Source organism: Hemicordylus capensis, chromosome 5, assembly GCF_027244095.1.
Source record: "Hemicordylus capensis ecotype Gifberg chromosome 5, rHemCap1.1.pri, whole genome shotgun sequence".
In the NCBI taxonomy this organism is placed as follows: domain Eukaryota; kingdom Metazoa; phylum Chordata; class Lepidosauria; order Squamata; family Cordylidae; genus Hemicordylus; species Hemicordylus capensis.
The window spans coordinates 216,194,184-216,320,408 of NC_069661.1; the positions used below are offsets into that span (position 1 = coordinate 216,194,184).

General features: G+C 45.6%; 4 protein-coding genes and 2 long non-coding RNA genes across 9 annotated transcripts; 3 read left to right on the plus strand and 3 right to left on the minus strand.

Annotated features, from left to right (window-relative positions):
* Positions 1-54,154: 54,154 nt before the first annotated feature.
* Positions 54,155-68,285, plus strand: LOC128326364 (uncharacterized). Of its 2 annotated transcripts, none has more exons than XR_008308001.1 (3): positions 54,155-54,292; positions 56,181-56,323; positions 67,883-68,285. It is a non-coding gene; the product is annotated as an uncharacterized LOC128326364 (long non-coding RNA). The 2 variants fall into 2 exon arrangements; XR_008308000.1 differs by lacking the exon at positions 54,155-54,292 and adding an exon at positions 54,794-55,035.
* A 1,692-nt stretch (positions 68,286-69,977) lies between these two features.
* Positions 69,978-74,302, plus strand: RPS19BP1 (ribosomal protein S19 binding protein 1). The gene is made up of 4 exons (XM_053253058.1): positions 69,978-70,136; positions 70,234-70,371; positions 71,034-71,131; positions 73,350-74,302. The coding sequence occupies exons 1-4, from the start codon at positions 70,085-70,087 to the stop codon at positions 73,488-73,490; spliced, it is 429 nt and encodes a 142-aa protein (XP_053109033.1). The 5' UTR covers positions 69,978-70,084; the 3' UTR covers positions 73,491-74,302.
* A 2,073-nt stretch (positions 74,303-76,375) lies between these two features.
* ATF4 (activating transcription factor 4) lies at positions 76,376-79,337 on the minus strand. Its single transcript, XM_053253055.1, has 3 exons — positions 79,142-79,337; positions 77,556-77,870; positions 76,376-77,310 (listed from the first exon to the last, which is right to left on the minus strand). Exons 2-3 carry the CDS (start codon positions 77,770-77,772, stop codon positions 76,463-76,465), a joined length of 1,065 nt encoding a protein of 354 aa, XP_053109030.1. The 5' UTR covers positions 77,773-77,870; positions 79,142-79,337; the 3' UTR covers positions 76,376-76,462.
* A 148-nt stretch (positions 79,338-79,485) lies between these two features.
* On the plus strand, positions 79,486-102,982 carry LOC128326363 (uncharacterized). Of its 2 annotated transcripts, XR_008307998.1 has the most exons (4): positions 79,486-80,192; positions 88,436-88,881; positions 90,262-90,398; positions 102,512-102,982. It is a non-coding gene; the product is annotated as an uncharacterized LOC128326363 (long non-coding RNA). The 2 variants fall into 2 exon arrangements; XR_008307999.1 differs by lacking the exon at positions 88,436-88,881.
* On the minus strand, positions 101,477-109,692 carry LOC128326358 (mitochondrial dynamics protein MID51). The gene is made up of 5 exons (XM_053253054.1): positions 109,555-109,692; positions 108,219-108,367; positions 107,894-108,074; positions 106,530-106,792; positions 101,477-105,491 (listed from the first exon to the last, which is right to left on the minus strand). The coding sequence occupies exons 2-5, from the start codon at positions 108,360-108,362 to the stop codon at positions 104,685-104,687; spliced, it is 1,395 nt and encodes a 464-aa protein (XP_053109029.1). The 5' UTR covers positions 108,363-108,367; positions 109,555-109,692; the 3' UTR covers positions 101,477-104,684.
* Positions 109,693-109,709: 17 nt separating this feature from the next.
* On the minus strand, positions 109,710-112,607 carry LOC128326362 (MIEF1 upstream open reading frame protein-like). 2 transcript variants are annotated; one of them, XM_053253060.1, is made up of 3 exons: positions 112,541-112,607; positions 111,585-111,832; positions 109,710-109,949 (listed from the first exon to the last, which is right to left on the minus strand). In XM_053253060.1, the coding sequence occupies exon 3, from the start codon at positions 109,922-109,924 to the stop codon at positions 109,712-109,714; it is 213 nt and encodes a 70-aa protein (XP_053109035.1). In that variant the 5' UTR covers positions 109,925-109,949; positions 111,585-111,832; positions 112,541-112,607; the 3' UTR covers positions 109,710-109,711. The 2 variants fall into 2 exon arrangements, with proteins under 2 accessions (XP_053109035.1, XP_053109034.1); XM_053253059.1 differs by lacking the exon at positions 112,541-112,607 and having other exon boundaries at positions 111,631-111,855.
* Positions 112,608-126,225: the final 13,618 nt, after the last annotated feature.

Sequence of the window (126,225 nt, forward strand, 5' to 3'; positions counted from 1 at the left end):
CAGTGGTGGGGAGATGTTGGTTGCCCCACCCTTTGCATCTGTCACCAGATGCAGGGGGTGTGGCTTAGGGCTCTGGAGCACATGTGCGCTTTGTGCATGCAATGGTGGGGGCCTAACCAGATTTTGTCCTCTGGCCCCCAGGGGTCTTGCTATGCCCCTGGAGTCCAGATACATTGCCTGAGATTTCTCCTCTGTTCCTGCCCAGCTCCCTCATGCATGCAACTTGCCAGCAGAACTAGGTGAGCCACACTCAGCTCCCCAAACACTCCTGTATCCTACCTCTCATGCTTTACTCTTTGCCTGTCCTTTCTTATGCATGCCTTAAAGTCATTTTAGGAATGGCTGGGGGGGGAACTAAGGGAAGTTAGTTCTCTCCAGCTGATGTTGGACTACAACTCCCATCATCCCCAGTCACAACGGTGACTGGTGATTATGGGAGTTGCAGTCCAACAGCTGGAAAGCCTCGGGTTAGGCACCCTCGTAGTAGAGTGTTGGGCTAGGACTAGAAAACAATATTTATTTATTTTTCTATGTAAACTGCTTTGAGAACATTAGTTGGGAAATGATATATTTTAGAAGACAGACCCAGGTTCAAATCCTACCTTGTCCAGAAACTCCCTGGGTGACCCTGGACAGTCACCACATCTCACCCTAACCTTTCTTACCAGATTGTTGAGAAAATAAAATGTGGTGGGAACCATGCAACCTACCCTGGGCTCCTTGGAGGAATGACATCAGATTAATAAAAATAATAAATATATATTAGTCTTCTGTGCAGAGATTGTTCCACCTGTACATTCTGTGTATGCCCATGTAAACCTCTTGACATTAGTTAAGGACACAAACCAGACAAATTTAAAGCACATCAAATTGCACATTCTTCATTCTCTCCCACTGACATTAATGGGGCTCTAAAATGCTTATTTTTGGTTTGACTACACCCTAATTGTTTACTGGTAATAGCAGCAAGACACAGCAAAAAGACACCTGTGAGTCTGATCATGTGTACAAAGAACTGCTAATTGTCAATATCTCCTGGAAACTGCAAAAAACAAAATTCCATTCCACACACAATCCTTTCACAGTCCAAAAACTATAATAGTTCAGCAGAATCCATGTATTATTTCAAATACAAAAGCATGCATCCATGTATCATTTCAAAATCCATGTATCATTTCAAAATCCATGTATCATTTCAAATACAAAAGCATGCATTATTTCAAAAAAAGCAGTTTTTGCCCTGTGGTGTTTACTTTCTCCACTGATTGTTCCTTGCCACTGCAAAGTATATCTAAGCCTCATTCACACGTTCAAAAGCTGGGTAGAAGGTGTATCCAGCTAAGATCCCAGACCCATGTGAGCTCCCGAGAACTGGTCATGTGTCAACAGAAACTGAGGTTGGAGGACAGAAAAGTGATCATGTGCCAACCGTAAACTGGGTGGGACAGTGGTGACCAAACAACACTGAGGCTCTCACGATGGGGGGTGGGGAGCCAGGCTAAGGGAGCCTAGCCCAGATTTTCCCCATCGTGAGAACCACCGGGCTAGTGAGTGGTTCAATGATGACTAGCCCACCAAAGTAGGTAGCCCTCCCCTGAAACAAGGTTAGCAAAGAAAGCACTCTGCTAACCCCATTTTCCTGATCCTGAGACACCACAGCATGGCAACTCATGAGAAGACCCCCAACCGGGTGGCTACAAGCCGCCTGGCATCTGAGGTCTCCCCAGAATGCCCCATGCACTCGTGTGGGGCATTCTGGGACTTCCAGGGGCCAGACAGCCCTCGATCCCCACTGTCCCTGTTGGCTCTATGACAGAACTGGTAATCGTGTGGGTGGCCGATCTGGCTGCACAGGAAGGGCTTGATACTTGTGTGTGCAGAGAGACTTGACCAGTTCTCCCTGCCAAACCCCATCCGGCTCGCCACACCGCTCGTGTGGAGAGCCTCATTGTTTACCCAGCATTGTATCAAGGGTGGAGGAAAAGGATGCCCCATACTGTCCTACCCAGATCACAGCTACCACACAATCTATCCTCCTACCTTGATTTTTTGTCAACACCTACCTGGTTCTCAGGAATGTGCCTGGGTCTGGGATCCTGGCTGATGCTTCTCCTACCCAGCTTTTGATCGTGTGAACAGGCTTAGTGTCTTTTTTAGCACCTTGCAAAGCGCTGTGTAAACTTAAGAGCACCCCACAGATGAAATTAACAGTGTGTACTGCCTTCTCATTAAAGTATCACACCCATTAATGAAAAAAGGTAGGCAAATGAAGGGCAGCCCTTAGATTTCCCACAGAGGTCGGGAGTGCCATAAATGCTATGCTACACAGAATTAGAGAATTGCTGCAGTTCTTGAGAAGATGGCATGATAGTAATTTTTGGAGAAGGGAAAGTGGCAGAAGGGATTTCTGCACAATCAGTAATACATCACTGTAGCTAATCTCATGAATAACAAGCAGTTCTAGTAAGAACTAATCTGCCTACTTTCCTTTCACTATCCCTACAGCTGGACTAAATTTGGTCCAAATTGGTTAGGCAGTTTACAGGTTAGGCAGTTCACTTGCGCCTCAAACATTAACATGTCCACCATCTTGAATTGGGGTGGATGATATCATCACAAACTATGCCTTTGAGGGGTCCCTACAACTTTACCAAATTTGGTCCAAATTGGTTCCCACTTGAACCTCAAATGTTAATTCATCCACCATCTTGAATTGAGATGGATGACAATCACAAACTATGCTCTTGAGCTGTCCCTGTGTGTCCCTCCAGCTATAGCAAATCTGGTTCAAATTGGCTAGGTGGTTCATGTTAGCCCAGTTACACCTCAAATATTCTTGTGTCCACCATCTTGAATGGGGTGGATGACATAACAAACTACGCTGTTGAGGTGTCCCTGTGTGTCCCTACAACTGTTCCAAATTTGGTTCAAATCAGTTAGGTGGTTCATAAGTTAGCCCACTTGCATCTCAAATATTCATGTGTCCGCCGTCTTGAACTGGGGTGGATGACATAACAAACTACGCTGTTGAGGTGTCCCTATGTGTCCCTACAACTGTACCAAATTTGATTCATATTAGTCCAGGCATTGTGAAGTTGATAGGGACACACACACACACACACACACACTGATGGGTGATCTCATAAACTTACTTTTCTTAAGAAAAGTAGGCTAAAAATGTGGGGTGGGGGTGGCTAAGGCTGACAAATCCAGAACATATAGTAATTAATATGATGTGATACATTACAATCAAGAACTGCTGAAGAGACGAGAAAGATCACCTGTCTCCAGGTACAAGAGAACACCCAGTACCATGGATCACTTGCTTGAGCCATTGAAATGCTAAGTCTTGGAAAGGAAGTAGTACAACTGAGGTATCAGGAGAGAAAGCAGTGTGGGTCCTTGAAAAAAAGAAGGAAGAGGCAGCATTGTCTCAGAGCAGAAGGAATATGAAAGTAGTAAGGCCTAAAAAGGGAGCTCAGAGACACTAGCCATAATTCCACACTGGTTGTTTGATATGTTTACATATGTAATTGGGAGCAGGAGAGGAAGGAAGGAAGGAAGGAAGGAAGGAAGGAAGGAAGGAAGGAAGGAAGGAAAGACCTGAACATTCTGTTTTTGTAATTATTAACTGAAGTGGCTTCCCCTGGTCCCAAACAAATCAAAGAAGTGATTCCCTGGTCTCAAATAAGTCAAGGAAGTGATGGAATTGATTAGCCCAGTATTCAAACTGCTTTTGGTCTAATCAATTTCAGTTTGAAGTGAAATTGACTAGACCAAAATTATTCTGTATTAAGCTGGTCACTAACCGTAATATAGTGATTTTATTAGACCAAAAACAAAAGTAAATGTTCGTGGAGGCATTGTTGAGCAGAAGTAGCCTTGCCCTCTTTTTAATTTCTTTTAAACAGAATCCATAAGATCGTATCTGGAAAAGTTGATTAGCACTCAACCTTTACTTTCATAAATACAAACAATCCAAAACAGTGTGGGGTGGGGACAGGGAGTGTACTACTCACAACAAATGATGAGGAACATCCAATCAGTATGAAAGACAACTGTGCCATACTCCAGCAATAATACACTGACAGCACTAGCATGGTAGAAAACTGGGTTTTGCCATCAACTATGATTTGCAATTTGTAAAGCCATATTTCCAGTGACAGAGACTCAGCTTTAGGGGAAGATGTCTGTATATCCAGAGGTTAAAAGTGGTACAGGGACATCTTGATTTTTCATTAAGCATGAAGTTTTCAAATCGTTTATGACTTGCTGCAGCTTTCTTTCACAGGCTGGCTCCTAACACATAATTCCAGCAACCTTCAGTCACACAAGTGTGTACACACATACCTCACTTCAGATGCACCTGCAAATGGGTGATTCCAAGGTTAACAGAATGAGACATGTTATCATTTTGTCAATGACCATAGCCATAAGCAAATTTTCAAGCTGATGTTATACAGTATATATGCACTCCTACTAGAAAGCCATATTTTTACAAAACCTTTAATCATCGTGTCTGAAATATGCAAAATATGTGGGTAATGGAATCAGAAATGATGTCCAAAAATTCTGATTCTATTACCAACATAGACACTATTTGTCTTACCTTCTGTTACCAATATAGACACCATCTACAATGATTAAGGTTTTTGTAGAAATGTGGCTATAGTAGGAGATATTGAGTCTGTTCTCATGAGTTGCCACACCCAGGCTTAGGCTGGCAAGCCTGTGCTTGGCTGCCTGAAGGAACTGCCAGGATCCATGCAGATCCCGGCACTGCTGAAGTGCCAAACACAGTACCGAAGCCCAGCTCCTAGCCAAGATTAAGGGCGCCCTTATCCTGACTCCCGGGATCCTGTGTCAGTGCGAGCTGCTTGACTAGAGCATCCATCCCCTGGGGGAATCCTCCAGTGCTCTGTACCTGGCATGCGGTGCACTGTGGGATACCTGGAGGTCACATGTTGTCCCGGCTCGCCTGGGATGGATCGCGGATGGTGCTCCCAGCAACAATCTCTCAATCTTCTGGGCAGGAAGGTAAGTTGAGCGAAGACTCTCCCCCACCCACCCACCCCCGTCCCGGTTCGGGCCTCCACACATACGCAAAGGCCATTTACATCAACCCGCAAATCACAGATTTGCATCACCATGCAATTTACATCACCATTTGCATGAGGCTATTCGCATCCCCACACAAATCCTCAAGGATTCCACTTTACAAGTATCTCCAAATCGGCCCGTGAACTGGTTTGATTGCCCAACTGGACCAGCTAACTGAGCAAAGAGATACCTTTTAAAGTGGTGATTCTCTTATATTTACTTAGCAGGGGGGAAGCAATTGGCCCTATCCAAACCCAGCACAGCATCCCTCCAGCAGCTGTTGCTGGTGTCTACCTTATGTTTCTTTTTAGTGTAGTTCTTTTATTGCAGCCATAGGCCAAACAGAAATGTTTCTTTTTAGACTGTGAGCCCTTTGGGGATAGGGGACCATCTTATTTATGTATTATTTATTTTTCTATGTAAACCGCTTTGAGAACTTTGGTTGAAGAGCAGTATATAAATATCCATAGCAGGAGGAGGAGGACCTGGTTCAGCCAGCTAGCACATCCCTATCTGCAATTACTTTGGCACCCTTCAGTTTCAGTGCACTTTATCGATTCACATACGGCTCCAACAAAACGGTGCCTGGGGAGACCTGTCACAAAACTGAAGAGAGGATTTACTGCAGAGAAATAATTGGCTGGGTGACTCTCCTGAAAGGTGTAGAAAACACAAATGAGACACATCCCACTTTGATACTGTTGAGCCTTGGAAGAAGCTCCAGCCAAATGTTCCTCATGTTAATGTATCAGCCATCAAACTTGATTAAAAATAAAAATAAAAATCCAGGGTAAGGGGAGTAAAGAAGTATCATCCTTTATAGTGCAGACCCAAAATTACAACTGCTTACAGCAGGGGTTCTCAAACTTAAGTTCCCAGATGCTTTGGACTATAACTCCAATCATCCTTCAAGCCTCCAGTCATTGCAGCTAGGGATTGTGGGAGTTGGGGACCCAAGTTTGAGAACCCTTGGTTTAAAGAATGGAGGGGCTGATGGATGGATGGATGATAACACCATTGACACAGGATCCCATCTCAATGGCCTTATTGGTCGCTTCCACCCCAGGGCTCTTGAGAGCTGTGGAGGCAGGCACTACTTTTCTGTAACCAGCTGGGAGCAGAAGAGGCTAGTTATAGGCTCAGGGGCATAGGCATGTGCAGGAGAAAGTAATGGGGGTACGTTTGCACCCTCATTATCTTCCAATTGATGCAGCAAAAAGTACAATAGACTTTCTCTAATGTCCAGCCTTTTAATGTCGCACAATTATGTACATCCCATCATCTGGTGTGAAAAAATGCATTATTCATTCTAAACCACTTTTGTAGAATGGAGTACCCCCAATATTTGTTATTTTTGAAGTTTTGTCCTATTTGTTATCTAATGGCTAGTTTACAACATGCCACTGACTATCTTATGTCATATTAGCGTCATCATCTACTACGACTACAACCAATATCTCTATACCTCTTTCCAACATAACTTTTCAGAGCAACTGATACAGAAAAACAAACAAACAAACAAATGTTTCCCTGTCCCCAAAGAGCTCACAGTCTAAAAGGAAACACAAGATAGACACCAACAACAGCCACTGAATGGATGCTGTGCTGGGGTTGGATACGAATGTTCTCCCCCTGCTAAATATAAGTGTTTAAGGTTCCGAAAGGTATCCCTTTGCTCAGTTAGCAGGGGTTCATCTACTAATCTTTTATCATGATGTATGTGCTATAGTATAGCATACACTTTCAAATACACAGTGAGGTACCCTCATTATTGACACTGCCCACACCTATGCTCAGGGGATGCTGTGGTCTCAAACCAAGACTGAGCCTGATGCTAAAGCCTGGGACTGTGCCAACAGGGGACATAGGGACATAGGTCTCTGCCTTTTATTGCGTCATACTAAGTCAGACCACTGGTCCATCTAGCTCAATATTGTCTATACTGACTGGCAGCAGCTCTCCAAGGTTACAGGCAGGAGTCATTCCCAGCCCTCCCTGGAGATTCCAGGGAGTGAACCTGGGACCTTCCTTCATCTAGATGCTCTTCCACTGAGCTATGGCCCCATCCCCCGAGGGGAATATCTTACAGTACACAGTGCTCACATGTAGTCTCCCATCCAAATGCAAACTAAAGTGGACACTGCTTAGCAAAGGGAACCGTTCATGCTTGCTACCACAGGACCAGCTCTCCTAACTCAGACTGACCAATTCTTCCCCTCCCTTGCTCTCTCCAGGCTGTCAATAGACTACAAATGACCAACAAAGGTACATGAGGTGAGCGAGTAAAAACAACAGCAGGCTAGCACCATGGTGCTTTCCAGACTGCGCAGGAGGAAGTGGTGTAAAATCCTACAGCAAGCCCTAATGTTTTGAAGCTAGTTAGAATTAGCCATTGGATTTTACACCACTTCCTTCCTCACTGAGGCTTTTAAGGGGAGAGGAGGGGGCGGGTGATGTGATGGCTTTCCTCCCCTCCTTTCCCCCACCCCTGCTTGGTGAATTTGCACAAGAGCTGTGCAAAAAAATAATAATTAAAAATTTATAATAATTGGCTGTTTTTTTCCGGTACCGCTGGTACCATTGCACAAGAGACTGAAAGGGAGCACCAAAGAGCCAGCGTGGTGTAGGAGAGCCAGTGTGGTGTAGTGGCTAGAGTGCTGGACTAGGACCGGGGAGATCCGAGTTCAAATCCCCATTCAGCCATGAGACTTGCTGGTTGACTCTGGGCCAGTCACTTCTCTCTCAGCCTAACCTACTTCACAGGGTTGTTGTGAGGAGAAACCTAAGTATGTAGTACACCACTCTGGGCTCCTTGGAGGAAGAGCGGGATATAAAATGTAAGGGGGGAAAATAAAAAATAAAACACACACACACAAGTTGTCTCCCTAGATCAAGAAGCAGATGGGTCATTTCAATTACTCACAACAATAACTGTAAAACACACAGATACAGAAATGCACACCTCTAAAAGGCACAGAGGGAAAAACACAGCTGCAATCCTATTACTTGGGAGAAAGCCCATTGAACTAAATCATTTACTTCTGAGTAAACCCAGCAAGCCTGGGTTCTCGAAAACTAAACCGTAAAAACTAAAAAAAACCTGTTCTTAAAACTAAAAAAAATCCAGCTACTATTTTATCACGCACATGCAATACTTTAAACCTGAAACGCCAAGATAAGATCTGAATACAGGCTGTAGCTAGGGATGTGCAAACAGGTTCAATATCGAACAGGTTCGACATCGAACCAGTTCGGTTAAACTGTATGGGGTCAAACCAAACCACCCCCGTTCAGTCCGACTCCGGACCGAACCCCCCGAGGGAGGTTCAAGCGGGTGCCGGACCGAACTGGCCTGGTTCAATTCAGGTCCAGTTCAGACTTGAACCGGACCAACCAGTTCTGTACACAACCCTAGCTGTGGCTGTGTGAATGGCACCTTGCTGTTCCCATATGCAAGATGGTGTCAAAACCCAGATCGTACAAACGCACACCAAGCCTATACATAGCGAAGCAATTATAAATTCCCATCCGGTAAGTACCCTGGACTTCTCCATGCAATAGCATCTGTTCCCAGCAGTTTTCAGCACCGCACAAAGATGTGCATGGAAGAAGCTTCAGATCAAGAGCCGTGAGTGAGGACAAGGACCTGCCTTGGGCACAAAGCACAGCACACACCTGGGCCATTGCCCCTCCTTGCGGCTCTGCTTCCTGGTGAGTGAACGGAAGAGACAGCTGAAAGTAAACTGCCAATTCACATGCATCCAGTGATAATCAGGCTGGCAAGGCTGTGCAGAGCACGAAATCAGGAGGCAGGAGGACTCAGGCAGGGAGCCAGCAGTAATTACCATGATCCTGTAACCAGAACACACACACACACAGGGCCAAACTACTTACCATACTAATTACTATTTATCCCTGTTTATGGTTCTGGACAGCTGTGGGGTGGACTGATTGACTGACTTTAAGGGGAAACTCTTAAAAGGGGCCGGTTGTGAGTAGAAAGGACTCACAAGTGCAGAAGTGGTCTCTTTCAGGACTGACTTAACACACACAAACAAGCCTGTGTCTCTCCCTGGGGGGAAATTGAGGAGGCTTATGGTAAAAATCCCAGGGGACAGTGCTAAAAAACAAAATATACAAGGATTCCCTGTTAGATACACAATTCACTGGCTGTTTTCATAACCATCAGAGCCTTATCTGTATTCAGCCAGTTCCTAAATCGTCATTGTTTCCTTCAGGAACAATGAAGCAGCAATTTAAAGCACTTCTTTCTAGACAGGCATTTAATGGTTGGTTTTTTTAAAATAATGGGTATGTTTGGTCTTAGCTGAGCCAAGTTACCTCCTGCATTAAATATTTTAGTGTCATTTAATTAGGATATTTATGGTGGTGAATTGTTTTACTGTGTTTATTGATTTGATGTATTGATTGTTATGTCTGTTAGTTAGCTTAGGGCTTTAGATAAGGTGGGGTAGAGATTTATAAATAGATTTTTTAAAGGGGCCTGTGGTTTTTTTCCTCCTAAGGAGCATCTGTTCCAGCGAACAGCCTTCCATTGAATATTTTGCATTTGCAAAACCATTTATAAATATTAATAGAGAGCTTACCTGGAAAGAAAAAAAACAAATGACCCATTTTACAAAGGAAGAAACAGGCGCAATCTAGTGAAAGTGATCTATCTCATGCCATCAAAAGGCACGGCTGGAGTTCAGAAAGTTGCATGCATTTGAGTCTATTCAGGTAGCAGACTTATGAAAGGCCACCGCTTCCCACCATATTCCTGCTTAATATGCAAACATTTAAACTATGAGGCAACAGTGTAGTGTAGTGTAGTGTAGTGTAGGTGTAGTGTAGTGGCTAGAGTGCTGGACTAGGACTGGGGAGACCCAAGTTCAAATCCCCATTGAGCCGTGGAACTCACTGGGTGACTCTGGGCCAGTCACTTAACTCCCAGCCTAACCTACCTCACAGGGTTGTTGTCAGGATAAACAATAACCATGTATACCACTCTGGGCTCCTTGGAGGAAGAGCAGGGTATAAATGTATAAATAAATATTACAGTTTTAGTGGGTACACAGCTTGGGTCCATAAGCATGTATCTACTAAAAATATTGCATCTGAAGCAGCCTTTAGGATGTGTCCACACCAGCTAATTTTAGGTTGATTCATTTCTAATATTTATTTATTATTTTTTAAAAGAGCAGGAGGGCCAGCTACAGGGGAGCCACAGCAGGAGAGGGGGCAAGTCTTCAGCTCCTGCTTGTGGGCTTCCCAGAGGCCTCCGGTGGGCCACTGTGGGACACAGGATGCTGGACTAGAAAGGCCTTGGGCCTGATCCAACAGGGCTCTTCTCTTGTTCTTATGTGCACAAGTGAGCAATGTGGAGAGGTATAACACAAGCCAGGCGGTACACCAGCTATTTCCACAGTTGTGGTGGCACTTTTTCCAGTAGCTGCAATCATTAAACTAGTGACAGCTCTCCCTGTTCCACTCAGTTCAGAGACTGTTTCTCATACTCTCAGGTACCCAGTTTTGGAGAAAGAAAGCTGGGGGTGCATGTGGGAACCTACACTTTGTGCCAATAATGCCTGTTTGAGGGGAAAAGGTCTTGGAATTCTTTCTTTGCTGGACAATCGGCTGCCCTCTGTTCCTACCGTGGTCAGTGCACTCATTGGCCGAGGAACACATTTTGCTTTCTTTTCTTATGCACAGGCCCAGTCCAAGCCCTTGGCTCTCAAGGTAGTATGGCAAGCTGCCACCTCTAATTCTGATCTCCCCACACCACCTGATCTCCCCCACCCACCCCTACAGCCCATGGAGCATCCCAGGCATGAGTCTTCCCCTACCCCCCACCCAGAGGCGTATCTAGGGAACATAGCGCCTAGGGCAAGCACTGAAATTGCACCCCCTGTCCAAACATCTGACACCCATCTTTCAAATAACTTTACCATAATATCAGCTGAAAAATACAAGTCAAGCTCATTAATCTTTTAATATTTCAAAAACTATTTAGCAGTGGACATAGCCAGACCAAAAAATGCTGGACAACTACAAATTTCAGTATGCTGGGGCTCATGAAATACCCAAATACTATGTGGAGGTGTACTTGGAAAACTAAACAGAAGTGCCTGTCTAATTCTCTACTATGCATTGTAGCATCACTATTACGTAAGTTTTAAAAATCAATGGAGAATTTGACTTTTCCCAGATACTCTGTAAATAATTAAAGGATATGCAGAGTAAACTGTGTCACTGCTTGGAATATATTCTAGTCTTTCAGAAAGACAGTTAAAATGAGAGAAAGAGAGCAAGAAACTCCCAGTGGGCCTTAATATTAAGGATTTCACACTGATTCAAAGACAAATTCACCATTAATAGCCATATTAGCAAGACATCACATTTAACTCACTTATCACAAGAAGCAAAGTAAGAGCAAATGAATCCAATCCTAGCTCATAAGCATCAGCTCAGTATTCACAAGCCCTGATTCTCTGTACATAGTGCCAATCTGAATATGTGTACAGTGACTTATATTATATATTATTATTATTTTACCTGTAGCCCCTTCGGGGGGCTTCCTAAAGGTTGGGGGTTTGCAAAGGTTCCTCTTTCCCCCACTGGCCTCTAGGGCCTCGCAGGGACCATTTGAGCATGTGCAGTGGCCATTTTTAAAAATCTTTTTTTAAAAAATGGCCACTGAAAACAAAATGGCCACCGCGCATGCTCAAATGGCCTCTGCAAGGCCTGGCATGACCTAGGGCCTCACAGAGGCCATTTGAGCATGCATGGTGGCCATTTTGTTTTTGGCAGCCATTTTTTTTAAATTAATTTTACAAAATGGCGCCCCCCTTCAAGTGGCGCCCAGGGCACGTGCCCTCCCTGCCCTACCCCTAGATACGCCCCTGCCTCCACCCTCCACCAGCTCTTCTGCTCCCTCCTGCAACATACAAAGTGCATCACTCTTCCCTCTTGTCCACCCCACCTTGTTTTGCATGTTGTTCAGTTGTTAGAGTGAGAAAAGGGGGCAGCTTCTGTATCTACAGATGCAATGAGAAGCTGCTATCAAGCAATCCTTGTGTTATTAAAGTGCAATCCTCATGAGCTCAAAAGACAATCCAATCCAGCACGAAAGAAACCTTGTTTCCTAAACCACCTTTCCTCTTAGAGCTCTCTCTCTAGCAGCCAGCAGAACTTGCTGTCTCTCTTTGACCTAGAGCTGACTCATGGTTTTACTTCTCCTCTGGTGATACATATTGCTGCTAATCTGGTCCACCAGGCACATATATTTGCCCTTTCTGTATTCATCTGATCTGGAGAGATTTCATCTTTGACCCTGCAGTTTGCTCTCAAGCCAAGCTGTGTCAAGGATATTCTTCAAGCTGTCCTTCAACATATGGTCTAACAGAAGCAGCAGAATGAGGTGGCACAATAGCTACTTCCTAGTCTGACAGTTGGTCCATCTAGGTCAGTATTATCTACACAGCAGCTGACATGATACACACCGGGCAACACCAGCGTTCCTGATTGGCCAGCACTGCCACACATGTGGAAGCTAGCTGCACTGGCAGGGTTAGGTCGCTAAGTCATGGGCAGCAGTCCCTACAGTAGGAGGTGGAAAGCCAAAGAATTAGGAGCTCCCCAGGGGTGAAGCCAGGCAGGTCGTCAGGAGCTAGGAGGGTCATAAAGAAGCCAGGAACACACCACATGTCAGAGCCAAATAGTCTCCAGGAGCCAGAAGCTCAAATCAAATCAAATCAAATCAAATCAAATCAATGTTTATTTCAATCAAAGATCAAATACAGAGTTCAAAAACAATAAAAGAAAAAATATTACAACCAACTGGATCATGACTGTGTTAATTGTTGTCGTCTTTTTGCCACTGCTACACAGAACTTAGCTACCATGCAGGTTGTGGATTGATTTGTATGGAAAGCAATAGCTTAGTACAGAACCCCTCCAGTCTATCCAGATACCTCTGAAGCAGAGGGGAAATATCTTGTACAATATCTTGTACAGAAGTCCTTGTACAAAGGGCAGTATAACAGAACACATGTTGGATCATTTCTATCTCCTCTGCCCCGCGTGAACAGGTTCTCTCTGCTAATGGCATTTTTTAATATCTACCCTGCAGGAGTGCAGAAGGGAGAACCAGCGTGATGTGGTGGTTAGAGTGCTGGACTAGGACCGGGGAGACCCGAGTTCAAATCCCCATTCAGCCATAAAACTAGCTGGGTGACTCTGGGCCAGTCACGTATCTCTCAGCCTAACCTACTTCACAGGGTTGTTGTGAAAGAGAAACTCAAGTATGTAGTACACCGCTCTGGGCTCCTTGGAGGAGGAGCGGGATATAAATGTAAAAATAATAATTAAAAAAACATTATGTCTAGCCCAGAGGGTCAGAAGACAGTCCAGAAGTCACAATGGAAGTCAGACACTAAAACAAGAGCCGCACACTAGATCAAGGAACTTTGATCAGGGGTGGAGCCACCATTGGGCAAACAAGCTCAAAGAATCCAGGCTGCGCCCAATCAGGGGCTGGAACAACTCTCCCTGTCTTAAAGGCAGGGAGAGCAGATCCTGGTCTTGCTGCCAACGCAGCGGGGCCGATCAATTTCCCTCTCAAACGGGGCCGCGCGGCCCCATTTAGGAGAGAGATTGGCCCATGATGCATTGGCAGTGTGGCCAGAATGGTTCTCTCTGCCTTTAAGTCAGGGAGAGTCATTCCAGCCTGCGCTGCTCAAAGCAGTGTGGACCAATCTCCTTTCTAAATGGGGCCGTGTGGAATCCTATTTTTGAATGTTCCTTTGCATTCGGGGGGGGGCGGGGGGACCCTGCAAGTAAAAAATTAGCAGATGAGCAAGCCAGTTTCTACCCTTTATTCCTGATGTGCTAGTTTTCTGCTTGCAAGGACATTTTTAAACAAACAAGCACTAAAAATGGCATCCTCCACTGCAACCTCAAATGATATGGTCCACTTCAGCATCCTGCTATACCCAGTATAGATCCAGCATAATTGAAAAACAGAAAAAACAATACACAGTTATGCACAAAATAACATTAGGCAGACTGGGCACGTCATCTCTATGCTTCTTGGGAAATATAATAACTTAATATAATGACCTATCTGGATCACTAATGGGGATGAATACAAAAAGCTTAATCAGTACGTTTTACACATTGCTGTTAAAACTGAATGATTCATCTTATAGAGGTTTTGTTTTTGTTTTTTGTTTTTTTAAGACATGGCAGAAAGATTTAGAACATGTGATGCCAACTTTATAAACAGACTGGATTTGGGTCATATACCTTCTAAATTAATCTCGGCTGACTTAAAAAGCATTTTTTCTAAAATGTAATTCCAATGGTATTTGACACCTTACAAAGTTGGCAGTAGACAGGAAACCATTGCAATCTAGCACTTCTTGGGGCAACTATGCCCTAAAAGTGTATAGGAAATGTATTAGGCCAGGGGTTCCCAACGGGGGCTACTTGAAGAGCTCCTAGGGGGTACTCAGAGCCCTCTAGCCTCCACCTGCTACAGCCACATGATTTGTTCCCCATCTGAGGATCTCCAGCTTGAAGCCAACATGTCCTCAGCGATGTATCCACTGCAGAAGGGGAGGGAGGAGGATGAAGACCGGCCTCCTCTGCTCCTGATTGGCTGGTGACTTGCTGAAGTACCTCTCCCCTTAGCCTGATGGGAAAGCTTCAGAAAATTATCACTGAGCACTCCCACTGAAATTAATGGGGAAAGTAAACTTGTCCCATCAACTTCAATAAGACTGCTTATGCATCTTAGTATGAATATGAGCCAGGGACAACAGTAGTAGCCTGTCTCCCTAACACTTAAATTTGTGTTTCTGTGTATATATGTATACACACATGCACATTTAAATGTTACATTTATTAGACAGAGCTACTCCAGTTACTGGCCTACATCTAGATTAGGTTATTCATAAGCAGTCTTATTGAAATTAATAGGATAATTTTACTTCCCTGTTCATTCCAATAGGAGTACTCATAAGTAACTTAGTCTGGATGTGTAAGCCAGTGACTGGAGTAGCCTGTCTCATAACTTAACCAGAAGCGCTCTTATCCCTGGACTTCCGGGCCAGAGTTCAGGGCCTCCACACCCCCTGGGGGCCTCCAAATCCTCTTTTAGTGGTGGCTGTACTGGGAGGCCAAGTGTGACCTCTGCTTTAGAGATGGGGGCCGGAGGGGGAGAAATATGTGGGATGGGGAATATGTTAAGTTGCGTGTTGAAATGTTTCTGCCAATGCATATTTGCATAAATATACCTGGTTTATATTCTTACATTTTTGTGAGTTCAGTTGCTGTTTGTGCCCTCAAGAAGCCACATGTTAAAAATATTGCATGTGTCATGGTGTGTGTGTGTGTGTGTGTGTGTGTGTGTGTGTGTGTGTGTGTGTAGCAGGGGGATCCTACTTAACTTGCAGCAGGAAGCAGGGGCCTTCAAAGGCCTTGAGGTCCAGACTCCCAAACCACCTAGGTGCACCCCTGAACCTAACATTTAGATTTGTGTGTGCATGGGAACATAGGGAACTGCGTTATACTGAGTCAGGCAATTGGTCCATCTAGCTCAGTTTTGTCTACACAGACTGGCAGCGGTTTCTCCAAGGTTGCAGGCAGGAATCTCTCTCAGCCCTGTCTTGGAGATGCTGCCAGGGAGGGAACTTGGAACCTTCCGCTCTTCCCAGAGTGGCTCCATCCCCTGAGGGGAATATCTTACCGTGCTGACACATGTCGTCTCCAGTTTTCCCTGTAACAGGGATTCCCAGATGTTGTTGACTACAACTCCCAGTATCCCTAGCTGCTGTGGCCTTTGGATGATGGGAGTTGTAGTCACCAACGTCTGGGAATCCCTGTTACAGGGAACACTGGTAGTCTCTCATTCAAATGCAATCCAGGGTAGACCCTGCTTAGCAAAGGAGAAAATTCATGCTTGCTACCACAAGACCAGCTGTTGTGGGGGGGGGACGACGACCTGAGCTGAAGGTTTATGATAGAAGGGGTAAAACTTGTTTTAAAAGTTTGGAAACCCCTCTATTAGGCAAATCACTAGGGATATGCAAACCGGTTCGAATTCGAACAGGCCTGGTTCGATGGTTCGAATTTGAACCAGACCAGGCTCTTTTTTAGCCCCCCGGTACAAATTTGAACCGAATCTGAACCGGTTCGATCTAAACCAGTTTGAACCAGTTCGAACTGGTTCGGATGTGCCATGGGGCTCTATAGGGTCTCTGTGTATTATATTGTCTGTCCTCCATTTTGTGGCTCATTTTTTGAACTTTTGCTCCTGGCCTCCATTTTGTGAGGCTATTTTTCAGACATTGCATTGGCTGGGCTATTGATCCTTTGATTGGCCAGAATGAGTCTTGCGTTCTGGTAGGCTGTTGACTGTGCCACTGTTTGAGAGCTGGCACCCTGTTGGCCCGGGGGGTGGGTGGAGTGCAAAGGTGGAGGCTCCTAAAGGAGGGAGTTTCAGACCTATTTAAGCCAAGCCTCTTGCCTGGAAAATTCTCTTTGGCTGCAGTTAAAGAAATATCTCTCATAGGGATTGCTGGCTTAACCTTTCACCCACTGACACACATTCCATTCTTTCCAATTAGATATTATTTAATGCCTTAGAAAATCCTAATTAAAAAAACCATCACTCCTATCAATCTGGGGATGCCTGGGAGGGACTGAGGCCATTTTTGCCATGGCCCCAGACCCACTTTGGGGGTGCTGCCACCCCACAGAGGTGGGTTCGGGGCTGCCCAAAATCCTCATTATATCCAATGGGAATTTCCCCCCCAAAAAATCACCATTAATACTAGGAGCAACCAAATGCCTTGGGAATTTTGGGGTGGGGGACAGCCAAGGGTGCCTAACACCCACCCCAGCTTTTTTTGCCCCTAAGTGCTCCGCATTGGGAGTTATGGGCAAAAATGGAAAATATTTTAAAAATTCATATAAAATCATAGGAAGGTCCAATCACTTTGAGGTTTGGGTGGTAGTTGGCACCCAAGGGTGCCTACCACCCTCTCTACTTTTTGAGGTTCGAACCAGTTCTAAACTGGTTTGAATTCAAACCGAACCAGGGGCTGGTTCAATTAGAACCAAAATTGAACCACCACCCCCTGGTTCGAACCAGTTCTATGCACATCCCTACAAATCACATCCCAAGTCATAAGCCTACACCAATGCTAAAGTTAGCAAATTGGTTTCAATGAGAACTTCCCTCTCAGGGCCAATAGCAGCCATGGGAGGCCTGATTTGGATCAGGATTGTAATGGGAACAAAAGGTCAAAGCCCACCACCACATGCCTCAGACGTTATTTGGGTCCTCCTCTCCCTACAACTGCTACTTAGAAAGTATATAACAAACTTATCAGCTCCAAGCATAGGCTTATAAGTAACATGTAGTTTAGCCCTAAATCGTAAAACTCTTTATACAACATTTTTGAAGGGTAATCCTTGAACTGATCAATGAAAAAACAAGATATTTAATAACCCACATCCCAAGCTGGCCTTATGTTAGTTCAAAAGAATTGTTAACAATACTGATTTAGAGTTAATAATGTTTACTCATAGCAACTAAAAGACATAGAGAGCAGCTCACTAGGGGGAAAACAATGATACCACCTGTATCAGAGCAATGTACAGGAATTTCATCCATCAGTCTCATGTTAAAATTATCTTGCTATAGAAAGAACGGTAATGAATCAGAAACTAACACATTGATCAAAAAGTAGATGTTAATTGAAAAGTAGATATTATTTGTAATGTTCTGGCTGCCATCCAGACTAACGTTGCACACACCAAAGAACATTTTGTGTGTGCAACAGACGGAGGTCAATTGTTGTCAATCTCCCCTTCCCTCTGCAGCCCACTGTGCCTCCCCTCACAACTCTCAGGGACACATTTCTGGAAGGCACAGTGGGCTGCAAAGGGAAATGGACAAAAATCGACCCTCTATCATTTATATGCATGAAATATTTTTCGGCACATGCAACATTAGTCTGGATATAAGTCATCAAGGTGAGTCTCATGATCAGTGAGACTTGCCGAAATGAGGTCTGCGGGGAGAGCAGGCATAGCTCTCTGGATTGGCTGCCCACACAACTGCCGGCTCTGTCACGGAGCCGGCGGGGGCTGTGGGAATCGGGGGCCGTGAGGCCCTCGGAAGTTCTAGGATGTCCCTCGGGAGTGTGTGGGGCATCCTGGAGAGACCCCTGAGCCCAGGAGGCTGCTTGCAGCCTCCCAGCAGGGGTCTACTTGTGTGTCGCCGCAGCGTGGAGCTGCTCCATGGCAGCACACGATCTGGAAACCCGGGTTAGAGGAGCACTCACTGTGCTAACCTGGGCTAAGGGGAGGGGTACTTAAGAGGGCTAGCTGCCGGGAGCCACGCAGCTCCCGTTGCAGTACACAATCACCGGAAAGTGGGCTAGGCTCCCTTAGCCCAGTTTTGGGCGATTGTGAGAATCGCCTCACTATATTCCAAGATCACATTTATTCTTATGTACTGTATTTATCTGAATAGAAAGTGGCTCTGAATTTAAGACAATGCCTTAAAAGTTGGTGGTTAAATACAGGTTATACCTGTATTTACCCCAAAGAAAGAGGACTCTGAATTTAAGATTACCCTGCCCCATATATAACAGGAAAGAACTGGGGGAAAACCTCATCTTGGGTCTGGGTAAATATGTTATTTTTGATATGCTGTTGTTAAATTCTTTTGCATTCACATACACACTTACATGTTACATTTCTGTACTACATTTATTATTTTCTAGCATTGTCCATGAATTGTTTCATAAGGAAACATGGCAACTATGACAGGGAGGGCTTGTGCCCAACGGCAACAGCAGCAGCACTGGATGGGCACCAACCCCAGTGCAGAAGGTCAGATTCTTCTACCTGACCATCGAACTGAATGGCATGGCCCTAGGTTGATGTCCTTCATTGATATAAAAAGGACCACTTTTGCTAGAAGAGAAGGGTTGTGCCTACAACCTTCTGCTACCCACTATCTTCCACCTCTGTCTAAGGGACACCATCCATCACTTTGCCCATTAACAGTTCTGTGCTGCCACTGTTTTAGGCATGGGGTGGGCTATCTATTCCCACCAAGGCTGTGATAACTTATGAAGCTCCAAGGGGAGCTGAAGGCTCTCCACCCTGCAGGGGGAGGGTTGGAACAGGAAATCCAGCTCGGTCACTCCATCACAACTGTCAGGCAAGCATTTCAATTGTCATTTTCTGCTTTTTATCTTCACTGTTATTAATGGGAAATATTAGTGTCTTCTAAGAGATAAAAAGTGACCCCTCAAAGTCAAATGAGTCAAGCCCAGGAGAGAACTGTTGAGCAACGTCACCTCTCGGTGACACCAACCAAGTGTTTCCCCTTGACTGTCCAGAGAGCGTTCCCCCCCCCTTCCCCCTCTTCTGTTGCTGGTATCTTATTGTGCTGTTATGACAAGACTAAAAATAACAAACACTTATAGTCATTCCAGGAGAGTGACAGACAAGCAACGACACCCACCTATCCAGATGCATCCAGCGTATATAAGCCACTTCATATGGACCCAAGAAAAAAGAAAATGTGCATTCCAAATGGGGGCAGAGAAGGAGGAGGCACAACTGCCATGGTTAGCAATGCAAATCAACACTGCACCAGCCTGAGGCAAAGTAAGCTTCTTTGAAATCCTATCTTCTTTCTCTCCTTTGGCATGATCAATACAGTTATCATACCTTGATCATCAAAGCAGAGCAGTCATTACATGAAGACTTGGGAAGAGAGCTGGTCTTGTGGTAGCAAGCATTACTTCTCCCCATAGCTAGGCAGGGTCTGCCCTGGTTGCATATGAAAGGGAGACTAGAAGTGTGAGCACTGTAAGATATTCCCCTTAGAGCAGGGATCCTTAACGTTGGGCCCCCAGATGTTCTTGGACTTCAACTCCCATAATCCCCAGGACCAGTGGCCTTTGGCTGGGGATTATGGGAGTTGAAGTCCAAGAATATCTGGGGGCCCAACGTTGAGGATCCCTGCCTTAGAGGACGGAGCCGCTGTGAGAAGAGCATCTAGGCTCCAAGTTCCTTCCCTGGCATCTCCAAGATAGGGCTGAGAGAGATTCCTGCCTGCAACCTTGGAGAAGCCAGTCTGTGTAGACAATATTGAGCTAGATGGACCGATGGTCTGACTCAGTATATGGCAGCTTCCTATGTTTCTATTTACATTGAAGGCCATAGGGCAATTCACACAACCATAAACTGGGTAGGAGTTAAGTCCTACCCAGTTTCGAGAGCTGGGTATGCTCCTGTTTTGCGATCATGTGTAAGATAAAAACCAGGTTGGAGATGAGGAGCTGGATCGACTGTCAAGCCCCAAGTAGGTAGGATGAGCACGCCCAACCAGATTCTGTCCCCCACCCCCTTCTGAATGAGGTAGGTGGGGAAATCATCCTACCCTGCTGGGGCTTGATCACTGCAGGAGAGGAGAGCTGATCTTGTGGTAACAAGCACAACCTGTCCCCTTAGCTAAGCAGGGTCTGCCTTGGTTGCATATGAATGGGAGACTAGAAGTGTAATGGTATCTTATAACTGTAAGATATTCCTCTCAGGGGATGGAGCTGCTGTGGGAAGAGCAGAAGGTTTCAGGTTCCCTCCCTGACTTCTCCAAGATAGGGCTGAGAGAGATTCCTGCCTGCAACCTCGGGGAAGCTGCTGCCAGTCTGTGAAGACAATACTGAGCCAGATAGACCAATGGTCTGACTCAGTATATGGCAGTTTCCTATGTTTTTATGACAGACTATCCAGATCCCCACCTCCTGGTTTTTACCTAACACATGATCGCCAATTGGGAGTGCACCCAGCTGCCAAACTATGGTAAGAGGCATCCCCTCCCCTAAAAATCATCATGTGAGCCACCCTAATGTCTTCTTCATAATGGCTAAGAGATGGAGGTGTGGCCATTTCTTCTGCTGATGGCCAGCTTGCCACACCCAAGGCTCTGGAAACAAAACTAAGCAGAGAACTCCAGCCAGCTAAACCCCTTTGCCACTCAGGGTCAAATGACACGTGATGTTAAACCTGTCATTACAAGATGGGCTTAATGCAGAAATGGCTTAGAGGTGGTCCTTTATCTTTAAAATTCAGTTAGGAAAATAGGAAGCTGCCATATACTGAGTCAGACCATTGGTAATTCTAGCTCAGTATTGTCTACACAGACTGGCAGCAGTTTCTCCAAGGTTGCAAGCAGGAGTCTCTCTCAGCCCTGTCTTGGAGATGCTGCCAGGGAGGGAACTTGGAATCTTTTGAATGCAAGTATGCAGTTACTCTTCCCCGAGTGGCCCCATCCCTTAAGGGGAATATCTTCCAGTGCTCACACATATAGTCTCCCATTCAAATGCAATCCAGGGTGGACTCTGCTGAGCAAAGGCAACAATTCATGCTTGCTACCACTGAGACAGTCACTTCAAGTGTAGGTGTGAGGAGGGGGTGCAGGGAGTGGCAAACACGGTCCCTACTGCCACCACAGGTACACCCACCTATAGTTCAGGGAGTGTCATGTTATCTTTCCCCTCAGGCAGCAAAATGTCTTAGACCACCCCTGGTTGTAGGGGCCTTCAAGACTGGCCTGGGAATGTGGTGTGTGGTAAGGAGAGGTTAAAACTTTGCTTCTGTGCCATTTTCAACCCCCAAATCCTCTCCCACAGTGGCAATTTGCTCTGAAAGCAAAAGTCTGTTGCATATTGCCACTTTATGGCGGGCGGGGGGTGACAATAGCAAAGGGGCAAAGTCTTAGCTCCAAAGTAAGCAACCTTGGCTCTCCAGCTTTTGTTGGACTACAACTTCCATCATCCCCAGCCAATACCCTGTCTTATCCCCCTCCTTATCATGAGCCATATTCTCAGGCTGGATTAGGGACCCTCCAGCTAATTTTTACATAAAAGAACCACTTCCAGTTCACTTCCATATTAGGCCTGTCTTGTAATGACAAACTTAATGTCACATGTAGCCTGGCTCTCAGAGAAAAAAGCATGTCTGATCCAAACGCTTTAGCCTCATCACAGGTCCAGCTGGTCATCTTGCAGTTCCTTAACATAAGAAGAACATAAGAACAGCCCTGCTGGATCAGGCCCAAGGCCTATCAAGTCCAACATCCCATTTCACAGTGTCCCACCAGATGCCTCTGGGGAGCCCTCGGGCAACTGGTGAGGGCATGCCCCCTCTCTCCTGCTGTTGTTCCCCTGCAACTGGTATAAAGCGGCATCGTGCCTCAGAGGCATCGTCCCACAGCCACCAGACAAGAAACCATTGATAGATCTATCTTCCATGAATTTGTCTAAGCCCCTTTTGAAGCCATCCAAACTAGTGGCCATCACCGCATCCCATGGCAAAGAATTCCATAGATTAATTATGCACTGTGTGAAAAAGTACTTCCTCTTGTCATTCCTAAATTTCCCAACCTTCAGTTTCATGGGATAACGCCTGGTTCTAGTCTTGTGAGAGAGGGAGAAAAATTTCTCTCTGTCCACCCTCTCCCTCATTAAAATGTATAATTTTATACACCTTGATCATGTCTCCGCTTAGTCGCCTCTTTTCCAAAGTAAAGAGCCCCAGATGCTGTAGCCTAGCCTCATAAGGAAGGTGTTCCAGGCCCCTGATCATCTTGGTTGCCCTCTTCTGCACCATTTCCAGTTATACAATATCCTTCTTAAGATACGGTGACCAAAACTGTACACAGTAGTTCAGATGTGGCCATGCCATAGATTTGTATAAGGGCATTATAATTTTCAGTTCCCTTCCTAGTGATCCCTAGCATGGAATGGGCCTTTTTCACAGCTGCCACACACTGAGTTGACACTTCCTGTGGCCAGAATTTTATGGTGGCTTGAAGAAATATGGGGTGGGCTGCTTTTGGCTGGATGGATCACATTGTGCCTGGTGTAACCTGTGTATCTGTCAGGGATTCAGACCCTGAGGTTTTGGAGGGTGGGGAAAACTGGGTGCAGGAATCACATTTGGAGAAGGCCCTCAAAATACCTGCATTGACAGAGAAACTCCCACAAGATAAGAGCCTCAGGAGCCAGTGGTGTCAGAATCTGGAACCCTCTGTGGAGGATACCCCATGTTTAGCATCCTACAACCAGGGGCAGCAGGAAGCTCCCTAGCAGTGCCCCATGTAATAGGGATTCCCTGATGCTGTTGACTACAACTCCCATCATCCCCAGTTGCAATGGCTTCTGGCTGGGATTATTGGAGTTGTAGTCAACATTTGGATACCTTGTTACAGGGACCACTGCTCCCCAGTCTTGCTGGGGTGGAAATGGAGAGCCCTGAGGAACAGGGCATGGCCCTTTTAAGATGCAACAACTTTCTTCAGGGTCCAGAGTTAGGGGGAAAAATACCCTAACTGCAACACTGAAGTTCTCAGTTGGTGCCAGACAACTGCTGGAGCAACATTCTTTGTGGCTGTTGCGGCTTCTGCTTGACTTTTCTTGGATCAGGCTCTGAAACCTGCTTCACTGGGAGCTAATCAAGGTCCTGATCCCCTGCATCCATCCTGCCCTCATCTTGCCAGTACATTTGAACGGTTCTCTTCAGGAAACTGGCAATCTCTACCCAAAATCAATCCAGCTCATCTGCCTCTGGTTCTGTTCACCCAGTCTTGGACATTCAGGTCTTATAAACCCCCTTTTTCCTGTTTCTAACTACCACAAACACTTGCTCTGTGAAAGTTGCTCTCCTTCCTTACATGACTTGGAGCAGAGATAGTCTGGCAACCATGCCAGCTCACCTCCACAATTAGAAATTGTGGATAAGGCAGAAAAATATGCTTGTCAACAAGCCAAGTAACATGCATATTGCACCAAATTCGAAGGCAGGCTGTGATGGTGTCTATGGATCTGTCCCAGCCCAGGGTGCTGAAACAGACAGACCAGATTCCTGGCCTGCAGTAAGATATGCAAAGCGTACCCCAACCCCCACCGCTTTAGGCTAAGACAGCAGCATATGCTCAACATTGTGCCAACTGCTGGCAATCACCCAGTGCTGGCCCTAGAAATGTTTGCACCGAAAGCAAAAAAGCCAAAATGACAAAACTATCCATACTGCTGTCCCATCAGAGCTCTTTTTTAAAATATATATATAATGTCACAAAGAGATGTAGATCAGATGCAGGAAAATAGCACTTCTTGAAATGAACATGTCCCATTGGTTCATGGTAAGGTCAGCTCTTCAGTCACCAAACACATGCCTGTAGATTTTCAACTTAATGGATCTCTTAATAGTAGATGTTGAAGAATCAATACTAACAAACTTTGGTTTGCATATTTTCCACCCATCACATAATTTTGGGATTCTAGTGGGACCCCCTCATCCAGGACCCAAGACCATTAAATTAAGATGGTTCACACAACCATTAAAAATTCAGGTAGATCTGCAGGATTGGCAGAACTCACACATTTCCTTCAAGCCCAAATTGCTCATGGCAGGGCTACCCAGCTTTTATACCCAGCTTTTAATCGAGGGTGGAGGCCCACCTTATCCAGATTTTGTAATCATGAGAACCCTCGTGCCTCATCTATCCAGCCACAGGCACCTAGCACATCCTCACCACTCCATGGAAACCACAGAGATCTGTGGCTACAGTGGCTGCCATCAATGGACATGCTAGCCTGCAAAGTATGTTTATGATCCTGAGGTTGGAGCAGCTATGACAGGTCTGCATCCACGTCCTGCTCCTTTGGGGCCAATAAGAAGGCAGCTGCTGGTGTCATGAAGCTTTTCCAGTCTGCTGGAAGTGCAGAGCAGGCTGGGAATGCATGCATGCCCTTGGGGAACTTTCCATGGAGGGGTGGGGCTTGCAGCTGCCAAGTTTAGCCACAGAACTGCTGGCAGCCATGCTTGTTTGCCTTTTGGATTTCAGACCTAAGCTGAGGTGCTGCCCGTGTGCTCCCGATGGGGCTGGAGCTCACCTGACCTCCTACCCAACCCCAAACAGTCAAGTGAACAAGCCTATTATGTACATTTAGACAGGGAAGGGCCATGTACACTAGAACATGATCCCTTCCTCATTCCAGACCTCAGAACGTGTGTGTGTGTGTGTGTGTGTGTGTGTGTGTGTGTGTGTGTGTGTGTAGGGGTGTCAAACCAAGTTGATCACAACTTCAGCTGATATCCTCTGGTTATGTAACTCACTATACCCTCAAGAGGCATATCTGGACACTTCCCTCCCATGTCTTGAATAAGCTAGTTTTTCTTTGGTGGTAGTTGCTGCTTTGTTTGTTTGTTTGTTTGTTTGTTTGTTTGTTTTGTTTTTGAGCCACTGGCCTAGTTCACACAATCATTCAAATCTAGGTTTAATATGAGTTACCAACATTAGCATGATTGTGTGAATCTACACCAAGGTGGTTTATGGCCCAAGATGAATCTGATATTCCCACCTTGGCATGGGTTCACACAATCATGCTAATGTCAGTAAACCACGTTGAACCTAGATTTGAATGATTGTGTGAACCAGGCCATTGTTATACTTTTTAATGCAGTTTGTTTTGTTATGAACCTCCTTGGTGCCCTTTTGGGGCTGGAACAGGAATGCACACTTTTTTCCAATAAAGAAACAACTATACAACTCCCATGAACAAGTCACTACTGTTCATTCACTTCCCCCAGTCTCCAGTGTAAGACCGCCTGAGCAGAAGTCCTTAGGGCTGTTCTCATGATGATTAGGAGTATCCTACCCTAGTTCTGGAGCCATGCAAACTCCCAATTGGCCATTGTGAGAATTCCACAATCTAGGAGGAGGGGGAAATGTTTGCCTGCAAGCTGAGGGGGGGGGGCATGAGGAATGCTTTCTTCCTACCCTCACTCTGGAGCTAAGTACAAGTTCTGGGTTCACCGCTGCCTCCTGCCTCCGTACACAGCTTACAGATGAGCATTTTCTCCTCCTCTCACCTTGCTTGTAGAATTCTCACAATGGCCAATCGGGGCAATCGTGGCTCCTGAACTAGGGTAGGACGCTTCTCCTACCCAGGTACTTATCATGAGAACAGCCATCTTGTCTGGTGAAGACTGAAGGCTGGAGGAGAAAGCAAGAGAAAGGACGGGAAGCAAGAAATGTGGCCTGAACAGATACTTGCCAGGAAGTGCAGTATCTGAATTGCCTGTGACAATTCCGAGGCAAGCTGATTTCCCCTAGTTTCTTCCTGAGGCAATGAGTCCTGACTGCCTGTCAGAATGCACCCAAGAGATGTCACTAGAAGAGAGCGGAGCCCCAGGTGTTTCAGCCCCACTCAGCTGACACAGGTATGATGGCTGAGGTCAGGGGTGGCATTTCCCAGAGATGGGCACTGAAGCATGGCTATAAAAGCCAAGTGACTGAGTTGCCAGAATTGCTGTTGTTTAATGGAAAACAAAGACAAATTCTTTGCCTGGATGGGCCAGGCTTCTGCTAGTTGGAGGGAAAAGGGAGGGACAGATGGCTGGATCCTTTATGCCTTCAGGGAGGCACACATGCTCTCTGGGACCTGAGGCATCAGCAAAATAGCTGCAGCTCTCTTGCCTGTTTGGGTGGTTTCCTTGTCTTTTTTGCTCTCCCATGATAATGTGTGCACACTGGGTACACCGAGCAATAAGCTGCAATCCAGGTAAGTGGCTTCTTGCCCGAGCAAAGGCACAGGGACAAAAATTCACACTCTCAAACTGACAGGTTGAGACTGTGGGTTAAATGGATCTGTGTGGGGTGAAGCATGTGCTGGAGTCAATGTGCAGTTGCTTCAGATCACACTTAGTTCACCACTTGCCCCACACTGACTACACTAGCTGCAATCACTCAACTCACTTTTAGCACCTCTGTCATGGTGTGTGTGTGTGTGTGTGTGTGTGTGTGTGTATGCATGTGGAATTCAAGGCAGCACACACAGAGTTCCTAGGAAGTCCTCCATCCAGGTACTAAACAGACCTACTTAGCTTCAGCATGTGCCCTCAGACCATGTCCTGGGACCTAGTGTAGGATCTGTTGCAAATTCTGTGCACACACTATTTCATTCAGCATGTGCTGGATTCTGCACTGATTCAGTCAATCCATATTCTCAATATACCAGTTCAGTTGTGCAAACTGTGTGGCCCAAAGAACACCAGTGCATTCATATGAACATATATTAATATATGGATATGGCCTGGTTCACATAATTGTTCAAATCTAGGTTTGATGTGGGTTGCTGACATCAGTGTGATTGTGCGAAACCCTTTCAAGACAGGAATCTCAGATTCCTCTTGGGTCATAAACCACCATGGCATAGGTTCGCACAATCATGCTCATGTCTATAACTCACATTGGACTGAGATTTAAATGATTGTGTGTGAATCAGGCCCCTGTCTTATCCTGAGTCAAACCATTAATTCATCTAGGTCAGTATTGTCTACACCAGGGATTCTCAACGTTGGGTCCCCAGATGTTATTGGACTTCAACTCCCATAATCCCCAACCAAAGGCCACTGTGGCTGGGAATTATGGGAGTTGAAGTCCAATAACAACGTTGAGAATCCCTGGTCTGCACTCACTGGTAGCAGCTCTCCAGGGTTTCCCAGTCTTACCTAGAGATGCCAGGAATTGAACCTGGGACTAGGAATGTGCAGTGTTTTATGCAGTCGCGGAGGCAGGGGTGTGTGGAGACCAGTAGCTTTAAACGGTGGCATGAAAGTCTTACCTGCTCCTCCACCACCCACCGCCACCCCACCACGGTGCTGTCGGTTCTAAAAAGCAGCACTGCATGGCCACAGTGCTGCTGCACCCAGAAGCCCCCATGCAGCGTCGGCATGCACATGGTGGCCGCACACGTGCAGCAGCCATGTACGTGCCAACACTGTGCATGGACTACTGGGAGCAGCACCACAGCCGTGTGGCATGGCTTTTTAGAACCAACAGCACCACGGTGGGGCAGTGTGGGGTGGCGGAGGAGCAGGTAAGACCTGTGTGCCTCCCTTTAAAACTACTGCTCACCCCCCGCTGAAACAATTTGGCTGTGGCAGCTCGAATAGTTTCAGCGCCTCTGTAATGAGGCACCAAAACAATTCAGGCACAACCCTACCTGGATTCGGGCACAAAATTCAGGCACAACCCTTCTGCTTGCAAAGCATGTGCTCTGCCACCGAGCTGTGGTCCGTTGCTTGCGGTGTCCTCACCAGAGCCTACATTTCACCTTCTGAGGAAATACATTGTCCAACCACATCCTGTCTGGTATTGAGAAATTGCCCATTCCTGCCTCAAATATTCCCCACCTCCACCCAAGCACTCTAGGTCAGTCAGCACTAAATCCAAAGCTTTCTTCATCAGCAGTCTTAACCAGCTCACAGAACACCTCCGGTGAACTTGAGTGTGGCTGTAACATTTGAAATAATTGCTGCCAATTAAATGACGCTGATTTGAAAAATAATTGAAATTTAGTTTATACTAATTATTGAGTTACACAGAAGGCTCTGTGTGATGACAAGTTGGCAATCAAGCAAGCATGAGATCTTAAAGCCCTCCAAATGATTCACATGGGAGATTGCGGCAGCTTGGCTCTTTTCCAAAGAGTAGGCAGGACGGGCTTCGTATATTCAACACAGAGCCTGGAGCCCATTCCCCCTTGCTAGCTGCCCCTGTTCTTCCAGGACTGGGCTGCCCTTCAACTTCGCTCCTGTCCTGTTCCAAATGCCTTGAGCACATGTAATGCTTATGCAGCCAATACTTGCTCCACCTGCTATCAGTTTGGGGAAAGGGGCTACAGGTGGCCCTCGTTATTCGCAAGGGTTCCATTCTGGCTCACAACCTTGGATAACAAAACCTTAAGTCAATGGGAATTGGGGGGTTAAGTTCTGGAGCCCACAAAAAAGACTGAAAAATAACAAAAAAATTCAATGTAAAAGCAGAAATAAGGATGCAGCACAGCACAGTACCTTGACCACCTTAGCTCTCCCACTCCCCCACTCACCAGCAATCCCAGCAATTGCCCCCAGCTCCACCAGTAATATGTAACTGGGTATTCTTCATCCCACCATTGAAGTCCAGCACTTAGCAGCACAAGCCCCTTGGGCTAATTGGTTGGAAAGTTGGCCAAACAGGCAGCACAACATTAAATTGAATTGAATTAAGCAGAAGTAGAGAAGGAGTTATCCCACTCCACTTTTGGAGTTTGCAGAACTCCAGGTCTCTCCAGTCTCTCTGCCCGGCAACAGCAAAAATCAATTCACTATACTGTGGTGGTGCTGGAGTTCACAGCACTCCAGCTCTTCTGCTTGGCACACAGATAAGGTAGCAGAAGAAGGCAGATCTGCTGCCGGCATTTATACTGTCACCCAACTCCTCCTCCTTGAAGTCATAGAAAGTGAGAGTATCACTTTCTGATGATGACTCTGGAGCTGCGGTGCTGGGTGCGGCTACCTTTTCAAAGTAGCCAGTGATGGTGCTTGGTCTTGCTTTGCGGAACCCGGTAGGTTGTAAAGCAGGCATCCCCAAACTGCGGCCCTCCAGATGTTGCTGAACTACAACTTCCAGCATATCCAGCCACAAAAAAATTGTGTTTAAGAATGCTGGGAGCTGTAGTTCAGCAACATCTGGAGGGCCGCAGTTTGGGGATGCCTGTTGTAAAGCAACACTTATATGGTTGCAAAGCAGCCTCCAGCTGCAGAATCTCAGACATCCCCTTTGTGGTGAAGGATTTAGGGAGCATCATCTCCTCTTTTTCCTCTTCTTCCTCACTCTCAGGCACTGCCCGGATGATGTCCTCCAATTCCTCCTCTGTCAACTCCTGCTGATAGGTTTAGAGGCGTTTCTCCACCTCCAAGAAGCAGCAGGCAAGAATGGCTCAAAAAGGGCTCTCAAGAGCTCCCAAAGGCTTGCAAAGACTCCACAGAAACAGCTTCAAAAAGTCTCCAAGAGCTCCAGAGAAATGGTTCCTAAAGGCTCCCAATGGCTCCCTGAGGCTGCCAGAAGCTACTCAAGGCTGCCTAATGCTACCCAAAATGGTTTTTAGTTGCACAAAAAATTCAAAAAATGCAGACCAAAGCACTCCACCATCCTCCTTCAGACTTCTCTCACAACCCACGAGCATGTAGGGCGTGTAAGAACCCAAAATTGAGGTTCAGTTGGAATTCAAATCGAATTTGAACCAAACTGCGGTTCACAGAACTGGTTCGGCCAAATCAACTGGCCGGTCTGGTTCATTCAATTGAACCAATTTGGTGGTTCGAGCAGCAATATTTGTAAAGGGGAATCCAGTGAGGATTCCTCTTTACAAGTAAAGGGGCGGGGGAATCCATCAAAGGGCAGCGGGAGAGCAATGAGAAAGGTAGTCTATGGTTTTACTGGCCCAGTCCAGCCCAGCTGCTGATGCCACTGCTCACCACCCCTCATTGCAGCCCAATCACTGCTGGATCTCTCTTTAAGCTCACTGCCGATTGCCATGCCGCCCAGTGCAACCCAATCACCACTGGATAGCTCATTAAGCAGGTTGCCCACGCAGCAGCAGCAGTGCAGTTCTGGCCTCCATGGATGGCCACACGGATGCCCATGCAGAGTGTGGAGAAAGTAGGCGGTGTGCAGTGTATTTATGTCATCAAGACAATGGCTGTCTCTGGCCATGCCGGACAGATTTAACTAGGGAGGATTATCAGCCTATCCATGTCTGATTAAAAATAATAAGAGCAGACAGTGTCAGCCCAGGCTTCAAGATAGTGAGGGTAAACTGAATGTCATGCAGATGACAAAAGGGGCTTGATAGAAAAATCAACATTCTGAACCAAGGTAGCCAAAATTATTTGCTTAGCGTCAAAGCATGGACCGAGCCAACAGAGATGTTTTTATGTCCGTAGAGTGTTGGAGCCTCTTGAAGTCCTCCAGCATTCCACAACTGGGCAATTTCCCCACTGCTGGACACTCTTGCCACAATGCCACCTGGCTTTGTGAAAGCTCAGACAGCAGGGAAGAATTGGGGTGTGGGGTGGAAGGGTGTGCTTGCGCCTTCTACCCCACTATAAGCCCACTATAAACACCAGACCAATCCTGGCACTTCCCACAAGCAGCTCTACCCAGCTAGAGCTGCCCTAGCCTGGGTAGAGCAGGTCGTGAGAACAAACTTCTAGTGTCCTAGTGTGTGACCTGCCTGAAGTCACACAACAATCCTGCAGTTTATCATTTTTATTTCATTTGCCCCCATAACAATCTTGTGAGGTAATTCCTCCTTGTTCTTCTTCTTTCACACAGTGGGAACTGAGGTAGAAGGAGAGGTGACATGCTCAAGAAGTCCATGCCAGAAACGAGGCTTCTCCTCAGGTCTTCTAGATCCATCTCAGATACTGCCTGCTAGACCAGGGGCTGACATTCAGTAGCTCAGGAGCTACTGGTAGCTCCTAGGCTTGTCTGAAGTAGCTCTCTAGATGTTTGGGTTTGCTTCTCCCTCCCTTCCAGCCAATACTGCAGATCTGATTAGTTAGCTGAATGGTGATATGGCCATGCCACTTTTAATCTTTCTCTCTCTTTGGGCACTCAGAGTTGCTTTTACTATCTTTCCCATTAATATTGCTCCAGTTTCTTCTCCCACAAAGCAGCCTTTCTTGCTCCCCTCCTCCTCAGCAACAACATTCTCCAGGATTTCAGGGGGGTTGATGTTAAAATCCCTTATCCTGCTGATATAAAGTTTTGTACAAGCCACCATTTTGCAGTCCACTCCACCTCCCCAAGTCACCATTTTGTGACTGACTCCGCCTCCCCAAGGCATTATTTCAAGCTGGTACGTAGTTGCCAAGGTTTGGGCAAAAGAAAAAGCAGCTCCTGGAAGCCTTAAGGCTGCCCACCATATTGGCTTTTAGTAAACCAGTGGCATGTTCTCCAAGCTCCCAGGCTAGCATTTAGCATGAGAGTGATGAAAGAATATTAAGGGCCATACAAATGCAGCACTTGGTTGCTGGCGCAAGGGAAACATGGCAGCATGTTGTTGTTAACAACAGTCACTTTTGGGTGATTCATTTCACACAGAACTAGCAGCCTGGGAGTGAATACTGCATCTCTTTTTCAGCCCCCGCATGATTCTCCTCTGCTCTAGTATGGCCAAGGGTCATGGAGTCTGAGGCTCCTCTAAGTGGGGGTGAACCATTCCTATGCAGATTATTCTTTAGACTGAAAGGCCTTATTTGGCAGGCAGGTGGTTAAAAAACTCTCTCACTACCTGAAGCTCTAAGCCAGCTAAGAAATGGAATCCCTACAACTCCCTGGTGCGATGCAGAGAAAATAATATGTCACAAGTGATATCATTTAAAGAGTGGGATGGAGAGAGGACGCACACTAGGAATCATGAGCAATAATGCCAGGCAGAAGTTCTGTGCTGGAAACACCCGGCTCAGCACTAAGACAAACAGTCACTGGGATAATGCACAAGGAATTAGGAAATCTCTTTTCACTGGCCAGGTTTCTGTGTGTGATGAGAGGGCTATTAAAAATAGTTACTTTTTTTGCTTTTCTTCCCCTGTCCATGTCTGATTTATCTTCCTTTCTATGTTACTCCTAGTCTGTAGTATGTTTTCAGCCAAAACCTAAGCTGCTCAAAGTATATGTTTTCGACATTGTCTTAGCCAGGAGCATTCCCAGGCAGGGATTTTAGCTTGCTTCTCCACTGGAATGGATGGTGGTGCATTTGCACATCAGACAGATTCACACCGAAGTCCATGCAAGATATTGGGGAGCACTTCACGCATGATTTGGGTTTTTCATTGCATGTTAGAGGCTAGCCCGATTCATGTCCAGGGTAAAAAAATCCACTTTTTGTGTTGGGTTTTTTTTGGGGGGGGAGCAAATTCAAACTCGCAGTTAAGCCTCGCAGTAAAGCCTGCTGTCTGGGAAAGCTCCAGGGTGGAGGTAAAGATAGCAGAAAGTCAAAGCTGCAGTGTTCTCAAGTTGCCTTAAGGCCTTAAGGCTACATCTTTTTGTCCTTCCCTCCATGACTCTGGTAACTATAGGGGTGTGCATCCATTGTGGAATGGAATGATAAAATAAACCAAAATGGCACCTACATTCCTCATGATTTATGAAACAAATGTCAGTTATTATAACTTCAAATGAAGTGAGTAGGGTTCATTTCATTTGGAACGACAGTATTCAGAACTGAGTCTGGAGTAATTTACCACAGCAGTAATTTACCACAGCAGCCACCATTTGTTTCCCAGAATGCCTCAAGTGTTCATTGTTCAGGGGCATTCTGAGGGAGAAGTGGTGGCTGCTAGTGGGGGCTGCCACTGCATTCCCCCCCCCCCAGAATACTTAGAACATAAGAACAGCCTTGCTGGATCAGGCCCAAGGCCCATCTAGTCCAGCATCCTGTTTCACACAGTGGCCTAAAGATGCCGCTGGAAGCCACAGGCAGGAGTTGAGGGCATGGCGTCTCTCCTGCTGTTACTCCCCTGCAACTGGTACTCAGAGGCATCCTGCCCCTGAGGCATTCTGAGACTTCAGAATAATGCATTGACTGGGGCATTCTAAGGAAAAGGTTGCAACTGCTGAAGAAATGAATGGGAACAACAAAAACAGCTACAATGATATGAGTAATAAATAAAGTAATACAAGCTTTTAATAATGAAAATGGATAGAGTAATAGTTTGTTTGTTTTTTAATGTTCTGTCACATCTCTAGGTAACTGTCATGCTGCTGCTGTTTTAAGAAATAAAGTGATGCCCACTCTAAATTTAGATAATTTAAAGTTTGCACCACTATCATCCCTTTTCTTCAAGTTAAACATGCAGTTGTAAGGACATAACAGAAGAAGATATCTGCTGGATCATGCGCAAGTCTACATGCAGAGCAATCCTAAAGATACCCCAGTGATTCCAAATTATCTTCTCCATGCACTAACCATCACTTTTTCATCTGTTACACTTTCCTTCTCTAATCCATCTGATTCAATCTAATTACTACATCTGAAAAACGTGAAATGTGCAAGAAAGTGTGTGATCAAGCTAAAGGTTTCGATGGACCAAGTTTTCTAAGCCTTAAATCCAGCACTAAGTCAAGTCCATAAGCACTATACCAGCCCATAAGAATTATGCATAAATAAGATTTCTTCCATGCTCAATTAGTTACTAAGCAAGACCTGGATCATGACCTCAGGATAGAAGATTGTCTAGAAGTCTCTTCTGCAAGCAACTGCAGCAGGAAACAATGCAATAAATCATTCATGCTGCTGTGTGTGTGTGTGTGTGTGTGTGTGTGTGTGTGTGTGTGTGTGTGTGATAAATACACACTTTTGCATTTTGTATGACAAATATGCAGTGGTTTATTAATTTGCTTCTAGAACTCCAGTTTCCTTCCCTATAGGAAGCACTTCTGATGAAGATATATCACATTTCCCCAGCATTTCCCAGCATATATCACATTTTCCCAGCACTTAAAATGCAATTCTTGTTACTGGAAAAGTAAAATTATTCCCCCAGCTGGTGCATCTATTTTATATGCAGTTATGCCCGTGTTCACCTATCACAGGTACTGACTGGCTAAAGCCTGTGAAACCACTAGCAAGAAAAATTGCCCATCTCTCATGCACACATCATATTGTGATGATTAATTTAAGAGCGTCTTGAAGTTGATGTTTTTTATAAACTTCTGTGGAAGCCAACCGCTCCCTGTAGAAACTTGGAAGCACTCATCTAGCCTATTAGAAATGAATATGGCAGCCACCAGCAAGGGTAATCTTTCTGCCTGTGGCAATACCCCCTCTTTTCCAGCAGGTCACCCACCTTATGTATTACATGGAGAGGGCATATCACATTACAGGTTGGTGCTGCTACTGTAGTGCTAAGAACCAAATATTTCTTCCTGTCAGCTGGAAGGCCCCCAGGACTTAGGTACTCATTCCAACTCATTTTGCAAATGACATTTAACAGCATACCCTGGGATATCTAGGCAGGAAAACAAGAGCACCAAGGTCTGTACTCCAGTAAGCTTCCTCCTAAATCAAGATCTCCCCATGCTAAGACTTTGGAGATTTCTTACAAAGACTTTGGAGATTTCCCCCTATCCTATAAATTCTATAGGCAATAAGCTCCAACCTCATTACAGTCAATGAACCCAGAGACTGAGACATGTTTTCATGCATACACACAAGCAAAGCTGATTTCTGGACCACAGGCAGAAATGCTGATTTAATTCTGACACTAGAAGCATTTACGGGAGGGGATCTTAAGCCTTTTAGAGGGCAGAGAGAGAAGAGCTCGCTGGGAGAGACACAGCATCAGCGGCTGTGGCGGCACAGATGATGTACAAATCTTCATGCTTTATTGCTCAGCACAGTTATTAGATTTTCAGTCAACAATCAAACCACAGATGCACAATTTCTCCTTGAAAGTGAAATAATTTACTCCTTTCTCTCCACACTCCTTTCCTCACTGCCCAGTGAGATCTCTCAGCAAACAAAAACAGGAATGCGCTAAGCCTGACCAAAAGAAAGAAAGAGAAAGGAGAGCATCAGCTGAAGACATATCTCCGCTGCTCCCACCATGTGACCTTGTTGCACTCTGGAAGAACTGGGCAGCATTCTGGCCTGTGAGAATAAAAGGTGACCTTTCTAAGCCTTCAGAAGAAATTGCAAAGTTGTTTTTTGATAAATGACACTAATCTATGGAACACTTTGCACAGGGGGACACTGAATGAAGAATCTGGTGGAAAACACACAAACGTCACTCAAAAGTGCTCTGAGCCATTTTTGGAAGGGCGGTATAGAAATCGAATAAATAAATAAATAATAAATAAAAATCACCAGCATTATTTTGTGCCCATTTATCTGGCTGACACATTTCAAGTTTCAGCAGGTAAATAGACCACCTTTAAACATCTCACCCCAATACTCAATTTCATAGAGCAATTGTCAAGAGTGAGGGTGATGGCATTACTCCCAAAGGACCCCACTACTTTATTTATGACACCACACTCTGGTGTCATAAATAAAGGATCCCGAAGGATCCACCATTCCCCATCAAAGGATCCATCCTTGATTGTTGTAGGCAACTGAGCAACATCAGTCAATGGCCCACCCTGCCAGGATAGCAGGAGTACCCGGAGAACTTCAATAGCCTCTCTGTTCTCTTGCGGATATTGATTTGATCTTTAGCCTTTTTTAAAAGGATAGGCTATTTCAATTACCTGGAGTTATGCAGCTGGGATTTCGTGAAAAGATGTATCAGGCCCACCTCTTCCAATTTCCCACCCTCAAACTCCCGTTGCCATGGCAATGTGACTGACGATTCCAAGCCATAGACCCAAATTTGCATTTTAATGGGACACAATTAGAATGTTGAGACAAATGTTTCCTCCTCTCTAGGAGGTAATAAACATGTACACACACCCTGTATCACATAACACAAAGATGTCATGCAATAGTTCATGCGTTGAACATCATGATAACATGCATTTGGAAAAGTTGGGAATGGGAAAGGGAAACCTCTGGGAAAGATTTGTGAGACACTGGTTTGTAATAGCACTCCAAGCAAAAGGTACCAGCTCAGCTCCTTACTACCCTGTGTATCATTTTCAATAAAGGTGCTCGAAGTGGTTTACATTGAAAAATAAATGATAGGATTCTGTCCCCAAAGGGCTCACAATCTAAAAAGAAAATAAGGTAGAACCATCTGCAGACACTGGAGAGATGCTGTGCCAAAGCTGGGTAGGGACAATTGCTGTCCCCCTGATAAATATAAGAGGATCACCACTTTAAAAAGTGTTTCTTTGCTCAGTTAGCACGGCTGAATGTAAATGAGAGGCTGTCACATGGTTTGTATGGCCTGGATGTACCTAATTAGTGGCTTCTATACTGTGTTCTAGGGAACTGGAGGGTTCCTCAGAAGTTTATCAGAGAAGTATCATAGCTCAGTGGCAGAACATCAGCTTTGCGTGCAGAAGGTCCCAGGTTCAGTCGTTGGGAACTCCAGGTAGGGCCAGGTGATTGCATCTGAAACCCTAGAGAGCTACTGCCAGTCTGAGCTGGATAGACTAACGATCCACTTCAGTATAAGTCAGATTTCTATCTGTGTAACCTAATCCTCAGTGACAAAAGAATAATGGCAACCAAGTTTCCCTGGAAGAGCTGTAGTCCAACCACATATGAAGACCCAAGTCTGAAAACCCCTGTAATATGGAACGCATTTAGAGTTCAAGCAAAGCATCTGTGAGACACAGCCAAGATGACTAGTATCTGACTGAAAAGCATGCAGTCTAGAATACTCCTTGAAATCCTCTGTAAGGGTTCTTCCTTTAAACGTTCATGCAGAAATCAGGGCAGATCGGCCATTGGGCAACCATGTGCAGTGAACATGGGCAGCCCAATGGGGCCAGGGCCAGGGGAGCCATGCACTGCCTGCCTCCGTAGCTGTCTACCCACCTCTCTCCCTTCACCCTCATCAGTGCCAGCAAAGAGCTGGCACATGGGCTAATGACGTCACCACTCGGCAACAGATGCCAGATGGTGATGTCATTAGCCTGCACACTGGCTCTTTGCCAGCGCTGAGGAAGAGGGGTGGGCAGGGGCCATGGAGGGAGAGAGGGAAGGAGGGAGGTGAGAAGGAGTGGGGGAGCAGGTGCCAGTAGTGACAACAGTGGCAGCTGGAGCGGGAGCTGCCAAAAGTTCTAGCTGCGGGCTGCCACCCCGCCCCCAATCACTACAATACTGGCAGAAAGAGCCCCTTGAAGTCAGAAAGTCTGAAAACCTCTGTGCTAATTCAGTGCTTCAGAGCCCAGGAAGATGGGGAGGGATAACCTGTTCTTCTAGAGATCTCAGCCAGGTAGTAAAGTGAACTCTGCAGGAAGCATCCACAAAGCAGGGACATATTGCCCATTTCTGGTAATTAACTTCCACAGAACTCTGCAGCGCCTCTTTTGTAGGTGTGCTTTAATGTCAAATCCACAGCATTAGGATAATTATGCCCCCTTCAGTTCCTAAGGCTGGAGAGAAATATTGTTGAACAACTGTCACGCACTTTCAGCAGATGGACAGATATTTAGAAAGGGCAAGAAGAGGTGACATTTAAAAACGCACACACACTTCTAAGATATCTCCGTTTAATCCTATGTCTATTTTTTTCCCCACACACACATTCACTCTGTATAAAAGAAAGAGGCAGAAAATGAATTTCTCCTGCCCTCAGTGCAAACCAAATTCAAATCAGGCAGCTGGCAAGAGTGAACAGAAAAAGAGAGGGTGTGGAGGGAGAGGGAGAGAAATAAATTAAAAATAAAAAGCCCAAAAAGGGGGTGGAAGGGAGAAAGGCAAACAAGTGAATCATAAAAGCTGCAAACCGCCTGGAAATTTCATTTGCCTTTTCAATTTGAAAGTGACAGGACGCCTGAGTAGGAAAGCAGGGTGGGGCGGGGGAGAGAAAAAGACGAGGAAGAAAAATCACCAAGTTAAAAGGAGAACAGCCCAAATAATCATACTGGAATTCCTCCAAGGGCTTAACTGGAATAAGATGCATCCCAGCATGAAGCCTCCCAATCATGCCAGTTAGGAGGTTGGAGAAGCACGAAGTGGGATGCTTCCAGAGTGCGGGGAGTTGACTGTGCCTTGCTGGGAAGTCTCTGCAAATCCCACATTAATAGGGAAGTGATAATGGATTGCTTAACCAGTCCCTTGAGAGGTAAGAACCGCAGGCTGGCAGTGTTTGAAAAGGAGCAGCCTTTTTAATGGGCAAATGGATGGAGCAGATTAACAGCCAGGAGGGAGGGAGGAAAAAGCACATCCGACTGAGGACCTACAAAGTGAGAACACAGGAACCTATGCTGGGAATGGACATTGGAGTGGGTGCCCAATGGAAGAGGGCAGTGAAATTCAAACTTATACAACAGCTACTGTTTTGCTGCGAATTATAATATATAGAAAATTCTCACAGAATCCAGTAGCTTCCTACTGAATGCAGCAGGGGCAGCCAACCTAAAGGTATCTAGCTGTCATGGGAGTACAACTCCCATCACCCCCAGCTGCAATCAACTGGGGATGATGGGAGTTGCAGTCCAACAACAGTTGCAAAGTCTCAGGTTGGTCACCCCGGAATACAGTTCATTCTGTATGTACAGAGCCAGTGTGGTGTAGTGGTTAGAGTGCTGGACTAGGACCGGGGAGACCCAAGTTCAACTCCCCATTCAGCCTTGATACTAGCTGGGTGACTCTGAGCCAGTCATTTCTCTCTCAGCCTAACCTACTTCACAGGGTTGTTGTGAGGAGAAACTTAAGTATAGGCTCTTTGGAGGAATAGCGGGATATAAAGTGTAAATAATAATAATAATAACAACAACTTGGGCATTCTTCAGGCTGATAACACTGCACACACTGAAGTTAAAAGAAAAATTGGAAGTGAATACATCAGGAGAGTTAGAAAAATCCTCAAGTCCAAACTCAATGGCGGGAACACCATACAAGCCATAAACACCTGGGCTATACCTGTTATCAGATACACTGCAGGAATAATAGATTGGACCCAGGCAGAGCTAGAGATGCTAAATTGTTAAGACCAGGGGGGAAATGACCATCAATCATGCTCTGCACCTCCACAGTGATGTAGATAGGCTATACCTCCCTCACAGCTCAGGTGGAAGAGGAATGCTGCAAGTCCATCAAACGGTAGAGGAGAAGAAAAGAGGCCTTGAAGAATATATCAAGGACAGTGAAGAAGATGCACTTTAAATGGTCAATAACGAGAAACTATTCAACATCAATGAAACAAAGCAGGCCTACAAAAAAGAACAAGTCAAGAAGCGAGCAGAAAAATGGAAAAAGAAGCCACTGCATGGTCAATATTTACACCATATAAGTGGAAAATCAGACATCACCAAGACCTGGCAATGGCTTAAGAATGGCAACTTGAAGAAAGAAACTGAGGGTTTAATACTGGCTGCACAAGAACAGGCACTAAGAACAAATGCAATAAGAGCAAAAGTTGAAAAGTCAACAACAAACAGCAAGTGCCGCCTTTGTAAAGAAGCAGATGAAAGAGTGGACCACCTAATCAGCTGTTATAAAAGGATCTCACAGACTGACTACAAACAAAGGCATGACAAGGTAGCAGCGATGATACACTGGAACATCTGCAAAAAACACAAGCTACCTGTAGCCAAAGATTGGTGGGACCATAAAATTGAAAAAGTTGAAGAAAATGAAGATGTAAACATATTATGGGACTTCCGACTACAAACAGACAAACATCTGCTACATAATACACCAGATATAACTGTAGTCGAGAAGAAAGAAAAACAAGTTAAAATAATCGACATAGTAATACCAGGGGATAGCAGAACAGAAGAAAAAGAAATAGGGGAAAAAATCACAAAATACAAAGATCTACAAATTGAAATTGAAAGGCTGTGGCAGAAAAAGACCAAAATAATCCCAGTGGCTATTGGCGCCCTGGGTGCAGTTCCAAAAGACCTTGAAGAGCACCTCAACACCATAGGGGCCACAGAAATCAACATCAGCCAATTACAAAAAGCAACTTTACTGGGAACAGCCTATATTCTGCAACGATATCTATAACAACAACAACAACATTGACAATAAAATTCAGCCATCCCAGGTCCTTGGGAAGGACTCAATGTCTGGATAAAACAAACCAGTCAATAACACCTGTCTGACTGTGTAAATAAATAATAATAATTCCTGTTCTCACAATTTGGCAGTTTCTTTAAAGCCTTGAGAAAAATTATCAGAAATCATGCAGATAATGTTTTTAAAACACTGGGGTAGCTTCTGTTAGATACAGCCAGAGGTCTGAACTGAGCTTCCAATGATTAAAGATGGGTCTACTAAATTCAGAATTTTCACCTGTCACAGCTATATGGCTTGCAGTCCCTTTTCCCTCACTTCTTACACACCTGACCATTTTCTAGGGCTGCATCTGCATTGGAGCAAACTCACAGGTTGACTTAATATTCACTACACTGGCATACATGCATAACTAACCTATCCAAGATACACTGCAGCATGGCTCAGTTGTAGCTCAGATGCACACCAGTGTGCAACTCAGCAATGGAATGCACACTACAGAGTCATGACACCTCTGAGCCAGCATCTGCCAGGAGTCAAAATAGGGCTAGCACAGAGACGTTATTCCATACCTGTCTCTGGAATTGTAATGTATTTCTTGCATGCAGAAGGTCCCAGGTTCACTCCCTGGCATCTCCAGGTAGGGCTGGGAAAGACTCCTGCCTGGAACCTTGAAGAGCTGCTGCCAGTCAGTGTAGACAATACTGAGCAGATGGATCAATGGCCCGACTCAGTATAAGGCAGCTTCCTATGTTCCTATGATCCTTTCTCCCTGCAGCACCAGAGCAGCACTTTGTGGATACACAATCTATAGTGTAGCTTTCATTTTCCACAAAAACACTCAGTGGGGGGGACCCCAAAATCTGTGAATGCACACTTATCCAAGCATGCATGCATAGGTTCCAAAATCAAGCTATTAGAATAAAGCATGCAAATTATGTAGCAAACAAGGCTGGGTTTTCTGCTCACAGAATTGGGAGAGAGGTGTTAGAACACAACCATTAGGCTGGAAAGCAGAGGAGAATCACCTGTATTTGTTCCACTTATACTGGCAAAATGGCTGTCACATCCTCACAATATAGTGTATATGCAAATGAAGGTCTTCTCTATTGGAAGGATCCCATGGGACACAGTGCTTCCCTGTGTACAAAGGCACATTTCACTTCCCTGTAGGTTCTTGGTCAGAGAAAGGACAAGCCACCTAGTGCCAGGTGGAAGGAAGGGGTCACCTTCACAGTGGCAGTGTCCCCAGGTGTAACGTCTCTGTTTCCCAAAGCAGCAAATGACAAACATTTACTCATATGGGAGAAAATAACAAGGGCATATTTGGGGGATGCAGGCGATTCCTGCTGCTCACCCCCTGGACCTACCATTACACAGTAACATAGGACGCTGCCTTATTCTATTGGTCTATCTAGCTCAGTATTGCCTATACTCACTGGAAGCCATTCTCCAAGGTTTCAGGAGATACCAGGAGTGATACCTGGAGATGGCAGAAAGTGAACCTGGGACCTTCTGCATGCAAAGCAGATGCTCTACCCCTGAACTACAGCCCCTCCTCAAAATTCAAACCAAGGAAGTCCTGATTCACAGATCAGTATCTTGGCTGTTGCTCTACACCAGTTCATTCCTTAAAAGGGGATCCAGGTGGTTTCCCCTTGAGAAACAGATCACAACCTCTCTGGTTTAAAACTGCTAAAACTAAGACCATGCCCTGAACCCAGTAAATCCAGACCATTCAGTTAATTAAGTAGCTTTCCAATCATGTCCTAGAGAATGTCCATGATTTCTGCACCTGTTTAGAAACCAGTCAGAGGTTTCTTAATTACTACTACTATAGATATATACCACTTTTCAATAAAAGATCTCAAAGTAGTTTATATAGAAAAATAATAAATATATAAGAAGATGGAGCCCTGTCCCCAAAGGGCTCACAGTATAAAAGAAACATAAGGTAGACACCAGCAATAGTGACTGGAAAGGTGATGGGCTGGGGTTAGACAGGGCCAGTTGCTCTCCTCTTGCTAAATATAAGAGAACCACTACTTTAAATTGTGCTTCTTTGCTCATTTAGGAGGGGTCTAATGAATTACCATTCATGGATGACAAGCTTCACTGAAAGACAGCCTGCCTGTCTGTTACATCTTCTCCTACAATGTGTTGCTACACAGGCACGTTTGTCTCCTGCTTACTGAGAAAAGAGGCACCTTTTAAAGTGATTTTTCTCTTATACCTAGCAATGGGAGAGTGACTGACCCTCTTCAACATCAGCACAGCATTCCTCCAGTGGATGTTGCTGGTGTCCACCTTATGGTTTGTTGTTTTAAGGATTATGAACACTTTTGGGACAGAGAACCATCTTATTTATGTATTATGCAATTTATGTATTAGTTGTCTATGTAAGCTGCTTTGAGAACCTTTTGTTGTAAAGTAGTATATAAATATTGGTGGTGGTAGTGGTTTTAGACATATTCTCAGGTGATGGATAAAGCCAGGCAAGGCCTTTATCCCAAGTGATCCAACTGCACACCCTAGAATATGACCAAGAATTATCTGCAACATCTTGTGGCAAACACTCATTCCTCGGCATATCAGTTGATATGGGGGGGAAAGCTGCCACCACCTCAGAAAGGGCTGAAGCAGCCCCAAAACGGGCCAAAACGGCCCAGGGGAGACGGGGGAAGGCTGGCAGGGAGAGGGGAAACCACTGGTGGAGAGAGAGAGAGAGAGAGAGAGAGAGCGCTGTGGCAGCGCACACACACCCCAAGTGTGTGTAAAAAATAAGTAATAAATAAGTAAATAAATAAATGCAAATTAAAAGCCTTGAGCAGGACTAGTTCGATGTTGAACTGGCTCAAGGTCAAGCCGTCTTGCACATCCTTACTGCACATTCCAACTCAATCTAAACTTAGGACTTAAACCTATACCCACTGCCAGGGGCAGCCCTTCCCTGAGGCCAGGTGATGTGGTTGCCTCAGCCAGCAGCTTATTGGGGTGCCAGCAGAGGCGTAACTAGGGAAAATGGCGCCCAGGGCAAGCACTGAAATGGCGCCCCCCACGCCCCCCCCCCCGTGCCACAACATACTACATTATACTTAGGTTTTTTCCTCACAAGCGCCCGCCGCCGCCGCCAAGCCAGGCCACTGACTGGCCACCAGGCGCCAGCAAAGCAATGGGGGGGGGCGCGGACGGCGCGGAAGGGACCGCTCGTGGGGGAGGGGGCGCCGACGCGCTCCCTTGACTGCTGCAGCGCTGCTGCACTGAGCAGGAAACATTTGTATTAACAAAAAATTAAAAAAAATTTAAAAAAAAATTTGTCATGTTGGCGCCCCCCATGTGACCAGAAAAGATGGCGCCCGGGGCACGTGCCCCCCCTGCCCCCCCTATAGTTACGCCTCTGGGTGCCAGCAAGACAGCAAGATGCCCTCTTGTCTCTTGGTTTAAAAACAAGGGAAAGAAGGCTAGGAGTTACATGCATTAGGTGCCCTGCCTCAGGCGCACAAAGATCTTGAGCCGCCACTACCAACTGATAAATGAGCTCTGTTTATTTTATTGGCCAGGCATGCGGATGGGGGGTGGGGACCTTAGCATCCCACAAGAGCCCTTCGTTCAATGAGGCCCTGCAGCGGAGAAGCTCATAACACTGAACTCTCTCTCAGATGCCACTTAAGAAACCAAAAGGAACGGCCTGCATTTGTATGCTGGACAGACACTCTCAGCAGATGGAACATTAAGTTTCCATCTGGATTTGCACCCGCCCCTTCTGCCTAAAAAAATCCTTCTAAGAGCCTTTCAGCTGTAGTTCTACCAGCAGCAGCTTGTTGCTGTCAGTGTCTCCCCACCTCACTCCAGCTTCTTGCTAAACAGCAGCACCACTCTGGCACTCATGTCCACACCACTGTCTATGCGGATCTCGTATATACACAGGTTAAACAGACTGCACTCTTCTCATACTTTAGCTGCAACTGTGCAGTTCTCAGACACTGGATCTTACACCAGATTCACGTATGCAATCAGTGATGACTTTGCAGCTACTTAAAATACACAACTATATATTGACATGAAGCAGTTCCCTGCACAACCATGGCAATTTTCATACCACAACTAGATATGAAATTTTGTGTGATCATATTGTGAAAAGCACTTAAACAAGAGCTTCTTGTAGGAAGTTTCTCAAGTAAAACAGGTCCTGGTCTTCCAGTAGCAAGCATGAATTTGCAAAGCAGAGTCCACCCAGGTTAGCATTGGGATGGGTGACTATATCTGAGCACTGTTGGTTGTAAGTTATTCCCCTTAGGGGATGGGGCCATAGCTCAATGGCAGAGCATCTACTTTGCATGCAGAAGGTTCCAGGTTCCATCCCCGGTATCTCCAGGTAGGCCTGAGAGAGGGTCCTGCCTGAAACCTTGGAGAGCCACTGCCAGTCAGTGTAGATAATACTGACTTAATGGGCTAATTGTCTTACTCAGTATAAAGCAACTTCCTATGTCCCTATGTTCCATAGGGTCAAGTATTCAAGTAGATACCATACTGATGATTGTATGTGTGCTTCAGGCCTTAGTGAGGAACTGCTTTTTGGTGGTTTATGACTTGGGTCCTTTGCACACATATACGTGGTGGGGAGCACCGTACAAATCCAGACTTCTGGACTTCTGGCATGTAAACACACATGCATACATAAGAACATAAGAACAGCCCTGCTGGATCAGGCCCAAGGCCCATCTAGTCCAGCATCCTGTTTCACATAGTGGCCCACCAGATGCCGCTGGAAGCCTACAGGCAGGAGTTGAGGGCATGCCCTTTATCCTGCTGTTACTCCCCTGCAACTGAGGCTGGAGGTGGCCTATAGACCTCAGAGCACCCCATGTCAAGAAAAAGCTCTTCATCTCTCATTTTCAAATATTAGTAGGACAGAGGAACAGCGTAGCAGCCTGCTTGTGCTGTGATACTCCAGCATCTGGAAAGACAGAAAGTACGGCTGCAAAGGTCCACAAGTTCCTCTGCACACAGTTGCATGGGGAGTTTTATGCTCCTGTTGGGGACCAGGAGCATTCTGGGCTTGTTGAAAGTACCTTGCCATGACGGGCTTATACTTCCCTCCCCTGACCAGCATTCCCAGCAGTGCCGGACATGGCTGCCTGGTCAGCAGGGATCCTGGTCCAAGCTCTCCCAGCACCTGACAGACACAATCTACAAAATCAACCAACCACCTAATTCAGGCCTGCTCAGCTTCGGCCCTCCTGCAGATGTTGGCCTACAACTCCCATAATCCCTGGCTATTGGCTAGTGTGGCTGGGAATTATGGGAGTTGTAGTCCAAAAAACAGCTGAAGGGCATAAGTTGAGTAGGCCTGACTAACTGGATGCTGAGAACTTCCTTGCATAGGAATTTTGGAGTTTTATCAATCAATTCTTAATCAGTTTTATCAGTTTAATCAATTTATCCATCAATTCCGTCAACATGCTTATTTAGTCTGCCATAGATCTTTCCACAAAAGGTTGTTTTTTTACCTCACAGCTGTGAAGGAAAAATTCAAAAGGATGTCTGTTTTTTTTTTTAAAGTGTCTTGTGAGGGCCAGCACGCAGGTCCGTAGCCAGTCTAAAAGTTGGGGGGCTGAAGAGACAGCTTGCAGCCTGGTGCACTTAAGCTTATTTATTTAAACAATTGGGAGGCAGATAATATTCATGAGGGGTGTAAGGAGAAACATTAAAATCCTCACATCTCAGAGTATGCTCTAGTGGTAAAGAGGTTTCGCCCAGGAGATTTTCTGGAGACATTCGGTTGAGTTCAAAAAGCAGATGGAAATTTATTAAGAAACTAAAACATCACATGCTAAGAAGGAGACATAGAACAATGTACACAATCAGTCACTAGCCTTCAGCTGCAACTGAACACTTCTAACTGATTCTGACCAAGACAGACCTATTAACCTCTCATCTTGCCTCTAGTGGCCAGAAGAGGTTACTGCGGTGCTAAGAGCAATGCTTAAAAATGGGGATGGGGGTAGGGGTGGGCCTATCCTAGCCCCCTCAGCTACGGGCCTGTGAGGTTTGATGCCCTCTGTGCCCTGCTTTCCTTCTTTTCCCCTCCCCCATGGTGCCCTTCATTCAAATGAACAACATCCCTGTGCTGCCCATGCACCCCTGGGGAAGTCAAACAACTCCAGAGTATGCAAAAGAATGGCATTTGCAACTGGAATAAATGAGAAGTTTAGAAAAAGAGGGTCAATAAAAAAAGAGGATGGCTTTCTTTGATGCCATCAGTTGGGGTGTCCATTCTTTACCTTTAAATATTTAGTATCAAAATTGAGAACCCACCTGGTGATATTATGGCAAGGAGCAACATAGCTCACCCTCCTAGTTGCCCAATTCCCGCCCCCCCCCACACACACACACATACACACTTCCATCAGTAAAAGAGTTGCACAGACCATTGAGGGCCGTTTCCATAGCAGCACTGATCACTTGGAGGGGGGAGGGGAGGAGAAGAGGCATTGGCAGCTGGAAGTTCCCCTTTGGTTCAAGCCTGGGCTGCCAACGAGGGCTCCTCAGAGGAGAAGAGCCCCTCCTCTGTTCTGCACAGCTGACCCCATTTAACCCTCCTGCCCTCTTTCATTTGCTGGAATCAAATATTAATTGCACGGCACCATGATGGAGCGGCCATTAATGCACTCTGGCATTTTATCAAGCAGACTCTCATCTGGGCCCTGCTGCCTGGCAAAGCAGAAATGACAGCCACAGCCCTGGAATCTGAGGGAGCAGATGTCCCGAAGGAGACCTTCCCCATCCGTAGTGGGTGGCCTTGGTGGAGGCATATGTCCTGCTGAAGAGTCCCCAGAGGAGTTCGGCTTCTCTCCCCTTCCATATGGCTACTCTGCCTTCGTGTATATCCTCCTTGCATGACTGGAGCAGAGCTCAGCCACAAAGTAAGATATCAATGTGTTTCCACTGTTTTCTCCTGCTTGCATCGTTTTTGCAAGCAGGAGAATAAAGAATAGAATCCATCTCTCCCATTGGACATATGAGAGAACAGCAGAAGTGGGGAACGTTAACTTGGTATCAAACAGTGCAATAAAGCAATGGAGGATACAGTGGATTTATTATTATTATTATTTATTTACACAGTCAGACAGGTGTTATTGACTGGTTTGTTTTATCCAGACATCGAGTCCTTCCCAAGGACCTGGGATGGCTGAATTTTATTGTCAATGTTGTCGCTGTTGTTATTGTTATTGTTGTTATTGTTGCAGAATATAGGCTGTTCCCAGTAAAGTTGCTTTTTGTAATTGGCTGATGGTGATTTCTGTGGCCCCTATGGTGTTGAGGTGCTCTTCAAGGTCTTTTGGAACTGCACCCAGGATGCCAAATACCACTGGGATTATTTGGGTCTTTTTCTGCCACAGCCTTTCAATTTCAATTTGTAGATCTTTCTATTTGGTGATTTTTTCTATTTCTTTTTCTTCTATTCTGCTATCCCCTGGTATTGCTATGTCGATTATTTTAACTTGTTTTTCTTTCTTCTCGACTACAGTTATATCTGGTGTATTGTGTGGCAGATGTTTGTCTGTTTGTAGTCGGAAGTCCCATAATATGTTTACATTTTCATTTTCTTCAACTTTTTCAATTTTATGGTCCCACCAATCTTTGGCTACAGGTAGCTTGTGTTTTTTGCAGATGTTCCAGTGTATCATCGCTGCTACCTTGTCATACCTTTGTTTGTAGTCAGTCTGTGCAATCTTTTTACAACAGCTGATTAGGTGGTCCACTCTTTCATCTGCTTCTTTACAAAGGCGGCACTTGCTGTTTGTTGTTGACTTTTCGACTTTTGCTCTTATTGCATTTGTTCTTAGTGCCTGTTCTTGTGCAGCCAGTATTAAACCCTCAGTTTCTTTCTTCAAGTTGCCATTCTTAAGCCATTGCCAGGTCTTGGTGATGTCTGATTTTCCACTTATATTGTGCAAACATTGACCATGCAGTGGCTTCTTTTTTCCATTTTTCTGCTCGGTTCTTGACTTGTTCTTTCTTGTAGGCCTGCTTTGTTTCATTCACCCCTGCAAAAGGCCCTCTGCTGGCCAGCACCAAAAGTACCACAAAAAGTCACAAGGCTGGTTTGATTATGATGAATAAGGTAGGAGGCGCACCCTACCTTAGTTCCTGTTCTTTCCTGATGTTTTTCCATCAGCATGGCCGGAGGGCAGATATAAAAAGATATTTTATCATCTGCGCAGGTGCCCCTGCAATTCAGGAGAAATGGAAGTGTCACATATTCCATTTCACTGTGTTTTCTATAGCACCCCACGCAGTAAATGGATTTTACCCCTTTCAACAGCTTTACTGGGAAGATCCTTAGAATTTTATGTAACATATCTTTTTGCTGATAAGAATGCTTCTGTAACTTTCTGTTGCTAAATTCTGCGCTATTGTGTATAAAATCCATCAAGTAAAAGTTAACACTCCCTCAGTTGGTTAGGTAAAGACGTTTGCCTTATTATGTGAACTGTTAGTTGTCTCAATGTGGTTAGTTTGATAGATTGAGTGTACTGACTGTATGCTTGCTATGAACTGTAATTGTTGTGAGCTGTTTCTGGTCAAGTACCATAATAAAGATCTACCTATTCCACCCTTTCAGGAGCTGTTTACACTCCCTTTTTCTGCTTATATGTGGGTTAAAAACAATGCTGGAAGTGCCAGTGGGGATTGTGTGTGGCTACACACTGGGGATTGGAGGGGCATAACTGTAGGGCTGTTCTCACGGTGGTGAATAGGGTAGGAGGCACATCCTACCCATGTGCCTGTTTTCTGCTTGTGTGGGGGTTAAAAAGCCAAGGCTGAAGGAGCTGGCAGTAATCACATGCTAATCGGCAGTTGGGTCGGAGGGCTCTTTCCTACAAGTCCCTAACGAGGTAGTAAGAAAAGCCCTCCAACCCAGCTGCCGCTTAGCACGCAATCACTGCCAGGGCCTCCAGCCTTGTTTTCTTAACTCACACACAAGATGAAAACAAGCAAAGCACTAGGGTAGGATGTGCCTCCTACCCTATTCATCATTATAAGAACAGCCCTACAGTTGTGCCACTCCAAGTAAGTGTGTGTTTGCGTGTGAAAACACTCTTTTCCCATTATGTCCTACTATGCTGGCATGGGCATCTGAAGGACATTTTCCTGAGTGGTGTGGCAAAGCCAGCAATCCAGTATCCCCCTCCTTGGGAGTATCCCCCATTGAATTCAGTGGTAACTGGCTCAATCCGGGGGGGGCGGGATTTCCCCCTCTTGCCCCCACCTCTGGACACATATATATGCTGGGTTCCATTCATGAGAGCCTGCAAGTAGAGACTTTAAAAAATAAAAATAAGAACCCTAAACAGGGTGAAACAGAGGTGCCTAAAAGAGCTGGAAAGGCAGTGAAATTTCTCCCACTCCAGCCCTTTTACATATGAAGCTGCCTTCTACTGAGTCAGACCATAGGTCCATCTAGCTCAGTATTGTCTACACAGACTGGCAACAGCTTCTCCAAGGCTGCAGGCAGGAATCTCTCTCAGCCCTATCTTGGAGATGTCGCCAGGGAGGAACTTGGAACCTAGATGCTCTTCCCAGAGCTGCCCCGTTCCCTAAGGGGAGGATCTTATAGTGCTCACGCATCAAGTCACCCATTCATATGCAACCAGGGCAGACCCTGCTTAGCTAAGGGGACAATTCATGCTTGCTACCACAAGACCAGCTCTCCTCTTCCAAGACCTGGGAAGGCCAGACCCGACAGCCTCCTGCAAAAGAATGCGAGCCCCTAACTCAGACAATGTTTACTAATGACTGACTCTTGGAGGAAGAGGGAGGGGTGGAAGGAAGAAGGGATAAGGGTAGAAAATGGAGCACAAATCGACTGACACAAGGAGAAGGGATGAAAGGAAACTCAGAGGGGAGTCAAAGGAATAATAAAAGCTGCAAGGCAGGGAGAGAGGCTGCTGAACTGCTGGCTGCGTTATAAAAAGCAGTTACGCAGGAATGAGACATATATCATCTGCCCCCACTCAGCTGGACCCATAACATAACAGGCATTTTTGTCCATTTAATTGGACAGCCGCCCTTCTGTGCTTGTGTGTGAGACAGAATACAAATGGGTGTTTGGGTCTGCGTGTTTGATCCCTCTAATCGCACACTATTTGTTTGCTAATAGAGTCAGAGTTTCACGCTTACTGCTTGGCTCTTTTCAGCAATGCAGCAGGACAGGGCAATCATGGGCACAGAACACACTGCCGAGCATGGGCACAGCAGCCCCTCCTGATTGCCTCTTCACACACTCTTTCCAGCCCCCTAAAGGAGGCTTCATTATGGCCCACCCAAACAACAGGGTTTGAATCAGGGGCGGAGCCATCATTGAGCGAACAGGTTCAAAGAACCCAGGCCACCAGTTAAAAGGGCCACTGGAGCCCCTGTTGCATGTAATGTCACATGCAAAGGGGATGCGGCCCAATTGCCCAAAGACTCACCCCAGTCCTCCCCTTCTCATTATCAGGCAGCGCTTGCTGCCTGACACCGTTTATTTCCTCTTCCTCTCCCAGCGAGGGAGAGGAAGGGAAATAAATGCTGTCAGGCAGCAAGCGCTGCCTGGCAATGAGAAGAGGAGCGCTTTCTCAGGCTATCCCAAGCCCAGGCCACGCCCCCTTTGCATGTGACATCACACACGGGGCATCACTGGTGGGGCCACTGGGCGGGGCAGGGCGGAACACAGGCCGCTGTTCAGCTGGCTTCACTCCTGGTTTGAATCTGGAACTGCTATGATCCTCTTCATTGGGCTGAGACTCCTCATTTAGTTCAGCTCTGCAGAACCTTTTAGCCTAGTTTCCAGAAGGTTTATGAGCTCACCCGCAGGGGTGGAGCTATAATTGGGTGAACGGGTTCAAAGAACCCGGGCCGTGCCCAATCAGGAGCCGCCATTCGCGGCCCTGACACGCCCACCGTGTCTGACGTCAGACGCGGGGACGGTAGTTTAGCTCCCGAGTGGGGGCTGCGCGGCCCCTTCAGGAGCTAAGACTGGTGCTGCGTTCACAATGCAGCCCAGAAGCGGCTCTTCCCTGCAGGGAAGAGCCGCTCCTGGGCTGCGCTGTGAACGCAGCACCAGCCTTCGTCTAACTTAAGCTGCTTCTCCCGAACGGAGCCTCAAAGCTCCGTTGGGGAGCCAGACCACGCCCCCCCATGTCTGACGTCAGACGCAGGGGCGTGGCTATCCCCTGTGTCTGACGTCAGATGCAGGGGGCGGGGCTATTGGGGCACCCGCCGTGGCCGCACATGGGCTGCCGGCGGGCTAGCTACGCCCCTGCTCACCTGGCATTCCATGTGTGTGTGTCCGTGTGTCTATTGCACTTTGCAATGCCAGGACCAATATGAACCAAATCGGGGACAATTGTAAGGAGACATAGGGACACCTCAATGGCGTAGTTTGTTATGATGTCATCCACCCCAATTCAAGATGGTGAATGTGTGAACGTTTGAGGCGCAGGTGGGCTAACTTGTGAACCGCCTAACCTATTTGAACCAAATTTGCCATGGCTGTAGGGACACATAGGGACACCTCAATGGCATAGTTTTTGATGATGTTGTCCACCCCGATCCAAGATGGCAGATGCGTAAATATTTGAGGTGCAAGTGGGCTAACTTGTGAACTGCCTTACTGATTTGAAACAAATTTGCTACAGCTGTAGGGACACACAGGAACAGCTCAAGGGCATAGTTTGTAATAATGTAATCCACCATGATTCAAGATGGCAGGCAAGTGGGAACTGATTTGGACCAAATTTGGTACAGTTGTAGGGACACTTAGGGACACTTCAAACACATAGTTTGTGATGATGTCATCCACCCCAATTCAAGATGGCGGACACATGAATGTTTAAGGCACAAGTGGGCTAATTTGTGAACTGCCTAACCAATCTGGACCAGATTTAGTCCAGTTGTAAGGACAGTGAAAGGAAAGTAGGCAGATTGGTTCTTAATAGAACCACCTGTTATTTTCTAGGCTTCTCATCAAATCAGATGGATCTGATTTTCTACAACATGGCAAGGCATACTGCTTGTACAATTTTTGTGGTGTTCTGCATTGTGTGAATTCTGACAGTATTGCCCTTGCAGATGTTCTAGAAGTCAAACATTCTCCCAGAGCACTTCATAGCACCCAATGCCATTTTGATGATCGGATTTTTTAAAAAAAAAACCAAAGGATGGGGGTGAGGAAAGTGGTAATTGTGCATTCACCAAGTGAACAACAAATCTAGGCCTGGAACTGTGTGGAGTGCAATTGTGGTTATACAGGACTGAGTGGCTATAAAATAAACTAGCTAACATCCAGACTAATTCATTCAATAGTACTAAGACAACGATCATGAATATGTATATACCACTTTTCAACAAATGTTCTCAAAGCAGTTTACATAGAAAAATAAATAATAGATAAATAAGATGGTCCCCTGGTCCCCAAAGGGCTCAGAATCTACTACTACTACTATTTCAAATATTTGTATACCGCTTTTCAACAGAAATTCCCATAGCAGTTTACATAGAGATATACAGTAAAAAGAAAGAAAGATGGATCCCTGTCCCCAAAGGGCTCACAATCTAAAAAAGAAACATGACAGATACCAGCAACAGCCACTGGAGAGATGTTGTGCTGGGGTTGGATAGGGCCAGTTGCTTTCCCCCTGCTCAATAAAGAGAATCACCACTTTTAAAAGGTGCTTCTTTGCTCAGTTAGCAAGGGAAAGAATCATAAGGCAGACACCAGCAACAGTCACTGGAAAAACACTGCTGAGGCTGAATGTCTGATAGTGTTATTGTCTCCTCCACCTACTACTCAGGAGTTACTCTAAAGGACTACTTAATTTAATAGGACTGCTCAGAAATGATTTAGTCTGGATGTCAGCTACTGTGTTAGAAATAAAACAAGCAACAGAATTAGTTCATAATTGTGAGTGGCGGAGGAAAGACAACAGGCTACTAGAAATGTCTTTGTACCAAGATGAAGAGCGCAGCTACTTTTTGTTTGTTTAATGACAGTGATGTGAGAAAGCTGTGAGGCAGTGTGATAAGAGGGAATAAACCAGAATACCTGCAGACAACAACACACAACACTACTACTATAGTGGCTTGTTTGAGAGGGGAGAGCCTGTGAAAGCTCTTTCAGCCCATCATGTGAACAAACAAATCCACCCTGATTGTACCCACACCCACTTCTGTTGCCTTTTGAAAAGTCAGGGCAAGGACAAAGACCAGCAGTGGCTGTCACCACTATGAGGATCAGGTAAAGGGAGACAGGAGGGAGTTCAAGTGGGGCTGGGAGGGTAGGGTTGCCAACTGTCCCTCATTACGCAGAATGTCCCTCATTTCAAGGATGAAATGTTGGTCCCTATAGGGACTAGGGATGTGCAAACAGGTCTGACCCCGGACCGAACACCCCCCAACTGCACACAGAGGCCAATTGCGCGGGTGCAGCGGCCTCCAAAATGGCCGACATGCCGGAGGGGAAAGGCCTGAATAGGCCAAAGAGCCGGCCGAACGGCTAGTGGCAGCAGTAAGGGAGGCCGGCCAGGGGAGGGGGAACCTCTGCGGACACACACACCCCATCACCTCCAACAACTTCCCCGAAGGGGGTAAGTAAAAAAAAATTTCAATTTTTTAAAAAAAAGTTCACGAGCCCCACCACCGGAGGAGACCGAACCTGGGGGCATTCGAGGGAGTGCCATACTCAACTGGCCCAGTCCGGTTCGGGTCTGGTCTGGACTTGAACTGGACCAGCCGGTTCCGTACACACCCCTAATAGGGACAGCATTTGTCCCTCATTTATTCAATAGCATATAATTCAATTACATATACATCAATGGTACTCAAGCTCTTATTACCACTGCATACACCGCCCAGCCCACCCCACCAGCCAGCCCCCACAAACATGTGTCCCTCATTCTGGCAATGAAATGTTGGCAACCCTATGGGAGGGAGATTTGCGGGGGGGGGGGATCAACATGCAATTTGCTCCATACACAGGAGTGGTAGGGAGACCAGGAGCAGATTGGGTGAAAGAGGGGAAGAGATTGGCCCCAGAGAAGAGTGGCGTGCAGTATGCGGAGGGCTGGCTTACCACATGCTGCCTCAGGTGCTGGGGGAATCTGGGCCAGGCCTGTGGGCAAGTAGCCATTGACTAAGCTGTAACACCGCCGTGTTACAGCCACCGTAGCTCAGTACCTGTCGCCCTCCTCCATCCCTCCCATTGTCTTCCGAAGGGCTGATTGCCAAGCCTTCAGGCTGCCACAGGATGGAATTTCTGCCTCACAGCGACATCTTGTGATGAAAGAGAGCAATGGGCCGATCCAAAGCAAGGCCTGCAGCTCTTGGAAGTGTGAGTCCCAGCTCCATGACGTTTTTGTTCACCCTCAAAGGAAACAGATTTGGTTGCAGTTAAAAAAATTTTTAAAAGGATGATGGGGCAGTGAGACTATGGGTGGGGGGATGGGAGTTGCCTTTTCTTACAGTTTATGAACATGGAAATAATTCTCCACAAAGGCTAGCATGCCCTCGATAGGCTGTGCACACAGATATTAATTAAGGTATAAGTTGTTTGATGGATAATGTTAGAGGACAGCAAATCACTGTCCTCGTATGGAAACCTGAAGCATTGAAAAAGACCACTGTAAACACACCCTAAATGAACAATGGGAGAGTTCCAACCTTGTTTCATACAGGTTTCCCCAAAAAAACCCCTCTGCTTCTCCAGCCTCTCATCCTGCCAGACAGTCTCCCTGGCTGCGACTGCATTCTAGGAGAGGATGCCAGGCAATCTGCGAGTCTGCCATTTCCCTTCTGCTGTATATTTAAGCTGAGGGGCTTTGCCTTTCTCATGGAATTAGAGATGTAGAGATGTCTTGGGAGTCTGACTGGCTGACTTGGAGCTGAGGACCTTTATGGCCCATCAGAAATGGCATCGTTGTACCCTTTGTACACAAGCTCCAGTCCACCAACAGGAGGAGCTGGTCAGCTGAGCCCCATCTCCTCTTTATGTTGAACACTCATACAACTAGTGTACAGCGTATACAGGTACAGATTTGTACATAGATACAGTTATTCACGTGTCATGCTGAAGACAGGTACAGAAGTACACTTCCTATCTGTACCATGTATTTGAGGGGCCTGTACCCAAGTTCACTTTTAACATGAACGCAGGTTCAAACACATAAACGAATGTACAGATATCTGTACATCCATACAGCATAATGTCTGAAATTGGGCACTGGTCTTACTCAGCCTTGGCTGGAGCACTTGCTTGCAGCCAACAATCAGAAAAATGGAAGCCCACAACTTTGTGAATCATGTGATCATTTTGGAAACATACTAAATAAATCAATTGTTTTACAGCCTCTTTGGAAGCTGTGTGCTTCCCTTCTCCTCTGGTAGACATGCATATGCAGCCATGATATATTTTTTATTTTATTTTGAGGGAACAAACAGTGGCAACATGTCTATTCTCCCTCTCCTTTGTATTGCAAGGATGGGACTGATGGTATCCATGTTGATGGTATACGTATACGTATACGTACACACACACACACAGAGATCCCCTCATAAGCATTTGGGAAGTGTTGGAGCTTGGAAGGGAGATGATCTACCCCAGCTGCAACGGAAGTGCACAGGTAAGGGGAGCACTGCTAATTAATATTGTCTGGAGACATGGAGTTCAAGTTCTAAATAAAGTTTAACATGTAAAAAACTACATGCACTTTTTGTTTAAATGTTAAATAGCAGCCAGATCAGCCCCGCTTAAGTATAGTTTGACCTGTTGGATATGGAGTTCCAGTATATCGGTCTTTTGCACCAAGTAGCCTAATGACCAGCCACCTAATGGCACAGCGGGGAAATGCTTGACTAACAGCAGAAGGATGCCGGTTCGTATCCCTGCTGGTACTATATCGGGCAGCAGCGATATAGGAAGATGCTGAAAGGCATCATCTCATACTGCACGGGAGGAGGCAATGGTAAAACCCTCCTGTATTCTACCAAAAGAAGACCACAGGGCTCTATGGGTGCCAGGAATCTAAATTGACTTGACGGCACACTTTACCTTTATTCTGATTACCACTAGGGGAATTGGGAGTAGAGGTAGTTAGTGAGGGTCTCCTTAACTGACCCTGCTTTACCTCTACTCTATGACCTCTGCCTTGACTCCTCAGGTATTTCCTGTGGGGAGTCAGTCCACTTCCTTTCTTCTTGGAGAGTAGATGGAAACATCTCTCCCTGCCCCCCCATCTATCCATTATGTAGCCTTTAGACAGGGCTAGGTCTTTACTATCCACAGGGGTGTAACTACCATTAGGCAAGGGGAGGCAGTCGTCTTGGAGCCCCACTGCCTCGAGGGAGCCCCACTGCCTCGAGGGGGCCCCCAGAGGCACATCACATGACTCCCCACCCGCCCATGTTGCACCCCCTATGAATTATGTTGAGTCTCTTGGAGATTGGCAGAAGCAGAAAATAAAAACACTAGATTCAATGTGAACTGGATATTCACCGTATTCATAATGGGGATGTGAGTGTGAGTGCACTATATATTGTGAAGTGTGTTTGTGTGTGTATATCAGCGAGGGGCCCATTTTAATATCTTGTCTCTGGGCCCCCTCCAACCTTGCTACACCCCTGACTGTCCAGAATATACTTCACCAATAAACCTGTTTAATTTAGATTGTACTACACTCTCCATGCGTGTTCTTTAGATGACTGCAGCAACAAAAACTCTGCACTCTACTCTGTAACTGGAGTGGGTAGCTTCCTTTGTTGGCACTTTGAAAAATAACTACAAACTCTAACATGACCAAGTGCCACTACTTTAGGAAATTAGAAGGAAGGCAACAGAAGATGGGAGCTTTTGGGTTGTGGCCCCATGTGTATGCCACATCTTCCCTTGCTCATCTGCTCAATGCTCTCTTTGTTGGCTGCAAGATGGCAGGGAAAGTACTATTTATTCAAGTACTATCTATTCAAGATCTTCTAGGGACTGACACCTTTTAGGCTCTTGATGGATGCCACAGCTGATCTGTTTTTATTTATTTTTATGGCCTTTTGCTGCTGTTGGTTCTTTTAGAGCAGCTGTGCTGTTTTGCTTTGTTTTGTTACTTTTGCTCTGGCATGATGCTTTGTACTGATTTTTAAATTTCATTGTTAACTGCCTCAAAAACTAAGGTTGAGAAGCGAGAGATAACTATTTCAAATAGACAAATAAATAATGAGCAAATATAAAAGACTGGGTGTGGGGAGGAGGAGGGGAGGTTTCAAATGAATTCAAGAAACCAACCAGAGCCAGGAGAGAGGAAAAATGATATGCCTGGAGCAGGCAGGACTGGGTGTGGGAGGATGGGGCAAAATCCACTTGGGCTTTCTCCTTCACAACCTCTCCTTCATTTCAATGGGGCTCTTGTCTTGTGCCTTTGGAAGGCAGACCTGAAAAAAGTCAAGGCTTAAAAGGGACAAAATGTATTACCTCCCAAGAGCACAGGAGACATACATAGAACATATATCTGTCTGCCCTAGAAGATCTTTCAGAGAGGTCCTTTTGTGTCCCGTCACCATGGAGTTTTTTACACAGGGCCTTTAGCTTGCATCTCCTCTGGAATGGAGGGTATGCATTCACATATCAGCCAGATTCACCCCAAAGTCCCTGCGAGCTATCAGGGAGCACTTCACACACAATTCAGGTTTTTCATTGCACATAAGGGTGTAGCCCGATTCATATCCAGGGTAAAAAAAAAAATCCACTTTTTGTGTTGGTTTTGGGGGGCAACTTCGAATTCGCAGTAAAGCCTGCTATCTATGTGAAAAACACCCATCACAGGTTTGGCTGCTGGTGACACACAAACTGGCTTTTTCAGTGGTGGTCACCGCCCTATGGAACTCTCTGCCATTGGATATTCAGATGGCACCTTCTGTATGGTTTTGAGGTGTAAGCTAAAGACATTATTTTAGCAGGCCTTTTAAATGTCTTTGCTTTATCCCTGTTTCTTAACCAGCCTGGGGTTTTTTATTGTAATGTATTGCACACTGCTATTGTAATGTATTGCACGCCCCCCCCCCCAAAAAAAATTGTTTTATGCTTTAACTTCTATTGTTAGCCATCTCAGGTCCATCAAAAGAAAGGGACAAATTTCAGATGTGCAGAATGTTGCAGTATATCTCTAGTGTGCAAGTGTTATCCAAGCATGTGACTCAGCATGGTGAAAAAACAAAGGCCTTTCTTCATATGGACCTTTCCTCCCCCTGTTTTCTTGGTGGTTTCATCAGGGGGCAGTGTTAGTCCAAGCTCCTTTTCAAAACCCTTCCCCCTCAGAAACACAAAGCTGTGAAATGACTGGTGAGAAAACAAATGAGTTTTAGACACTCCCCCTCTCAGAATTATTTCTGTTTTCTGTGTATGTTTGAGATGGGGGCACTGGTGCTCAGTCCCAGCTCTTTTTCAAACTCCTCCCCCTTCAGAAACACAAAGCAGTGAAATGCCTGGGGAGGGGGGAGTTTTTTCTCTCCCCCATCTCCCCAAGAAGCAAAAGTTCCATTGCCTTTGCTCACCATCTTGTCTGTTAAACTACACTCTCAGCTGAACATTCCTTCCTACTGACTAACATGGGCGGAGTTGAGGGGGCATTGCCCCCTTAGGGGTTTTTTTCCCCCTTCCAAATTTTTGAACACCAACACATCTGGGGATCACCCTCAGTCTGCCAGTGCCAGGGGCGTATCTAGGGTAGGGCAGGCAGGGCACATGCCCCGGGCGCCACTTGAAGGGGGGCGCCATTTTGTAAAAAAAAAAAAAATTAAATGGCTGCCAAAAACAAAATGGCCACCGTGCATGCTCAAATGGCCTCTGTGAGGCCCTAGGTCATGCCAGGCCTTGCAGAAGCCATTTGAGCATGCGCGGTGGCCATTTTGTTTTCAGTGGCCTTTTTAAAAAAAGATTATTTTTTAAAATGGCCACCGCACATGCTCAAATGGTCCCTGCAAGGCCCTAGAGGCCAGCGGGGTGAGGGGGAACCTTTGCAAACCCCCAGCCTTTAGGAAGCCCCCCCAAAGGGGCTACAGGTAAAAATAAATTAATATAATATAATATAATATAATATAATATAATATAATATAATATAATATAAGACACTGTACACATATTCAGATTGGCACTATGTACAGAGAATCAGGACTTGTGAATACGGAGCTGACGTTTATGAGCTAGGATTGTATTCATTTGCTCTTACTTTGCTTCTTGTGATAAGTGAGTTAAATGTGATGTCTTGCTAATATGGCTATTAATGGTGAGTTTGTCTTTGAATCAGTGTGAAATCCTTAGTATTAAGGCCACTGGGAGTTTCTTGCTCTCTTTCTCTCATTTTAACTGTCTTTCTGAAAGACTAGAATATATTTCAAGCAGTGACACAGTTTACTCTGCATATCCTTTAATTATTTACAGAGTATCTGGGAAATGTCAAATTCTCCATTTATTTTTAAAACTTATGTAACGGTGATGCTACAATGCATAGCAGAGAATTAGACAGGCATTTCTGTTTAGTTTTCCAAGTACACCTCCACATAGTATTTGGGTATTTCATGAGCCCCCGCATACTGACATTTGTAGTTTTCCAGCATTTTTTGGTCTGGCTAAGTCCACTGCTAAATAGTTTTTGAAATATTAAAAGATTAACGAGCTTGACTTGTATTTTTCAGCTGATATTATGGTAAAGTTATCTGAAAGATGGGTGTCAGATGCTTGGACAGGGGGCGCAGTGTTTGCCCTAGGCGCTATTTTCCCTAGATACGCCTCTGGCCAGTTCCCACTTGCCTGCAAGTTCCCTGTCCATAAGAGTCCCAGATTTCAGCACTTTCAGAAATAGTATATAGATGCATGCATTCATACATAAATACAATCTCTAAAGTGAAGAATTTGAGTCCAAGTAGTTATCTTCTTAAACCCTGTTGGGCTTTATATTATGTGTAAACATCTCTAAAGAGAGGAGAAAAGAGTTTGTTTTTTTAAAGGGGGGGGGAATTAAATAACTGATGATGTAATAAGAAGGCTGGGGCTTCCCCCCTGCTCTACAGTCAGAAATAACAACATGTTAGATGCATTCAAAAGCCAAAGCCAAGGAATTGCCTCCCATTTGCTTCCATCCAGTCAGCCATAAATGCAAGGGAGAAAAACATCATTTTTCAAAGTGATGTTCAACCAGTTAAAAGCCAAGTTGTCTACACCACATGCCTGCAGAACAGCAAAGCAATGATCCGTATCTCTTTGTAGGTAGAGCGACTGCAGAGCAAATTGCCTCAGGTTTGCAAATACTGATAAATATGAATAAAGGCGGAGATGGATGTTGACACATCACACGACGTTATTCCAGTGAAAATGTATAATACTGTAACTAATGGAAATGTACAGATCCCAGAGTAAATCACGTTACATATTCAGGCTATGCAGCACAGCACTAAGAGGAACTATCTAGTTCAATTTAATTTTAAACAGGTAAATGTAAATGGATTAAAAACTTTGCTGGTCAATGCATTTTTTTAAAGGAAGCAACAAGGTATTATTTAAAATCTTAATTATATTTGGCTCAGAAGGGCAAAGAGAAAGGGAGATTTATTTATTTACTTATTTATTTACTTACTTACTTACTTACTTATTTATTTTATATACCGCCTGACTTCAATGTAGCCTTGCCATTTCCCCTGGAATTTAGGGTAGCCCCCAGATTTTGGCTCATCCACCCAGCTGCTAAATTCCACCCTGATTTACATGGATTTCAAATGTGCTGCCCGGATTGCCCAGATTTTGCTCTGGATCCCATCACATGGGAGGGCAGAGAAGGAGGGGAAGTATATAAATCTGTCATCTAAATAAATAAAAATGCAAATTAGTTGCCGCATGATCTGCATAATATGCAGATTAGGCCACCTGGATTTGGCAAGCTTGAATACGGCAGCCCTACCCAATGGCTCTAGGCGGTTCACAAAAATAAACACAACAAAAACAAAACAAACTGTTAGAACAATTTAAAACATTCAGAGATTACTAAAAGTCTGGCTAAAAAAAAAAAAAAAGAGCCAGGTCTCACAATCAGTGAGACCCAATTTGTAAGAGCGAGCGGGAAGAGAGCCATGGGTGGCCGGATCGGGCACCCACATGACTGCCCGCTCCGTGACGGAGCTGGCGGGGGCTGGGGAGTTCGGGGGCAGCATGGCCCCCGGAAGCTCCAGTATGCCCTGCGCGAGCGCGCAGAGCATACTGGGGAGACCCCCGAGCCGGGAGGCTGCTTTTTAGCCTCCTGCTGGGGGTCTACTCATGAGTAACCACGGCGCAGAGCCACACCGCGGCTACTCGCAATTTTAAAAAATGAGTTTGCGGAGCGCTCGCTCTGCAACCCGGTTTCAGGGGCAGGCTACTTGAGTGGGTTACCCACTCAAGAATCACCAGGCTCACAGCTGAGCCCTGTGGTTCTCACGATTGTAGAATTGGGCTAGCCCAATTTTCTACAATTGTGTGAATAGCCTCAAAGTGTTTTAAGGATTCTTTTAAAGGCTGGTAAAGATACTAAACTGTGAACATCTATAGGGAGCGCATTCCATAGTCCCCGAGTAACTACAGAGAAGGCCCATTCCCAAGTCACCGCCAAATGAGCTGGCCACAGCATTCAGAGGCACACCTCCCTCGATGACCTTAATGGGATCATGCAGAAGGTATGTCAAAAGAGGCTTTTCAAACATCTTCCAAGGCCTACAATGTGAAAAGAAAACAAGGGGACAGCCATCTCAGAAAGTAGGTCAGTCTCAGTTTGTGCTTATGCAGCTCCCTCACGGTTCAACGGGGCCTGCACACGAGCACTTCCCAGGGGGTTGTGTCCCAAAGGGGCTTATAATTCAAGGGACTGAGACACCAGCAGCAGCCACTGGAGGGCATCTGGGGCTGGATAGTTGCTCTCCCTTCTAAAATATAAGAGAGCCAGCCCTCTAAAAGGTGCCTCTTTGCCCAGAGAGCAGGTATATGCCCACTGGCATTTTACTAAGCCATTGCAAAAGCTTCTGAGAGTTAATATGGGCATGTAAGATGTCAACCAGGGGTGTTACTGGGTACTCAAAAGACCTCCCAGGCTCCCAGGCTCCCAGCCCCACTTTTGATCAGTAAACTCAGCCATGCTCACAACCAAGAATAATTATGTTTGATTGCACCCCAAAGGGAAACTGGAGGAGACAAGTGGTGTATTGGAGTTAAAACATTTGCTTTGTCCTCAACACAGCACTTTTTAGGGTGGAGACAGAAAAGAGAAGTGATCATCGCTGCTGCTGGAGCATTTTACCAAGCCATTGCAAAAGATTCTGAGAGTTAATATTGGCATGAAAGATGACTGCCCACACTCCCATTCAAGAAGAAAGTGGGTGATGAGATTCAGGATCCCGAGACATTCATTGGGGGCTGAAGTCCCATGGGCCACCCCCTAAGGTTGTCCTTGATGTAAATCACGTTGGGGGGGAAATGAGATTTGAATCCACTGCAATGCAATTCCACAATGACTTTACTGGGCACCCAACCCCAAACCTACCAGCACTTGATCAGCCCACATCTCAGCCCCTCTTTCAAGGTGAAGAGAATTAGTTCTTATTGTACACTTGACTATAGGGTTACAAAGTACTACGGTCTGAATCTGAGTGGAGACCCTAAGAATACATTGAAGCATTGAGCAGTTTTTGCAGAAAACAAGGCTGGGGAAAGTGGAAAAGATTCCTTCCAAGAGCTCCAAGTACTGAATTTAATTTGAGCAGTAATGTTTTAACTGCTGATTCAGATAAAAAAAACTTGTCAGCCCCAAAGCACACTGCTCAGTATAAAATACACCCTTGCTTGCATTTAAAGGAATAATAAACTATCTAACAAAATTAATTCAAAACCTTTGGTCAACAAACTCTTAAAAGAACTGGCACAAAATGATGCTGCCCGGCACTGGCAAGGCTGAGATCAATTCAATTCCTTGAGGAACAGAAAATGTAATGAGAAAAGCTCTTAATAGTGCCAGAATTAGCATTAAAGGACAAGAACTACCAAAGTCACCAATTTATTGCAAATGCTGCACTATGAAGCATGCCAAGTAGGCTGAAACCAGAATAGAATGAGGAATAGAACCGAGAATGAGGGGGCAGTAGCTATTCGTGCCCACGACAACTGGCCTGATTGTAACTTGAATGAAAGAACAGTTTATCATTGATCAGTTTAAATTATGCTGTTTGCTAGATCAATTCATAGCCTTCCCTGGTATATTAGTTCTAGCAAAGTTTCAATGCTCTTTTTAAGGGTGGGTTCGTAGGAAGACAGGAAGCTGCTTTATGCCAACTCAGACCATCTAGCTCAGTATTATCTACACTGATTGGCAGAGGCTTTCCAGGGTTTCAGGCAGTAATTTTTCTCAGCCTTACTAGAGATGCCAGGGATTGAACCTGGGACCTTCTGCACTCAAAGCAGATACTCTACCACTGGGCTACGGCCCCATCACCTGGCATTCTCCACTCAGCTTCAAATGTTAAGTTACAAATGGGTAGAGAATGTCAGGCAACTGTCGGGCAAAAGACTCAGGAACCTGACCTTAGTGAGTTTGGACAACACACTTGCTGGAAGCATGCATTTCCCAGGAACCTCTAGATCCCTTCTACTTATTTGCTTGTGGGTTGTCTGGACCTGCTCTAATAGTCTACAAAAGACAGACTGCAGGGCAATTGCCACAGGCAATTTTAACCCCCATAAAAATTAATTGAAAGGGGGCTCCACACTGGCTGATTTTGCCCAGGTCCCACAGCCCACCAGGGCTCTCTAAGAACAGCCCAGGTGAAAGAATAATGAAGATCAGACACTAAAGATCAATGAAGATCAATAATGAAGATCAAACACTAAAGATCAATGAAGATCAATAATGAAGATCAGACACAGAGCTGCCTGCTGGCCAATACTTACTTTCCCATCTTTTGACAATGCAGCCAAAATTCATGACTGGATGCTGTGCAAGAGTCTGTCAGTAAATTGGAAAAAATGGAAAAGCCCAAGAATTAGGGTGGCCACTTGCCCAGGATTGGCCCAGGCAGCCCAGGAATCAGATGTCCAGCTCAGAATGTAGGGAAAGTGTCACCTTGGATACAGAATGTCCAGGAATTTGAGCAGGAAGATTGCTTTAATGAAATTTGCCAGGTTTTTTCTGGTGCTTCTCTCCAGCCTTTGTAGCTACATGGTGTCAATGTTTAAAAGCACCATGTTCTTACTCTTTCTCTGGCATCTGTACTGCTAAGTGACTAGGATGGCTTTCTCTATATGGCTCATATGTGGAGTATAATAGAGGATGAAGAAAATCCCCTCATTTCTGGATCATCTCTAGAGTAAGTGAAAGTCTATTGAGGTGAAATGCTCCTAACCCTCTCCTGTGCAAAGAACACTCATGGAGAAAATACATGAAACAGTTGCCAAGCTCCACTGTCAAGCACTCTTTCCAATCCCAGTCCAAAAGGTAGGGGTTTAAATCCCCCCCCATTACCCTGCTTTTGACAGTTGAGAGGCAGTGTGGTATAGTGGTTAGAGTGCTGGCCTAGGATAAGGGAGACCTGAGTTCAAATCCCCATTCAGCCATGAAACTCACTGGGTGACTGTGGGCCGGTCACATATCTCTCAGCCTAACCTACCTCACGGGGTTGTTGTGAGGATAAACATAACCATGACCACTGCTCTGGGCTCCTTGGAGGAAGAGCAGGATAGAAATGGTTAAAAATAAATAAATATAATAGTTGTGTCCAGAAATTCTCTCTGCCGGATGTGGCAATCCTATCATAAGCCACTGGCTTTATTTACTGACTTGCATTTGTGAAATCGTGCACAAGGCCGGTAAAGAAGGAACAAGAACACAGATTCTCTAAATCTCAGATTTAGAGAAAATCCGGCCCAGGAAAGAAGTTTTGGTCAAGCCTACAGTCCTCTAGCTCCCAGTAGCACCACAGAGCCTCTTCCCCTCCCCACTGAGCAGAAGGAAAAGGGGAGGACCTCAGAGGCTTCTGTTCTGTCAGATGGATTAGGCCCCCACGTACGTTAGGCTCCCAACCAGCCCAAATTCTTTCAATGTTCTTGTTTCTCATCTTACATCCATCAGGCTGCTTAGTGAACAGAATGACAGCAGCAAATAAGCTGCCTCTTCCAAGCCAGGTCACTACATCAAAGCAAGCAGCAACACCAAGCAGACTTATTTAGAATAACTTCTATTAAAATCAGTGGGACTTCTTTCCAAGTAAACCTGATTAGGATGTGGCTGCAGCACACTGCCCTTGCAAGTCTTGCTTCTAGGCGCCTGAGCTGACTCATAATCAGGCAGTGAAGGAGAAGTGATCTTGGACCCAGCCAATTAAAGGCCCAGGCCAGGCAGAAGTTTGTGGACGTTTGCCAGCAGGCACAACATGTGGGCTCATGTTTAAAAGCTTATAGCCTTTTTGCAGGTTTTCACCAAGCAAGTAACGTAAAGGTGCCATTGAATAAATAATAATAATATTTATTAAATAAATAAATATAATAATATAAAAATGAATAAATAATAATAATTTAAAGCATGTTAGGTAGGGACTTATGGCTGATAACAACCTAGTTCTTTATCTGAGGACATATTTACCAACTCAGAGAAAGACCATGGGACTTCATCCTAGACAACATTTTGTAAAGAAACAACACATCAGGTCAGACAAAACTGGGCATTATCCTGCCCAGGGTCACAGCCACTAATCATCCAACCACTAATCGTCCTCCAACTTTTCACCAATAAATTTAGGGAGTGGGAGTGGGGTGTGGCTAAGCAACTTGGGAAGTTGCTTCAATTCCAACTATAGTACAAACATGCTGCAAGTGGAAAACAGGTAGTAAAAGTATATGCAGAACCACTGTTCCCTCCAAGGCGCATGCATGTGCACATGCTCACAAGTTTTCTGATGTCCGCCACCCAGAACAAAACTCATTCCGCACAGAGATTAAAAAAATTAGTGGGACCACTGGTCAAAAGCTGGATGCTGTCGTTACAGGAAAGCGCTTTGCTCATATGGAAAACCCCAAACTCCCTCTGCACTTTTTTATCAGGCATTTCCTCACTGATAAGAACTGTGAATATTATAGGGAGTTGCCTTATGCTGAGTTAAATCAGTAACTTGCCTAGCGAGCAAGAGGTTGCCGGTTCGAATCCCTGCTGGTGTTTCCCAGAGCATGGAAACACCTATATCGGGCAGCAGCGATACAGGAAGATGCTGAAAGGCATCATCTCATACTGCATGGGAGATGGCAATGGTAAACCCTTCCTGTATTCTACCAAAGAAAACCACATGGCTCTGTGGGCGCCAGGAGTCAACACCAACTCGACAGCACAACTTTACATTTAGCCTAGAATTGTCCTCTCCTGACTGGCAATGGTTCTCCAGAGTTTCAGCTGGGGTGGGTTCATGCCCAGTCTTACCTGCTGGAAATGCCAGGGACTGAAAGTGGAACCTTATAAATGCAAAGCATTCACTGTGTCACTACCTCCAAAGTACAGTCCCATCTGCCCTTCCAAATGAGCTTTGTAAATTAATTATCTACTCAAAATCCATTCTGTATGCCACACTTTTGAAAGCTTTTTAACCCCATTCCCTGCCTTGTCACATTTTAACCAACATTAACCAACAGATCATCCCCCTAACAACTTCCAGAGGTGTAGCAATATTAGCCTGTTGCAGTAAAAACAAAATTCTTGTGTCACCTTAAACACTAACAAACACATTGAAATAAGCAAATGTGTTTGGTCATTGTAGCCAGGGACAATGGGAGCTGTAGTCCAATATTATCTGGGGACCTAAAGTTGGGGGTCTCTGGCATCGAGGCAGATGAGGAGACTGGGATTTAAATTCTTGCTCAGCCAGTCACTACCTCTCAACCTAAACTCCTCACAGAGTTCTTATAAGAGCAAAACCGAGGTTTAGATACTGGAATTAATGGTGCATATTAGAAAGGCCTTGGGAATTCCTGAAATTGATACAAAGCAAATAGAACTGAGAGGGCAGTGACTAAAGAAATGTCCACCACCTCTTATAGTGTGGTTACTCTAACAAAAGTAGGGGCTTGAGGAAGTAATCTAAAACTTACTAAGATTTGTACAGAAAATCCCTCAATGCTCTTCCAATTAATCTTTTTTTTAAAGGAACTTTCACAGATGATCTCACAAGCTGGTAGATCAATTGACAAGCAGAATGAAGAGAGCTGTCCCTTCAAAACTATCCTTGAACCAACTTAAGTAGATCCAATAATGGCAAGACATGAAGCCAAAGGCAAATCCCATGCAGACAGATAAAGAATGAGATGTGTGGGATTCTGAGGGTGAGGACACCACCAAATGACACGTGGCCATGCTTGAATCTTGTCAGCCACAAGATCTTCCTTCAGCTGAGGAGGAACAACAACTGGGAAATGATGCATGTCTGTACTATTCTTTTCACTCAGTTCAGTTTTGTAACTTATTTCTAAGCCTGTTTATATATAGTTGGAAAATAAAAAATGTGAAAAATGTGCAAATTTCTTTCAGCAACAGTGCAAATAATGCGTCTATTAACAATGCACACAATTTCCAACACTTTAATAAATGATAGACTAATGAACACCAGTCTTCAGGGTTTGGTTTTGTAATGTTCACTCATTTATTATATGTTTATGTCCCTTTTCTCCAAGGAGCTCATGATGGTGTGGTTCTTTATCTTATCTTATACTCACAACTCCTTGTGTTGTATACATTATTTCCCCATCTTCTGCTTGGATCTTAGCAATTTGTCCACTATGCATTTTTAAATCCCTTTGGTTTAAAACAACAACAGCAACTTTATTCCATTCAGCAAAAAGACCCTCAGCATGTACAAGGAGGACTACTTAGTATCAACATTATTATTATCATTATATTTTATATCCCGCTCTTCCTCCAAAGAGCCCATACTTAAATTTCTCCTCACAACAACCCTGTGAAGTAGGTTAGGCTGAGAGAGAAGTGACTGGCCCAGAGTCACACAGCAAGTATCATGGGTGAATGGGGATTTGAACTCGGGTTTCCCCTGTTCTAGTTCAGCACTCTAACCACTACACCACGCTGGCTATAGTGGAAGTTGTTTCTCAATTTTTCAATGTATGTCTCTGGGAGATGGGGAGGGTTGTTTTGGGAAAATAGTAGCCCCGCAATTATAACTTGCCAGAAGCTGAAAACCTTTCTCGGTTATAGCAAAACAACCCCTGTCACAAAGGGTGAATTTAGGGCTGTCAATATATATGGTTGATTATTATTATTATTTCAAAGATCCAATTGGAATAAATTTCCCGCAGCAGAACTTGGTGGAAATTGCAGCTTCTTTGACCTGAAGGCCCCCTAGTGGAGAAGCTTCCGTTTTGGTATACTAGAAAGCTATAGAACTACCGGAAATAGAGCGGCATACATAGACTCGTAATCAATCACCGTGATAAGAAAGTACTAGAGTAATCCATCTCAAAGCATTGATAGAATACTTCCGGGTTCAGCATTTTGATTGATTGATTGATTGATTGATTAAGTGCCGTCAAGTCGGTGTCGACTCTTAGCGACCACATAGATAGATTCTCTCCAGGATGATCTGTCTTCAACTTGGCCTTTAAGATCTCTCAGTGGTGCATTCATTGCTGTCGTTATCGAGTCCATCCACCTTGCTGCTGGTCGTCCTCTTTCCTTTCCTTCAACTTTTCCCAGCATTATGGACTTCTCAAGGGAGTTGGGTCTTCGTATAATGTGTCCAAAGTATGATAGTTTGAGCCTCAAGTGCCTCAAGTGAAAATTCTGGATTGATTTGTTCTATGATCCATTTGTTTGTTTTCCTGGCTGTCCATGGTATCCTCAAAAGTCTTCTCCAGCTCCAAAGTTCAAAAGCGTCAACACTTCAGCACTGGGTTTCAGGGTTCAGTATAGGGAGCCATTTTTTTTCACCAGGGATAAATGAAAGTTCATAGACATAAATGAAGAAACAGAATTTTAGCAGAGTCGAACTGTGATCGGGAAGCAGCAGAATCTCTTTCCAAAACAATAGGCAGCAGTAAGGACAGAAGACCATGGTCTTTCTAACTCAGGTCTTAGTTCATGTGAAAACTATGATTTATTTTAATTAGGTCTACGACGTAGAGAATAATGGACAGCGACGGCTATCAATTCTTAAAGTAATTTCAATATTCTAGTCTTTTCCTACCTCTATAAGGGTTAAAAAGCGGAAAGGCAAATGAGAGACACGCCGGCAAAGAGGGGGAGCCAATCACGGAAGTATATCTAATCATAGAAAACAACATAGAGATGAAACAGGAAGAAACGTAGTTCACGTGGGTGAAGGTGATTGCAAGTAAGATGTCTGCTTCTCTGCTAAGGAAGGCGCTGGAATTGCTGGAGGCACCGGGAGGTAACAGGGAAACAGCGAGGTGGGATCGGAGGCAGGAAAATAAACTCGCCCATTACTGCAGTCTTTAATCTAATGAGTTCTCTCTATGTTGAACTAGTGTCTGCACCTCGTCCCAAGAGGACAGAGACGGTTGCCCAGCCCAGCAACCAATCGTTGAAGAGGAGGAGGAAGAAGATTTCGGGACGCAAAAGAGAGACGGCTACAGTCAAAGGCAAGGTCATCAAGTCAGCGTTAGGTGAGAATATCTAGGGTTGTTGGAGAACTGAGGATGTATCCTTATAGTTTATACAAATGCTGCAGTGACTATCAGTGTTGCCTGTAACAGGGATTTCCCAGATGTTGCTGACTACAACTTCCAGCATCCCCAACTGCAGTGGCCTTTGGCTAGGGATAGTGGGGGTTGTAGTCAACATCTGGGAATCTCTGTTGCAGGGAACACTGATGATGACAGTATTGTGTAGCTTCTTACTACCGTCACTTTCCAGTCATCTAGGCTGGTCAATTTCTTTTATTAAGGATCTTGAACTGTTGAAGGTTTTGTATCCAGTCCATTATCTGCTGGAAGTATTTAAAATATCCACATTAATGAATCATTTTGCTCTCTGCGCAATATATTTTGCTCTCTGCACATGCACAGTTCTAGTTGGCCCGACAAAAAGGGCTACCTTATAATTCATATTTGTATCTTTAGCTTATGAAGCCTGTGCTATAACATGTGAAGAACAACATGTGTTTTTCCCCCCAGTATGGGACACAACTGGCAGCACCTATGCTGCCAAACCTGATGCAGACAGAAAAAGAAAATGGGGCATTGCATCATAATATATTGTAGCTAGGTAGAATTGTCTCTTATTTCAAGTGCAAATGTGCTTAAAATTGTGTTATACTCTTTCTCAGAGGAGTATAAGAAACATCAGGCTGTTGACCACTTTGAGGAGAACATACAGTACATGATGAGCAGTCAATTCACTACAGACAGCACCATCACTCAAAAGGTGAGCTTTCTACTCAATATGTCTTTCTGCGTTCAATATCTCAGTGAGGATTGTTTGAGTGTGCTTTTGTTTCTAACCCTGTTTTTCCTGCCTCTGACTTGTCGCATCCACCTCCCAACAACCACTTCTCTATTTTGAAGCTCCTGGTCCATCCCAATCGAATAAGTTCACCTGAAATAAGGTGTGTGGTTTTGGAAAAACTAACAAAGCTCTACATCTGCAGTTGCAAGAACAAATTGAAAGCTAGGCTTCAGAATGGGAGGGGAATTTGCTTGCCTCCTAGTGTGACTTTGTACCCTTCCACTTGGGAGAAAAAACTTTGTAAATCTTGTTTCGAGTTTCCCCATTGTTCCCTATGGCCAAAACATTCGAAACTCAACCACTGTTTTCAACAAAACATTTTGGCTATTTGTGTTTCATTTTGAGCTCAAAACAGAACGCAGAATCAGTTTTGTGCACATTCCTACTACACATATGCCCTGTCTATTTTATTTTATTTGCATAACTGACAATAGGGTTGGTGAGCATAAATACCTGTTTAAGATTTTTGGCTGGTCCTAATAAAGTTATTACTTGTTTGTGGCTTTTAGATTTTTCCTAACAGATCAACATGACTATCTACTTTTTTTTTTTTAAGCTAGGGTATATCAATCATAAATCCCCACTTAATAGTAATGTAAATGGTAACCAATTTACAGAGCAGTCCTATACACACTTATGTGAGAGTAATCCACACTGAGTTCAGTGGGACTGACTTTAAATATGTGTGGAATTGTGTGTTAGGGATACAGCCACTAAGCTCTCTTGAAAATTGGGCTCTGATAAGATATCTGCATAACGTGGGTGTGTAGAAATGCAAAGTATAGTCCTCCTGAACTGAATTTATGCAGCTTACTCTGAACACACTGTCTGGGGCTTTCTGGAGCACCATGTACATCGGCTTCTGCTTTAGTTAGCACTAGTATTTTTAAGCCCGTTATAATAACGGGTGCTAGCCTTCCCCCCACCCCTTTTTGTGTGTTTGTGTTTGTTTGTGTGGTTTTTTTTTAATCTCTCTGTCTGTCTCTCTCTCTCTCTGTTTGTTTCTCACTTGCTCTTTGTCTTTGTTGTCCTCCGAGGTTTTTTCCCCCCTCTCCCTTGTCCCTGTGCGCTTTGGTGGCCCCGCTGCCTCTGCTTTCCTGCGGCTGTCGCAGCCGCATCTTCCTCTGCGGAGACGGAGGCTGGGACCGGGGGCCGAGTGGAGGCCATAGGAATCTTAAAAAGAAAAAGCTTCCGCCGCCGTTGTTGCCGAACTCCCACCCTCCCTCCCAACTTCCGAGACCACCTTACCCCGGCCCGTGTCAGTTGGGCGAAGAAAAGTCCTTAATTGAAGAGGGAGAGAGGAGCTCGCAAGCAGAGCTCCTGTCTCTGCAAAGCCTCTTCCTGAACTGGCGCTTTGGGCACGAAGGACGCCTATTGGGACCTTCGCGTCCATAGTGTCAGTTCGGGCAGAGCCTTTGCTAAGAGAGGAGCTCTGTTTGCGAGCTCCTCTCTTCCTCCTCAGTTATGGAGTTTTCTCGCCCAACTGTCACGGGCCGGGGTAAGGTGGGTTTGGAAGTTGGGAGGGAGGGTGGGAGTTCGGCGGCAACGGCGGCGGCGGTTGTTTTTTTAAAAAAGTGCTTTCTACGGTCTCCGCTCGGCCCCCAGTCCCGGCCTCTGTCTCCCCGGCCGGTCTGCGTCTCCTCTTGCTGAGGCAGCGGCTCTGCCGCCGCCTCGGCCATTTCCCCCTGCCGTCTCTTCTCTGGCTTCGTGGCGGCCGCTTGGCTGCTCCGCTGTTCATTTTGGAAATGCCGCCAATGGGTGTTTGGGTCCCGCCACCGCCTTTGTCTTGAAGCGGCTGCCAAAGCCGCATCTGTCCTCGCTGCCTGCGGGTGATCTGGTCCCGCCGCCGCCTCTGTCTCCAAGCGGCTGCCAAAGCCGCATCTGCCCTCCCCACGGCCGGACAGAGTCAAAAACATGGCCGCCTTTTGTCTGTCTCCGTTCTGCCTCAGCCGTCCTGCGCATGCGCAGAACAGGCCAGGGAGGCACGGACGGACACCAAGCATTTTATTAGAGAGGATTCTGTGCCCAAATGTTTGTTTGGGCTGGAACCAGGTGGGCGGAGACTCAAGCCATGAGTGGCTGCACTGTATCAGCAAAGAATATTAACTTTTAATCTCCCCCTCTATTATGGCTGAAGGTTCTGGAGCAGAACAGAGGCAGAAAATCACGAGACCGACCTAAGAAGGAGAAAAAGAAGAAGCCAGAAGCCACTGTCTTCACTGAGGAGGACTTCCAGAAATTTGAGAGAGAGTATTTTGGAGGAGCAGGATTAGTCTGATCAAATAAACTCTGCGTTTCTCACAGTTAACAAGAAAGCATAAAAGAACAGACTTTTACAATGGAGCCACGTTTACAGGAAGCTACAGGATATTTATGTGTAATTTGTTTGGCATGAGATATCCTATTCTCAAGGCAGAGAATCCAGATCTCTCTGTTGCCAAAAAAAATAGGATATCTGCAGATTCCGTACTTTTGTATTATGGTTCTGTCACTTATATACTTCTGCAGGTGTATAAAAGATTTTCTGGCTTTAACCAGATGAAATCACTCCCCTCTGCAATAGACTTACACTTACTTGACTGACTTAAGGATATTATGCTTGGAAGTAACCACTGAATTCAGTGTGATCTGATCTCTATTGCAGTGGCTTAACTTTGCAGATTGAAACTAAAAGTTCTTTTAGGAAAGGGAAATATAAGTTTAAATGTTGGGGCAAGGGAAGGAGTGCAGTAAAGCAGGGCTTCTCAAACAAGACCTCAAATGATTTGGCCTACAGCTGCCATCATCCCCTATTGATGGCTGTTCTATCTCCTATTGATGGCTGTTCTGTTTGAAGAGAATTATCTGGGTCAAAGTGTTCAGCCTGTCTATAGATAGTGAAAATAGCAGCTTCTCTAAAAAGAATGCTGCAAATAAAGTCCCTCAGTCAACTCTTTCTATCCCTTTAGAAATATTGCATTACTCTGCTAGAGCTTATCCCTCCCTTTTCAAGGAAAGGACCTTTCCTAGAGGTTCTTAATTGATTCAGGGGCCCCATCCACCCTCCAAATGAAATTGCTTCAGGGTGCAATAAATGGTTTGTCCAAAAGATGGCAGTCTTTGTGTCAAATATTAATCCCTTTCACAAACAAAAGTAGCATTGGGTGAGTCTGAAACAAAGTTTTGTCTATGTTCTCAGGATTTCAGTTCTTCAAAAGCATCATAAAAAGCAGTAGGCTCTAGCCTACAGTGAGACCATTAAGTCTTGTAGAAATGAAAGTCCATACATAGAAAAGTTACTAAAGAAACAATTGTGAAGTGGGATCTATGAGCAAAGAAGTTACTTCTGGGATAAGCTGTGTAGTAATTGTGTTTTTCTAGCAATGCTTTTATTTCACTCGAGACACAAATGACCAGGCTCAAACTATCATACTTCAGACACGTTATGAGAAGACCCAGCTCCCTTGAGTAGTCCATAATGCTGGGGAAAGTTGAAGCGGGTGTCCCGCAGCAAGGTGAATGGACTCAATTACAACAGCAATGAATATACCACAGACACACCTTTAAAGGCCAAGTTGAAGACTGGTCATCCTGGAGAGAATCTGTGGTCGCTAAGAGTCAACACCTACTCAGTGGCACTTAAATGTTTTTGTATATTCCCCTCAATTATAGAAAGCAGTTAGCAAAAGTTTAGAGCCCCCTCCCCACAATGTAGCTTGGTTGTCTGGATATATTGCATGTCTTGCTTTATGCATTTCTCATAGCCTATCCCAAAGAAAATCAAAAGGACATTGTGGATCCAACTTGCCCATTGTTCTATGCGGGTACCATATTTGACAGACTGCTTTGTCTCACTGGAGAAACATCTTTGGAATGTGGTGTAAGCTAGTTTTGCATCAGTTATCCTAGAATAGTTTTGTTACTGAATAGCAAGCTTCTAGGATTTCATATGGAAAGGAGTTAGTCAGCAGGAGAGAGCAATCCAACATTACAGAGACTTCCTCTGCCAGGTAACAAGGCACACCTTAGTTGGCTCTCCTGCCAGGAGCAAAAGTGTAATTTTTAACACTCCCCCACCCCAGCAATGAATCATCCCTTTTCTTCCAGGGCAGTATGCATGGGCGGGCACAGCTCCCTTCATTCATGCTCCTGCTGCACGGAAAGGGGCTTCTACCATTACCTTGACTATGGCCTTGTATTTCATGCAAAGGTGGTAGAAGTTTGTTTTCAAACCAACATAGAAACTATACAATCCATATGGCCAACCAGTCCTCGTGCAAAGGGCCCTCGCTCAATAGAAGAGCATGTGCTGTACATGCAGGTCTAATTAAATATCCAGCAGTAAATGCTCTGAAAGATCTCTGCCAAAGACCTTAGAGAGTCACTGCCAATGATTTGACAACTCTGCAAGATGAGCCAATGATCTGGCTTAGGGTTACCAGTTCTAGTCTACTTGGCTCCACTACATTGTTTCTAATAACCATTAATCTCTTAACACTAACCTAGCCACAGCAGTTTCTCATGTCTGAGCAGACACTATCAGAAACTATTTTTTAACCAAATGTTCAGTCATTTCTAGATCAGCAAGTCTTAACAGTTTAATATTGTTCTACAGTTGAGGCCTGCAAAAGGGAGTGACCCTTCAGCACCTTCCCTATTCACAACACACAAGTAACTGTGTGCAGCACCGCTCCAGTGGCTGCTACTGGTGTCTTAGGTTTCCTTTCTAGATTGTGATCCCTTTGGGGACAGAGAACCATCTTTATATTTTTGTATACCACATCTGGAAACTTTGTTGAAAAGCAGTATACAAATAATCATAATCAGTCATAAGAGGCTAGTTGCCTCAGGGACAGTTATAGGAAAATTGTAGTTTAAGCCACTTGCAATAGCAAGGCCCTGTTTAAACCTGATTAATCTCAGTGGTGTGTCAAGAGAGTAATTTCATGTATTAAATATAGGCTTAGACCAGTACTTATTGTTGCTTCTGTGACTAGACTGGTATGTAAAAGCTTCCAGAAGCATTTTGTTAACAGTTCTGATTGTATAAGGCACTACCTCTCTGGCTTTCCTTAGAGTAGGCTCACTCCTAACTCTTCACTTTGTTCATTGTGAAATACCAAGCTTGTCAAAAACTATGTTCATTCTAGGCAACCTTTGAAGTCAGACACAGAAGACAAAACATAGTGGAAAATAATTTATTAAGCAGTAATACACAGCTGTTTGCACTAAGCTCATATATACATACATGTAACATCTAGTCTGACTACCCTATTCTGGGGCTTTAACTTTTTTACCCTTGGCTTTGCGGACCTCTTCAATCAGATCTTTTAAATACTGAATTTCTTTACTCAATGAATCTACTTTCTCCCTCAGGGTTTCATTCTTCTGCTCTAGTTCTCTACACTCTCCTGATATAGCCTCTTGCTCTGCCTTTTTCTTCTGCCGATAACGTGTAGCTGCCGTCTTGTTTTGCTCCATCTTCTTCAGTTTCTTGTCTACTCTCTTTTCTCCCTTCACCTTTGCTGACACTACCTTCTCTGCAGGGCGATCGTAAGGCTTGGGCCGCTCAGAGCCTTCATGCAGAGCTGTGGCTGACTGGCCATCACTGAGGGAACTAACAGAAGTTGCAGGACTTTGCTGGGGTGACCCCAAATAAGATTCTGGGCTCATACATATTCCACTGTCATTGTCAGAGTGTGCTTCATCCTCTCTCTCACACTTGGGAATCATCACCACCAAGATATGGGCTTCAGTTTTCCTGTCTCCTTCAAGAACATCTACTTCACTGCCTAATTCTAAGCTGAAAGAATGGTCTGCAGTGGAAGTCAGTGACTCTGGAGAGAGGGGAAGTGACAACAAGGGGGTCAATGGGGATACCTGGTCTGCCCCAGGAGATTTAATGGAATGGGTAATTGGTTCTGATATCAGTGGCGTTTCTTTGTTGGGAATTTCTTCAATGGGAGGGTCAAATAGATCATGTGTGTCTTCCAACGTGGCCATGAGCTCATCTGGGGAGACGGTGGCTTCCAGGTCATCAATACCCAATAGTGTATCAAAGTCAAACTCCTTCAGATCCATCTTCTCCACCATCCAATCCATGCCAGAGAAGGCATCCTCTGTCAAGGAAAAATATCACTCATTTAGAACACTAAATATTGTACAAAGAGAGCAAGAAAGTTATTATCTCTGCAATATTGCTTGCCTCCCTTCATATGCCCTTTGCACAGATATATAGTATAAGTGGCTAGCAGACATACTACACCCTCTAAATCTTAGGAATGCTATGCATTTATTTTCATGAAACTAGCCCCTAGAATGCCAGCCAATATTTCCAGAATATTCATAATGTATTATGTCTTACCCTGGCTGTTGTCTGTGGCATTGTTCAAACTATCCACAGTCAGCCAATCGGAGAAGCCCACTTTAGCCTTGTCGCTGGAGAACCCATGAGAACTGAGGTTCTTGGCCACCTCCAGGTAGTCATCTAAGAATCCCAAACCTTCCTCAGCCACCAAACACGGCTGGTTGAAGGGGGACAGGGAGTCCCCCAACATCATCTCTGTGTTTGAGAAGCTCATTTTGGTCAAGTTTTAGTACTTTGTTGTCAGAAAATGTAGACAAGTAGATGGTGTCTTTGTCGATTACAGCAAAACTGCTGTGCGGAGCTTTGAAAAACCTGGAAGATACAGACAAAATGATTTGTTATTGCAAAGATGACCACTGGAATCAAGTTTAAGCTATCACTACTGTTGAAGAAAATAAACTGTACTTGGTGGTACAGCAAGCAATGGCTCCCATAACTGCAACTTTTACTTTGAACTTCCATCACTGCATCTGGATCAGATTCAACAAAGAGTTTTTCTAAATATCAATAAGCCTCTGTTCCACAGCGCCAACTAGGATGTGTCAAAGTTTTTTCATTTCTGAGAGAGCGCCTACTCTGTTTCCTCACAACCATATATGGTCAGAGCCAGAACTACAGCTCCACCCACCATCCTGCCTGGCGGGATTAATACATTCACTAGCATCAGCAGCTGCAGCCATTTCATGATCTGCCTGCTGTGAGTGTCCCCACCCTAGAAACAGGCCGCCATTTTGTATCCTGCCACGTTTCCACCAAGGTTAGTCAGAGTACTTTAGGCATCCTGGCATTCTCTTCAAAGTTGAGCAGCACCAACATTAAGAGGTGTCAAATAGTTTGAACTCACATTCAGCCACCAGGAAAAATAAACTCATTCAACAAATGGCTATACAGAAGCACTACTTAATGGTGACCTGGAGCTTTTTACAACCTCAGCCCTTCCTTGACAGCTAAAGATGGCTACCAATCCAGGGACCACCAGTTAACAATATGGGCAGTTTGAATATATTTTTTCCCCGACAAGGCTTCTGCATTTTAAAATTCCTCCACAAAAGGCTTCACCTAGTAAGTTTTTATCACACATGCTGCAGAAAAGCTTAACCTGTTGCATTTCTGCCTGTCAAACAGCTACTAAAAATACACATGTCGGCAAGTTTACCTTAACATTCTCCCTGCCTCGTTTGTGCCCATAAGGGAGTACGAATCTACCCGTAGTATAGTTCTCAGGGAATTGCCTTAAGCATGAAGGGAAATCAGTCTAGCCTTTAATTAGCCTGGGAACTCAGAGGCTCATCCAACAGCCCTCCACGCTCCACAAATAGCTCTCTCCCGGTCTCGCATCTACAGTATCTCACACACACACATATCCCATTTTCCAAGTAGATCTTCCTGTTCATGATCTATCCTCTGCTTCATATTACCACGTTATTCCTCTCCCCACCTCTTAACAAGATCCTGCTATATATGTGGAATAAACCCCAGCCAATTTCCTCCCAGCTCAGCAAGGGCCCTCCGTTGCCGCCGCCCCGCTCCCCGCGATCCGAAAGAAAATCCAGCCTCTCCCGTATTTCTTCCCCGATACTCACGCCATGGTTGCAGATGCCTGGAGGTGCCGAGGCCGCGGCCGCTGGTGCTATGCCTCTGCAATGGCTGATGCCGCCGCTTGCACTGCCGCCGCTACCAAGCCATAGCGGCGGCTGCGGATGCTGAAACTGCTCCCCGCTCGGTGGGTCAGAGCTGCGCCCTGTTCAGGACAACGCTCAACACACACACCAAGGTCTCTTTTTTGAGGGCAGACAATGAGGCGGCGGCGCCCGCGTCGTTTCTTTATATAGCAAAGGAGATCCGGCAGGCTTCGCCTCTTGAGCGGCAAGACCTCTAATGGGATCCTTCCGCCAACCGTCTCCAGAATTGAAAATAGGTTCTTTTAAAGGACGGGCTTTCCCCACACGCCTCTCTCCAGGCCTATAAAGACCAAATGGACAATTTGCAGGGTTTCGCATTTGGGGTAGACCAGCCGCACTCGAAAGCCGGCGGAAGGATTACAGGCACTATACTATGTTCTTTCCCCCATAATAGCCGTCCCCGGCGCCTCAATTAAGGTCACACCACGTGATGTAAAAACGGCCGGCGGGCTTCCTATTGGCTTCTTTAGGCTGGTGGGAAGGAAGCTGACGGTACAAGCTGTATTCCCGAACTGGAGAGGGAGCACGTGGACATGAACAGGCCTGATTGGCCGATTGTCCCGTGTTCACGTGCACGGTGACCTGTCATTGGTTTAGAGTGGAAATACGTCAATGGAGACTGTAGGGTCTTGGAAGACCGTGGGGGCGAGTTCTTTTCTGTGCCACCCACACACATTAAAAACTGTGGGGCGCGGGGGAGGAAGAGAGAGCCCCTAGTAGGCTCTGCTGCATTTTGTTAAAACGCTGTTGCTGCCTTTTATTCTTCCTTTCTTCAAGTATAAATGTGAGGAAGAAAAGGACCGAATGGGGCAGCGGCAGCCGCAGGGCCAGTTCAAGTTATGAAGGACTCTTCTTTCCTTTGATGGGCCGCCATCTTCCTACTTGCACACGGACCAGTCCAGTCCTCCACAGAGCCCTGCCAAGAGGAAGATCAAGTGGGCAGAAGTTACAGGTGGGAGCTGTGGGAGAGCATCGGCTTGGCATGCAAAACAAGGTCCCAGTTTCAATCCCTGTCAGAACTGGGAAAGACTCCTGCCTGAAACCTTGGAGAGCTGCTGCCAGTCAGTGTAGACAGTACTGAGCGAGATGGCTCCATGATCTGACTTCATATAAGGCAGCTTCCAGTGGCGCATCGCGTGGTGGTGGTGGTGGGGCATAAGCTGCCCATGTTCACACAGGCCGCTGCCTCCCCTCCTCCCTAGGAATAGCACCGGTTACCCCTGACCCAGCAGTGGCAAACTCTGCTGCCAAGCATGCTCCATGTTTCACTGCTCCCAGATAGGGATGTGCATGGAACCGGCAGGGGACAGTTCAAGGATGGACTTGGGGATACCTTTAAGGACTGGGGAGAGTGCTTTTACACACACGTGCCACTTTTTCCCTGCTGGCGCTGCAGTTTAAAAGGTCCGGCGAGGTGGCAGCATACCAACTTGCTGCCTCGTTGCCTCCTTGGACAGGAAGTGGCCAGGAGTACCCGGTGTGCACATCGGGTGCATCCGACATTCATGCGAGTGCAACGTGTGCGTGCGCATGCCCGATGTGCACTGGGTACTTCCAGTCCGAGGAGGCAACGGGGTGGCAGGGAGGTATGCTGCCGCCCTGCCGGACCCTTTTAAACTGCAGCGCTGGTGGGGGAAACGCTGTGGGCAGGGGGAAACGCTGTGAGCGGGGGAAGAGCACCCTCCCCAGTCCTTAAAAGGTATTCCCCCCCACTTCGAACCAGTCAAACTGCCGGCCTGTAAAAAGAGGCCTCCGAACAGGTTCGTGGACGTACCTGCTCCCAGAGCATTCAGCACTCTCATTGCTTCCTTCAGGGCATGTGCTGGCATTCCCTCTCAGGCTCCCCAGCCCCAGGAGTGGCAAGCCAGCAGGATGGGAGCAGCGAGCGAGGTGGCCCCGGAGGCAGGAGTCCACAGGTTCTTGGAACCCATGTGCTCAATTATAGCTCTTCCCTGGCATCTTCCTATGCTCCTATGATAGATTGTGTCTGTGTGCTGTCTCTCTCTGGGGGAATGGTAGGGAGCTCTTTTGGAATGCCCGGAGCCCAAGCTGCTATTTCTGCACCCTTTTTCTCTCACAATGGTGCAGCAGGGAGGGTTGGGTCCAGTGGACCCAATCATCACCATTGGGGTGCCCAGAGGGATTGCACACATGAGCAGAGATGCTTGTTCATGTATCTGCCTCAGCCTCTTGCTCAGTCACCTTCTGTCTCCCTCTGGGCTATGCTCCTGTGGGGACTGAGACCAGGGCTCCCTACTGCATTGTTCAGAAAGACAGTGAGGGTGGACAAGTAGAGCAAACTACAGGGCCAGCATCATGGATTGACCAGGCTGGACATGGGCCCAAACATCTTGGTTACCCAGCAGTCCCTTTTCTGCAATAGCAGTGGTGGCCCAAGTTAACTGAGAGGCTAGCACTGCCACCGTCATCTGGCACCCCACTTTCCATCTACAAATGGGAGCATCCCCCCAGGTCATAGCAGGGCCTGAAGGCCTTAGCAGGAGCTGCTGGAAGTGTAATTTATACGTGGGAACACTTACACATATAGTCTGGCCTGGTCCTGTTGTCGTTCCATTAAAGCTTGAAGTTGATAAGATTGTAAATATGATTTTACAGTGATCATTACCAGCTAAAGATGTTTATGTTCTTTTGGATTATATTCCTAGCACAGGCACTCCAACTTACAAACGACCTGTACTTACAAACAAAGCTCCATAACCAATTAAATTAATGAAGTACCCAACTTACAAACACCAACCCGCATATAAAACAAGTCCTCCCTCATAGGAACCGTATGCATTCCAAGTTATGAACATCTGACTTACAAACAGACTTTTGGAACACAACCCGTTTGTAAGTTAGGGACTCCCTGTATATGGAACTTAACTTTATATCAAGAACTAGGGACACATCAGGCTTGAGGAGTTGCTAAATGGATTGTTCGGCAACACCGGAAGGACAAATTTGTGTTTCCTGTATGTATCTGAATTGATCTCATTTCGACAAAGTGGTAGAGAAGACGGGTTTTCAGAGATTTGGTCTAATTTCAATGAGCTTTTTGTGCTTTGGATAAATTATCCTGAGAAGGTTTTTTTTAAAAAAATAATACAATATCTATATATTGTGTTAATGGTTAAGGTTTTCTTGTATTTTCTTTTTTATTATATTAAAATGTGTCTATTTTTCAGTTGAAAGCATTAAAAAGGGGGGAATCTGCAGGAGTGGCACTGTCTGGTATGAAGAAGAGGGACTCATGCTGTCACTGTTACCAGGTCCTTCAAAAGAGCTACACACTTTCTGAGTGCAGGAGGGGGAGAAACTGCCTACCATCAGCACTGCCCCCCTCCTCATTGCCAGTAAGCTTGAAGGATGCAGAGCACTGTTCCCTCTAAGGGATGCGCACGTGTGTGCACTCACAAGTTTTTCAGTGCCCGCTCAGTTCATTTTAGATCCCGCTCAGGTTGAATTAGGAAGACCTCACTCTGAATGCATGTGTGCACACAGTGCCTTGATACTGCCGCCCAGAACAAAACTCATTCCACACATATATTTAAAAAAATTAGAGGGACCACTGATGCAGAGGCCTAATGTGCTGAGGGGTGGGGGGAGTGCAACTGGGCACCTACTTTGGCAAACTCCTTATAGGAGCATAACAGCCCTGCTGGATCAGGCCCATGGCCCATCCAGTCCAGCACCCTGTTTCACACAGTGACCCACCAAATGCCTCTGAGAAGCCCACAGTGGGGATGTGCACAGAACTGGTCCAGCGCTCCTTTTTTGGAGCCCTGAACCAGTTCTGTCGACCAGCATCCGAAGCAGTTCGAAAGGTGGTGGGGGTAACTTTAAGAGGCAGGGAAGGCTCTACCTACCTGCCAGCCCCCGCCCCGCCTCTCTTCCTCCGTCATCTCTCTCTCCAAAAGCGAGCGCATGGGACTGCAACATTCCTCCCTGCACGTGGTCCTGTGTCATCACACATCAGCCATTTGTGTGGCGACGCAGAATGGGGCACAGGGAGGAATGCTGCAGTCCCGTGTGCCTGCTTTTGGGGAGAGCGGGAGCAGGGGAAGAGCAGCGAGCCGGGGACTGGCAGGTAGGCAGTACCTTCCCTGCCTCTTAAAGTTAAGCCATCCACTCCGTCCTTCTGGGAGTGCACGGGCCCAGTTCCGTGCACATCCCTAGCCCACAGGCAAGAGGTGAGGGCATGCCCTCTCTCCTGCAGATGCTCCCTTGCAACTGGTATTTAGAGGTACTTGCCTCTGAGGCTGGAGGTGGCCTTTAGCCGCCAGACTAGTAGCCATTGATAGACTCGTCTTCCATGCATTTGTCTAATCCCCTTTCAAAGTCATCCAAACTAGTGGCCATCACCACATCCCATGGCAGAAAATTCCATAGATTATGCGTTGTTGTGAATAAGTACTTCCTTTTGTTTGTCCAAAGCTTCCATTCATGGGAGTCCCACTCTGTCCTTCCCCCTCTCCCACTGCCCCACCCAAGGACCTTTGAGTGGGAGAGGGAAGGTGAGCAATCTGATGCATTGGTGGCTGCTCCTTGCAACTATCACTTATTCAGTCCTCCTTGCAGTGCTGCCGAGGAAAGAAGGTGACAGTAGTTGCTTGCACAAGGAGTTGCCGGCTCTCCCTCTTGCTCACCTGCACTCTCCCTAAGGGTGGTAGAGCAGTAGGGATTCTGCAGCACCACCCAGAGGAAGAGCACAGGTGAGCAAGAGGAGGAGATGGTTGCTTCCTGCAGGAGCAATTGCTGTCCCTCAACACCCCCCTTGGTAGCTTAGCAGAGAGAGTCGGGCAACAGCTGGTCAGACAGTCTCCTTCTGAAACCCACCGCCTTCCATTCCCACTCCATCTTTCATGCAACTTCCTCCTTGTCAACTCATCCCTCATCCTTGTAGTCCTCTCATTCTGCAGCTGGTTTCCATTCTGGAAAATCTCTTTGAAGATGTATGGATAAAAACCCCTTGATAGAGCTAGTAGTTGTTACTTTGTGGAAACTACATAGGAACCCTGGAGGCTGCCTTATACCTAGTCAGATAATTGCTCCATCTAGTTCAGTCTTATCTGCACTGACTGGCAGCTGTTCTCCAAGGTTTCAGCCAGAAGTCTTCACCAGCCCTACCTCAAGATGACTGGAACTGAACCTAGGTCTTTATACATGCAAACATATGCTCCTCCACTGAGCTATGGCTCCATCTCCTAAGGGAATATCTTACAGCGCTCACATGTAGTCACACATCCAAATGCAAACCAAGATGAACCCTGCTTAGCAATGGCAACAATTCATTCTCTCTACTGCAAGAACAGCCAGCTCTCCACCCCATCACCTGAGAGTTGTATATGAACAGCTGTTATATCATTCATGCAGGGTGCAGTTCCTAGAAGGAAGGGTCATTTTTGCAAGATTGTACTGCAGCTGCTTGCAGCATTCTATACTATTAATAACCTGACCTAAAGTCCTGAAGTTGCTAAAAGTTTTGGTGTCTCAGTATTTCATTCTCATTCTCTCTCTCTCTCTCTCTCTTTCTCACTCTCACACACACACACACACACTCACTCACTCACTCTCTCACTCATACACACACACTCCAGAATCATGCCCTGCCCCTTTTTGGCCTGTCCAGTGCTAACTAAAGCTGTGTCTTTATTTTGTACTGTACAGTCAAATGGGCAGTACTCCAGAATAAAGACTTACTGTTAGGAATCTAAAACAGACTTCTAAATCCCCACAGAGTTACTACTTCCTAAAATAATTCCTGCTCATCTGCTTTCCTGAGTATCCCAAAGGATATGGAAAAAGGAACTTCATTGACCAATTCTGGGGAAGTGAAAAATCAACCAAACTGAAGGGACACGTCAGCATCTGCATTTTATCTGAGAGAGCAGTAGTTGCTACTGTTTGCTTAAAAGGTCACAACAGATTGTATTGACTGATACAGGTCAGCCTGTTACTGTATTTATCAGCACATTGTATTTATTGGTGCATTGCCTCAAGTGTGTGCATTTGGCAGATAATACAATTCCTTGCAAATTTATTCTGAATACTTGAAGCTCCACTGCTACATCAAGCTGTGCATGTTCAAAAAGTAGGTTTTGGAGCCAAACCTTATATTCAGTTTTGCATCAGGCATTTACTCTGACTTCTGGTCAATTTATCAGTATTTGTTCAACTCTGTAACCTTAACTAGGCTTATATATGCACAACTGATCTGGAAAGCAAGAATTAGTTGAAGTATTGACAGGTGCAGTTTCACAATGCCTTGCTCATTTACCTGTGCAGATTTGGAGAAAAAAACTTACAGCAAGCAAAGCAATCAAGAACATTTCCAGAAGGGGTGTTTAGTGCAGAAGTGCCTCATCTGGTTCACACACTGTTTATAGGAGCATTCACGTGATATTATCCATCCATTGTCTGCTGGTATTTTCCTCATGCTTAAATATATTCATTAATGCAGAAAGTACTTTTCTTTTCTTTTTAGAACAGCAATGCAACTGCACAGTGACTACACAAGTGGGCTGGTACTAGCACTAATGTTCCATTCTTTTTGATAGGCACGATTTTACAATATTTTAGGAACAAGGGAAGCTGCCTTATACCGAGTATTGTCAGTATTGTTTGCTTTGACTGGCATTCCCCGTTTATGGAATAGCCTCCCCAGTGAGATTCGCCTGGCTTCATCATTTTGTTTTTATACGCCAGGGTTTTTCAGATTTGATCTGATTTTTAACTAATTTTAAAATGAGTTTTAAAGCTGCTTTGTATTCTATTTTCTTTTCACCTTTTCTTATCTGTTATTATTTTTATTGTGTTTTTATTGTATGTTTTAATCCTCTGTTGTGAGCCACCCAGGGAACAATTTGTTATGGAGCAGCCAACATATGAAGTTGTTTATTATTAATACATTATTATTATTATCAGCACTTCAGGGCTTCAGACAGGCATCGTTCCCAGCCCTACCCTGCAGATGTGAGTGGTGGAGGATCAGGTACCGACCTGCTCTCCTCACTTTTAAAGGTGTGCCAGCTGAGCTTTGAATCTGTGCACAAATCGCAATTCATGCACATGCCTACTTCTGCTGTCTACACAACAAGTCATTCTCTAAGCAAAAGAACAGATACAAATCTGACATCAGGAATGACAACATGCTCAAACTAGCGGGAGAACATTTTAATCTGCCAAGACTTTGCTGCAGACATTAAAGTGGGTGGCTATACTTCAACTTAAAGATTTCAAAGGAAGACTAGAACTGAGGCAGCTGAATTAGAATTTACAATGAGTTTAGGAACATAGGAAGAAAACAGGAAGCGGCTGCCTATTGAGTCAGACGATGAGTCCATCTAATTCAGGACTGTCTGCTCTGACTGGCAGCGGCTCTTCAGGACTTCAGGCAAGCATTCTTCCAAGCCATTCTGCATGCTAAGCATATATTCTACCACTAAGCTATGGCCCCATCCCCATTTGATGCCATCAGATCTGAATCTCAAGAATTGGGTATATTTATGCAAATATGCATTAGCAGAAACATTTCAATATGCAACTTAACATATTCCCATCCCACGTAGTCCTTTCCCCATTCCTCTGCCCCTCTGTCTCTAACACACCTGGCACAGGTAATAATCACATTTGGCTGCCCGGCATAGTGCGGGCCAGCGGTGACCATATCACACAGGACAGATTTTGAGGCCCCCAGGGGGTGTGGAGGCCCTGGACTGGGTCTGAAGAGTCAAATGCTGTATCAGTGAGAGATTATCGCTCCACACATTACAAATGCTAGGTTTGCAATCATAAGGAGAAACACTCCCTGAATCAGCACTTGTCTCTTGAGACAAACACTATCCTCCAGGTGGGCAGGGGGTGGGGTTTCAAAGCACATCAGCGCAGGGTCGGGGCTTACAGGCATGCTCTCATTGATGCTGAACTGGTGTACAACATCTGTGATCATCGGAACAGCTGAATGGAGCTTAGGCCTCTTGCATATCCTGGCCACTTGGCCCTATTTACATCTTCCCCCTATACCCATCTTTGTACTTTCCTCTTGAGGATTACACTTCATGCACATAATGCTACAATAAATTTGTTAGTCTTTAAGATGCCACCTGATTGTTGGTTTGAATGCAACAGATTAACACAGCTATGGCACTGAAAATATTGTAGATGTGTTATTTGTGCGGGGAGGGGAGAGAAGCGGAGGTGGAGAAAGTTGGCTCCTGGCAAGCAATGATTCACAAAAGCACTTCAGTATTGCTCAGGGCATTTCCTTAAAAATATATATATTTTAAAGCATCTAGGAGACTGTGTCTTTTATTTATAATTTGGTGGCAGTGTTCCCTCTAACAGGGATTCCCAGATATTGTTGACTACAACTCCCATAACCTCGAGCCAAAGGCCACTGCAGCTGGGGATGCTGGGAGTTGTAGTCAACAACATCTGGGAATCCCTGTTAGAGGGAACAGTATTTGGGAGGCAATGACACATGTGAGTGCTTGGGCAAGTGGGTGGACATCATCAGAGTGTGGTGACTGGTTAGTTGTCAAGCTCTCAGGTCATCCCTTTTCCTCTCACACTTTTTGAGTGACTGCTCCCTCATTTAAGTGAAAATAAAAGGCCGCTGTGATAATATGTAATGAAATTAGGAAAAATTAACATACGTCAAGAGAAGATAGACAAAAGAAATATTACTTTTATTGATCTGGCATCCTTTTGTCAGATACTGGATGACAACTTGTAACCCAAGTTAACACCATGCTATCTGTCTGTCTGTCCGTCTATCCATCCAGGGCCCGACCGTCCATTTTGGTGAGCCTGCAGTCATCTAGGGCATAAAGTCTTAGGAGGCATGGCTCAAAAGATTGGGAGGCACCCATGCCAAAGTAGCCTCCAGGTTTTGGGGTGTGTGGGTGCCTCACCGAGGAAATGGCCACCAGCCCTGCAGGTTCCTGCCAGTGCTGACACTGCAGCCATGTGTGACTCATGAGACCAGCAAAGCACACGCCACACCCTCCAAACCACTCACAACTACCTGTTAAGATTAAGAATTTGGTTAAATGTAATTATATGTGTATAACACATATTATATGTGTGTATGTGTTTATATATGCATGCATTTTGTACAGAAATTTAAAAGCTCACCATGATCATAATTAAATCACTGGAAATAAAATATAGGCCTTATCTCTTTCCTCCAAGGGGTAAAAAATGTTTGTGAAAGAACGCATTGTGGAGCTGAGCAAAAAGATACAAGCAAGATAAGTCACGACTTTATCTGTGTTGCAAAGCACATTTGTGCTGTTGAAAGATTCCAGGCAGTATCTACCAAAATTGGTTAATTATAAACCTTCTGTTTGGATACCTTCCAGTTATGCTATTCTTTTCAATATTCTCCTGAAGGGGAAGTACAATCGCATCTTATCTGAGTAATACATTTCTCCATGTCACAGTAAAAGGAATGAGAAGATGTCCCCGAAGGATCCACAGTCTAAAAAGAAATCTAAGGGAGCAAACAGCCAATAGGAGAGAAGTCATGCTGGGCTGGACAGGGACAATTGCTATTCCCCTGCTCAGTAAGAGAGAGCCACGCAGCAGGGAAGTCACTTGCCTAGGGAGCAAGAGGTTGCCAGTTCAAATCCCCACTGGTATGTTTTCCAGACTATGAGAAACACGTATATCGGGCAGCAGTAATATAGGAAGATGCTGAAAGGCATCATCTCATACTGCGTGGGAGATGGTAATGGTAAACCCCTCCTGTTCTATCAAAGACAACCACAGGGCTCTGTAGTTGCCAGGAGTCGACACCGACTTGACGGCACAACTTTACTTTAAAAGGTGCCTCTTTGCTAAGTTAGTAGGGCTAATTCCTATTTTACAGATAGAAAGGTGAGGCTGGATAACACTGATACTCCAGGAACTTTCCCAGACAGCAGGCCTTACTGTAGGATTATAAGGGGTGAAGTACTGCGAGTTATGGATATTTTGAATTTGCCTAAAAAAAACTCACCCCCAAAAGTGGATTTTTTTTTAACCCCAGACATAAATCAGGCTAAGCTCCAACGAGCAATGAAAAATCTGAATTGTGTATGGAGTGCTCCCTGATAGCTCACAGGGACTTCGACTTAAACCTGGATGATATGTGAACACACACTTGCCCTTTCGTGGTTAATAAAGTAAAATTGCTGTCTGGGAATGCTCCAGACAACTGAGAAATTTGAACACAGGAATTTAAACAAATCTATGCCTATTTGTTACTTCTCAAATACATAAGCAAGAACTTCATCTTTTAACTATTAGGGTCCACGACTAGACCATTTGTCAATGGACTACTGATAGAAATCAAGGGTTGCATTACACAAAGGTCAGGCATCAGCCTCGGAATTCAGATGCTGACATTTTAAAAGTCTCCCAAAGTACTTAACTGCTCTAGGCCAAGCTGTCATCAGAGTAGAAAAGCCAATGGCAGACAGAAGGGCAGTGATACACCTGCAAAGACCATTTTGAGTGACATGACAGCAGATCTGTCAGAGAGATAAAGACTGTAAGAGCACAGCTGTTCAGTGGCACAGACAAGTTATCCTGCTGTGGGGCAGGGGAACACAAGGTATTGCAATGCCTTAGGCAAGATGCCAAATGCTCGTCTAGTGGTGGGGTTAATAACTTACCCTTGCAATTTTTAAAAGCTGCATGGAGGGTGGGGATCAGAGAAGGAGACAGCCACTCCCTCTTCTTTCCTCAAGCTTCTTGCAAACTTTGCAAGGAATGTGAGGAGTGGCAACAGACACAACAACAAGTGCCTTGTTTTCCCCTGATATAGAATTAAAATAACCATAGGGAGGGAGATATCCAGTCATACCCTCTTAGTTTTAAATAAGTGCACTTGAACTTATAGTGATTATACAAGGAAGATTACCTTTTTTAAGGTGAAAAAATTAAGACATCACATTCAAATTGTTAATTGCAATAGAAGACAAGACAGGAGATTATATGATATAATGTTGTCATATAATGTGTACACCTTGCAGGAAGAAAGTGATACAGCTTATACCAGGAGAGGAACAGAATGAAGGATTTCTTTCCATCCCCAAGCAGGCAGAGATTAAGCAATACAGATCATAAGATTTGTGGCTGTGCTAATTTTCCCAAGACACTGTTGTAAAAAGTAAGTAGCATCACAGAAGTGATTTTCCCTTAGCAGTGAAAACTAGGGGGAAATCAAACCAATGCAAATGTATGAATGTGTATGGATAAGAAGGAAAGTTACAGACTCACAAATAAATTTTTTAAATAAGTATAACGGTGACAAACTACACATTCTCCAAAACCCACAAGCTCAAAGACCTCCTTTAATGTGTAAAACAAAATATAAAAACAGATGTTCAGGACCAGCAAATGTTTAAATGTAACACATGAGCTTCAGTGCTCTGCACTAGTGGTTGAAGCATGCTCTTAAATACATGCATTAAACAAAAAAAATTTAAAATGAAATTTAAAAACAGAAGGAATGGGAAAGGGAGGAAATTTAGAACAAGAATTGGCAAATAATTGTCTGTCTCAAATGTGTGATGGTACATAAAAGATAGTATACATCTCCTGGTATTTTCACAGTTCTCCTGTATGGAAGCACCAGTGTACAATGGAGTACCTATTGCTGGGGGGAAACAGTAGGAGACAGTTCTTGCCTTCAAGGTCTGCTTGTGAGCTTTCCAAAGGCATTTGCTTGGCCACTGTGGGAAGCAGGAATTAGACTAGAGATGTACCTTTCACCTTATGTTCATATGACAGGGCAGAGGGTACAGTAAGCTAAGAAGGGTAACCCAAGTTCAAAAAGGTATTAAATGGATTAAGTAGTAAAGCAGCATCAGATGAATAAAAAACCCCAACTGACATGCAGGCCGACAACGGAGAGCCTTACACAGTGCAATCTTATGCAAGTTTACTCAAAAGTAAGTCCTACTGTGTTCACAGGGGCGTAACTATAATAGGGCAAGGGGAGACAGTTGTCTGGGGGCCCACTGCCTTGGGGGCCCCCCCAGAGGCAAGTCACATGACTGACTCCCCCAGCCGCGCACCCGCCCAGGCTTCCTTCAGTTGTATTCATCCTCTGAAATTGATGTGAGTGTTAAGACCTGGAGCTACCAGAACAGCATGTCTTTCCCTAGTATCATTAAATGACAAGATTTCTTTACTTCATGAGCTGAGCTTCAGTGAGTGGGGGCACTTTAAAATCTTGTCTCTGGGCCCACTCCAACCTTGCTATGCCCCTGTGTGTTCAACTGGGCCTGCTCCCAGGAAAGTTTACATAGGATTAGCACCCCCAGAAGCTGAGCACCAAAAAATCTGTGAAGAGAGCAAACCCAGGCTTATAACATTGCACGATGGGTCTAATTTGCAGTTTATTGCATTCACTCCTTATTTCCACTTCACTTTGGTGGGTGATAGCAAGTGGGACTGACCCATAAGAAACTGGACACGTTGTACCTCCCCATAACTTCCTCTGCTCTATTGCAACAATCCACACCCACTTGACGGCAATAGAAGCTGGTTTTGGCAGTTGGATAGGAAAGAAGTGTTATACATGAGGAAACTGAAGCAATTTCAGTATTTCCCCCTGAAAGGCCACTATACAGTATGTGACTACATACAGGGGTGGGTTCTGGTTTTTAAAAAAACTATTACACAACTTATTTTGGACCTCATACTTCTCAGACGGATGTGTTTATTTCATCCAGTTACAACATAAGCAACACCACAATAAATGAAGAAATATTGAAAACATTTGTTTTAAAATATGCAAGGGTTACAATTATATTTTTAATCTAAATAAAGTCCAAGGCCTACAGAATTAGAAGGAAGCAAACTCTGATCTCTTCCATTGGCTAGAGCCACATTTCTCAACCATCATGTGTTGCAGGACACTGTCTGGTGTGTGTTGTGCTGATTCACTCCAAGTCAGCTCCAAAATTTGGAAGTTCAAACTCCCCATTTTTGGAGCTGATTCACCCCATAAGGCACTTCCCGGTGAATTATGGGCTGAGTCAACTCCAGGAGGATGGCTACCAAGAAGAATAAAGCTTATATTAGAATGAAGAGGGAGAAGGAAGCATACACACAAACAGAACGACAGACCTCCTCCCTCCATAGAGTATCAATACTTTAATGCTCTTTCCTCATTTCTACTTCCGCTTCCTCCCCCTTCTCATTACCTATAATTTTAAAAGGATATTGTAGAACTGGGAAAGGTGCAGAAAAAGGGAACCAAGATTATCAAGGGCCTAGAGCACCCTTTTGATGAAGTAAAGCTACAACATTTGAGGCTTTTTCATTTAGAAAAAAGGCAACTAAAGGGAGATGTGATAGAGGTTTATAAAATTATGCATGTTGTGGAGGGCCTGGATAGGAAGTTCTTCCTCTCTTACACCATTAGAACCAGGGGTCATCCTATAAAACTGATTGCCAGTAAATTTAGGATAGACAAATGGAAAGCAGCACATATTTAATCTATGGAGTTGTCTCTCATGGGATGTGGTGATGGCCACCAGCTTGGATGGCTTTAAATGGGGCTTAGACAAATGTAGGGAGGAAAAAGCCATCAGTGGCTACTAGTCTGGTCTAGATGACTATAAGTTATCTCCAGGTGGTACACTTTCATCTCCCGTTTTGTGGGCTTCCCAGAGGCATCTGGTGGGCCACTGTGGGAAACAGGACACTGGATTAGATAATCTTTGGATCTGATCCAGCAGGGCTCTTCTTATGTTCAGGCTAGTGGCAAACAAGGGAGGAGGCAGTGACAGGGAGGAAGAGGAAGCGGTGGTGCTAATAGTGAGGAGGGGCTCCTTGCTGAATGGGGGCTGCTGTGCCACCACTCAAAGAGCTGCTCTGATGGCAGGGGACATCAGAGGGAGGAAGGGGAGGGGGGTTGGTATCTTGCTACCCAGCTTGCACCCCAATAATATGCCACCTGAGGGTACCACCTCTTTAATGCAACTTCACATGTTCTCCCACATTATTAATGGGCCCTTGCTCTCTAGCATAAAGAGGTGGCAAGGGGAGCCCCAGTCCCATGCCTTGCCAGCCTTACATTGCGCAGGTCAAATCTTCCCCTACAGGAGCTAGCAATAAAACCCTCTCTGTGCTTTGATGAGTAAAGCAAGCTAGAAGCTGCAACTGGGATAGAACATAAACAGATGTGGGAGACACTGGACAGACCCGGCAGCCTGCCAGGAGACATGCAAGAGAGAAAGCCCTCAATGCACGTGAAACAACATGATGCAGCAGCAAACATCCACCCAGAGGTGTGGGCTCAGGCTTGGGCAGAGGGGAAGACAGATGGCTACGATTCTAGCAAGGCATGTAATGAACAATCTGCCTGGAGGCTGTGTTCCTATGCCTTGTGCTGCTGCTTCCCATTACTCATCAGCTTAATTTGCACTTGGATGCTCTTCAGTGGCATTGCTCCATCACCAATCTGCTGGTAAATAGCTGGGACACACACACTCTCACACACTGGAGGAAGGGGAAGCTGGAGTAGATTTGCAAGAATGCAGATCTACAACAGGCATAGCAGCCTATCCGTGGCTGGACTTTATACATAAAAGAACATACGAAAAGCCCTGCTGGATCAGGCCCAAGACCTATCTAGTCCAGCATCCTGTTTCACACAGTGGCCCACCAGATGCCTCTGGGAAGCCCACAGGCAAGAGCTGAAGGCATGCCCTCTCTCCTGCTGTTGCTCCCCTGGAACTGGTATGCAACTGGAACTTGCCTCTGTGGCTGGAAGTGGCCTATAGCCACCAGACTAGTAACGAGGGATGGGGCGGGGTTACCTTTAAGGGACTGGGAGGGTGCTCTTACCCCACCACCACCAGCGCTCTCACCAAAATCGCTGGCGCGAGGTGGCAGCGTACTTGCTTGCTGCCCTGGTCAGCATCACACCAGAAGTTCCTGATGCACACTGCTGGTCCCTTATGTTGGAAATTCTCTGTGGTGAGAGAATCCCTTTTTCATTATAGCAGAGTGCACAGATGCACAACACAGTGGAATTTACCTAGGCATGCGTGTATGCTGAGAGTAAAGTAACTTGGAGCCAATTCATAGTTTCAAATCAATATATAAGGCATTTATTAAGGAACTCCATTCTAGATAGGAAAGTGAGGAGTCAGGATCTCTAATCTATCTATCTATCTATCTGGATGCAGATGGATTCTGCATCTTCTCTGCACACATGGTGCAGGGAGAGGAGCCTGCCATGTTGCAAGGTAGAAGGACAGGTAGGGAAGAGAGAGAGGAAGTTAATCCCTAAGAGTAGCAATCCACATTTCAAAGGGATAGTGTCAGAGCAGTGGAGAAGGGATGACCAATGTCTTGACCCTCTAGCCCTCTGACTCACTAGTCTGTTCTCCACTGTCTGAGACAAGAGACAGCGCAAAGTCCTTTAACTTCCAACACCTTAAAGGTAACCCCCACTGCCGCCAAACCGTCGGTCAGATGGTTCATGCACCTCCCTACTAGTAACCATTGATAGACCTGTCCTCAGTGACTTGTCTAAACCCCCTTTAAAGCCACCCAAGCTAGTGGCCATCACCACATCCCATGGCAGAGAATTCCATATTAATTGTGTGCCATGTGAAAAAGTACTTCCTTTTGTCAGTCCTAAATTTCCTGGCCTTCAGTTTCATGGGATAACCTTGATTCTAGCATTTTAAGGGAGAAAAACCTCTCTGTCCACCCTCTCTAAAGGTAAAGTTGCGTTGTCAAGTTGGTGTTGACTCCTGGTGACCACAGAGCCCTGTGGTTGTCATTGGTAGAATACAGGAGGGGTTTACCATTGCCATCTCCCGCGCAGTCTGAGATGATGTCTTTCAGCATCTTCCTGTATCACTGCTGCCCAATATAGGTGTTTCCCATAGTCTGGGTAGCATACCAGTGGGGATTTGAACCAGCCACCTCTTGTTCCCTAGGCAAGTTACTTCCCCACTGTGCCATTAGGTGGCTTTGTCCACCCTCTCTACTAAGGCTTGTAATAAGAATGAAGCATTGGCACTTACCTGAAAGGTCATTTTCTTCAGAGGTATGGGTTGCATCCACAGCTAGGACGGGTTGTCTCGACCTCCTGCTCCTAGACAGGGCCAATCAAAAACTTCGGCTGACAGCAGGAGGGAGGGGCAATCCCCTGACACTCCAGTTCATAGCCAGCTCGTACACCGCTCCAAAGGAATCAATTCAAAGTTAACTGCAAACAGACCTAGCAGAAAAAACAGGTGCCAGGCAGAAACACAAACAGGAGAGAAGACTCGGCAAGGGCCAATCCCTAAAGACAGGGCCCGGAGAAAACTAACACCCTGCAAGGGGGGGCCAACCACCCCAGAGCGAAACCACCCCACAGAAACACAAGAGACAGACGGGGTATCAGGTACCAGGACAGCAGGATAACAGACCAGAAGAACAAGCGGGCGGGGGCGGATGCAACCCATACCTCTGAAGAAAATGACCTTTCAGGTAAGTGCCAACGCTTCATTTTCCTTCAGAGGAGGGTTGCATCCGCAGCTAGGATGGGACCTACCATAGCCCCGAGATACTGGGTGGGAGCTGTAAGGTCTGGCTCAAGAAGAAACTACCTGCTGTAATACTCTTCTCCCGAAGGCCGCATCTGCCGAGGTCCAATCGTGGATCTTATAATGCCTCACGAAGGTAGAAATGGAGGCCCAGGTGGCAGCGCAGCAAATATCAACAAGGGGAGCCAAGGTGGAAAAGGCAGCTGTAGAAGCTGCGCTTCTAGTGGAATGAGCTATAATCCCCTCTGGAGCCGGAGTACCCGAACTAGCGTAGGCTAACCTGATGCACTGGCAAATCCAGCGGGACAGTGTGGAAGCTGAAACCTGCCTCCCCAACGAAGCATCCCTAAAGGAGACGAACAGGGAGTCTGACATCCGAAAGGACTTGGTGCGCCGCAAATAAATCTTCATTGCCCTGCGCACATCCAACTTATGCCACTCCCTTTCCCTAGGTGAAGAGGGATCGGGACAGAAGGAAGGTAGCATAATTTCTTGAGCCCTGTGGAACACCAAGTTAACTTTAGGGATGAAGGAGGGGTCTGTGCGAAGGAGCACATAGTCCGGATAGATTAGGCATAACTCCTTACGCACGGACAAAGAGCGCAGATCCGAGACCCTCCTAGCGGATGTGACAGCGACCAGAAATAAAACTTTAAAGGAAAGCAAACGTAAGGGTATGGTCCGTAGGGGCTCAAACGGGGCCTTGGTAAGGGCCTTCAATACCAGATTCAGATCCCAGGTGGGGAATCTATGAACAGTGGGAGGACTGATGACCGAAGCTCCCTTGAGAAATCTCTGAACATGGGGATGCTGAGCCAACGAGGAGCCCTCTAACTGTAAAACCGAAGATATAGCAAAAACTTGATGGCAGAGCGTATTGGGATGAAGCCCCTTATCCAATCCCTCTTGTAGAAAACTTAAAACTAAACTCACAGGTGCAGACTTGGGGAGCACCCCCCGGGCGCCACACCATTTCGAGAACACCTTCCAGGTTGATTGGTATACTCTGACCATGGAAGGCCTTCTGGAGGCCAGGATGGTGGCCTGAATGGAGCTAGGGTAGCCACAGGCAACTAAATCGTCCCACTCAACCTCCACGCGAACAGATTGAGCCAGGCTGGATCCGATGGAATACCGGCCCCTGACGGAGTAGGTGGGCATTCGACCCCAGCGGAAGAGGCGGCTCGATGGACATCTCCACCAGGTCTGAAAACCAGGGCCTGCGCGGCCAGTGCGGGGCTACCAGCACGACCTGTGCGCGCAATGTCCGAACCCTTCGAGTGGTCTGAGGGAGAACTGCGAACGGAGGGAAGGCGTAGATTAGCCCCTGCGGCCATGGGAAAGTCAGGGGATCCACGCCCACTGCCCCGGGGTAGTGATACCTGGATAGGTAAAGATCCACCTTTGTGTTGTCCGTCCTGGCGAACGCGTCCATGACCGGTTGCCCGAAGTGCCAAACTATGCGCTGAAAGGCCAGGGGGTCCAGGGACCACTCTGCTGGGTCTATTTGGGAGCGACTCAGCCAGTCCGCGACCACGTTCATCACCCCACTGACATGATCCGCTTCTAGGGACAGTAGATGGGATTCCGCCCATGTCAGAAGGAGAGAGGCCTCCCGCATCAGGGCCTTGGACCTTGAGCCGCCCTGCCGGACAACATGGGCTTTGGCTGTGGCATTGTCTGTCCATACCAGGACGTGACACCCCCTGATAACTGGAAGGAATTCTGAGAGGGCCAAGCGAATCGCCCGCAGCTCTAGCCAGTTGATAGAGTTTGCGCGTTCGTCCTCGGACCACATGCCCTGGGCCACATGTTGAAGGCAGTGCCTGCCCCAGCCCAGGAGACTGGCGTCCATGGTCACCTGGACCCGCTCCACCGGGAGGAATGTGGTTCCCCTTGACGTGGCTGGAGACACCCACCAGTGAAGGGACCGTACCACCCGAGGTGGGAGAACAATCAGTCGCCTGGACCGACCCATCACCTGGTCCTGGTATTTGAGGAGGAACCACTGGAGCAGGCGAGAGTGGAAGCGGCTCCACGGCACTATTCCCAGAGTGGAAATCATGCGGCCCTGCAACTGGGACAGGGATAGGATGTCGGAGTGGGGGCGAGTTATCAAGGTCTGACAGGACACAAGCAGAGACTCCTTGCGTTCCGGGGATAAACAGACGGTTCCCAGGACTGCGTCTATCTCCACCCCCAGGTTGAGAACCTTGGTTCGAGGGAGCAAGGAACTCTTTGGCCTGTTCACAATAAACCCGTGAGCTTCCAGGACAGAGAGGGTCAGTCGGACATCTTGGTGACCTTTGACCCTGGATGGTGACCTGATCAAAAGGTCGTCCAGGTACGGGTACAGATGGACGCCCTTGGTCCTCAAGTGTGCCGCAAGTGCCACCATGATTTTGGTAAACACCCGAGGCACAGTTGATAGACCGAAGGGGAGAGCCCGGTACTGGAAGTGTTGGGAGCAATAAGCGAACCTCAGGAAGCGCCGGTCCTGTTCGTGAATAGGCACATGAAGGTAGGCTTCCTTCAGATCCACGGAAGCTAGGAAGTCCCCTTGCTGGAGGGTCATCAAGATGGAGCACAGGGTTTCCATCCGAAAACCCCTCCTCCAGAGAAACCTGTTCACGAACTTGAGGTCCAGGATCGCCCTCCACTCCCCGTTCTCCTTGGGGACGAGGAACAGTATGGAGTACACCCCTTTCCCTTGTTCCCCTGGAGGAACGGGTTCGATCGCTCGAATGGCCAGTAGGTGGTGAATGGCCTTCAGCATCTGGTGGTGCTTGTCTAGCTTATGAGAGGTTGGGGAGAGGAGAAAGCGATCTGGGGGCTGGGCCGCAAACTCCAGAGAGTACGCTGAAGATACAGTCTGTAGTATCCAGGCATCGGAACAGGTCTGCGCCCAGGCGTGTGCAAAGTTCCCCAACCTGCCCCCCACTAGGGGGAGCTCCTGATCCTGGGGAGGGAGGCCTGGGAGTGAGTCACTGGGTCTGGGCTCGCTTGAAACCCAACCTGGGGGTTTGTCCGGACTGCTGGCTCTTACGAAAGGAATTGTCCCGAAAGGAGGACTGGTTCCTATTCCAGGAGGGCCTATCAGGCCTATTTTGCCTAAAGTGGAAGGAAGACTTGTAACCCCTGTAGCCGGAGGAAGATGAGGTGAAACCCCTGCGGTCTGGTCGCTGAGATGAGGCCATGGAGGGCATAGCCTTCTTGTTATCCTTGGTCTGAACCAGGACAGGCTCCAGGGCCTTGCCAAAGAGCTTGCCCCCTTTAAAGGCCGAATTTGCGAGGTTGGCCCTTGACTTTTGGTCAATCCTCCAATTTTTTAACCACAGGTGGCGTCTGACAGTAACATCAGAGGCCAGGGCCCTGGCTGACAGCTGGGCAGCATCCAGGGATGAGTCAGCCATAAATCTGACTGCCTTCCCTAATTTATTTAGTCCCTGCTGAAGGTTGGGTAGTTCAGGCAGGCCCAGGGGAGTGAGCTCTTTCACCCACAACATGGCCGCCCTTGCAAAGATTGAATTTGCGGTTGAGGCGCGGATAGAGAGAGCGTTCGCCTCATGTGACATGCAAAGAGTGGCATCGCACCTTTTGTCCTCCACGTTCTTAAGGGCATCCTCCCCCTCCTTAGGGAGAACCGCTCCCGTCACCAGGGTGGCCACCTCGGCATCAACAAGTAAGTTTGCCCATAAGAGAGCTGTCAGTATTGTACATGCGACGTACAGCGGGAGGAGGCCCCTTGCCCTCAATAGGCCTATCCCACTCAGCCTGGAAGGTGTCCAAAAACAGCTGGGGACACGGAACAGCGACCTCATGGGGTCTCAGTGAAGGTAGCACTGTGGGGTCCCCCTCAGGATTAGGCTGAACGACCCCCCCCCCAGGCAGAGGGTCTTTCTCACTTTGTGGAGAGGGACTGGGTAATCCATCTGGGAGAACAGGCGGAAACTAGTCTGAGGCAAGGAGGACGGGTCCTTATCATCCCCCGATAGCTCCCCCTCCTCCCTATCTGAGTCCGAAGCTTCCAAGGGCGCTGGTGCCTCCCGGGGAGCAGGGCAGGAGGGGGTAGCGGCAGGCAGCCGAGAAATCGGGCGGCAGGGGGAGAAATCGGGCTGACACCTGAGACCGAGTACGGGGCGCGGGATCAGGAGCCGCAGCCCACTCGGCACGGCACACGGAGTGTGCTATAGAATCCTCTGAGAGGGAGGGAGAAACCTCCCTCTCTTCGCACTGAGACTCCATCACCACAGCGGGTATCTGGGAGTCGCGAAGAGGTATACAATTCCCTTCCTACCTCCTTGCAATACCCTAAAGCCGAGATATAGGAAAGAGTAGGGTACAGAGGAGCAAGAAAAACGGTCCTGCAGGAGCAAGACAGGGCGAAGAACTGGAGTGTCAGGGGATTGCCCCTCCCTCCTGCTGTCAGCCGAAGTTTTTGATTGGCCCTGTCTAGGAGCAGGAGGTCGAGACAACCCGTCCTAGCTGCGGATGCAACCCTCCTCTGAAGGTAAATATGCATGTTTTATTGTAGGGTGTTACCTCTGGAAGTCAACTTGTGCTTTTGCATTATGCATGGAGTCCACCCTCTCTACTCCATGCATAATGCAAAAGCACAAGTTGACTGCCAAAGTTAACACCTTACAATAAAACATGCATATCATACTCATTACAAGCCTTAGTGAGTAATGCCATGGCAGGTGGGACAGGTTCGGAGAAAGAGGGCACAGATGGGGCAAGAAGCAGAAAGCAAGGACCTAAAGATCTCAGGAAGAGGACAGGGACCATTCTGTGCTAGACAGAAGCCCAGTGGTCTGAAGTCTTTACTAAGCCTCCCACCCATTTTGGTTCCTGAGCCATCTAAAGATGCAAGTTTCAGGGAAACAGCTCCTTTTAAAATGCAAGTTGAGCCAGACGGGAAGCCAAAATCAGTGCCAAATCCTGGACAGGCAACTGCAGCATTTGTATTAAGTTAATATGGAAGTGGCATGAAGGACAAATGCCACATTATTATTACTGTTTACATTTACATACTGCCCTTCCTCCAAGGAGCTCAGGACATGGGTTACTCCAATTTATGGAGTTCATAAATGTACATGGGTTACTCCCATTTATCCTAACAATCCTTTAGAAGGTTAGGCTGACTGAGTGCCTTGGCCCAAAGTCACCCGGATTTCTTGGCTCCACAAGGATTTGAACCCCGGTCTCTAAAAGTCCTCTCTAACCACTATACCACACTGGCATTTTGATACAAGCCAGGCACAAAGGCAACCTGAAGTTAAAGAACCAGATGAAGGAGCATATCTAGCAGTAGAGGCTGTTATCTCCCCATAATTTGCCATTTTGTACTCACAAATGAGCAGGAGCTACTGTAGGCTGACCAAAGCACTGTGCAATGCATACTTTCAAGCAGACCTAACATTTCATAATTCTAGGGCAAGGGAATTACAAGATTTTGCATCACTACAACAGGAGTTCTCAAACATGGGATCCTAGATGTTGTCCGACTACAACTCCCATCATCACCAGCCACAATGGCCTTGGGTCACAACAACCTTCTGTAGTCCAACAAAATCTGGGGAATCAAGTTTGAAAACCCTGTGCATACAAGGTGATACCCCTCTCTCTTGGCACACAGAATAAGAGTTGCAACATATTTTGTACACATTTAAAAATAGCCATAACATTTTGGAAAGTTTTTTTATTCCAGAATTTCCACACATTGTCACAGACCATGCACATGACCCTCCTCTTCCAGCCCTCTACTACATCATTACGGCTTGAGAGGCTGCAGTTATTTCATTCTTTTATCTTCACTATCATGGGCATCCAGACCTTGGAAGAAGCCTCCCATTTACATAATCACAGATTACATTACAAATTTCATCTGACTCGGAAGATAAAGGAGTGGAGTTTGACGGCAACATGAACCTGCAGTTGAGCTAGTTGGTCCCCACCCTGCAGTTCAGGGAAAAATTATATTGGGTTGTGTGTCTCTCACATTAAGGCAACACACCAAAGCATTCTCAAGGATACAACAGAGATTAGGAGTTCTGGGCTGGTGGCAGTCATTTGATGCAAAGGGCTCTCCTGCCTACATGACTTCAGTAGTCATGAGCTGCATTTCACACTAATGGTATCTGCACTTTGTTCTGACATTTTGCAGAAGGAATCCACAGACACTTAAGACTGAACCCTCCTGGCTATAAACTACCAAACATACACACATGCATTTTTAGTGAATACTGATAGGTGTTAGCTTAGGAGTTCCTTTAGACTGGATTATCTGGTCACAGAGTAGCATTAGTGCTATGGATGTTTCATTCAACACTGCACAAGACACATCACCCTCCACAAAAATAAGGGATTGCCCAGTCCCGTTTGTTTCACCCATTACGACTTTGGATTTGCTGTTGAGCCTCAATGGCAGGGTCTCTTATTTGTTGGTGGTGGGATTATATGCATCTGTCTTATGAAACAGGCTCAGACCCTTCTTCCTTTTTTAGCTGGCTCAAAAAAATACAGTTTAGAATGAAGCAATTAAAATAACAAAAATAGCATCTTGTTGGGAACTACATTCAATACACATTCAGCTTTGTAGCAACAGGATACAATCAAAACATCTATTATGTGTCTCTCAAATAATAAGTATATAGGAAATGATATGTATCTGACAAGTAGGAAAGCAGGATATATTAAATTATTTCTTCTATCTTCACAGACACCATTTCAGGATCTCTCTCATCGACATTGCCAGGTTGTGACTTGGAAACAAGTAGTGGGAAGAGTGAAAGTGTGGTTTGATCCAGCTCTTTAAAATATTCATGTTCAAATACCGGGGTTTCTGTCCATCTAAAAGTCTACTGCCTTGTACACCAGCTGGGGGTGGGTTAGGAAGGCTCCTAATGGAAAGCGGGCCAAGAAGGAAAGGCAATACATTCAAAAGCACTGAAAAACAAACCCAACGTTGTGAGTGAGAAACTTAGTCCTTTTCCAGCCTATTGGATACCAAACACTCACAGACAACCTTCCAAGTTTGTAGCTGAAAATCTGATGAAACTTAAAGAACTGCAACACTGTGTCATTGCTATGCAACCAATACTGACTACCGGACAAAGTGATTTTAGGAGACAGGCTGTGCAAAGGGTACCCTTCTTGAGTAGGTAATACCAATTAAAGCCTTGGCTGTGGAGCCCTGCCCAGGACTTATTAATGTAAGCACCACTTTTAAAAAGGAAGAGCAGGGAAGGGCACTTGTTCCCAAGTTCCCACACCTGCAAATTATCTCATCTTTTGTGCTGCCTTTTAATAGCAAGGGTGGGTATTTCAGACATGAGAACAGGGGAGCCGTATCTGCAACGTTACATGTACACAACTTTGGCAATACTAATTAGATAGGTTAAACGAAGTCTTGCTAGTCTTTAGAGTGCACCTTCTTACTTTTGGGGTGGTGGCAGCAGTATTACAACCGAGTATTCCTGAGATAAACACATTCACAGTCAATGCCAAATTCATGCCTGCAGAGTGGGAGATATAGCTGGAATGAGTGGCCACTCCCTAAGTGCTCTTATCATCTCAGGGAGCAGGTAGGTATGGAAAGTTGCTAACTTAGTGGCAGTGAGAAGAGAAAGTGAATAGCTCCCTAGAAGCTGTAGGACCAAAGTGTAAAATGTCACCCTCTTCAACATGCATGAGTAGTGCAATTTTAATGTTTGCCATCAGCTCAGATGTTCTCTGGATATCCTCCAGAACCGTTTACGTCTTGTATCTGCCCATGGGTGGTAGGTTTACAGAACTATTCTTTAGCAGGCACACATCAATGCTAGTCGGCCTCCATTTTGCCAAAATATCATGGTATGGCCCTCAAGTATACTTTGTAAAGCCCTTGACACATTGTATGGTTAGCTGCTCTCAGCTGATGTGCTCATGATGGAAATGTTTGAGAAGATGGCTCGTTACTTTCAAGACTTTCTCACTGTGCCACAACGAAGATCAGCGAAAGGCCTTTCCTTAAGAGTTCCTGCTTTCTTGGGAAGTTACTACCGACAACAGACAAATGATCTCAGCAGCAACAAATGGGGAATAACTCCCTGTACATTGTTCTAAACATGCTTGGAGTTCTACTACCAGTTCTTCAACCATGGGTCCAATGAGAGTCAGATCTGTGTAGAAGGGAAGGGCATCAGACTGGTGGAGTAGCACATCTTGGATCAGAGACACTCAGCATTCCAAAGACAGGATTACAATTAAACTCAGCAGGAACAAGACCCTACACAGTGTGCCAGCTCTCTCTCAAAATCTCATCTCTTTTCTGAAACACTATAAATACAATCAATACACAGAGCTCACACAAATACATTCCCTGCTATAAATATTTCCATTGAAACATCTCATGCAGGCTGCGATGCACTTCTGGGAATGAAGGGGACATGCCCCCGCCTTGCCAAAGCAGACAATTAAAATGGGAACAAGGTCCTGGGAAAAATATATTGCCTCACTTGGGCGATTCCTAAAACTGCCAGTGGCTTACTGGCCCAGATCCACACTTTCTAGGGTGGGAATGGCAGTTTTTGCTGCAGAAAGATGATCAAGAGTAGAGGCTGAGGGAAGGGGTGCATTGTTGAGATAGGCAGTTGGAACACCAGCAAGGGCTTTAGAATCAACTTTGAGCAGCAGTTCCACGTTCTTTCTTCCCCCATCAAACAGCTGCTATGAGAGGAGTGGAACTGGACCAGTAGCACCAAGAAATCTAATAGACCACCCAGAGTTAATAAAAAAGGGTGTGAGTTTGGCTAAAGAATGGGACAGGGTGTGCATATATCACTCAGGAGGTGTCAGAGGGAACCAGTCATGGACAGGTAGCTCTAATACCATCCTCACGCATAAGGCAGCTATTATGTCTGCAGTAGGACCTCAGGTTCCGAAAGGGAACAGTACAGGGTGTAGCCCAACTCATCCACTTCCTCAGGAGTAAGCTCCGAAAACAAGTTCACCTTTGGATTCAGAGCGCTGGGAAGAACCCCCGCCTCCAAATAGCCTATCAGTCCTCTCAATGCCTGCAGAAAACGGTCAGCAAGCACATCTTGTGACCAGTCAGTCTCCTCCTGGGTCAGGTACAATATGACATTGGTGAGTTGGCTGGCAGAAAGGTGGCCCAGCGCAGGGTTCAACTTGCATATGGCCTTCAGGATCTTGAGGCACAAGGAACGGCAGCCAGAGTCCGCCTGGTCTAAGGCTCGTAGGCGAGCTGTCTCCGCTGGCCGGAGGCTGAGTCGCCATAGGTTGTCATACTGGGCCAGTCGGTGTGGTTTGGCCACCAGCACAGAGTCCCCTAGTGTCACGGAGGGCAAGAAGTCTATTAGGAGGTGCCGGTCTGTTTCATACTGGACCTCTAGTGTTAGAGATTCCAGGGGCGCTGCTGGACGGATCACATAATCTAGAAGGGTTCCAATAGCTGGCCAGTTGATAGAGCCAGCCACTACTTTCTCAAAGGTATCGGCCACAGCCCTGGGTGAGAGGTAACCCCCCACTACGCAGCGGTCCCAGTAGCTGCTGCCTCGAGGGAAGTATTCGGGGTTTTCCCGACGTACCAGGCAGAAGCCAGGGATGTTCATGATGGTGTCTTCACCTGGAATGCATGACCACAGGTTCTGCTCCAGCACCAGAGGAACAATGAGCTGGATGTGATCAGCTGTCACAACCTATTGGGTGGGGGCAGAGGAAAGCAAGAAGTGTAAACATCCAATAAAGGTCACACTTACCATTTGGCAAAGGGAAAGCCAGAATGCAAAGAAACACTGAGATGGGATCTCTAATGGTACTAAACACCCTGCTAGAACACAATGATGTATCAATTGAAGGAAACAAAAGAAGAATTTGTGCTTTGAGTAAACAAAAGCCTTCTCTTGACTCTTAAATTCACATGCTTAAGGGCACAATGAAAGCATGCAGAGAGCTATTCAGTTCTGTAGCTCCATCCTCTTGGATTCTCAACAAAGACAGAGTCATTTTTGCCTGGTTTTTAGTGGCTGGCCTTTTAGAAAGCTGGCCCTTGGGTTTTCCTGGAGTTTCTATTATGTGAAAGTTGTCTGGTATTTTATTTCACCAAAGACAAAATATCATATTTACATATATCCAATACTATGTTTTTTCCAAGTTCTTTGATATTAGAAATGGGGGGGTCCATCTTAAATTCAGTCCTTACCTGTGGGCAAATACAGGCATAACCTGTACTTAACCTCTATTTTTAAGGGGGTTGTCTTAAATGCAGTCATCTTCTTTTGATATGATGTTAAATCAAGATTAAAGTATTCATTATGAATTGCTCACAAAAAGATCCTCCTTCCAAAGTAGCATGCAGTGATGGGCTCTCCAAGGAATGGACCAGAAGAGACAAAACAATGCAAAAGGACTCTGGACTCCCTCAAACAGATGTGGGAGAGAGAAAACACAGAAAATAAAGATGTGGACATTGGAACAGTCAGAAAGAATGGGCACAGCAAACATTGCAAAGGAAGAGACAGACAGACCCTGGGAGAGAGTGCTCCTTTTCGAGATCATATTACACAGATCTATTTTCAGTTAAAAGCTAGAACATTTACCACAAGACTGTCCTAAGCGCACATGCGCGCGCGCACACACACACACACTGCTGAAATAAGACAGCTGCCAGGAAAGCCTCTCTGCCTCCATCATTTTCACTGAAGGATGTTCAACAGCGTCTCATCCATCCAAGTTACCTGCAGGTCATCACAGAGGCTCCCACTCAGGTACATTTCTCGCAGTGGCATGTCTGGCAGCTTGGCACGGAGAAAGCCACGCAGCTCAGCGCAGATATCCACGGCAGCCTGCTTGGCCCGAGCTTGCTCTTCGGCTGGGATGGCCACCTTCCTTCGGTAGTAGGCAAAGAGCTTCTCTTGCAAGGACATTCGGAGGCGCGACTTTTTGAGCTCCACCTGGCTTTTCTTCATAGATGATTTATGCCTTACGGATTTGACTGAGTCTACCAGCATAGGGTTAGAAAGAGAGAAGAACTTGAAGCACCAGTATATCACTGCAAAGTACTTTTTGGTACAAATCCCCAGCACTGAACTGAATATATCTTGGATAGTATATAAAATAGAATATATTATAAATATATTTTATAGACTTGACATGAGTATCAGGAAGCTAACTTTAGCAACCATCTAATCAGACATGCATTAAGCTAGCTTCCAAAGCTTCAATTTGAACATGGCAATGCCCCTTCTTCCAACAAACTCATTAACAGATATCATTATGTTAGTGAGCTCATTAGCATATTTATTAGGTGTATTTGGGGCCACAATGTACTCCAATGATTCATTTTGAGTTGAATATGATGGCTGCTCTAGTAATTGGTGCACCCCCCAGTAGCAGAAGCAAGCACCTTCCTGGAACAGGCCTAATTCTGGAAGCCAGCTGAGACATCCAATACATCTGGAACTGACTTTATTCTGTTGATTCAACATTTGCTTCAGGAAATTCATGAATAAGACAGAAAGCAATGGACTTCAATTACAAATGGCAGATTTAGGTTTAAGAAAAACTTTACAATCATAAATGTCAATTAAGGGGAGAAAATGCTCTTCCTCTCTGAAGATTTTCAAATAAGAGACTGGAAAGGCACTTCTCAAGAACAGAATCATAGAATTTTATAGTTGGGAGGGACCTTGAAGGTCTTCTAGTTCAAGCTCATCCTCAAAGCAGGAATATATGCATGGGCAGATGTCCATCCAGCCTTTGTTTGAAAATCTCAGGCATTTGAGATCCAGATGAGACAGACTGTTCCACTCTCAAGCAGCTCTCACATTAAGGAAATCCCGAATGTCTAGCCTAAATGTGCTTCTTTGTAATTCCAACCTACTGGTTCTAGTCCTGCCCTCAGGAGCACTGAGAACATAGTATATTACCTCAGGACAGTATGTAGGACTACCTGATCATAGGAATGTTTTCCAAAACTAAGATTATCTTATTACCCAACTACTTATTTACTTATTAAAATATGTTTTGGACACCAGAACACTTAAAGGTGACAGGCTTATTAACTTAGCCAACTCCTTGCAGTGAGAAAGGTGCCTCTTACCTGTTTCAAAACTCGAAGAGTCAGTGGGAAGAGTCTGCAGAGAACGGCTAAGATTAGTCTTCATATCTGGGTTCAACAACCGTGATGATGAACCAAGCCAGCTTGGCTCTTCCCAGCTTCTCTTTCCTGACTGGCTCAAGCGGGTAGGACTGGTGGGGGCACTGATTGCCCGGTCATACATCTAAAATGATAGGGTGGGGGAACAAGAAAGTTAATGTGTTATCCATTCTAAAGCTTCCAACCCTACAATCCCCCTGCCACCCACCCACAACATCCCTTCAACATCCCTTAAGTCATCCACTTCATCCACTGCAGTCACACTTACCCGTTTGACAGCCAAAGTGGCAATCCCCAGCATGGCAGCACCTCCCACACCCAGCACGAGCCGAGCATTGGACAGCACAAAGTCAATGGCCGTTCCGATGCCGTTGTCATCCTTCTTGCCTTTGCGCTCTCCTGCGCCTGCCATTGCTCCTTCATGGAAGAAGGGGGTGGGGGGGTGGGGAAAAGGACATACAACTGTTTACATTTCATTTCTCCAGTCTGCCACTCACTGAGCTTCTATTCTATGGGCCACTGATCTTCATTGTTTTTTAAGTGGGGGCCACTTTGGCAAAAAAACCTTCAGATGTGAGAGCTATTTATCACTGTGCTGATCTCTGCTCAGTGCCGAGCTTTTCCAAGTGCTGGCGGGAGAGGGGCTTAAGGGAAATGGAGCCATCTCAAGCCTCGGCACCTCTCAATCCTCAGCACCATCCAATGGGAAAGGACTACACTTCCCAGCACTCCAGGCATACTTTCCAAGATGGTGCTGGGGCTTGAGAAGTCCCATTTCCCTTAAAGACTGCATCCCCCAGCATTGCAAAAACTGCAGCACCACACAGTGGGAACAGTCAGCTTCACATGGTGCCAAAGCTTCGCACAGGCCTGATAAACAATTAGTCAGGGAGCCACACTTAGGGTCACTGAGAGTTGCCTTTGGCTCCTGGGGCTTACAATGAAGAGAATTGATACAGGTTGTTCCTAAACAGCTTTACTGCTAGTTATCTAAAACAAATTATCTATCTTACAGTACTTATCAGAGTACAACATGGTTTACACTGTTTACGTCAGTTATTAGAAGACTTGGTCAAGTCATCCACTCAACTTCAGAGCTGAAGAGAGATGTGAATTTGACTCTCCCACATCTAATCTCAAACCTCCATCTCCTATGTTATACTGCCTCACATAATGCTAAATGCAACTAAATTCCCAAGGCACATGAGACCAATATTTATCTAACTCAGTATTCCTTTTAAAACTAACTAGATATCAAAGTATCATAAACTTTAGATGGCCTAATCTAATTTCGGCAAACTAGCTTCCAAGTCCAAAGGATCAAGTAAAAGCTGACAATAGTGTGCAGGAACAAATACTCCCACTACTACTGAAAGCCACCAAAATTCACATGGGAGTTTCCCCAGTCTCTAGCACATTCATATTTCTTCTATCCTCACCATCAGTGTTTGCAATGTCATCTGCCAATTCTTTGAATTGTTCTTGCTCCCATAAGTCTCAACTTTACTTTTAGTCACTCAAAGAACGATTTTAATGCAGCTCTGCAATCACCAATTAAGGTACTGAATCATTAAAAGACCACTATGTGGCTGTAAATAACCTACCTGAGGTTTAATGCATCTGTGAAGAGGTCAGAGCAATAGTCCCTGTGATCTATGAAGGATCCTTTTAAGCTTCTTTTTTTAGGTTTGTCAGATAGTCAGAGGAGTTGGAGGGAAACAAAAGAGGGCAAAGTAGCAAGTAGGAAACAAGGGGAAATCTCTAAATCAATCCCCCAAGTTTGCTGCGCAAGAAAGCCTGGCCCTTCTCCAGTTGTCTCTCCTTATCTTTGAGCCGCTCAAGCTGCTGGTTCTTACGGAACTCTTGTCGGATTGAGTTGAAATAAAAATCGCGATCAGTATAGCGCAAGCTGCGACCCTGACGCAGCAGAGCGCGATAAAGGTTCAGCACTGCTTCACGGGTCCACGCTGCCATGGAGGATAAATGGAGGGAGGCCGAGCTGAAGGTACACAGAATAAAAAGAGAAACAATTCCTTTTGTTGAGATTTTTAATTTGGGCCTGCTTGTGTCTGATCTAGAAGAACCAGTGTAGCAACAACTAAGGAGATAAATACATCCATGTAAAGTTCTGATTATTTATTTTCGGTTATGAATCCATTTTGGGGATTTCTTACCCAACACCACACAAGAAGTATGTGTGTGTAAGTATATAATTCAGTGTGTCGTTTGGATGTTCCAATATTCTCCAAAAGAAGATCTCCATTTCTGGGCAGCTTAGACCCTGGATATTTAAGAGAACATCTTCTATTGCCCATTAAGATAGTCTGGAGAAGTTCACCTGCGGTTGCCACCAGCTTGCCAGGCAGCTACTCAGGGATGGGCCTTCTCTGTTGCTGCCCCTGGGCTTTGGAATGTACTCCCTGTTGAAATAAGAGCCTCCCCATCTCTGGCAACTTTTTTAAAAGGCACTGAAGACACATTTATTCACTCAGGCTTTTAATTAGATTTATAGTTCTAATACTTTTAATGTTAGATTTTAAATGATTTTAATGTTTACATGATTTTAATTGTAAACTGCCTAGAGATGCAAGTTTTGGGCGGTATAGAAATATGTCAGATAAATAAAGTTAAATATATTTTACACATAAAAGGATGCCCCAAAGCAGGAGTAGGCAACCGTGGCTCTCCAGTGGTTGTTGAATTACAACTCCCATCATTCCAAGCACAATGTATTGTAGTTCAACAACAGCTGGAGAGCCAAGGTTGTGGTTGCCTAAAGGTAAAGTGTGCCATCAAGTTGATTTTGACTCCTGATGACCACAGAGCCCTGTGATTTTCTTTGGTAGACTACAGGAGGGGTTTACCATTGCCTCCTCCGACGCAGTATGAGATGATGCCTTTCAGCATCTTCCTATATCATGGCTACCCCATATAGGTGTTTCCGATAGTCTGGGAAACATACCAGCGGGGATTTGAACCGGCAACCTTTGGCTTGCTAGTCAAGTCATTTCCCCACTGCTCCAGTAGGTGGCTACCCTGCCCCAAAACAAGAATTCCAAGAGGAGATGCACTGAACAGGAATAGTCATTCATTCATTCATTCACTCTTTCAGACACACTTTTTCTCTTTATATACATGAACACATACATACATGCATCACACACACATCCCTAGCATGCCTAAATTCGTGTAAAGCCCCAACTCTGGTTGCTCCCCAAGAGAGGAAACTTGATTACACTCTTTGTACTAGATTTGTCTCCTTCCAGGCACCGTACTCGACAGGGATGCAGAGGAGAGGTGGTGGGACTACGTCATTTTTTAAAGGCACCAGCATCCACCTCGTGGGACCCCGGGGCTTGGCACGAAGGGGCATTTGGCAAGTCTCTCCCCCACCTCGGGGCCATGGAGGCGGTCGTCCGAGGTCCGACTACCCGATGAGGAAGAGGAGAGACCCTCTAAGGAGGCTGGAGCGGGAGGCGGGAAAGAGAGGCTCCTTCTCTCGCCTCTCCCCTCTTAGGCCACTCTAGGCTGGGGGGACGGGGGGGGCGGAGACCCCGGTGGTGGTACCACGGAGGCGGCTACCAAGAGGGGGCGTTCCTGCGGCTCCAGGATCCATCGCTCTCCCGAGGCTCACCCGTGGGAGGGACGAAGGACTAAGGCCCGGCGGCTGCTTTTGGTACCTTCACGGTGGAAGCTGCGTCGCGTTTCAGGGACTCCGACCCCTCCTCTCCCGCCGCCGGCACAGCTCACTCGGGGTCATTCAGCAACATGGCCGCTTCACTTCCGGGGCATGACCTTCTTCACCATGGAAACTCAAGGAGGTATAGAAAAGGCAAGAGTTCCACACAGGTCTTATTTCCTGTTCTGATTAGACTCCTCCATCTGCGAGAACACCAGAGTGACAGAAGACGTAGAGAAGGATCAACAGCACTCTTTAGTTACATACCTTCTATTTATGCTTGCTTTTTTTAAAAGACAAAGTTCTGCTGGCTCATTTGAAGAGCCTACCTGTTCTTTTCATTCATTAAAAGAAATCTCTGCTGTTTGATTGTTGTTTCCCCCCACTTTTAATATGTAAACAGTGTTCCTGGTGAGTGTGGAAAGGCAAGATAAAGATGTTCAAAGCAGGCACTGGGCTTCTGTGTTTTAATTGTTTTGACTTAGTTAAGACTAAGTAAAGACATTTTGGAAATTCAGTGCCCTGAATAGTATTACCCAACAAGCAGGAATTAAAACAAAATTGTCCTCCCCATTTAGATCATCTGATTTGCTAGAGAAAGAAAAAAACTGGAAATGGACAATTAGAAGGAAATCAATTAGAAGCAACATAAGACTTGTCTATTTGATCAGAAAATGGAAATTAGACTTATCAACAAATCTCAAAGAGCAGGACTTTTAAAAATGTGCAACCAGACACAAAACATAGTTAAAAACAAAGTGCAGTTCTAAAATAACATTTGTGCAGATCAAAAATTTAAGTCATGCAAAAGTTGTATTGTGTTAAATGAAGTAAATCGTGACTGATAACAATAAGAAAAGTAAAGTGGGTAGTCTGGGTTGCTCTAGAACGGAGACCCTCATCTAGCATACCTATTTTTCCTCCCCTGCCAAAGATGGTTCCCGGTGACTCCACAGCTATTCCCCACAGAGTCTTCACCAATGAATAAAGAACTCTTCTGCGACAGTGCTGTTGAATTCCAAGCTCTGAGGATTTCCCCCCAATTTATGTAATCTTCCAAATGTCATGAGATGTGACTCTAGGCAACAAAGTATGTGTTCACAGACAAGGAAAATGCCCATGTGTATGTTAGGAACAGAGGAAGCTGTTAGGAACATAGGAAGTATAGGTAGCTCTACCCTTGAGCTACAGTGCCATGTAGCATTGCATGCTCCGCATCTGAATTACAGGTGGACCTCGTTATCTGCAGTCCTGGCATCCGCCATTTCACTTATTTGCAGTCAGGCTATATGGACCCAACCTCATTATATGTGGTTTTAAAAATACTCAAAATTCACCTATCCATGGTTTCTGGGTGGCTGGAAATTACCTCCAAGGTTATTTGCGGGCAGTGTTCCCTTTAACAGAGATTCCCAGATGTCCACAACTCCCATAAATCCCTAGCCCAGTGGTTCCTAACCAGGGTTCTTCATGAAAAGCAGGCATCCCAATTGCACAGAGTCTTACACATGTACAGCTGCGAGTGTATAAGAGGTTGGCACATGTGAAGAAATATGGTGGAGAGGTTGGGACACAGGAGTGAGGATGTCAGGCATGATGCCTCTCCCTCCCGCACTTCCACTCAGTTGCAATGTGTGGGAAATGTTTATGTCTCCTTGGTTTCAGTGAGTGTTACCTCTGAGTAAACAAGTATAGGAGCAGGCTATAACATGCATGCCTGATACCAGCAGCCTGCCAAAGCCATGCGCATGTGCACATTTACCTACGGGCACAAATGCATGCAGAGACACACATTTAAATGCACAGGAAACACACACGCACACATTTATACACACACGCACATGCACACAAATACATTAATACACACGCGCATGTGCACATTTACCTATGCGTGCGCATGCATATGCATGCATTTATACATACGCACGTGCATGCACATGCACACATTTATACACACATGCACGTGCGCACACACATTTATATGCACGCACAGGTGCACACGCACGTGCACATTTATACACACGCATACGCACACGCGCACACACAGATTTATACAAACGCACGCGCACGCACATGCACAAACACTTTTATGCACATGCACATAAGTATGTGCATGCACATGCATACATTTAAATGCACACGCAACACACATGCACACAAGCGCACATTTATACACATGTGAATGCTCATGCGTATGCGCATGCACACATTTATCCACACGTGCACGCACACATTTATACACACATGCACGTGTGCATGCACGTGTGTGTATAAATATGTCCGTGTGTGTGCGTATACATGTGCGCATGTGTATAAATGTGTGCATGTGCATGCATTTGTGCATGTGTATACATGTGTCCATGCGCGTGCATGTGCGTGTTTGCTTGTGTAGAAATGTGTGCATGCACGTACATGTGCGTGTATAAATGTCCGCGTGTGCATGCACGTGTGCGTGTGCATGTGCTTGCATGTATAAATGTGTGCATGTGCATGCACGTACATGTGTGTATAACTGTGTGCGTGCGTGCGTATAAATGTGTGCATGTGTATAAATGTTTGTGTGCACGTGCACGTGTGTGTGTCTAATTGTGTGCATGTGCATGTGCATGTATGTGTGCATGCATGTGTGTGTGTATAAATGTGTGAGTGCACGTGTGCGTGTCTATGAATATGTGTATGTGTGTCCGTGCGTGCATGTGTATAAATGTGTGCATGCGGATTTGCGTCTGCGTGTGTATAAATGTGTGCGTGTACATGTACGTGAGTATAAATGTGCACTTGCACGTGTGTGTGTTTAAATGTGTCCGTGCGTGTGTGCCTGTGTATAAATGTGTGCATGCGCATGTGCGTATGTATAAATGTTTGCGTGCCCGTGTGCCCATGTTTAAATGTGTGTTCATGTATGTGTGTGTGTATTAATCTGTATGTTCACATGCATTTGTATAAATGTGTGCGTGTGCATGCACCTGCACCTGCATGTGTGTATAAATGTGTGCATGCACATGCACGTGTGTATAAATGTGTTTGTGCGCATGCGTGTGTGCAAGTTTATAAATTTGCACGTACGCCTGCGCTTTTGTATAAATGTGTGCATGTGCATGCATGTGTGTGCGCGCACGTGTATAAATGTGTGTGTATGCATGTGTATGCGTGTGGGCACATGCATGTGTGTGTTTGTATAAATGTGTGTGTTGGTGTGCGCATGTCCGTGTGTATAAGTGTGTGCGTATACATGCGTGTGTGTATAAATGTGTGTTTGTGTGCATGTGCATGTGTAAATGTGTGTGTGCATTGCATGTGCATTTAAATGTGTGCATGTGCGTGCACATGTGCGTGTAGGTAAGTTTGCACATGTGCATTTGCTTGTGTATAAATGTGTCAGTTTGCGTGCGTATAAATATCTGCATGTGCGGGTGTGTATAAATGTGTGCGTACACGTGTGCCTGTGCATCTGCATGTGTAACAATGTTTGTGTGCACTTGTGCATGTGTATAAATGTGTGCATGTTTGTGCGTGTGTGTATAAATGTCTGTATAAATATGTGCATGCGTGCTTACTTGTGAATAAATGTGTGCGCATGTGCAGATGTAGAAATGTGTGTGTGTGTGCCTGTATGCATAAATGTGCAAATGCGTATGCATGTGCGTATAAAAGTGTGCATGTCCATGCGTGGGTGCAGGAGAGTGTGATCATACGCTTGCACGTGTACATGTATATAAATGTGCTCCTGCGCATGTGCATGTGTATAAATATGTTCATGCTTATGTGTGTGTATATATAAATGTGTGCATGTGAATGCCTGTGCATCTGTGCGTGTGTATAAATGTGTTCATTTGCATGTGTATAAATATCTGTGTGTGCGTGTGTGTATAAATGTGGGCGTGCATGTGCGCATGTGTAAAAATGTGTGCATGCACTTGCGTGTGTGCATGTGTGTGCGTTTTTGTATAAATGTGTGCATGTGTTCTTGCTTGTGAATAAATGTGTGCGCGTGTGCACTTGTGCACATGTATAAATGTGCACCTGCATGTGTAAAAATGTGTGCATGCACTTGCGTGTGTGTATAAATGTGTGTATGTGTGCATGTATTAATGTGTGCATGCGTGCGAGTGTGTGTCTGCATGTGTATAAATGTGCAAATGCATAAGCATGTGCATGTCTGTATAAAAGTGTGTGTGTGCATGCGTGGGTGCATGAGAGTGTGAGCGTACGCTTGCACGTGTACATGTGTATAAATGTGCTCTTGCGCTGTGCGTGTATATAAATGTGTGCATGTGTGTTGGTGGGTGTGTTTAAATGTGTGCGTGTGCCTGCCTTAGCGCCTAGTCATGTGTCTGTGCATGTGTGTAAATGTCTGCATGTGTGTGTGTGTAGAAATGTGTGCATGCACATGCATGGGTGCATATGTATAAATGTGTGCGTGCATGTGCGTCTGCATGTGTATGAAAGTGTGCGTGCACATGTGTATGTGTGCATGTTAATAAATGTGTGTGTGTATGCGCGGGTTTATAAATGTTTGCATACATGTATGCTTGTGTATAATTGTGGGTGGGTGCGTGCACATGTTCATGTGTATAAATATGGACATGCATGTGTGTGCGCGCGCATAAATGTGCATGTGCAAGTGTGTATAAATGAGTGCATGTACATGTGTGGGTTCATGAGCACGTGAGTGTATGTTTGCACGTTTACATGTGTATAAATGTATAAATGTGAGCATATGCGTGCACATGTGCATGTGTATAAATGTGTGTGTCTGTGTATAAATGTGTGCATGCATGTGCATGTGTATAAATATGTGCATGTGCATGTATATTAACGAGTGCGTGTGTGTGTAAAAATGTGTGCTTGTGTGCATGTGCGTGTGCGTTTAAATTTGTGCACTGTGTGTGTATAAATGTGTGCGTGTACATGTACTTGAGTATAAATGTGCACTTGCACGTGTGTGTGTTTAAATGTGTCCGTGCGTGTGTTCGTGTGTATAAATGTGTGCGTGTGAATGTGCGTTTTTAAAATGTGTATGTGTGTTTGTGTGTGTGCGTGTTCGTGTGTGTATAAATGTGTGCATGTGCATGTATGTGTCCGTGTCTATAAATGTGCGTGTGTGCCTGTGTATAAATGTGTGCATGAGCATGTGCGTATGTATAAATGTTTGCGTGCCCGTGTGCCCATGTTTAAATGTGTGTTCATGTATGTGTGTGTGTATTAATCTGTGTGTTCACATGCATTTGTATAAATGTGTGCATGTGCGTGCACCTGCACCTGCACGTGTGTATAAATGTGTGTATGCACATGCACGTGTGTATAAATGTGTTTGTGCGCATGCGTGTGTGCAAGTTTATAAATTTGCACGTACGCCTGCGCTTTTGTATAAATGTGTGCATGTGCATGCATGTGTGTGTGCGCGTGTATAAATGTGTGTATGCATGTGTGTGCATGTGGGCACATGCATGTGTGCGTTTGTATAAATGTGTGTGTTGGTGTGCGCATGTGCGTGTTTGCATGTGTGTATAAATGTGTGCAGGTGCGCATGTGTGTGCACAAATGTGTATAAATGTGTCCATGTTCGTGCATGTGTATAAGTGTGTGCGTGTGTATAAGTGTGTGCATGCCTGTGTGCGTGTGAATTAACATGTGTGTGAGCATGCGTATAAATGTGTGCGTGTGTGCATGTATAAGTGTGTGCATGCTCATGTGAGTTGTGTGCATGTGTATAAATGTGTGCACACGAACTCACATGCACACATGCACGCACATGCACACACATGCATGCACACACACATTTATACGCACGCACACATGCACACGCACACATTTATACACATGCACGCGCACATGAATGCACATATTCATACACACAGACGAGCACGCACATGCATGAACAGTCACACATTTATACACACGCACACTGGCACGCACGAACACTTCTATGCACATACACATACTTACGCGCACGCACATGCACACATTTAAACGCACACTCAACGCACACGAACACATTTATACACACATGCACATGCACAAAAGCACACATTTATACACACACATGCACACGCTCATGCTTGCACACACATGCATTTATACACACACGCGCACATGTATATACATGTGCACACACACGCACACCTGAACGTTATACACTCATGCACAAGCACAAGCACATTTATACACACGCACACGTGCATGCACATGCACACATTTACACACACACACACATTTATGCACCCGTGCACGTACACATTTATACACATGTACACACACACAAGCACGCACACTTTATGCACACGCACGTGCATATGCATGCACACATTCATACACCCAAGGCCTTATCATCTAAACCTAGAGTCTCATTCAGTAGAGAGCTTTTTCTTCACTCGTTAGAGAGGGATTTGAGGGGGAGACTGGGAGACCTCTCAAAAAGGCTTTCCTGTCACTCATTTGGGCTCTGTTATTAAAATCCCCTGCAATCAGGAGGCGGCATAGGGCTGAGAGAGATTCCTGCTTGCAACCTTGGAGAAGCCGTTGCCAGTCTGTTAAGACAATACTGGGCTAGATAGACCAATGGTCTTACTCAGTATATGGCAGCTATGTTCCTAAGTCTCTTCCACTCTCTGGAGATTTCTGCTGATTGTTAATCACTTCCTGGATTCGTTTCCTTTAGTGGAACCTTCCCCTTTAATGGTTTGCCTGCAATCCTTTGCACACCATCCTGAGAATAAGCCTGACTGAACATTTTCGACTTACTTCTGAGTAATCATGCATAGCTTGTACTATTGAGGCCACCTGTTTTCTCGTTTTTAAAAGAAAAAAGTTAAATTGCACTTTGGTACTTTTTTGTTCCCTGGGGAGTGGAATAAGCGATGTAGTGCAAATGCTGTTACTATTTTTGCTTCAGCCACAGACTATAATAGAAAGCCACTAAAGCATTTTAACAACTTTTTTCTTTCTTGTCAAAATTGGATGAAAATTGCACATTGTTATGCCACCTGAATCTCAGGCAGATATATGCTCAGTTTCTGTGCATGCATACCTTAATGTTTTGAGATTTGACTTTTTGCTGTTTAAATTGGAACAGTCTGGACAGGGACAATGTTTTCTTTTTAAAAACCCAATCCTTCAATTAGCAATCCAAACTGATGCACAGTCCTTCAGCAAAAGTCATGATTCTCTTCTCTCCACTGCTTGGAAGGAAGTTCTATTAATGGCAGTGAGACTTACTCCTGAGTAAGGCTTTTATGCACAACAGGTTTTACCACGAGTTTACTGGAAGGCTCTACTCCAAACTTGAAGTTGTCCAAAAAACCTGACACAATTCGTGGATTTTTTTTACCCCGGATATAAATCGAGTTACACACTTATGCACAGTGAAAAAACCCAAATTTTGTGTGAACTGCTACCCAATAACTTGCAGGGACTTCAGGCTAAATCTAGCCGATATGTGAACGCACCCCCTCCATTCTGGGGGAGATGCGAATTAAAGGGCTTCAAAAGCCCCATGTGGAAAGCTTCCTGGGAACTAACCCTGTGTTTCCTCTATGTTTTTTTTCCCCATTTGTGTGCAAAATGAGTTTTGTTCCGGGCGGCAATATCAAAGCAGTGTGTGCACATGTGCATTCAGAATGTGATCTTCCTGATTCAACCTGAACGGGATCTAAAATTAACTGAGCAGACATCAAAAAAATGTGAGTGCGTGCACATGTGCATGCCTTATAGGGAACACTGCCTCCAACCCATCATCATTTAAGCCACTGCTCTTCAGACCCAGACAAGTCGCACTATGGTCCATCAACATCTTCCCTCATCTCACAAGTTGTTCCACTAGTGTTATCAAGTCAGAATAGCTGAGCAATGAAAAGAAACATGTTTCATGGGAGTAAGGCATATGTCATTTGGGGATCTAAAGAACAACATCTGAGTGTCCTGCAAAATTCCCCACAACGATCAGTGTCCATGATGGAATAAAGCAAAGAGGTCTGCATAAACACTCATCCAGTGTGAATCGGGCTGTTAATTACTAGTGTCATATTAATGACTGCATAGTCCAATCATTCTTATTACGACAAAGTACAGCAGCTGTTGTGATCTCGAGCACTACAGTAACTTGTGATTCCTGTGACAGGAGGAATATGGGAATAAATTGTCCCTGAGTTGTTCAATAAAGATGCTTTCTGGGTTTACCTTAGTTGTTCTTTATGCCTGCTGGTACTCCAGATTTGTAACTAGCCTCTTTTTAGGGAGGGATGATTTAACTCCCTTCTTTCTTTGAAGTTACTCTTTAAGCTTTCAGTTCAGAGAACTGTAGAGGAGCTCTTCTCTAAATTTGTACAAAAGGACTTTCCCCTTTTCATTCCTTGTGATTCCTTGTGATCCATGATTGCCACAACCACTATTATTAATCTAATTCTTACTTGTTCTTATTTATTTGGACAGGCACTATAAAGCAAAGCATGGGCACTAACACACATGGGCACTAACACACTTCTGATTCAACAGAAGATGACGTTATCCAGCCAAAAAGCAATACATTCCATTATGGCAGCTATAGTTAAAATGTACTGTTTACAGTGCCTCAGTGGTCCCACTTCCCTGAGTGGCAGGAGTGTCATTATGGGGTGGTCCATGGGGCACAGGCCCCCAATGAATGGCTCAAAGCTCCAAATCTCATCAGTCACCTCCCTCCTCTATACCCTCTTCCAGGATGGAAGTGTAGCAATGGGGCACCTGCACAGAGCATGGGAGAGAGATTCTAGCCTCACTTACTTCTCTGTTGCTTCCACCTTCATAGGTACTGTATTATAATATTAGATACTTTAATATGTACTTATTCGGGGGGGGGCACAAGTGAGTTTAATTATCAACAGTGGGCCCAGTGCCCAGTTCTTTTAAATACTTAGCGACACCCAATCCAACTGTGAGGAGTTCCATGGGTATGCAGCATGCCTTGGATTCTGGTCTCCTTTGGAAGGAGAGTCACAGCAGACTTCTGGTGTCTTTGTAATGGTTGATTTATATCCACAGGGGTGACTCCAAGGGGTAGCAGGCGCTCCCTCCCCCAGGTATTTCCTGCTCCCCCATCCACCAGACTATAGCTTTACAGCACAGTATCAAGACAATGCAGTCATAATACATTATGGTCCTATAGTTGAATTTATGATTTTAAAAGGGGTCCGTTAAATTTTTTAAAAAGCCTCATTCACTGTACAGTCATCCCTTGCCAACTGCGAGGGTTCTGTTCCGGAAAAACCTCATGGTTGATGGATACGTGGTTGGAGAGCAATAGAAATGCATTGGAAACAGGAGGTTAGGGGAATCGCAGTCAGGAAAAGATCGAAAAATAAAGAAAAAAGACTTAAAATCACCCCCCCAAACCCCATCAGGAATCCGCCATAGTTAGCAAGAGGAGTGAGGGGGGACCCCCCAACCCTCCACAAAATCCCTCAACCCCTCAAATCACCCCTGAATCCCCAGAAAACACCCCAAGCCCCCCCAAATCATGACCCCTCAAAAATTGCCAAAAAAAATCTCACCAAACCGTGGCTACTGGGGTCACGGTTGGCGAGACCCGCCACTGTTTCCTAGTCGTGGATACTTAAAACCGCGATTGGGAAACCTGTGGTTGGCCCAGGGATGATGACTGTATCCCAGAACAAGCGGCAGAAGTCAGTGCAGCCTGGTAAATAGTAGACTCATCAATTACCTTAGTTACGTTAATAATAACTGTGCCTCTATGAGTATCTAATGTATAGCAAAATCCTCACTCCCCTAATAATGTCCTTTGCTCTCCCTTTGCTCCCCCAGGCTAGTTGTGCTAGAGTTGCTCCTGAATATTCAGGCTGAGCACTGGATGAAGTTGAGAAGATTACAGATCATTCTTCAAAGTCAGCAGCAGGTTACATCAGAGAGGTCAAATTCGGCATCCTGAGATGCAGCAGCTTTCTGCCCTAGCTGCCCCCATTCCAGGCTCTGCTCCCTAAAATCCTTCCTTCAGTCTCTGATGTAGCAATCTGCCTGCCCTTTTAACACATGCACACCTTACAAGGGAAGGCAAAGAGAAGCAGATGATGTAACCTTCAGCCCCTCCTTGCAGTTAATCCTATCTGCTTTTTCCAAGGCCCATTAAAGTGTCAATTATTAGCAAAACATCTTCTATGCCCATCAACCAGTGATTAACTTACAAAAGAATGGCTGGCCAGCTGATGACCCATCATTCCGTAACAATATTAGTTATTTAATGTATTTATTTATTATATTTGTACACTGCCCCAAACTTTCATCTCTTGGGTGCTTTCCAGATTAAACCCTACAACAGTATCACTATGGCTTTCCTAAGTGTGCTTCCCTACTTCCTGTGTTGTGACACCACAGTCCCTCCCTGCGCTGACAGCAAGGTGCCGTTCACATTTCCGATGCCTTGTTTTGGATTTTATCTTTGCATTATAGTGCTACAGCATTGCAAGTCTGTTGCAGAAAATTAGCTGTATTTTCCTGTTTAAGATTATGGGGATCGTTTTCAATGCTTCAGTGCTTCTGCCAAGTCGAAGCATTTTACCCCTGTTTAGCATGTAATCCGGAAAGCATCTGGGTGGCTTACATCAACATAAAACAAGTTAAAGCAGGAATATAAAACCTTAAAACAATTTAAAACCACAAGTCTAGTTAAAAGCTTGGGGGAATAAATGTGTCCTTAGAGACTTTTTAAAAGTTGTCAGAGATGGGGAGGCTCTTATTTCAGCAGGGTGGCGCGTTCCAGAGGCTCAAGGAGGGGCAACAGAGATGGAACATCCTTGTGTAGCCACCAGATGATCTGGTGGCAACCACACATGAACCTCTCGGGATGATCTCAATAGGCTGATGGGGCTCATAGTGAAGAAGATGTTCTCTTAAATACCCAGGGCCTAAGCTAGTTATAAGTTATAACCAGTGTTGGGAATTCTCTCTGGTAAGAGATACCCTTCTGTTACAGCAGAGTGCACAGAGGCACAACACAGCAGAGTCTGCCCAGGCACACATGTATGCTGAGAGTAAAATAACTTGGAGCCAGTTCATAGTTTCAAATCAATATAAACAGTATTTATTAGTGAACTCCATTCTAGATAGTAAAGTGGAGAGACAGGATCTCTAATCTAGCTAGCTAGCTGGATGCAGATGGATGCTTATCTGAACACATGGTGCAGGGAGAGAGGAGCTTGCATGTTGCAAGGGAGAAGGAAGGGAAGAGAAGGAGGAAGATGAAGTGGCAGGCAGGCAGGCAGGCAGGCAGTAGTCCCTCAGAGTAGCAATCTACATACCCAAGGGAGTAGTGTCAGAGCAGTAGAGAAGGGATGACCAATGTCTTGACCTCTCTAGCCCTCTGACTCACTAGTCTGTCCCCCTCTGTCACTGAGACATGAGACAGCGCAAAGTCCTTCACTTCCAACAACCAGCATCTTGTATTTTGCCTGGAAATATATTGGTAGCCAGTGTAGTTCTTTTAATATAGGAGTAATACGGTCTCTTCAAGATGACCTGGAAACCAATCTGGTTGCCGCATTCTGTACCAACTGCAGTTTCTGGACTATGTACAAAGGCAGCCCCACATGGAGCGCATTGCAGTAGTCAAGTCTGGAGTTATCAGCATATGTACTACTGTTCTGAGGTCATTTATCTCAAGAAACCGATGCAGCTGGCATATCAGCCAAAGCTGATCGAAGGCACCTTTGGCCACTGTCTCAACCTGAAACATCAAGGAGAGGTTGGGATCCAGAAGCACTCCCAGACTGCATACCTGTTCCTTCTGAGGAAATGTGACCCCATCCAGAACTGGTGGATCAAAATTGTCTCATGAATTCTGATCCTATACAATAAGTACCTCCATTTTATTTGGATTCAGTCTCAGTTTGTTATCCCTCACCCAGCCCATCACTGCCTCCAGGCAGGCATTAAGGACGGTTATGCCTTCTCCTGATGATGTTGACATGGAGAAATCGATTTGGGTGTCATCAGCATACTGATAATAACACCAAATCTCCTGATTATCTCTTCCAGTAGTTTTGTGTAGATGTTTGTAGTGATCAGCCTCCCCTCCCTCTAAAGAGTTAATAGGGAGAGAACCCTTGTCTTGACTGACAGGCTGGTGAACCCTAGGGCAGCCAATCAGTACACCAGGTTGGTGGGACCTAGAGAGCGGTTGCTGGGATTTCTGGGAACAAGAAGCCTGGTCTCTGCTGGAGAAGCGCATGCGATAAGGCTTAGTGAGGGGCATGAAGTTTTTGCTCCCTCATGGTCAAAGCCAACATGGAGGTTCCTCACATGGAATAACTGCAGATCCTTAAGAGACAGGATTGCAGGAAACTTGATGCTCATCGGGTGTTGGGTTAGTTTTCAAGGAAAAGGGGATTCAGCATAGGGAACAGTTGGTTAGTCAGATTTTGCATTAGAAACATATATTTCTTTGTGTGCATGCTTTGCATATTCCTGATACTGTCCTATTATTGTTTACCTGCAATGTAATTAGAATAAGATACACTAGCCTACGCTCAATCCACTTAGGGCATTGCAAAAGACTCTGTAAACTTTTAAGTGTGCCTAAATGCAACCTGAAACTGCAGCCTAGGACAACCTGTCTTTGCAGCCTACTAAGTATATTTGAGTATATTTAAAACCTAAAAGCCTCAGATGGAAGTAGTCTGTAGTAACTGAATAAAACCCTTTATGTTCTTTTCTTTTTATAAGCCTCTCAGAGTTGGTTTTCACCTCGAGAAAAAGGGAGGGCGGAAAGTGAATTTCTCTGGTGCAAAAGCATCCTCAAGTGCTCAGCAGCTATCAGTTTTCTCATCCCGTGTAGGCCTACACGTGGAAGGGTTTTTGTGTGTGTGTATTTGCCCAATACCCAGTTACAGAGGGACCTTGGATTAAAGCACCTAATGCACTGGTCTGGTTCTCTGCAAGCTTTAGGGTGCTTGGTGGCAGCAAGGTGGTAGCAAGCATGACTTGTCCCCTTAGCTAAGCAGGGTCTACCCTGGTTGCATATGAATGGGAGACTACATGTGAGCACTGTAAGATATTCCCCTTAGGAATATCCGGGAAGAGCATCTAGATTCCAAGTTCCCTCCCTGGCTTCTCCAAAACAGGGCTGAGAGAGATTCCTGCCTGCAACCCTGGAGAAGCCACTGCCAGTCTGTGTAGACAATATTGAGCTAGATAGACCAATGGTCTGACTCAGTATATGGCAGCTTCCTATGTTCCTATGTCCCAGAAATATAGAAAGGTTTTATGAGAAGCCCACCCAGGCAGCTCAGCAGGGATGGCTTGGTATTTGCTTTCCCTTACGCGAGCTAGCTCTGAGACAAAGGCTTTAATATGTTACAATGTTAAAGAGCATTGGAAACAGTATGGAGCCCTGGGGGACACCATATAAAAATTCACATTTTGAAGAACAACAGTCTCCAAGTGTCACCATCTGGAATCTGCCCGAGAGATAAGAGGGGAACCACTGCAAAGCAGTGCCTCCAACTTCCAACCCCCTCAGACGATCCAGAAGGATCCTATGATCAATAGTATCAAAAAGCCACCGAGAGATCCAAAAGGACCAACAGAGAAACATTCCTTTTGTCAATTCCCCACCATCAGGCCAACCAAGGCAGTCTCCACCCCATAGCCTGCCTGGATACCAGTTTGAAGTGGGTTTAGATAATCAATTTCCTCCAAGTTCACCTGGAGCTGGGAGGTCACCAGCATCTCGATTACCTTGCCCAGCCATGGAAGGTTGGAGACAGACTTATAGTTGCTTAACTCCGAGGGATCCAATGCAGGCTTCTTCAGAAGAGGTCTAATGATTGCCTCCTTAAGACAGGAAGGCATCCTGCCCTCCCTCAGAGAAACATTTATAATCTCTACCAGGCCTTCTACAACACCCCACCCCCCGCCATCACACCATGTCAGACAAGGGTCAAGAGAACAGGTGGTAGGCCGCACTGCTCCAAGGAGATTATCCCCATTTTATGTGGGAAATGATCAATTTCTACAGTCCATAGATTGCAAGGGAGCAGTGAGCCAGCACTGAATCCAGTCACTTTCAGTTTCCATCATTCAATGGGCCAGGCAACCATATTCAGCTTTGTGACCTGGGGCATTTCCAGACAACAATAAACTGTGGGATGTTCAAAATGTTCAAAAGCACAGTTCAAAAAGTTCTAAGCACAGACTTATCTCCCACACAGACACACTGCAGCAAGTTTCCACACTGCTTCCTAGTGTGATCTTACCGGCTGTACATAACACTAGAGGTGTACATGGAACCAGTTCCATGCACAACTGGGAGGTGGATGGGGGCTGCCTTAAGGCATGGGGAGGGTTACAGCAGCACCGGAGGGGGAAGCTCGGTGGGGGAGGTAAGAGCACTCTCCCACGCCTTAAATGTGTTGGAAGTTAAGGACTTTGCGCTGTCTCGTCTCAGACAGTGGAGGACAGACTAGTGAGTCAGAGGGCTAGAGGGTCAAGACATTGGTCATCCCTTCTCTACTGCTCTGACACTATCCCTTTGGAAATGTAGATTGCTAATCTCAGGGACTAACTTCCTTCCTCTCTCTCTCTTCCCTACCTGTCCTTCTACCTTGCA

Excerpts from the sequence above, each read along its gene's own strand:
- RPS19BP1 (XM_053253058.1), top strand. The coding sequence starts at position 70,085 with ATGTCTGCTTCTCTGCTAAGGAAGGCGCTGGAATTGCTGGAGGCACCG. Across the intron at positions 70,137-70,233 it reads ATTGCTGGAGGCACCGGGAG|TGTCTGCACCTCGTCCCAAG; the intron begins GTAACAGGGAAA and ends ATGTTGAACTAG. Across the intron at positions 71,132-73,349 it reads ACAGCACCATCACTCAAAAG|GTTCTGGAGCAGAACAGAGG; the intron begins GTGAGCTTTCTA and ends TTATGGCTGAAG.
- ATF4 (XM_053253055.1), bottom strand. The coding sequence starts at position 77,772 with ATGAGCTTCTCAAACACAGAGATGATGTTGGGGGACTCCCTGTCCCCC. Across the intron at positions 77,311-77,555 it reads TGCCACAGACAACAGCCAGG|AGGATGCCTTCTCTGGCATG; the intron begins GTAAGACATAAT and ends TTTCCTTGACAG.
- LOC128326358 (XM_053253054.1), bottom strand. The coding sequence starts at position 108,362 with ATGGCAGGCGCAGGAGAGCGCAAAGGCAAGAAGGATGACAACGGCATC. Across the intron at positions 108,075-108,218 it reads CCACTTTGGCTGTCAAACGG|ATGTATGACCGGGCAATCAG; the intron begins GTAAGTGTGACT and ends CTATCATTTTAG. Across the intron at positions 106,793-107,893 it reads CTCTTCGAGTTTTGAAACAG|ACTCAGTCAAATCCGTAAGG; the intron begins GTAAGAGGCACC and ends CTATGCTGGTAG.
- LOC128326362 (XM_053253060.1), bottom strand. The coding sequence starts at position 109,924 with ATGGCAGCGTGGACCCGTGAAGCAGTGCTGAACCTTTATCGCGCTCTG.